At 40.4% G+C, this 144,179-nt stretch overlaps 6 protein-coding genes across 8 annotated transcripts in view; 2 read left to right on the top strand and 4 right to left on the bottom strand.

Moving 5' to 3' along the window:
- tmem236 (transmembrane protein 236) overlaps window positions 1-1,577 on the bottom strand; it is a gene marked incomplete at both ends in the record, with an annotated part of 8,099 nt that extends 6,522 nt beyond the window's left edge. The window contains 2 exons of the mRNA XM_083890240.1: window positions 500-572; window positions 1,324-1,577. Coding sequence (XP_083746366.1) covers window positions 500-572; window positions 1,324-1,577 — 327 coding nt within the window. The remainder of the gene's footprint in view (window positions 1-499; window positions 573-1,323) is intronic.
- Window positions 1,578-4,832: 3,255 nt separating this feature from the next.
- stam (signal transducing adaptor molecule (SH3 domain and ITAM motif) 1) lies at window positions 4,833-21,459 on the bottom strand. Its single transcript, XM_083889913.1, has 14 exons — window positions 21,362-21,459; window positions 19,163-19,247; window positions 18,824-18,899; window positions 17,879-17,974; window positions 17,627-17,773; window positions 17,432-17,522; window positions 16,793-16,985; window positions 13,669-13,763; window positions 10,451-10,539; window positions 10,163-10,250; window positions 10,000-10,054; window positions 9,737-9,890; window positions 8,342-8,475; window positions 4,833-7,284 (listed from the first exon to the last, which is right to left on the bottom strand). Exons 1-14 carry the CDS (start codon window positions 21,399-21,401, stop codon window positions 7,065-7,067), a joined length of 1,563 nt encoding a protein of 520 aa, XP_083746039.1. The 5' UTR covers window positions 21,402-21,459; the 3' UTR covers window positions 4,833-7,064.
- Window positions 21,460-29,837: 8,378 nt separating this feature from the next.
- On the bottom strand, window positions 29,838-67,814 carry colec12 (collectin sub-family member 12). Its single transcript, XM_083889912.1, has 10 exons — window positions 67,700-67,814; window positions 60,713-60,763; window positions 38,671-38,793; window positions 34,435-34,521; window positions 33,281-34,324; window positions 31,959-32,549; window positions 31,693-31,835; window positions 31,473-31,582; window positions 31,188-31,330; window positions 29,838-30,807 (listed from the first exon to the last, which is right to left on the bottom strand). The coding sequence occupies exons 1-10, from the start codon at window positions 67,704-67,706 to the stop codon at window positions 30,788-30,790; spliced, it is 2,319 nt and encodes a 772-aa protein (XP_083746038.1). The 5' UTR covers window positions 67,707-67,814; the 3' UTR covers window positions 29,838-30,787.
- Window positions 67,815-74,379: 6,565 nt separating this feature from the next.
- Window positions 74,380-82,187, top strand: clul1 (clusterin-like 1 (retinal)). The gene is made up of 9 exons (XM_083889053.1): window positions 74,380-74,488; window positions 75,743-75,874; window positions 77,584-77,732; window positions 78,597-78,767; window positions 79,057-79,486; window positions 80,766-80,888; window positions 80,980-81,194; window positions 81,735-81,913; window positions 82,058-82,187. Exons 2-9 carry the CDS (start codon window positions 75,772-75,774, stop codon window positions 82,071-82,073), a joined length of 1,386 nt encoding a protein of 461 aa, XP_083745179.1. The 5' UTR covers window positions 74,380-74,488; window positions 75,743-75,771; the 3' UTR covers window positions 82,074-82,187.
- Window positions 82,188-82,438: 251 nt separating this feature from the next.
- Window positions 82,439-123,294, bottom strand: yes1 (YES proto-oncogene 1, Src family tyrosine kinase). Of its 2 annotated transcripts, none has more exons than XM_083889360.1 (12): window positions 122,940-123,294; window positions 108,840-109,130; window positions 106,358-106,457; window positions 101,859-101,957; window positions 100,713-100,816; window positions 100,306-100,455; window positions 98,561-98,716; window positions 91,621-91,800; window positions 89,862-89,938; window positions 88,596-88,749; window positions 87,237-87,368; window positions 82,439-84,077 (listed from the first exon to the last, which is right to left on the bottom strand). In XM_083889360.1, the coding sequence occupies exons 2-12, from the start codon at window positions 109,120-109,122 to the stop codon at window positions 83,869-83,871; spliced, it is 1,644 nt and encodes a 547-aa protein (XP_083745486.1). In that variant the 5' UTR covers window positions 109,123-109,130; window positions 122,940-123,294; the 3' UTR covers window positions 82,439-83,868. The 2 variants fall into 2 exon arrangements, with proteins under 2 accessions (XP_083745486.1, XP_083745487.1); XM_083889361.1 differs by having other exon boundaries at window positions 123,146-123,294.
- A 4,453-nt stretch (window positions 123,295-127,747) lies between these two features.
- On the top strand, window positions 127,748-130,147 carry adcyap1b (adenylate cyclase activating polypeptide 1b; the record flags this gene model as incomplete). Of its 2 annotated transcripts, XM_083890539.1 has the most annotated exons (4): window positions 127,748-127,851; window positions 128,762-128,896; window positions 129,299-129,403; window positions 129,964-130,147. In XM_083890539.1, the coding sequence occupies 4 exons, from the start codon at window positions 127,748-127,750 to the stop codon at window positions 130,145-130,147; spliced, it is 528 nt and encodes a 175-aa protein (XP_083746665.1). The 2 variants fall into 2 exon arrangements, with proteins under 2 accessions (XP_083746665.1, XP_083746666.1); XM_083890540.1 differs by lacking the exon at window positions 129,299-129,403.
- Window positions 130,148-144,179: the final 14,032 nt, after the last annotated feature.

Below are 144,179 nucleotides of genomic sequence, written 5' to 3'. Positions count from 1 at the left end.
CTTAACACTCAACTGAAGAAGATTTGCACCTGGATAAGCAAATAGCACAACTACGAACGCACTGGTTTACACCTAAAAAAAGGGTTTTTGGGGATTGGTTGCACTTTAAGGTGGATTCATTTAAGCCTGGGTTAATGGCCAACCTGTTGTGTCTAATATAGGTTACTGAATACCACAGGCCAAGTACAGTCTCATGACAGGATACACATTTCCGTTGCCCTTCTTCTTGTAATTATGATGGTAACAAAGTCCTCCTCAGTATCTGCTGGGATGGACGGCCAATAACTGAATCCCAAAGGACTAAAACTGGTGTCTGGTGCACTGAGCCACGTTGACCATCAACTCAGTAAATGATTATAGTGTTCTAAACGCATTCTCGAACACAAGAGGGGGCCATAAAACAGGTTGGGCCACAAATGGACTGTTTGACTGGCGTGGGCAGAACAAAACATCAACAGCTGCCTCTCAATGACAGGAGGATCAGTCACAGTGACGTTACCTTGGAGCTGGCGATTAAAATAGCAAAACACGGTAACGTGCACAGGATGAGATACGCCAGCGCTGCAGGTCTCCTGAAAAACAGCACACAGCGTTTCAGCTCTCACGTGAATGACGTCATCATCTAAATGTGATAAATGATGTGTGGAAAGCAGTGTTTACATGACACTGCAGGAACTGAAAAAAAATATTATTTCCATTTCATGCCTAATTCTTGTACTTTCTTTAACTTTTATTTTTATTTATTCCACCTATTTTAACTAGTTACACAGTAACTTTAGCGACCACACAGTTGTAAATGCTAAGGCATAATGTAACAGCAACATGAGAGTCATAAAGTCAATGAAGTGACACAGCATTACCATTAGGAAGTAATATCTAGATAGATTATCCACTTTGAGCGACTGGTCATACAGATGGAGTTTGCTTGTTGTGTTTTAATCCTTATTCAGTATTTCTCAGTTTTTCCTTTGTTTGCCTTAAAGTTTATTGCACGATGCACATAAGAAACCTCACTGCTTTGTAAAATGTGGTGCATGAAAATTGAAATAGACTGAGGATATTCTTCACCTACACAGTGAATTTTAGTGTTAAAGCATGACTAATATAGTAAGTTCAACACCAGTGCAACCAAATGTACTCTAGAATAGTGTTTCATTTAACTCTTTTGGTGTTACGTTATTGCTAAATCGGTTGATTTCCTGTCTTGTCAATTTAACTTCTACAGGCCAAAATATACGTTTCCCAAAACTTTCCTGAAGCTGCTGTAGCTCGTACACACACAGATGCTTCAGTAATGTGTAATTTGACTTAAACTGTACTCACCACTGTGCGATCTCTCTCATGAACCTCCGCTGCTTCAGAATAAAATATTTAATAGGAACCCACACCATCAGGGTCACAGAGGTCACATAGGCAATGGAAGCCGCCACCACGAGCCAATAGGCTGTTTGATCTTGTCCTCTCACGTCACGTATGAGGCCGGCAAACCTCTCCATGATGACAAAGATCGGTACGGAAAGAGCTGCAAACTGCAGCACCTCATACAGGATGAGCTTGAGTGTCTTCGCTGAGGGCATCGTCTCAGCTGCTGGTCTGAACTCGGAGCTAAAGACTTTGACTTTCATGTCCCACAAAAGGGAGCCAGTGGAGTCGTTGGACTCTGCACACTGACAATGCTTACACTGCATTCTTTTATTGCCGAGGCAATGAAGTGGTCATGCTGGGCCTTTTATGGGCTCCCAAAGAACAGTACTCCCATCCCATAATGTGAAGGAGAAAATGACATAATTCCACATCAAGACACTGCATTTTGTCTGCCAATAGACTATAAGTTAAGTGTATCTAAAACCTAACACTATACAAAAATGCCTGTTGATTCTATGTTTGCAGGGAAACCATCCTCCAACTACTTCTCATGATCACACGTATGACCGTTTCTTAGTTTATTGTTATTAAACCATAGATTAGTTGACAACGCTCCACTCTAGCTCTCTGATGTTGTTCAGTAAAAGTGGCCTTTATGTTCCATCACAGTCTCTCAGATCTGCTGACCAGCTGCTTCTGACTGCACCAAAAACTAGGCTGAAGCTCAGAGGGGACCAGACTTTTGGGGCCATGGGGCCTTAACTCTTGAATAAGTTGCCACTTCACTTCCTGTTTTTAAAGCTTGTCTTAAGATGTCTTTTCATTGGCCTTTGACACGGTGTGAGGTGTTGGCTAATTGCAGAACTGCTGTTTTGTCTGTTTATAATCCTGTGAATGTGTTATGTTATGTTTTTTTGTATTTTACTTCTATTTGCTAATTTTACTTCGTATAATTAAAGTGAAAAACAGTTGAAAAGAGTAGATATAATTAATGATATGACATGATACTGAATACATGAGATTACTGGAAGAGTCAACAACAATCTAAATAAAGTGTTACCAAAACATTTTAAATCCGACACTGTCCCACATGTATAATATGCACACACTCAAGAAGATTTTGAGTAAATAATGTATTCACACCGTTTACAGCTTAAGATGGGAGGGCAACTTGTAAGAGCCACTTCACCAGTGGTATCCACTTTTATTGATTTGCAGCATGCTCTGCATCTGGACAAGAGTGGTCCTTGGCATCTTGGTCAAAGTCACGCCATTTGCTCTCTCTTGATTAACGTTACTCGCTCATTGTTCTGTATGGAACCTCACATCAATGGTGGAGAGAGACAGTGGACAGTGTCCACAACACCTCTAGTAATTATGACTCGACGTTTGTGCAGGGCATGGCATGAAACGGTAGGTGATGTCATAACAAAAATGGAAGGACATTTACATAAATATCTATTTAACTTATATCTTGCACAAAATTCAAGCACTTTCAATGACCCATATCTATTTAGGGAGAATTTTAGAGAACAGAGAACTCAAATTCAGTTATTTCAAATTCAAGGGTTCCAAGGACCCGTGGGAACACTATGCTCTTACAAAACTTAGTACACAGGAAAAAGATGGCAAGCAGTATGAGAGGCCGTTTGAGAAATAATTCAGTCGTGCGCTCACACGTTACATCATAGTCTCTCACAAACACTAGTATAGTCGCGCACACTTACTATTATACTCTCACAAACAGTACTAGTCATGTACATTTACTATCATACTCTCTCACAAACAGTACTATGTCACGTACATTTACTATCCTACTCTCTCACAAACAGTACTATAGTCATGTACATTTACTATCATACTCTCTTTCACGCTATTATGGATGCAACAACATGATAGTGAATGTATGAGACAATGATATGCAGTGTAGGCGAGTATACTACTATGTGTGAGAGAGTTTGATTGAAACGGAAGTCAACTTGAATTTCCAGTTTCTAATTGGCTTATCAGGATGTCTCTCCAGCCGGATTTCTAGAACAATGTCCAGCCTCCTCTGTACCGCGGTTGATGAGGAAATGCAGAAGCAGAACTTCAGACCTGAGAGTATGATAGTAAATGTATGTGACTATAGTACTGTTTGTGAGAGAGTATGATAGTAAATGTACATGACTATAGTACTGTTTGTGAGAGAGTAGGATAGTAAATGTACGTGACATAGTACTGTTTGTGAGAGAGTATGATAGTAAATGTACATGACTAGTACTGTTTGTGAGAGAGTAGGATAGTAAATGTACGTGACTATAGTACTGTTTGTGAGAGAGTACGATAGTAAAGTATGTGATTATAGTACTGTTTGTGAGAGAGTAGGAAAGTAAAGTATGTGACTATATCACTGTTTGTGAGAGAGTATGATAGTAAATGTATGTGACTATAGTACGGTTTGTGAGAGAGTATGATAGTAAATGTACATGACTATAGTACTGTTTGTGAGAGAGTAGGATAGTAAATGTACGTGACATAGTACTGTTTGTGAGAGAGTAGGATAGTAAATGTACGTGACTATAGTACTGTTTGTGAGAGAGTACGATAGTAAAGTATGTGATTATAGTACTGTTTGTGAGAGAGTAGGAAAGTAAAGTATGTGACTATATCACTGTTTGTGAGAGAGTATGATAGTAAATGTATGCGACTATAGCACTGTTTGTGAGAGAGTAGGAAAGTAGAGTATGTGACTATATCAGTATTGTAGTATTGTATTGTATAGTATTCACCTCAGAGGGCATATGAGGGCATCATATTAAATATGATGAGACCAGGTTAATAAATTTACACAGTATTAGTAACTTATTACATACTCACTTACATTCTCCTGCTTTATCCTCCACATGGAGTCCAACGCAGGGCCAATTCACACAGATGATCAACCATTCACTCTCACAATCACAACCACTGCATGTTTGTGGGCCCTGAGAGGAAGCCAGAGTACCTGCAGAGAACAAATGCACACACACACAGCAAAGACATGCAAACTCCACATAGAAAGACCCTTGGTTAAACAGGGATTCAAAACAGTGACCTTCTTGCTCTGAGGCAACAATGCTAGCCACTGCCACGCCAAGTGGCCCACTTATTACATGCTTTAAAAGGAAAAACATATAGATATCTCTTCCCAAAGCTGCAGTAAAACAAAACCAAAAGGCATAACGTCATATTAGTATGTAAAATTACAAGTGTATTGATATATACAGTATATATACACTGTATAGTGAGGACACTATACAGTATATATACTGTATACAGTATTTCTCAATAACCTTCAAAATCTCCAGTGACAATGTATTTCACATGATATACAAAGTGATCAAAAGAAGACCGTATGTTCTCTGTACATTTGGCCTGGTTTTATTGGGAATACCAATTTAATTAAGTATGGTTAAAAGAATACATAGAAACAGCGAGGGTACAAGTTCAGACATAACCTTTACAATAATCTTGGGTTTCAAACTTAAAAACAGGCTGCATCTCAATCATGTACAATAACGTTACATCAGAGCTGCAGTTAAAAACTGTGGTGCAGCAGGAGAACTTTGGATGGTGTGACGACCGACTGAGTCCTGGTCCCATCATTCCAGAACTAGCCACTTTCTTTTTCTTCACAATGTTTTTTGGCCTTTTTGATCCAATAGACGAACACTAACTTATTTCAGTATGAAGTTAAAAGGCAGCTAATTTTTTTTTGAAAAAAATGAATTTGTTCAAATCAACCAACTTAATGCTAAAAATCAAAATGGCCTCTGAGCTTAAGTGAGTTGTTTCATATTCTAAAGGCAGCACTTGGACAAGAAGCAGCACAATTGAAACATACCTCAAGAGAAATTGGAATGATATCAATTTTATAGTCACATCATTAGCATATAAACTAATCTTGCAACTGGAACATCTGGTTACAGAGTTAATACTACTTCATAATTCCTTCATTTAGCGTTAGACTTAGTACATTTGATCGTTTCCCTCAGTGTAGCACTGGTACTGATAGCTTATGGAGACTTTGGTAAAGGTTCCAGAATCTGAGAAGCCGTATTTCAGTTCTGCATCAGTTAGAGTTACAACAGCTTTAAGAAAGGAAAGGTTTCAAATGAATTTGATCAGTTTTCACATTAATACCATTCCACACCCGTCAGTACGATAAGCATGTATCAAACACAGACAGAAATGCCCATGTTCTCATGTGAAACATTTAAATATACAACTAAAGTTAGTGCTGAATTCCACTTTTCTCTGAATACATACATCCTGCACTGAAATTGCACTACAAAAGAACATAATCACCAACTAAAGAGATGCTTTAAAGACACTGTGGAGGTTTAGAGAATTCATTGCTTAGGAGCCAAGTTTATAGTGTGTTAGTACGACTCCTGACTGGAGCGAGAGCTCATCTTACATCCAATAACTGAGACGCAAAACCTCCATTTTAAAATGGGAAAACTCTGCAGCATGAGGTGAGGAGTCATTAAAAGAAAAAGGAGAAGTAATTTTGTATTTTGTTTTGTAGTAAGTAGTATATGCAAGTGCTCGTTTTTCTCCCACTTCACTCTTTTTGGCTTTTTTCACCTTTAAAATCAACTGGGACGTCATGACCGCAGAGTTTACCCTCAAGGTTGAGCCAAACGACTAGAGCTGTGTCAACATACATCCCTCCCATACCTTGAGGTCATCATGTGGCTTCACTTCAGGTTCAGTACAGTATATACAAGAGTTATGTGCATGCTCAAAAATCCTCTTGTTTCTTTTATCCCTCCGAAAAAAAAAAAAAAAGTGGCATCAGTTTTCAGTACTTCTAAAAGTTGACAACATATACAGAACGTAATAGCTTAATGTTTTCAGCATCACCAAATGTCCATTTTCTGCTATACATATACATTAAAAAAAAGTCAACACCCCTTTTAGTCATGGAGTAGAACTCCGTCCATGTGGGTAACAAGGCTGTGGTTGAGGTTGAGGATTTGTGCATCAGCTGCTGTGCACCTGTCTGTAGTGTGGTGGTCATACATGATCGGGGGTGGGGGGCATGTATGAAGAAGTTGATCAGATATTAACTGAATTTGTGTTTTTGTCTCATTTGGTTGAGGAGGTCAAAGTTGTCGTTCTTTTGCTAGAAGTTCTGGGAAAGGACTATGAACATTTGGTACTAATGAAACATAAAAAAAAAACACTAATGGTTCATTCAAACTATTTGCAGTAATCTTTTTTTAACTCTTCTGCAACTGAACAAGTGCCTACAATTTCAACTGAAAGCCTAACGAGAAGAATTTGTCTAATTGTTCTTTAGCATTAGCACAAAAGTTAATTCCGGGGAAATGTATTGGGAATTTAAAAAATACTGACCAATTAATTGATAATTGTTGCCAAATATTTATATTGTTTGTCAATAGTCCTGTCACTACAAGGAAACCTGTTAATGCTCATCAAATAAAACCTCATGACCACTTTTAGGCCTGGAGTGACTGATAAATCTGCCAGATAAAATAAAACTGAATGGCAAATGTCAATGTTATTCTTGGTTTTACATTTCTGTCTTCTGTATTTCATGATAAAACAAATCCTAAAATAGATTTAAAATAAATTATCTGAGACAACTATTTGTTCAGGTCTGGTGAATGTACTGTATGTGTATGTGTACTGTATGATCTAAGAGGGTCCTATAGCAGGGCTTTCTCTGCGTAGGGGACCTGTGCGGCATCTGTGGAAGGTGCTATGCTCGGCCCAGTGGGGTTGCTGTAGCTTGGTGCCTGTGTCATGCCTGCGGGGGTCGTGCCTGGGCCAAGACCAGGATTGTGGTAGGACTGAATGTCTGCTGGGGCCATGGTGCCTGGTGCTGCAGTGTAGACTGGTGGCTGGCCCATGTACATATGAACATCACTACGGAAAAGAGTGAAGCAACAAAAATGTAAACACAAACAGCAAAGTGGAATCATTGACACTTAAGGCTTGAGTCTGTAATTTGTTTCTGAAGCACTTAAGCTGCATTCAGACCGGATGAGATGCACATTATTCACGTGTCAGGTTTACATTCAAAGTTGATGCACAGACACCAGTTACACAAAAATGCAGTGATCCTGCAGCTCGAAAATCCACATTTGGTGTGAACGCAGTATAAAGTTGTCTGGGGGAAAAATTGAAGAAACAAATCTTGGCATAATACAAGTCTAGAAACGCTTCATGGTCAACCAGTAACGTAGGGTAGAAACATAGGGTTTGTATCTTCTTGTAATTTCCACTTTTGTGAACAATAAAGATTATTCTTATTGGAAAGGACTGGAATTAATACGACTGATGCATTGCACCCCCTCTCTCCTCAAAGCACTGTACTACAAACACAAAAACATGTACTCTCCAGGTGACAAAAGGTCATGATGTCATCCATAAGTCTCTAAAGTTTTGTTCTGAAATCTCAACATTCACCTTTTGGCCGTTCCACTCGCACAAGCACTGTTGCTCATAAATGTGTTGCTCTCAGTTTACATTTACAAAAATAAAAAATCCTCCTTTGCTACTTTTTTAGTACCAATTGTATTAAAAATTTGACTTTTAATTTTAAGTTGACAGATGTTTCCTCTCTGACTTAAAGGGGGACTGGTTAGATGAAATGGGAAGAACAGTTAAAAGAGCACTTATTGAGTCTTTGGTGACTCAGGAGAGTGTAAGCCCTGTGACTTATTTCATTTTCACATCGGGGACAGACACACAGAGCCACTAAAAACAATACTTCACTGCCACTCTGTGGGGTGAAGTAATAACATGTATTACAATTAGTAAAAAGGTAAAATGAAAAAATGTCTGTGAAGGTTCTCAGTCAATCAGGTTATAGTTATCTTCTGTAGTAAATTATAAGATTTAACAAAACATAACAAAGAAGAGGGGACAAAGACAAACTAATGTAGTGTGGGAGGAAACCAGGACACTGTATGAGTCTCACCTGGGAGGATGCTGACCAGGTATGGTGCTTATAGCAGGAAGCTGAGCAGGAAGCTGCTCTATGGGAATAGTGTAACCCTGCCCTGCAGTACTGCTCATTGCATATGAACCTGATGCAGGCTGAGCAGGGTAGACCTGTGGTAAAAAGCAGATTTTCAAAATATAAACAAACATGTTGCATCATGATAGTACAACATTGTGGGGGAATGTGAGATTTTCTGAGAAATTTAGGGTCCAAATAAATAAACTTGAGCAACTCCTACACAACAACTCCTGCAGAATATGAGACTGTGAGGATGGAGTCACACCAGCATAAATGAAAGTACATTTCAAACATATTTACTATTGAAAAATAATTTAGGCTACCGAGTATAACTTCTTTACATTTACAATACATTATGTAACTAGACGCAGAGAGTACAAACCTCTGTCAAGGCTTGTCAACACACTACCGGTCAAAGGTTTGGGGTCACCTATACAATTATTTTGTGTTTTCCATTAAAACTCACACTTTTATTCATCAAAAGAGTTGCAAAATAATAGAAAATATAGTCAAGACATTGACTAGATTAGAAATAATGATTTTTATTCCAAATAATAATATTGCCCTTCAAACTTTGCTTTGGTCAAAGAACCAGCAAAACTGTTTTCTAATCATCCAATAGCCTTCTAATGTGATTAGCAAACACAATGTACCATTAGAACACTGGAGAGATGGTTGCTGGAAATGGGCCTCTATACACCTATGTACATATTCCATTAAAAACCAGACGTTTGCAGCTAGAATAGTCGTTAACCACATCAACAATGTATAGAGTGTATTTCTGATTCATTTAATGTTATATTCATTGAAAAAAAGTGTTTTTCCTTCAAAAATAAGGAAATTTCTTAGTGACCCAAAACTTTTGAACAGTAGAGTACACCACCCCATCTCACAAGGTTAAAAATGATTAAAAGAAAAGATCCTTAATGCCAGTCCACTTAAAGCAGTGGTTCTCAAAGTGAGTCCCACGGGCCAATGGCAGCCCGCAGAAACATTTCTGGCGGCCAGCAACAAATTAAAGTTGATAGTTTTAATCCAGGAGCTACTAAGTTTGTTAAATGTTTATTGGACATTACTGGATACAGACCAATACGTGTAAACTGTAATCTGGTCATTAAAATTATTACAAATGGGATTTCTTTCTGTTTTTTTTTCCTTTGGTGGCCCTCAGTCCAATGTTGGGTTCCTAAATTGGCCCTCAGGTAGCAAAACTTTGAGAACCCCTGATTTAAAGCATAGATCAAAATCCATCCATTACTTCTCACAGACAGATAAATGTGGCTAAAATCCTCCTTGGAAGAGAAGACAAAAATGCTGCTGTGTTTAATGATGACCGTGGGTTTTATATTATACCTGTTGTGCAGCATTAGCAGGCTGCTGCATGTAGTACTGTTGGCTCTGCAGCTTGGCATACATGGCGTAGACTGGATCCTCATTCATCAACTTGGCGTACAAAGACAGAGCTTCCATCACCTTGACGTTAAGCTCCGACAGCTCCGAGTGCTTCCTGATGATACACACAGTTGGTATCTGTTAAATACACATTTAATGAAGTCTGTATTTACAGACCTGTGTTGTGACTTTAAATGTCTGACATAGATTTAACCACATTTCACCTGTCAATATCTTCCAATTTCTGGTCAATGAGGGGCCCCATTTGATTGCAAGCACCTATAAATGTTAAACATCACCGTTACATACTTGGCTTTAGTTTATCTTTACAAAAACAAGCACCAGATTTGACTCGTTCTTTCATTCAGTCTTTCGTGCTTGGTTTACCTTCAAGCTGCAGTAACTCAACGCTGTCGGACTGGTTGTCTGTGGGATCTGCACTCTGGATCATCTGAAGGAGCTGGTCCATTTTGTCCTAAAAATATTCAACAAGGCATCAGTGGCAAGTTAAACCAGTGTGGAAAGAAAAAAAAAAACATGTTAGTCTAGTTAGTTAGTTAATCTGCCTTCAAAGAGTTGACACAAAATGTAAGAAAAAAAGTTTACTGATGCAACAATACGATTTCAAGGGGACTGAACAGCGTAAAGAGCCAGTGCACACTGCAGGGAACTCACCTCATCTATATATACAGGCTCTTGTTCGGGCTCTATGGTCTCCACCTGAACATCCTCACTGAACTGCACCGTCTTCTTCTCCGTCTTCACTGTAAAAACGTCCCAATTCATCAATATGCTGACAGTGCAGGAGCAGTGCAAAGCACTATAAAAGGTTATAATCAAAAACAGAAGTGTTGAAACAGCAGTTGGCTGCTGTTGTTACACAAACTGTTCTGTGCAAGAACTTGGAGAGAAAACGGTTGCAGAAGTGTCAAACATTTGAATGACATTAAGAAGCATGACAACATCACAACAGTCACATTAAATCTACTCTCACACAAACAAAATATAAACCAAAAAAGTGACCCCCACGTCACAGAAAATTTGCTTTTAGTCTCAAACTTGACATTTCTGTGGCTCATACAGTAAAACTCAAGTGGATGAGTGAAAAAAAATGTCATCACTTAATTATAATACAGATACAATTAGGATATGAAGATCACAGTATCACTAGGAACGACAGTCAGGTTTGTTTCATCAGCGGCAAAAAGGTTTATAAAGCTCTCGGATGAAAGGAAAGTGACATAAAATGATAGTAAGGTAACTTTTATTGTACACTAGGGTAGATTTGGTTGCAAACAGAGAGTAGGCTGCTTACACACACATAGACAACATTAATGACATTGACAGAACAGTGGCAACAGTGCTCAGACTTAAAGACATGGTTAAAACAAAGTATTAAAATTCAGGGGATAAGATGCAGAATAAAAGTCATCATAACAGATACACACAGCTAAGCCAGAATAAATAAATATATAAATATATTAAGAAGTCTGTGCAGTCAATAAGTTAAATAAGTTAGGGTGTAGTCTAATAGCCTAAGTGTTATTTAATGTTCTGACAGCTGAGGGAACAAAACTGCCTCTGTATCTCTTGGTTTTGCAGACAGGCATTTTGTACCTGCAGCCTGATGGGAGAGGCTGAAATTCACTGTACAGTGGATGGGATCCGTCCTAGATCGACCCAACTAGCCTCTGTAGCTGCCTACTGTGTAGGGATTCCAGGTTCAGCTGTGGCTCTCCAATCAGCCTACTAGCCCACCTTACAATTTGATTCAAGGAATTCCTATCTTTTTAGGGATAGGTTGCTGCACCAAGAGACCAGGTTAAAAGAAGCAGTAGTAAAACATAGTGAGCATCTTTCTGTCGATGTGGAGGGAGGACAATTTCCTCAGACAGTATAGCCGCTGGTTCCCCTTTTGTATGCAGTCTCACAGTTTGCCTCAAAGTTTAAATTATTGTCAATAATGGTTCCAAGGTATTTATATTTATTGACACACTCCACTGCCTGACCATTTATGCTGGTGATTTCCTTAGCCATGGGGAGTTTCCTAAAATCAATACACATGTTTTTGTTTTTGGAAATGTTCATTTTTAGAAAGGACCTGTCACACCAGTCTACAAAATCCTGGACAACTGGACCATGACCTGGCTGTTTCATTCCCTTGTTGCAGGCTTACAATAATAGAGTCATCTGCATACTTTAAAGTAAATCTGTCTCCTCTGCTGCTGCGGCACATGTTGGTGTAAAGGATGAACAGAAGAGGAGACAGGGCACAGACCTGAGGAGAGCCAGTGGAGGAACATATCTGATCACACAGTACTCCATTGACTCGCACTCTTTGTGTCCTATAAAATCTAAAACCCAGCCAACAAGATTTTTACTGAAATCAAATCATCTTTCTAAAAGTCTTTCTGTTAAGATGTGGGGTTGAATTGTGTTAAAAGCAGAGGAGAAATCTATAAATAAAAACTGAGCATGTGTTCCCTTTCCTTCCAGATGTTTAAAAAGCATGTTCATCAGAGTGGCTGTAGCATCCTCAACCCCTCTGTGTGGCCTATAGGCAAACTGATATTGATCAATATCATACTCCATCTTCTTTAAGATGTCATTTCTTACTATTTTTTCAAAAGTGCAATAGGCCTAAAATCATTCAGTACTTTGGGGCAACTTGTCGTGGGAACTGGAACAACTACTGCATCCTTCCAACATTTTGGAACATGCTGATTTTGTAAGGACTTATTAAAAATGTAATTAAAAATTGAGCAGAGTTCTTTAGAACACAACTTAAGCAGTCTACCACAGATATCGTCAGGTCCATAGCTTTTATTTGGATTTATGGAATACTTTTTCAACATGCCCCTCTTCAATTGTGAAGTGATTCTGGTCGGCTAATGTATGACTAAGTTCCTGTATTTCTCTACTAAAATCACAAGTGCCACATCGAGAAAAGAAATGATTAAGACCATTTGAAAGATCAGGATCTGCATCAAAACCTTCTAAAGTGACAGTACTTATATTTTTTGAGTTACTAATGCCTGCAATGGCTTTCATACTTGACCAGGCAGAGCCCAAGTTGTTTTGCAGCCATTTCATTTTCCAGGATTGTTTTATAGTTTGGTTTAGCCCTTTTTCATTTTGAATGAATTTCAATGTTCATGTCTTTTGTGGCTGTATACAGTTCAGAGGCAGTCCCATGTTTGAAGGCAAGTTTCTTAGACTGTATGCAGGATTTAACAGATTTTGTGACCCATGTCTTGTTATAAGAGCACATTTTTACCCTTTTGCTTGGTATGATCATGTCTCTACAAAATGCAGCATAGGAACGTGTTACATCGGCTAACTGATATAAATCTCCCTCACATGCCTCTATAGACATATCCCAGTCGAAATAGGCCTGTAGACACTGCACAGACTCTTCTGTCCAATTTTTGATGTCCTTCGTAGAGACCTTTTCCCTCTTCAAAACAGTTCTGTATGTGGGCATGAGATGCACACAATTGTGGTCTCCATGGCCCAGAGGAGGTAGCAGAAGGAGGAAGTGACTTATATGCCTCCTTAACTGACCCACAGCAGAGATCAAGAGTCTTATCCCAACTCTCATAGTATTTCACAGACATACAGAAAGTGTTTGATGCAGGTAATAATGAATACTTTGATTTTTTTCTTCATGTCTCTAATGTGATGTCATTGTGTTGTTTTTGAGTTGGTGCAGTGTTTGTTGCATTGATTCAACAGCCATGCGTTAGTGATAAAGTATTTTCCTCTATAGGATCAATAAAGCCATACCACTAATGGACTTAATGGGATTATCAAAGAACTGGCTATGATATTAATGGATAAATGATGTACTCTGCATGCGTGTGTGAGTGTGTATGTAGTGGGTTTATACTCACTCATCTCAGGCTCTGCAGTGAGGTCAGCAGTGACAAAGTTAGAAGGAAACAGCCCGATTCCCTGGTACGTTTCCCCTTTCCACCAGTTTGGGTCACTGGGGTAAAAACAAAACAAACACTTTTTTGTTATTGCCATCAGCTTAAGATTGGTTTGTTATTGTTTTTTATTTACACAAAACTGTTCTTATCAGTTGAGCCAGATGAGTCGGGGCTCATCTCAAGAGCAGGCTTAATGACATATGTCCACCTTACTGCATCTAATCCTTGCAATTATTTGAAAAATCCTTCTTTGTTGTGTATACAACAGCAGAGGAAATCTCAGGAGAATCCAGAAGACAGATTGGCTTAAGCATGCACTTGTCACCTAGCATCTTTTACACTGGCACGGATATGACATGGTACTGTTCCTGAACCAAATTTTGAACCATTGTTTACACTGAAATTAAACTGGTTTGGAACCTGAAGAGTTCATCCCCAGGCATGGGATCTAGGTCTATGAAAGTTGTAGACAAGAGGAAGAATGGAAGGAAATTAAGAACAAGCAGTGGTCACAAATGAAACTAAAGCCCAAACGGGAACCGTGCTGGTGCTTGGTGGTGCAAAAACACTGTTTTGGATTATCCAGTGTATTCCGTTGTTCTCACAAGAGCTCAATTGGACAGATTAGACAAGGGAGATGGCAGGAGAATCTGCAAACACTTTTTCACTACAGCACAGCTTGGGCTGCATTTTTCTGTTGGAGCAAGATAGAATATTGACCAATCCAGATCCAAACCCTCCAGGCAATCCACGATGAACACATACAGACAAGCCTCACACCTTATGAGTTATGCATGTATGAATATGATAAAATGTCAGACCACCATTTACAACAATAGATTTTTCTTTATCGACTCTGACCACTGACAACTGCCATCATGGTTTATTTTGAGTTGTTGTGGTGGAGAAGTATGACATCCACCATGGATAGCTGTAATAGTCTTTGTGTTGAATACACTGTCTAGTCGTGAATGGTAACTCCGAACTCTATACAGGTAAACTTTTCTTACAATTATTCATGAGTTTCTACTTACTATTACTTATTTTAACTCATTATATACAGTGGTATGCAAAAGATTGGGCAACCATGTAAATGTTCATGATTTTCCTTTACAAATCATTGGTTGTTTGGATAAGAAATTTCAGTTAAATATATCATATAGGAAACATACAAAGTGATTTTTGAGAAGTAAAATAAATTTTATATGATTTACAGAAAGTGTGCAAGAATTATTTAAACACAATTAGGCACGTGCATACATTTAGGCACCCTTGTCATTTTATTGATTTCAATACCTTTAGCACTAATTATTGGAACTCAAAATTGGTTTGGTAACCTCAGTGAACCTTGACCTCCATACACAGGTGAATCCAATCATGAGGGGGTATTTAAGGAGGCCAATTGTAAGTGTTTTCTCCTCTTTGCATCTTCTCTGAAGAGTGGCAACATGGGAGCCTTAAAACAACTCTCAAATGACCTAAAAAAACAATGATTGTTCAACGTTGTGGTTAAGGGGAAGGATACAGAAAGCTATCTCAGAGATTTAAGCTCTCAGTTTCAACTGTGATGAACATGGTGAGGAATTGGAAGACCACAGGCACAGTTCTAATTAAGTGAAGTGGCAGACCAAGAAAAATCTCAGATAAGCAGAGGTGAAGGATGGTGAGAACAGTCACAGTCAACCCACAGACCAGCTCCAAAGACCTACAACATAATCTTGCTGCAGATGGTGTCACTGTTCGTTCAACTATTCAGCGCACTTTAAACAAGGAGATTTAGGCCACAGCTGCCTAGTGGTTAGGGCTTCAAGCTTGAGACCGGACGGTAGTCGGTTCGAACCCCGACCTGTCCGCAGCTGAAGTGCCCTTGAGCAAGGCACCTGACCCCCTCACTGCTCCCGAGTGCCGCTGAATGCAGGCAGCTCACTGCTCTGGGTTAGCATGTACTTCACCTCACTGTGTGCTGTGTGTGTTCACCAACTCACGGATGGGTTAAAATGCAGAGATTGGAAATTTCCCAACTGCGGGACTAATAAGGGAATCTTAATCTTAAAAATGCTATATGGAAGAGTAATGCAGAAAAAGCCTTTTCTCGGCACCCGCCACAAACGCCACAAAGAGTTATTAAACAAGGGGTGTCATGCATGATGAAAAATAACACAGCATTTCAAGAAAAACACTTGCTACCTACAGTAAAATAATTTGGTGGTGGTTCCATCATGCTGTGGGGCTGTGTGGCCAGTGCAGGAACTGTGAATCTTGTTAAAGTTGGGGTCGCATGGATTCCACTCAATATCAGCAGATTCGGGAGAACAATGTCCAGGAATCAGTGACAAAGTTGAAGTTGTGCCGGGGCTGGATCTTTCAACAAGACAACGACCCTAATCACTGCTCAAAATCTACTAAGGCATTCATGCAGAGGAACAAATACAACGTTGTAGAATGGCCATCTCAGTCCCCAGACCTGAATAATACTGAAAATTTGTGGTGTGATTTAAAGCGCGCTGTCCATGCTCGGAAACCATCGAAGACTGAACTGGAGATGTTTTGTAAAGAAGAATGGTCCAAAATACCTTCCGCCAGAATCTAGACTCTAATTGGAAGCTATAGGAAGTGTTTAAAGGCTGTTATTTCTGCAAAAGGAGGAATTTTTTTCTTTTGTGGTGCCTACATTTATGCACATGCCTAATGTTGTTTAAATAATTCTTGCACACTTTCTGTAAATCATATAAACTTTATTTCACTTCTCAAATATCACTGTGTTTGTCTCCTATATGAGATATTTAACTGAAATTTCTTATCCTAACAACCAATGATTTATAAAGGAAAATCATGAACATTTACAGAGGTGTACCACTGTATCTATGCATTGATGCTTATGCCACATTTTCAATAAAGCAATTAAAAAAAAAAAAAAAGAATTCGAGTTTACTTTCCAAATTCAACCCAACAGCTCCCGATTTGTCCTGATGGGCTTGGGTCAGGTATGCATGCTCTAGTTTACACATACAGTACCCATAGACATGCACCGAGTGAGGCTCAGTGCACATCTAAAAACGTGTGAGTGCTTGTATTAAAAGATTACCTATCGTCCAGGATGGTGATGATTTCTCCCGACTTGAAGGTGAGCTCATTGTCCTCAGCAGCTTCAAAGTCGTAGATGGCGCGGACTTTTCTGCCATCTGATTTGTGTGAGGAGAGCAGGTTGGTGTTTGGGTAAAGGCTCGACAGAGATGACTGCGGCTGCTGACGTTGCTCCTTCAGTGAAAGCTCAATAGCTGCAAACATGAGTCACATTGTCTTAGCCCGAAGGAACAAAAAACGTGTTCATGATTTTCATTAATCCAGAATAAAACAATGGCCCTTTAACTTCATTTCTTGACTGACACCGAAGACCGATTAACAGACCATGATAGATGTATAATGAATACCTGTGTTGTGAAATGTTTTGAAATTGAATGCAACTTTGAAAAGGGGTTACAAAGATGTTTACCACCTGTTTATATAAAGAGTATTCATATTTAAAATATTATTAAATGTGTCAACAGGAAATGCTCATCCGTTATGTGTTTTTTGGTAGCTTAACATTGCAAACCTAAAAAGCAATTGTATTTTCCCCTTTGTAACTGCAGTTTTTCAGCCAGTAAGTGTTCAGTTTCAAACGATATCTGTCTCAGACCCTTTGTGAAGCTTCCACTAAACGACAACCTGAAAGCCTGCTTACCTTTGGCCAAATCTTCCTCCTCTTTTTTATTTGTTGAAGTGGACGGATCCTTTGCCACTAAAGCAGGGCTTGCTTTTGCTTGCTCTGCAGCCTGAAGATTAGAATCATATTAAACAAGGCAATCAGAGACTTCGCCCCATTCACGCAACAAGCCTCTGTCGGCCTACTAAAGAAGAAACTACAAAAACAGACTACCTGGGACCCAACAGCTGGGAAAGTAACACCCTGTTCACGTAGATTTTTAATCATTGCTGAGATCAGACTGAGTTGTGGATCACTGCGAAAGTCCTCTGCCCACTCCACCATAAGGGCCTTCAGTTTCTCACACACCTTGGGGTGACCCTGGAGAGATATAAATATAAAAGCTATGTTATGAGAACATAGATGGTATAAAAAACAAAACAAGTCCATCTGCACAATCCACAGAAGGCAAAAATTACCACATACCTTATTTAAGACATTACTGACTTCACTGGCAAACTCTCTGGAGCAGACCTCCAAGTGAAATATCTTCCCACAGTTTGATACGCAAGCACCAAGAAGCTGTGAGAAAAATGGGTAAAAATGCTCATCTGACTTGCAAATCGATCGATAAGAACAAGCAACAAACATGTCCTGTGGCTCTGATTCTAGTGACTTGCTGAGGGAATGAGTACAGGTCCATGGCATCTTGAATGACACACATCACACATTCACAGGTTTGAGTACACATATGGCCACATTCTTTGAACTAAAACCCCCTCTTCTGAGGCTAACTCTGCCCAATGCCTGATTTTGCAGCACGGTGCGTGGTCTGTGAGTGAAATCTGACACCGATTTGCAACCTTGTGAGGTGCTCGGGTGAGCTGAATGACCCGAGTCACACCGTACATAGACAGCTGACATTTATAAAGGGGAGGAGTCTGTGACAAGGAGGACATGATTAGATAAGAAGATGGCATGCTTCTAAGGGCTCGACTCAACTCGGCACAGCACAGTTACTTTGTGTTTCCACTAGCGATAGTGCCTGGTACTTTTTTAAGTAACTGCTTGACGAGGTTCCCAAGCGAGCTGCGGCGATACTATGCGCGACGCCACCAGACTGCCAGTCACTGATTGGTCAGAGTGCCGTGGAAAGTGGAAAACCAACCTAAACTAGAGCTAGGATCATAGGTGGAAAAGGGGCTATACTAGGGATAGGCAAGAAAATGTGATTATTCACTTGATCATAAAAAACCCCATCAGTCACTGTGACTATTCTTTATATGTAGATGATGCAAATGTTTTACAAAAAAAATTATCTTTTGTAAATTTTGAAACCAGGTCTGAGCGGGATCGAAGACACTGTTTAAATTGCTTGAACTAGATACTGACACTGAGCCACACATGTCTGTTTAATACCAATTTACTTACAGTAAGTGCCTGCATGGCAACATGAGGATCCTTATGGTTCACTCTTCTCATAATAGAGCGGAGACATTCTTTAGGCCTGCAGCAGAATGGTAGAAATCAGGGGTTGTGGTAAATAATTTCTTGGCCACAGGACATTCTCACCATACATTTTTGCACTGGCAATCAATATTCATCTTCAGTCCTCATTGAACATTTACCAAGTCTTAATCTACTATCCTTGGATATGAATTTTTAAAATGGGGGGGAATTATGAAATGGGGCAAAAATAAAAAATAAAAAATACAAACACCAGTAGATGTGTTTGTAATGTGTGGGTTGGTATGAGGACAGTTAACTCACCCAGTACGTGACTGGCCTATCTTATCACATATGTCCAGAATGAGGCCCCAGTCCTCAGCTGTGTTCATCTCACTGGTGGCTTTCTCTGCAGGACACACCAGCAGTTAAAGATTGCAAAAGCACTTGAGTCAAAAAGGTGATGTGATGATGCAGAAATAAATCAGAGGTATTCAAAAAATAAACTTGAAACAAAATGTGGTAAGATATGACATTCTCAAAAAGATAGGCTATGCAAATTAGCTACAAATCTAGAGCGATACAGAAGACTATCAACAAAACCTAGACCCCTTGTATATTGTATCAATTAGGAATGGTGAAAATAATATTTTATATAATGCATCGCGATGTGGACATAGATGACGCAGAAGGATTAGTTTTGTTTGCTGGGGATTGAACATTTGAATTTCACTTGTATGCAAGGCTGAACGATTTTAAATACATTTCTAAATGCGACTATTTTGACAGGAATTGCGATTGAAAATGATTTGCGATATCCGAGGGAATGGGATAATAATTTATAATAATAATTTTCATTCGAAAAACATTTAAAAGGATTATTGTCGGATCTTTGTGCAGATCTGTAAGAAACAAACATGTTCTCTTCAGTCTGTAGAGTAAAATGTATATAGATCAAAATAATATTGAATCTAAAATGATATTTTGACACACATTTTGGCTTTAACATCACGCCTCACGCCTGCGATTTGAAAATTGCAGTAGGCTGTTTTGCTATTTTGATATAGTTTTGATTAATTGTTCAGCCCTACTTGTATGGAAATTATTTAATTAATATTTATCCTACTTCTTGTATTTGCTGATCGAAAAAGTCATGTGCTATTTCTGGAAAACATGTTGCATTGTGAGATCGTTGACATTATTCCTTGACATTACTTTTACCTTACATTTACTTTTAAGAAACTGAAAAATCTGAGAACGTTTTTCTAATACAACAAGAACACTCAAACAGTTTAGTCCAGTGTTTCTCAAACCTTTTGTACCAAGTACTACCTGAGAAAATGACCCTCCTCTTCCTCACATAATTATGCTTCACACGGTGGTTTAGTGAAATGGATGGAGCGAGAGATACATTTATTTATTAATTTTGTTATTTGATTAATTTTCTCAAAACTCCACAGCTCCACTCCGATCACACTGGTTTATACAGTAAAACCGTTTTTCTGATTTTCCTCCAAGTAGCACCAGAAGGCCATGTTCCGCTAGTGGTACACATACCACAGTTTGAGAACAGTTTGAAAAGGCACTGAAACCAATTAATTGATTATGAGGCTGTTAGTTTAGTAATGATCAAGTAATAACTGCAGCCCTAATACTGAATTGAATAAACTTGTGTAATGTACAACGTGACCTATTTAATTTTTTTTACTGAACTGTGAATGAATAATAAAGACTCAACAACAGGGCTAACAGCTTGAAAATAACCATTCACATTGAAATGACAGCCCACAATCCAAAATCACCCGTGTTATGCTTTACTAAATCAGCTTTTATTGCTGGCTTATGTAAGTAAATATGCAGAGAGGTGTTGTGTTTATGTCATTTGCCCAATACATCCTCTGTCCACTGCACATGCTAATGAAGTGGTTAACCACTTATTTGGACACAACGAGAGAAAACGACTGTGAAAAAGACACACTAGCTGTACGGTATCACACGCAACCCCGCATCCTCTGTGGCTTCCATTACTGAGAGGGAATCTCATAATTTCAGATGGCTACCTAGCTAGCTAGCTAGCTCCAATTAGCTGATGACAACATCTGTGTCACACACGTATATGTGTTGTATATGTGTGTGTTAAATGAGCAAATTGCGCAGTAAACACACACGATATTGCTTGACATATTGAAAACAAACACAGTTAGAGTTAATGATACATTTCTTGAATGCCCAGCGCTTTAAAAAGGAAGGATTATGCTTGCAGTAGATGTTAGCCAAGTCACAGGCTTACTGAGCCTTCTGGCTAACTGAGCCTTCTGGCTAACTAAATCACAACAAACAGTGAAAACAGAGAATATCAGTATCTGTTTGCATAAACAGCAATAAGACAACCAGGGAACACATGGTAGTACATGTCCTGAGGCCAGTGAGAGCCTGTACACCCCTGCACAACACAAACAAAGCAGCCTGATCACAGCTATTCAGCTAGTCGGCTAGAAACACCACCGCTATTCGGTTACTCACCAACATCTTGGTCAAATGGGTTGGTCGTGAAGAGAGGCATTGCTGGTGTATTGACAACAGATTTAGCCTTCCCACGTTATTTTCTCTTCCCTCTCTACCTCAGTTCATTCAGTGAAAACGCATAGTAATGATGCTTGCATTCATGTCAAGTGGTGCTAGCTGGCTCTCAAGTCGTTCAGTCACTCCTGCGCGACTGACGTCGACAAGCTAAATATCCAGCGTGGCTTCACCCCGTGTTAAATAAACAAGTCATTGACTGAAGTGAAGTACTATGCACCAGCCTTAAGTGGAATTACACGACTACCAAGACCTACAATTTGCCTTTGAAGTGAAAAAAAAAACATGTCATTGTCAGGTGATGTGGTCACGTGATACCGTCTCACCGCTACAAATCATTAAGACGTTGAAACTATTAAATATAGCGTTGGATTTTTTGTTTTTCTGGGACGGGGTTAAGATTATTTTTGCTTTTATTTCACACTATTAAATATATTTTATGTTATATTTTATGTAATAACATTTTAAAGCTACAATCTGTGACTTTTGGTGTTTTTTGTTGTTGTTGATGTTATTCTTCCTTTGTTTTTTGTCTTCATGAACAGAGGGGGCCGTTTCACAAAAGTAGGATTCAGATATCCAGGATGATTGACTGAGCCTGGTTCAACGAATCCAAAACAAGGGTGTCCAGGCTCAGTTGGTTGCACAAAGACCAAGCCAGGATGATCAGACACGGATTCACCAAGCCAGGTGAGACCATTATGATCCATGATGGATCATGGATTGAAGACAATTTTTACATGGTGGCCACTCTGGGTACTGCAACAAAAAATCCCATGGGCCCAAAAAGCTATTTTCCCATTGACCAATATAGTAAAAGACACGCTTGTAAAAGTGTCCACAGGACACCTAGAGACATGGGCACGGGCTTTTATAGATCTTTATGTTCTATATTTTTAATTCACGGAGTTGTCATATTTGAAAAAACATTCCTAAAGGCCATAAAAAGTCCAGACAAATCGCGGTCATGTGGCGTCTCGGGAACGGCGCTGCTGTTCGTGGACCGTACGACATGAAAAACTTTATGAGAAATGTGAATAAATGAGGAGACAATGAGGGGGTTTCATTTACAATATTTAAAATATTATGAGAAAGCAGGTTTTGGTTATTTATTAGTCGCTCATTAGCATTTATTTTCAAACGTAGTATCGATGGGTGTCCATGGGTGAGACCAATTCTGCATAAGTGCGCGTACACGGCTTCCTAGCTGTCGGTCGCAGATTCTCAGATTCACCATGACAATAGGCGTTCTTTTCCACTTCAGAGTCCGAAATCCTCATGAAGGAAGTGAAACATCAAATCAAAAAGAAATGAAACATGGCCACGATAATAAACCAACGAGAAAAAGAAATCGCCTGAATCCTCCGCCGAAACCATCACATTTACAATCCAAAAAGTTCAAACATTTCCGAAAACGTAGTTGTACACTGATAATGAGTTGAAATTGTAAGTGAAAATGTGTAAATGTCATTTCCTTTAGATTGTAAAATACACTTTGTGTGTGTGTGTGTGTGTGTGTGTGTTTGGTGTGTGCGTGTAGATTAAAGATGACTGGGCCAAAGCAGACATGGCAGTATAAGTCAAAATTAAATACAAGAACATCCTGCAGAATAGTGATTTTTTTTATTTTATTTTTTATTGTACTTGATGTGGACATCACAACTACACTGGACAAAGCAGATGTATGTGCGTGTAGTAGCACACGTGCAGCAGGGGTTGTAGCGAATCCACAAGTGCCCTGACTAATACTTAACAATGCACAAGAATACATGATTTTATATACAGGATGCCTACTAACACATTATTTGTGCTGTCCTTCACAATGTGTCCTGCCTGAGGAAGGAGAGGGCTTCCAGAGTGCCATCACAAATGGACTGGGACAATCCTGCCATCTATTTAAGTTAATATACAATATGCATTAATATTTGGCCTCTTATGATGATGTATTTGTTGTATACTGTATGCATACAAGTTTGCTGGGAGGCACTCATTCATTTGTCTTTTCATTTGTGTATGGATTTGTCCTGCATTCATTTCAATGTGCAGACATGTGGGTCTGTATTATATATGCTTTGAATTGGTGCTTTCTTCAGTTCAGTTTTGAAAGGAGCTGATTTACTTGCTTTGATTTATCCTTATTCAATAAAGCAGCATCATGTTACTCTTTGATGAGTTTTTATATTTCTATTGTGTGTATAAATATATAATTATTATTAATAATTCTTAATAAATAAATTAATAATTGAATTTGAAAACATTGTGTAGTGGGCAGTGGAATAACTATTGGTTTCCATTTGTGGTGACTGCTGGCTGAAATGAGGGGTGAGATTTAATAAATCCTGAAATTTAGCCTGCTCCTGACCAGCCTAACGCCACAGGATAAATCTCCATGGTAACTTACGTCATAACATATCCTGCTTTCCCCTATCCTGCTTTTGAACAACCGGATCACGGATAAATTAAGCCAGGATAAGCAACATAGCCCGGCTTAATCCCTGCAAAAGGCCTCTGTTATATATATATATATATACTGCAAGTAATCAGATCCAATTTGCATGTGTCCATATTAACATTGCCTGGTCTAGTCTTCCGTGTGGATTTCTATAGTTCATGTGGAGCCGCAACAATAACTTTCTTCTGATTTTTTAATTATTGTCTACGTCGTTGTTGATGTTTGTGTCCCCGTGATGGACTGGCGAACTGTCCAGGGTGTACCCCGCCAATTGCCCTATGTCAGCTGAGATAGGCACAGCACCCCCGTGACCCTCCAGTGGAGCATAAAGCGGTAGATAATGGATGGATGGATGGGATCAAGCAAAATAAAATTACTTCTCCAACAGTCGCCATGTTTGTTGATGCCTGCAACTTGGCACTGCCCTCTAGAGGAAGTACTGTGTAAATGTCCATACCAATACAAACGACGCACAGAGGTATGTAGGATAGTGACGGAGATAACGTTTGGGACGGACAAAAATGGAGTATAAATGGGCCTTAGGTCCTTTCCTAACCACTTTTCCAACATCATAAGAGCTAGGAATTTAGTCTGAAATCTTCATATAGCACTTAAAAAGATACTCAAAGGATAAACAGCTAAAATAGATTGCAGTATAAAATAGCATTTTCCATCTTATGCACCTGGCAATCCTGAAACTGTACTAAATTGTTTTCTCTCTCATCTGTGGATAACATGTTAGCACAGCACCACACATTTCTACATTGCATGTTGATTTTGTGTAATTGTATATGCAGTTATAGTTGGATAGTATGGATAATGAGACATCTCAGTAGAATCTATTGAAACAATTAGTCAACTTGCTTGAATGGGAAAGTTATAATAGATTTAATTGAAACTATCCAAACTTGTGATCTGGAAGTGTATGCTTGCCTGACAAGATATAGAAAGTATGAACAGCAAATAATCAAAACGTAAACAATTTAACGTTACATGTTGATGAAATAATAATATTTTTGGCTGAATCTTGAAGGCAGAACTCTCGCTCCGAACTTGCTCCACCCTGAAATTTGCTACAGTACTGCAAAGACTCTAAAGCTGTAAAAACTAGAGCATTCTCTAATGAATTTGATTAATTATTCGTTTAATTTACTGTATTGTGTATTGTTTACTTTGTACATTGTCTATTACCTTTTTTTATATTATGAGCTCACATTATTAGAGTTTGTATTGCAAGATAAAAAAGTTATTTCCATCTAGACCACAATGAACACATACTATACAAATATTTGTAAGACAAAGAATGAGATTCATGATGTTTTTATTTTATACATGTGAAATTTTATTTAAATAATGAAAAATGTGTCATTTGTGTGTTGCATTGGTGACAGCACGAGAGATGTTTGCAGCAAGGGCACGGGAGCCCCGTTGGCTGGGATGAATGCCATCACCGCTAAAAAAAGAGGAATTCTTCCAGAAAATTTTAAAATTGTCAATTAAAATGAGTTTGTGTGAGGGGCAAACTGAGTGTAGCCATATGTGGAGACAGAGTAGTCTGCTAGAATGCAGTACACTTTTACAAAAAAAGGGGATTGGGCCAGAGATAAAAACAGATTTTTTACAGTTTTTGAGCAGTTGAAAAAGACTGTTAAACGTGAGTTTCAGTACTTCTGGCGTTTGAACAGAGATATTGTTGGTGCCAATGTGGATAACAACATTCCTGGTGTAAGTATGTTTTCTAAGCAGAGATGGGATCTCTGTAAGCAAGTCCAGAAGTTTGGCATTGGGAAAGCAGAACGTTCTGGCTGATTTTAATTTTACATTTCTGACGATGGAATCGCCGATGATCAATGTATCATAAGAAGGGGAAATGAGAGTCTGGACCACAGAGGGGTCTTCAGTTCGAGAAGTGTTCTGCACACAGTCAGGTCGTAAGACGGGGGTGTGTTGCTTAAGAAGACCATCAGTGATTGAGCTGGGTGACCTCAACACTGCTAAAGAGAGTGCAAGAGGTAATTTGTTACTATCGGGTTTACTGACCACTGGCAAACACTTGGTGTTAGCAAGACATCGCAACTTTTTCTTAGCAAAATGAGCCATGTCTTTTGCCACAAGATGGGTTTTCATGTCATCCATCAGATGAACCGGTTGTGTAGAACACTGTTTACAGGCCTCCGTGTGTCTCGTAGCATCTTTAGCCATTTGGGTCTCAGCTGAATGTCTGTTACCAACAGGTTTACCGACCACCGGCAAGCAACTGGTGTTAGCAGCAGTTCGTAACTCTTTCTTAGCCAGATTAGCCATGTCTTGTGTTTCAAGATGAGTTTTCGTGTTATCCAACATGCAAACTTTTTGTGTAGAACAGTGTTTGCAGGCCTCCCTGTGTCTGGTAGTATCTTCAGCAAGTTCGACGTCAGCTGAAGATCTGTTACCACCAGCAATTCTGCACTCTTTTTTATTTGGTAGAGCCATGTCTTTTGCCACAGGATCAGTTTTATTTTGGTCCACTGTCAGAGAGCTTATTATAAAAAGGTGTTTCAGGGCTTCCGTGGGAGAAATTCTCTGTTCAGCATTCACACTCAGACAACATTTCAGGAGGTCGAAAAATGTAGCCCTATCTTCAGCATCATCCTGTTTTGATCGGTGCACCTTTGGTAGATCCTTAAAGGTCTTGGCAAAATCAGTGAACTTCATTGAAACTTCTGGTTTGGTTCCAGTATCACTCTCGTACTCCTCTGGTGCTTTGAATCGCCACAGTGCACACTCATCCCTGACAAAATATATCAAGCTGTGTTTTCCGGTAGTTATTTGGTGATCATTTGGCTTTCCAAGCAAGCATATCACAGTTTTCATCCATTCATATGCACAGTTGCTGGGGAAGAGGCGTAAGCCAAAGTACATAAATGCCATGATGCATCCCAGTCCCCACACATCAACAGCTTCTGACAAGGGCAGGCCCAAGTATACTTCAGGGGCTCTGTATGCAGCAGCCTGTATGGTCATTCCAACATTCACTTCACTCACTGAAAGAGCCAGACCAAAGTCAATCAGCTTGATTTTGAATGGCTGACCATTGTGATTGACAAGCATTATGTTGTCAGGTTTCAGGTCTGCATGCATAATGCTAATATTCTTTAGAGCCTCTAAAGCCACCAGTAGTTGGTGAGTCACAGAGCGAATTCCAGTGAAACTTAGTGGTTCAAACGCCTGCACCTCCATCAATTTCCAAAGAGTTCTGTCCAACATTTCAAAGACGAGACAAGAGAGGTCATTGAATTTGAAATGATCAATGAATTTAACAATGTTGTTTTGGTCTGGGTCGAGAGCCCTGACTTTCTTTAACATAACCAGCTCTCTTTCACTGCCATTGTTATGTTCACTATCTTTGGGGATTTTTAAAGCCACTATCTTGCCGGTGTTTAAGTCTCCACATTTGGCAACTTTGCCAAAAGTTCCCTCTCCAATAAAGGCCATTATCTTGTAGGAGGTTTTACTGCTTTCGAGAATATATCTGTTTTTCCCCAAAATGGTTTCCATGATTTTATTTCTGAGAAAATAACCAGCAATTGACTGGACAGGTGATTACACAGAGTCATGTGTTTTTCTTGGCGTACCTAAATTCCAGATACTTCTTTCTCAAATAAGTTCCAGCAGGCTGTACACTAAGAGGAGCAATTCTGCCCTCCACAGTTCGAAGTTCCCAGTCACATTTTTAAGTCCGAAGTTCTTTAACACTGACCAAAGTGCAAAGGTGTGTCTGGCTTTTATACAATGTTGGTTGTAGTGGTGTTTAACAGCAGTTGGCATCCATAATGTTGCATCAATGCCTTCCTCTGGATTCTTCTCCCTTCTTTATTCTGTGTTGTAGATGACATTCTTTTTCTTTGGTGTTTTACAGCAGCTCACACTCAGAATGTTTTATTTCTCTTCCCTCTTGCGGCGACCTCCCACTCTCCTCAAGAGTTTTAATGTCATGAAAGTACTGCCTTTAGAATTTCACGGATCAAAGGCATGAGCCTTATAACATTTGGTTGGTTGGTCGTGGTAATCAATGACATTTTGCCTGCTAAATATTGGTGTTTAACTGCAGTTTGCAGAACAAAATAGAGAAGCATTGTGTAGCTATCCAGAGGGAAGAAAATACATTAATAATGACTATTTCTAAAATCACAGGCACTGAAACACTTAAATCTAACATTATAACAATAATACATTGTATTTATTAGGAGCCCTTCACTATACCCAAGCCACCTTATATGATATATATATTAACAAGTAAATACATTTTAAAAACATTAAAAAAAAAGCTCATTAAAAAGGGTAAAATAAATAATAAATCCATGTATTATCCTAATGGATAATACACCTGTCTTTAAAGGTGGGGTTTTCATCCAGAATTTAAATAAAGACAGAGAGTCAGAGTGACAAATGATGACAAGTGATTATATTTGACAAAGATGTTGAAGATGGAGCCGCTGAGCCGGAGGAAAAGTGGAAGACTACAGAGAAGGTTTATGGATGTTGTGAAGGAGGACATGAGGACAGTTGGTCGAGAAGGACACAAGGCGTAGGACAAGATGGAGACAGATGATCCTCTGTGGCGACCCCTAAAGAGAGAAGTTGAATCTTCTGGACTCCATTGTGGTCAGATGAGCAGGAGATGTAGTGGGGAAGAGGAAGATGGAACAGTTTGGTGCCAGGTGCCAACCGGTATGACAAGTATTGCATGGGTGAAAGTAAGCTCATTGAGTGACACTATTGACACCCATCATGGCAGCCAAGGCAGTTGTGTCAACACTTAAAATCCTTAAGGATCCTTAGGAGCTTATGGTATTGATAAAGTGATAGTTGACAGAGATGGAGAACTTACTGTCACCGACAACAGAGCCACTATTTCCACCACATAATCAACAAAATCAGTTTCTCTGATGGTTATGAGCATGATAGGTATCAAGGATGAAGGGCATTTCAGGTTAAAATAGGATTGGATTTGAGCTCTTTGAAAAACATACTCAATTCAATAGTATTTGAAAGTACCAAGCAAATTTGCAGATTTTTTTTTTTTTTTTAAGTTGTGATTCATTTATTAATGATTTGGCACCATCTTACCTCTCTGAAATTCTTCATCCTCATGCTTCTTCATCCTGACCTCTGCGGTCTAATAACAGGTTTAGATGTGCCTTAAAACCAGACTTAAAACTTGGGGGATGAGAATAATCAATATTTGTTTTACTTTTATGGTTTTTTTTATGGTTCTTGTATGTTATACCTTGTTATTAAGCATTTTACTTTGTAAAGCACTTTTGTCAGCCCTAGTTGACTTCACTTGAATTTTTCAAACACATCTCTTGTGCTCCTGGTTTACCTATTCAAAATCACATTGGGACTTAATGTCACATGTTCACTGGGCCACAAAAAATTGTCACTGTCAAAAAGTGAGGCCGTATGAAAAACCTTTGGGAAACACTGATTTAGGTGACAGCACACCAGCATGTTATATCATGTTAACTAGAACCTGTTTGTGTTTCTGCCTGTCTGCTTATTCACCATTCAGCCTGTAAGCTTTATTTTACAGACACAAAACAAAAACAACACCCTTCGGTGGAGGATAAAGTGTCCCAGTTTGGGTCTGACCTGCTTCAAGGTCAGGTAGCCTGAACGTGGATGGAAAGTAGTAACAAGACGGTAGGATAAGGCTAAGGTGTGCAAATCTTAATAAGTAAGAATAGGATAAATCCATGGCTTTTCATGGCACATCATCTGAATGCATTTATTATAAAATTTGACAGGAATAAATGTATTGACTCAACACGCAGTTTACAGTATATTTGGTTTTATTGTGATAAGTGCCCTGGCCTGATCCATAGGAACTTGTTTATTTAATTAAGGCATAATGAGCCGACTGCTACTCAGTCCTTGAATCTGCAGTTGTAACTGATTATGCATATTCTTATGTAATGTAACATACTGCATTTTACATAATGTATTTGGCACAATAAAAGAAATGATCTTATATTGGCTACACTTCAAAACATCGACATATTGTTAGTGTATGCCTCATAGTCTAAAATCTAAGAAATACAATCCTTAATAAAACAGCAGCACTGCTCACACTGAGCCTCTCTTATCAAGAAATTTACATGGATTTCATTTCTATTTGTCCTCTGAGTTTGCAGTCACTTGCTGATGGTGAGCGTGTGCTCATGCTTATTGCTGTGAGCACAGTCCTGGCCATGTGAAATCTTCAACAGTATAAAAATAGTTCTACTCTATTAACAACGTCATCCTCTGATATAGATTTTTCTGAGAGGGTAGATTGACTCGAGAAATAGAAGTCGTATGATATTACATCTCAACCAACAATGTACCTTATGTGAAATATTATTTACAGAAACACCTGTACAACAGTGGCTACACAATTGACTGAGTGTAGCCTGAATGAACAAAAACAAACGCAACACCATTTTATTCGGATTGTTCTGGAGCTGAAATGGTCTTTTTCCATGAACATGCAACAGCCAAGCTGATTGAAGAAAAGGTTTGGCTGTGAATTTTCTGTATGTATTTTAAGGTGTGACACAAGTTTATAACAATTAAAAGAAAACATGTGTTGCGTTTACATTTTTTGTTCAGTGTAAATGACTACATTCTCATGTTTCCCTCAGTACAAATACTAAAAAAACGAAATGGCCTATTGGGTTGGCTCTGTGCTTTTTCCAGTCCTCTGCACCATAATGTGTTGTAAAGTGCCTTTGACACAAAGACCAGCCCAAGTCTCGGTGATGCTCAACTGGGAAGTGTTCATCCGGGAGTTCCTCAAGGTCCTTATTTCTATTAAATTGTCCAAGCATCCTCATCCCCAACTTCAGCCTCTTCACCTTTTTCCCATAGACAGCTCGCACTGTCTTAGATGGATGCTATAAAACTGGAACTATAACTGTGAAGAGAAACAAAACACATCACACTGGAGAGATTTTAACAGATGTGCTCACAGGCTAATATACCAAAATTGATGCAAAAGTAATAACACAACTACTGCTATAATCTAGGCATAAAGAATAGAACAAGCAAACATGGCAACAGTGATACAAATTGAACATGGGATGTCTTAAATACATGATACATTTGAATTAAGTGAATTCAGAATCAGTATTTAGATGTTCATGTTAAATGAAGACTCAAGACATGAGATCCTAAACAAACATATGTCTTACAATTAATGAGGTTGGAATCAAGTACCACAGACAGAGTAGGAACATCTGAAGTCATGTACAAAGAAACAAATAGGAGCTTTGAAAAATTTAAAAACGTACTTACGGTCAGAGGCACGTTCACAGATGAATCCAATTCGCTCAGTGCAGTAGAAATCGTTCCAGTTGGCATTATGGATAAGACCAGCACAGTCCTCACCCTGCTCATGACCATGGGTCCAGTTATCAGGCTGGCCAGGCTTCCACTTCCTGACAACCAAAACATGAACCAAATGTATCGCAGTCCAAGTACCACAGAAGGTATTTGTTTGTTCCTCTCAAAGAGACTTAACTTTTTTTGAAGTAAAAACAACAATAATTTTGTTTTCCATTTGCTGTAGAAGCAACTCACTTGAAAATGGGAAGAGTCCCGTCAACCCATTTCCAGACATTTTCCTCCTCCCTGTCACTGAGACCCAGCCAGAAGAAGCCTTTTCCTCCAATTGCATTTCTCACAAATTGCTACGGATATAAGGGCAACAGATATTTAACAGGATAATTAGTTCAGAACAATTTCACAAGAAAAGTTTGGTAGTAATAAATAATGTATGGTCTAGTCAGATTGTACCCACCTGTTCTTCATTGTCATTGATAATGAGCATATGAGATGTCATGTTAGCACAATACTGATTGGCCTGATCAAAGTTGAGTCGTTGGGAATCAGAGGAGATGTAATAGCAGCTCTCTCCAAACTTCCTGAAGTGAGGTGGACAACCTAAAATGTTTGAATAACAGAGTTATTGAACCTCAACAACAGTAAATCCACTGACTATGTGGATGCTATTAAAACCATATCACGAACCATACATCTGTTGTTTATCCTAATCATTTAACTCACCTGGTGCAGGAGTGGTGGCTACAGGGAGCTGAACCTGCCGGGACACAGACCCTTGTGGTTCCGCTGCTGGTTCAGGTAATTTTGTGGGTTCAGGTAATTTTGTGGTTTCAGGTAATTTTGTGGGTTCAGGGACCTGAGTTGGCTGAGGTGGCTTTATATGTAGAGGTGGTGCAAGTGCTGGGATTCCTGGTAATCCTGGAGGCCCAGGAGGACCGATATATCCGACAGGACCACGAGGCCCATCCATCCCTGCAGGCCCAGCTGCTCCTCTGGGCCCCTGTGGCCCCTGTGGTCCTGGCATCCCTGGAGGTCCATCCCTACCTGGAATTCCTGGAGCCCCAGGGTCCCCCTTTTCACCAGAAGTTCCAGGTCGACCTCCAGAACCTCTTGACCCTTTAGACCCCGGTAGACCACGAGGTCCAGCTCCGCCCTTTGGACCTATCATACCTGGTATACCGGCAGCACCTTTCTCTCCTTTAGGGCCAACCAATCCTATAATTCCTTTGTCTCCTTTATCACCCTTTCTTCCTGTCTGGCCAGCTGGTCCCTGAGGACCCTTGTCCCCCTTGAGGCCTCTTGGACCCGGTGGACCTGAAGCATAATAACCACAAAAACATAAAGAGTTTGTGTTAGAACATATTGTTTTTTGGGGAGCTTTAGTATAATCTTTCTTAGTTTATTTATTCTAATTTGATAGACATATTTAAAGCAATAGTGCATAACATTTACATGTAAACAAATGTCTATGTCCAAACCATTATAAAACTAGAAAAGCACTCGGAGAGTGCAGACCTCCACTTGTTCCTGGTCCCAATGCGGACCTTTCCTGAAAATATCATCCAAATCCATCTGTGACTTTTCGAGTTATATTGCTAAAAGACAGACAGAGAGACAAACAAACTCCAGCGAACACATAATATGTGTTCGCTGGAGGTATAATATACCTCCTTGGTGGAGGTCAATGAGTTCATGCAATATTGATTAATCCTATTATCTTTCCCAGTTAATAAAGACTGCCCCTGGCCAAGAGGAAAGGAATTGGGCTTGTAACTGGAGGTATGCAGGTTCAAAGTAACAACAGTAATAACTATAGTCGAACTACTGCAAAATTAGAAACAAAGACAAACAAATTAATCATCAAGTAAAAGTTTAAGATGCTACTCTGTCTAGTTTCAATCTATCTTTTATATAATAATTATACTTTATGAATTGTCTTTATTTTGTTTCACAAAATATTTGTGCAAAAAAAAAACTAAAAGCTAATTTAGCAATAGCTCAGAGTAGATCAGAATAAACAAAATGATGACGTAGAAACATCTTACCCTGCAGGATGGTGAAGTTGGTGATGAGCTGAGAGTGCTTGCTGTCCACCAGCTTCATCTCCTCCATCACCATGGACAGGTTGTTGACCTCTCTGTCCAACCTGGACCCCAGCTCATCCTGCTGGACTCGCAGCTCTTTGCTCTCTGCTTTGGCCTCCGTCACACTACCATTCAGGCCCAGTAACAGGTCTGAATGTTGAATCACTGTCTCAGCACATGATCTTAGTCCATTTAGATAGATGCTAATGGGGCCAAGGAGCTGCGTGGCAAAGCTCATGTTTCCATTCACGCGGTCCATGTCATTCTCATGTCTGTCTAAGCGAGCTTCCACCTCATCAAACTTCGAGGAAGTGGCGTTGTCGTGGTCCCGCTGCTGTTCCATCAGCTCTCGCATGCTCTGGTCATGTCCCTCAGTGATGGCTGAAGTGTTCTGGATCTGGCTGGCTAGTGTACTTAGCTGAACCCCTAAGTCATCCAGAGCTTCCCCATTGGACCGGGCCAGGGCAGAATTATTTGCTGCCATAACTTGGAGATTCTGTACCTTTTCCTTCAACCACTCTGTGTCGGCCCGGTTCTGTCGCGCTGTCTGCTGCAGGCCCTGGTAATCATTCTTCAGTTTCTGCACTGTCTGGCTTGCGTCTTCCACTGTCTTCTGCAGTGTGCTGATCAGATTGCGTTGCTGGGACTGGGTGATGTTTAGTGCACCGACACTAACCTGGGACTGACTCTGCACTTTAACCTGACTCTGTAGCTCCGACTGGAGCCGTGCAGTGTGTGTCTGGAGGTCGTCAATTACACTGCTGTAGGAGACCAAAGTTTTGTTGAGCCCACGCAGTGAGGCCACATTTCCATCCAGAAAGCTCTGCAGGGACACATGGCCGTTTTGCATGTCATCTCCTGTGATTCGAAGGTCATCAAGGATGTCCCTGTTTTTAGTCGACCTGAGTCCAATGTCATTCAGTTGGTTCTGTAATGCCTCCAGATCTGATTTGAAAGTCTTGATTTCACTGGTGGAATTCACTGAATTCTCTCCTGCTTGATCATCTGAGAAGGTGACATCCAAAATATTAATTTTACACATTGTATATTATTTATAAACAAATTCCCTCACATTTTAGTTTACAATAGAGCCTTACCTAGTTTTAGAGTCTTACCTAGTTTCTTTAAATCTGTCTCCACTGCATTTATCTTGCCTCCATAATTCTGCATGCCCTCTGTAACATTGTCCATTCTCTGGACCACTGACAAATGTGAAAAGAGGTAATAAAATGTCATGTACAGTAAATAGACACCATCAGTAAATACACCTACAGGAGGAAAACAAGCAGTTAGCCAGTTAAACAGACATTTGTATTATGGTGATGCATCATTTTCAGCATTAAGTGTTTGGAAAAAGGAACACTTACTCAACCATCAAAAGAGGTACAGGATTGATTAGATAGAGGCACAGCATGTATTCAGTCAGCAGAGGGTGCTGCTGTTTTCATGCCTCTCCAGTGAGTAACTGGAAACTCAAACACTGATTCTTCATGCAGGATGTTAAACAACATGAAGAGTTTCCTGATACTTTTGCAACTTGGCAACCGTGTATCTGTTGATTTATAAAAGCCTCCATTTTCCAAGTACATTCACAAATTCCACTTCACAGGTATAAATAATGTCAAACACATGATGAACACCACATGAGAACACTTTCATTCTGGATCCACTTTCTCTTTGCCCCCCCTCACGTCTGCACTGAGAGTACTTTTCCTCCCCAGCACGTTTTGTTTTTCAGTCTTGCACTGGAGGACATCCTGAGCTTTTACTGTTATCATTCCAGAAGTGACAGAAACATGGAGCAATACCATGCTCTTAGGACAAACAAAAACATATGGGCCCAGTTTCAAAGAGCTGGAGACTGCATTTTTGTCTCCTCTCTTTCACTATTCCCTTGAAGCCCCCCTTGCTTGTGTCCAAGACAAAACAGGTCCCTCGACCTTAACCCCTGTCCATGCACACACACACACGCCAAAAGTACTGTATGTGAATAATTACAAATGTATATAGAAAAATACACATAAGTTGTAGGTTTTTGTTCCTATTCTCACAGTGTATGCATATTGATTTTCTCAGACATGATATTTTGTTGTACATATGCTAACTGACCTGATGAGACTTGCTTATGCAGTAATGGTCATAGAAGAGGTGTTGGTAATAATTTGGGTGATACTGAGTGAGTTCTGATTATCCAATATAGAGTGATAGAGAACAGACTGAGATTTTGCAAAATTGAGTCTGCAAACATTTAATTTTGATAACGTCATAACCTCTGGTGCCTGCTGACGGGGGCTTGGAACATCCATCCATCATTTTCAAAATACCTTCCTTTTTCTTCTCATTAGTCAATTTATTTCAGTAATACAAGGGTGCTGATTTGAGTAAATCTTATATGCTGCCCATAGGTTACCAAAATTATGAGCGATATTTACCCAGTGTGATGTCTAGCAGATTAGTGCTAATCCGATTGAAATGGGTTTTTCATTAATGGTAATGTTCACTCCCTTTAAAGGGACACTGTGTAGTATTTATGGGTTTATATAACCCAAAATCCATTTTTTTATACACATTATGTGCTCCTGCATTGTCTAGTCGCTGTATAATATTTTTAGTTTCATTTTTGTAGTGTTTCAAAAAGTCATGTAAAATAACATGGTCGCGGGCCGCGGTTGCATAGCCACTGTTAGCAGCGAGACGCCATGTTTCTACCGGAGCCTGTAAGGACAAACGCGAGAGAACAAAGCGGAAGTCCCGCCTCCACTCTCTCCGCTTCGTCTGCTACGGCCGCGGTAGCTCGCCCTCTCCCTCGCCTCACGAACCTCATCTGCTGACACGGAGAAAGACAACGAGGACGACATTTGACTGGCTGCGGACACCGTAGCGCTCAGGGAAGGGAGGGGGTGAGCAGAGGAGCAGTTCTTTGTTGTAAATTTCAGCCTCTCCTCTAGATGGCACTATAAACTACGTACTTCACCTTTAAATCAATATCTGATAAATAAAATACATAGACGTTTGATTAGAGATGTTGTTATTATTGAATTATATAGTAGTTAATTGTTGAAAAAACACTCGAAAACAGTTGGCGATTAATTTAGTCATGGATTAATAATCAAATCATCAAATGATCGTTGCAGGCCTAGTTCCCACTGATGCCGATCAGAGCCAAAACTGATAAAAACTTATGTGCATAACAGTAAGTTTACCCTGGAGGGAATGCCAATTAACTGCATTCCCACTTGTGAAAAACCCCTTCAAACATGTAATTAAAAAGGTGGGGATGGAAAATACAAACAGTGCTATTTTATTTCTTAACAAAACGAGTCATTTGGGCAGGATTGTGAATATTTGCAGGAAAGTGAATTCGTAAATGAGGTAAAGTCAATGGTGATGAATATAGAAGACAAAAACAAACACTGCAACCTCAAACTAACTTGGACACATGCAGCTATTTGTGACTTAACCTGGGGTTCATGAGACAAACAAATTGCTACCAAGCCATAAAATCTCCTCTGGGCTCCTGCGAGTTCATCTGGCAGACATTACAGCCAAACCATCAAAATCACATGAGCTCTAACAGAGACCATCACCAAAGCTTCAGGGCATGATTCAGCTTTGGGTTCAAATGTGCCAATGTGTGTTTTGTTTATTGGTTGAGGTTTAATGGCTCACCAGGACACAGCACCTGTGGGAGTAACTCAGGGTTAAGTATTTTTGCTGAAAGGTATTTTGCGATGTTTTCTACGAACAATTGCGACTCGACAAATCACAAAGTACATTCCATCCTGATGATTCCTGCAGTAACTTTCTGTTTCTATATTTAACATCACATCCTTAGGTTCAAAAGGGAGAAACAGCTAATGTGTTTGCTACAATTTGTATTTAATCTTTATTTAACCGGTAGTCCCTTGAGATCAAAATCTCAGTTTTAAGGGAGATCTGGCCATGACAGCCCGCCGTCACAAAGTAATCAAACGAAAAACATAGATAACAAAAAATAACACTGTACCAATCCCAACTACACTTTTCAGTTTCACAGTTTTCTATCAATGTTTTAAACTCATGCGAGGAGACAAAATGTGTTATTCCATGACCAGGGAGATGCATAGGGAAAAAGCTGACGAAACTGAAAGAGCTAACGCTCAAGCTAAACTATCAATTAAATGGAGAGTAAATGACTGAAGTGCTTCGAAATACATTCACTCAAGTTACTGTATTGAATACTTTTTTTTGTGTATTTTGTATTTTTTAAGTACAATTTAAAATCAGGATTTTGTATTTTACGTGAGTACGTATTGACTCAAGTATTGTACTTAGTTACTTTATAAATCCTATCTGTTACTGAGTAAAAATTAAAATTCAGCAAAATGAAGACCTACAGGGGGGAAAATATACACCAGAACCAGACGAATGATGATGTGATTAGCACCAGCACTGGCGCGTGAACATAGAGGGCGCGCGACAAAAGTGACGTAATATCCTGTGTCCTGTGAGCTCCAAAATAGTTTTGGATTTCTGACTCCTTGTCATATTTCTACTACCCTCACACCCCACGCAAAGTAACTAAGTAACTTTTACTTAAAGTACATTTCAAATGAACTACTTTTTACTTCTACTTGAGTACATTTTCAGATGACTACTTTTACTTCTACTTGAGTAATATTTCATCAAAGTATTGGTACTTTTACTTGAGTAAAATATTTGAGTACCTTTTCCACCTCTTATAAAAGCTCCTCAAACTGAGTAAGTCGCACAGACTCCTTCTGACAGTCACTGAACTGAAATACGACTGACCGGCTCACGGCTTTCATTTAACAGACTCCTCTGTTAAATAGTGAGATTTTAGACATTATCTTGCTAAATGTTGGCGATAACGCATATATCCGGATTTTTAAGTCTTTTCAACTGATCGACAGTTTGGCTTTGCTCGGTTTGATGCTTGTGTCGGACGTTGCACTCATGAATCTTCCAGTGACGGCAATCTCTGACCAATCGGTGATCGGCAGTCTGTTGACGTCACATTTTAGTATCAGCTCAGATCGCTTGGAACCTCACCAGAGCAGGTACTAAAAAAGCACCAGGTACTATCACTCATGGAAAAGCAAAAAAAAAACCCAAAAAACCTTGTAGAGCCGAGCTGAGTAGTAGTAGAATGAAAAGGAACCATATGATGCATACTTGAGCTAGAGTCATTTTGCATGAATGTATTAGTTAGGCTGTATTTAATGTAATGTAAAAATAGCTATATAGCAATATTAACTAGAGGTACATTTTGGAACATGAACATGAGAGGATTAGTATGAATGTATTGTACTGAACAAGATGTCTTTTCTTCAACTTCAGCTTTGACTTACCTTTGTATCCGAGGACAGCCACTGCTATGGTGAGCAGCGCACAGAGCACGTAGAGGAGTGCAATAGCCGCTCGCAGCGCCCAGTCATTTTTACACTTGGTGCACTCTGTACCCTCCTGAATACCTACAACATACAACAGAGTCTGTGTCACACATCAGTAAGTCTCCTTCATTCTAATGCTGCAGTGCCAACAAGCAACTCAAATGTTGTGCGACTGCAGCAGGGAGCTCATAAAAAGAGACAAAGTCACAAAGACACTGTCTTTTTTAAGCCAAGCATCTACCGGAAACATTTGTCCTCATGAATAGTCAAGAAGACTACATGAAAAATACTGCACATGTCATCCATATGACCGTCGAACCAAAACACAACAGTACCTTTTTCCCTGAGTCATCCCTCATTGTGCAAATTTTTTTTTTTTCCAAATGTGTTTATTGGATTTTCTGTTTTTTTTTTGTTCCATCCATATTATCACAAGTTACAGATATCATTTGCCCAAGAAACAGCCAATCAGACAAAAACAATGCACAAACAATAAAATAAAAATTAAATAAAAACACTCAAAACATAACGGCACAGTTAGTGGCAAAGAGGCAAATAATATCAAGGCATGGGTCGCCTAACATTTGTACAGGGGAAATATTTGTAAAGCCCTAAGAAATTGAGGGCCCTTTACAAAGTCCAAGAAGGAAGTCCACATTTCCATTGCGCCCCGAGAGAGCACGCCGTCATGCAGCTCTGAGTGGCGGGCGTGCTCTCTCGGGGCGATCGGCGGGTAGCGGCTCGCTAGCTAGATAGCTAGCTGCTTTCATAAATCCTCACTTATTTTCTAACAATAGTGTTCAAAGCTCAGCGATCCTTTGGATGTATATCAAACCAACATATTCCAACACAATTCGACATTGCAACGTGCTTATTTGCGAAAATATATCACAACGAAAACGTTCCTCGGCAGATGTGGCAGCCGGCTCGCTGAATTCGCAAAGCATCATGGCTAATTTCATCTTCCACTTCTTTTTAAGCCCGCATCAGAGCTCACTACATTTTGAGGGTTGATTATAAGGGCAAAATCCCATTTCCCCTTGCTCCTCCCTACACTTGAACGCGCAAAATGTAGGGTTAGGGGGAAAATGTAGGGTTAGGGGAGGTATTGGGACAGGGCCTAGGTCTTTCGGAGAATGAGTCTAAGGCTTCTCTGATCCCGTGATTAGAGGTGATAACTTCTTGGAGCTGTGCAGAGAAGTCTTTTCGAAGCGCATGTATAGCTGCTAAAATATCTTCATCCCTAGCTTGGATTGCAGGTGCTTCCGCTAGCCCCTGAGCAGCTAACTCCATATCGTCATCTTTATTCTTCTCTTTAGCTCTTGAAACGTGTGTTTACTCGATTTCATTTTGGATCTTACTTCTGTCTTGCACTTATATCAAACGACTTAGACTTTTCACGAAAGCAAACTAGCAGGTTTATATACAAGTAATATTTTACTGGAGCTAGTGGGTTCTGCGACTACGCACGTCCACGTCATAACCAGAAGCCTCATTGTGCAAATGTAACTATTTTTCGAGGAATTATTTGGTCATTGACATCACAGATGTCTACTCATCAAGTACAACCTCAAGTGAGACAATACTAAACATTACACTATAAGTGGGATGTTTACTGGACTTCATTACAACTGACAGGGCAGCTGGTGCATGTTCACAAAGATCTTTACGTAGACAGAATGAACCTGTCACACTTTGCCAGATGCCAAGTTTGGTTTGGTTTCAAACCAAGACAAAGAAAAACAATGACAAACAAATGGCTGCAATGTTACAGCTGCAGTGCATAACTTTTGGTGATATTTATTGTTGTTGATGTAATTTCTGTTTAGTTTTTGTGAACACATTTTTCTATCTAACAACACTGAAACAGTGTAAAGAACATTTCCTCTGTCACAAACTCTCTTCTCTGGATGTACACCCCAATGGCTGTTGGACAGCACACCATATTTCGTCAGAAGAGTCAGCATATATCTGTGAAAACACTGACATCTGTGTCATCTGAGAGAGAGACTTTCTCTGCAGTCTGACTTAAAGACATCTTTTTCAAGCCAGAGACTCTTTGTGTTATGCATGATATTTTTTTTTAAAGTTATGGATGACAGAGTTGGACTATGTGGCCAGGGAAAGGGAAGTATGGGCCTTCTGCTAGAACTACTGCCCCCACAACCCGATCTTGGATAAGCAGTTGACAATGGTTGGATGGATGGATTAGATTTGTGTCAATATTTTCAAATAACACTTTTCACGATTCAAACAACATTTTCATGAAGCAAAACAAATATTGATTCAGTCATTCAAAAACATATTTTATTGTTTGAAAATAAATTTGTTCTTTGCTCCGTGGTTTTTGGTTTGCGGGCGGGCCTTAGTAAGCTGTCTGCTGATTGGCTACTGAGTTTTGATTGACAGCTCAATGGACTGGAAGTCGTCACAGGCTCTGAGCCGCAAATTTACAAGATTAAAAGTGTTAAATACAGGAGAAAATAAAGTTGCACATTTATGAGATTAAAAGTAAAAATGTTCTATTTTATTAAATATATCTACTCACACCCAGGATTTCTCCCACTGTTTATGTGTTTTAAACATATGAACAGTATCTACAGTATATCAGTTCAGTCTGTGTGTGTCACCTGCTGTTCGGCTGCCTCACTCCCTGTGCTGGGCGAGAGACGGTCTTTGCCATCTCGGCAGCTCCCAAGCCAAATGGATAAGCCCTGGATAACCTGCCTTAACTAGCTGACTAACAGACATTTACTAACCCGAAATAGTTTTGGTCCATTGAGCTGTCACTCAAAACTCAGTAGCCAATCAGCAGACAGATTCCTAAGGCCCGCCCGCAAACGAAAAACCACGGAGCAAAGAGCATATCAGGGAGTGCAAAGAACAAATACATTTTCAAAACAATAAAATAATATATTTTTGAATGATTAAATCAATATTTTTGTTTTTTGTTGATTGCTTCGTGAAAAGTGTTGCTTGAAAATATTAAATCTAATTCCATATGGATGCACTACAATTTAAAGGTCTAAAATGGGACTATCCTGGGATCCTAAAGTAGGTTATTGTCATAACAAATAGGTTCAATGAGGAATGAAACACAAGTTCAGGTGATTATCATACACAAACAACTTAAGAAACTGGTTTTCTTGTTTGACAATTAATTAAATGGTCATTTAAAACCTGCAATGTAGTATTGAGGGTAGGTCTATTGTCTCCACTTGGGTTAAGGTAAGCTTTAGAAATTCCCCAGCTGGACTGATATCCTCCTCAGACTGTGTCAGAGGCCTCACTCTACCCATTCAAGTAACATCATTCTGTGAAGAGACTCAGTCTGTAGCTAAAGGAGGCTCCATCCTCCCCAGTCAGGGGTGGGCCAGGACCACCATAAAGGATACTGGATGTTTGGCCTCTCTGTTTTGGACCCACACATCTGTGCAAACATCACATCTGACCACCTCAAAGAGGCCCAGCTGTGGACAGAGACATAGATATCAGGCCACTCTCGTGCTTCTGAACACATGCTGTTAAAAGGACAACATCACACCATGTAAACAGTCAGCAGACCGTCTGCAGGTTCTGGGTCAAGAGCAGGGCAGCGGAGGTATTTCTGAGTTCATTAGATTTGAACTAGACCACAGGCAATATTGTGTGTGTGTGTGTGTGTGTGTGTTCTTGTACTTGCGGCATACTGAGGACCAGTGAGGGTTTTTAACCAACAAAGTGAGGTCATTTTTACGGAGTGAGGACATTTTGACCGGTCCTCACTTTGTTTTCATTGAACTCACTTCCTTAGGTTTGACATTTTGGACATTTTGGACGACATAGTATAGTATGACGTTTTTGTCAAATTTTGGACCAAAATTTTTTTGTCAAAGATTTTTTCACATTTTGGACCAAAAATTTTGGGTCAAATTTTTTTTCCGAAATTTTGGACGACATAGTATAGTATGACGTTTTTGTCAAATTTTGGACCAAAATTTTTTTGTCAAAGATTTTTTCAAATTTTGGACCAAAAATTTTGGGTCAAATTTTTTTTTCAAATTTTGGACGACATAGTATAGTATGACGTTTTTGTCAAATTTTGGACCAAAATTTTTTGGTCAAATTTTTTTTAAAATGTTGGTCGACATAGTATAAGTACGATGTTTTTGTCAAATTTTGGACCAAAAAATTTTGGGTAATTTTTTTTTTTCAAATTTTGGACGACTTAGTATAGTATGACGTTTTTGTCAAATTTTCGACCAAATTTTTTTGTCAAATATTTTTTTAAATTTTGGTCGACATAGTATAAGTACGATGTTTTTGTCAAATTTTGGACCAAAAATAAAAAAAAACGAAAAAGTTTTCCAGCCCTTTTTGCTCTGGGGCTCCACCTGCAGACATTTTATGGTACTGCACCCAGTAGTTCTATATAGATGTCATTCATGAAGTAGATATTTGTAATTGTGTTGATTTATAAAGTGAAAAACCCAGTCCTCAGTATGCAGCAAGTACAAGAATGTGTGTGTGTGTGTGTGTGTGTGTGTGTGTGTGTGTGTGTGTGCGTGTGTTTCTCATGCTTACCAGGGTCGATGTGTTTGGTCAAAATCCTTTCATGGAGGGTTTCACAGTTCCGGATGTTCTAATAATCTGACAATAGTCTGCCAGATTATCATTAAATCATAATTAAAATGGAGCGTAAAAATGTATGGCAGCCCTGTCAGAACCATTTAAATCCTCACATTTTTCAATCCGAGCATAATTTCAATAATGTGCTGATGACTCGGAGTTTCTTCTAAAAGTTAGATAATTATTAGCCTATACCACAACAGTATTACAACCTCTACAAGCAGTGCCGTGGCATTTCTTTATCTGTGTCACACCATGTCAATCTTGCCACTGATTATAGGAATAGTCAAAGAAAAACGTAAAATCACAGAGCCAAACTTTAATTCAGGACTGGGAATAACATGTGAATAACTTTAGTTCATAAATTTCAAAGTTCCAAGACTTATTTACCACATGCAGTGTTATATAACCTGGCAGTGAGAAAAGCAATGATGCTTCTGCTGAATGGACATGGAAATTCATTCTGGGCAGGACAGCCAGTTGCTCTGTCCAGGGTCACAATATTTTCCCACCTCTTTTCAGTGTAGTGTTTTCTGTACCAAGGTATATTGCTGAAACATCACTTTCGTTAAAGACACGGTACACAGCACTGATGAAAACACTTCCAAGGTGGTCAGAGCACTTGTTGAAGTTGCAGTAAGTAGGAAGCCAGAAAAGTAGTTTTATCCAAAAGAGTTTCATCTGCAGGTCACATATCTCTGTCCTGAGCTTCTCTCACTAAATGACACACTTGTCCTTTAGACTTTTGCCAGGTTGTTCAAATGGTGTGAACTGAACATAGCCGAGGTGCTGCAGTGTTGAGAAATTGGACAGCAGCCAAATGTCCCAATCAACAGGCTGGATTCCTGCCACATAATCCTCAAGGGATGAATAAATATCAGAGGGGCTTAAAAAGAGCAGCGGTGGATGATACGGTGTCTTAGTATTATTATTAATCCACTAACAACCATGTGCCCCCTATTGTTTATTGCTTGGTTGCACTAGAAGTAGACAGATGTGCTTGTGTAAGTTTACCGTCTTTAGTCCATACATGTGTTAAATGTCATGGCTGGATTAAAAGCCACCATGACATTTAAAACAGTGCTGGGTGATATGACGATATTAGATCATAAGCAGCTAGATCGTGAAGGATTAGGATGTGTTGTGATCTGCCAGGCCAGAGAGATGGTAGTATGGTCTATAGAGCACATTCTATCCACTGCTCTTCTATGCTCTTGTGCAAATACATCAGCCAAATCACACTATTTTCTTGTCTGTTTCATGCCCACACTATAGAAAAATGACGATCAACCAATCATAACTAGTGCAGTGGATTTATTGGTCATACTGGTTTGGGTTTTCCCCAAACGACAAAGCGCAAACAAGAGTTGACCATGATGTCCTGCACACAGGAGCACCAGTCTTAACCACTGAGCTACAACTAGCCAGGTACCGGTTATAAGATCAATTTAGCGATACTGTTTTTTTAGACGTTTGTCAATGGCAGAGCCGGTGAAAAAGAAGACAGACAAAGCGAAAAACTGTTGTTGGAGGAAGAAATGAAAAGGAAATGTCTAACCGAGGGAGGAGCCAAACATGAGGAAACATCAGACTGGCTTTTCTGAGTGGACATGGCTCCACGGTTTCTGTTCATAAGCTCCATTAAAAAAAATGGAGAGGATCAGCTGTGAGTTTTTCTTACAGTGGTAGATAATGGATGGATGTTCACGGTCGTGATGTAAAAATATGTATTCCGAAAACTCTGATCTGTTCAGAAATTATCTTTGGCCTAAATTCTCTGTCACATCTTCTTCTTTTAGGGCTTTGGTTTTACATCGGGAAATAGTTCAGTTGCTCTGTTCAGTAACTTGCAAAATAATAAACAATCAATAGTTAAAAATCAATCGTGATCATGATTTTACTGTACACCCACTACTTATTTAAAATCATTTTAATATGCCAGTCATCTGTGGTTCAACTCTGTAATTGTTAATAAGTCCGCTAGCGGCAGAAGAAGAGAAAAAGAAAAGACACAGATGGCGACTGTTCAGTGTGATGTCTGCGAAACAGCTGTATTTCATTTGGACTCTGACTCAGTCAAAAAAAAAATAATCTCAACACTTATTCCCTTATTCCATGTACCTGCCATTAGACTCGCCGGCATGTCCCGTCTCACTAGAACTTTCCATGGCAACTCAAACACAGCCTGTACAGACTCAAGCCTTTTTTGTGTGAAGACCCTTTGTGTGGAGTGTTAATACTATGTTATATACAGTAAATGGGTGGGTTACCACAGGAATTCTCAGACTTCACACTCTTCTATTTCGTGTTGCATGAAAGCCGAACGATCACAAGCCAAAAAACCAGCAGTCGCAGCCAGGCCGTGTCTCTCTGCTCCACCTGAATAGAGTCTGACAGATGGCATTTTTTGTCTAAACGCTGAATTTTTCAGCTCAGTTTTCTAGTGGGGACACACATAATAATGAGTCTACAAACATGCACAATTTAAAATCTACAATTACAGCTCATTGTGGTACCAAGTTACACTTGGTAATTTCTATAATTATTCTGAAATACCGAACCAGTTGGGTTTCAGTTGAACCCAGAACACGCATAAGAAAACACATAGTTTTGTTGAGACAAAAAAGAAACTTGAATCAAGAGGTGTAATAAACATGCTAGTGGTACAATACGACTGCTTTCCAATAACAAATTCAACAATATTTATACACACTCACTGTTCTCATTCATGATTGTTCAAACTACAAACAAGGTCCCAGTTGGCTTCAGAGGAAAGTCAGCATCCCGGCATTGTAGTTGGATGGTTACCGACGTGACGATCTTTTTCCAGACATGAGCTCCAGACTATGTCCGAAGAACTGGGTCTGGACTTTTTCTGTAGTTTGTCATTTAAAATATGACAAACCCAGTTACCGATTGTCTGGGTCAGACGCGTTTACAACAGCAGGAGAATGTCCGGAGCATCCAGGCGTTTAAAGGTGACGTCTGGGTCACACATGCGAAAGGCAGGAACTTGCTCCACCCGCCCACTGAATGATCCACTAATTCTCCAGCTGTTTTCTCACATGAGCTCACTCTGATATTATCCAGAGATTGTATTAGCTAGCTGGCTACAGAGAATACCCAGAATTACTTACTGGATATTTGCATTCTCACATAGAACTGCAGTTCAGTGCATTTCAAGAAGCAAATCTGCTTGTGGACCCTTAAAATTTAATTAAATACCAGGATATTGGGTGTGATCTATCCAACTTGGATTTGTTTAATTTGATGATTAAATAAGCAGTTGTCAGGATTGCTAGTTGTAGTAGTTTTTGTATGCTAGAGTATAAGAGATCCATCAATCACCCATTATTGGTTTAATATAATTATCATGATATTATTTAGGAATCACAAAGCGCTCTTATTGCTAATTAGAATCCATTACCAAACATCCCTATAAATGACAAAAAAAGACAAATAACAAAAACTAAAGAAAAGGCTGTGCTGTCACTTTAGAGGGCAGTTCCAGAATTAGAGGTCAATTTACGCATCATCCATCCCATGTCCACTGCTTTATCCTCCATATGAGGATCACAGGGCTGCTGGTGCCGTTCCCAGCTGACATAAGGAAAAAGGTTAAATATTTACCCTGAAAAAAAACAATATTGGTTGACCACGAGTCCACCAAAGGGACCTGGGTAGTTCATAGCTATTGGCGCCCCATTGCTTTCTCGCTCTCTTTCTCTATAGTCTGCCCTGTGGTTGGCCAAATCCTCCAGTGACAGGATAGATTTAGTTGTAAGGCTGTAAACTGAGCCTAGTGAAGGTGCAGAGGTGTGGATATCTCTGAAATTGCTCAATTTGCATTTTGCTGAAAGGTTATTATGAGATTATTGATCAATAACCCCAAAATAACAAGGGCTCAGGAGGAACTTTCCGTGGTAACCGGGAGTGATTGTGAAATTGAACATGTAGGAACATCACTTGTCATCATTCCTCTGCCTTCATCTACACATTAAATGTTGCTGTGTTAAAGTGACACTAGAAGTAGTAACTTGTGAATCAATGATCACCAGCTGAAATTGCACTCACACTACTACATTTCCATCCCTGAACAATCCCTGTGGAGTTAGTATGAGAAGCCACTGTGAAGGACAGATGAGAAATTGAGAATTGTCATTATTCAGCAGATTATTTATATTTGACTGCAGATTGTAGAATTTCCAGTGTATGTGTCCACATTTTACACTTGAGTTTAGGTAAATAAAGTGACAAAGCAGATTAATGCTTGTCTCTATTGATGATCCACTGTAATTCAGACGAATAGTTTGTGTATTTGTACATCATCTTGCCTTGTGCAGTGCAGGCCTAAAGACAGTTCTACTGACTTCATTTCAAAGACAACAATCAACCAAGATTTAACAAGGTTCACTGGGGCGGTGGTGTCCAGTGACGTGCGGTGAGCTCTAGGGTAGGGTAGGCAGGCAGTCACAGACCAAGACGTGCACACACTAAATTAGTATTTCATACGTTGCAGACAGTGCACCATGCAATCTGAGAATATCAAGATTGTAGTACTGTACTATAACAGAAACTTAAACTGTGCGTGTGCGTTGCATGTTAAAGAGAGGGAGTGCACTTGCTTATTTCATTTGAAGATGAAGTCCATGCATCGTTCCTTAACAGAGTTGTTGATGACAGAGTTATAAAAGTCTCCTGACTTGGCCTTCAGAGTCTACAGAGTTTACAGTTGCTCTGTCCTTTTTCTTATTCCACTCATTTTGAAAAGTACATATCATTTTCTGTCCCTTCCTTTGGAGAAGCTCCGGTAGCTCAGGCGTGGGTCTCCCTCTACTAAAAGCTTGTTTAAGCCTCTCTTGTAGAGCTATCATTACACCTCCCGCTAAAATGCTGGACGTGCGAGAGGGCGTGACGGTGTTTTGACAATTCACGAAAGCAATGTGAACGTAAATGCAGCACAAACGTAGTACAGTAACGTCAATAGGCAGCGTAGCGTTGTGCTTTTTGACGTACATTTTAACTATACGGGAAAACTGACTGTGCATGTGCAAACAGTTCCATTCACTGGTCTGTGCCTTTGCTCTGTAATAGAACGCTATGGCGAATGGCTTGTGCAGCCGCTGCCTGACGAGAAAACAGAAAGTTATCGGAAATTAAAAATACAAAAATTTAAAAAAATAATCAAACCTTACATGAACTCAACCTCAAATTTTCCCTGACAGCCTAGGGTAGGCATTACCTACCCTGATTTCACGTGACTGGTGGTGTCCCCCTCTGGCTCTAAATAGCTAAGAGTTGCCAACTGGAATATTAACAAGTAAGCACTCTCCAACAGGGGAAGTTACTGCTGAGACAAATTACTGCGATATTAGCTTCTCTAAATTGCTGAGCTAGCCTTGCATGCCAAAGCTGTGATCCTTTTTTGTTCACTCACTGCTAACAGGTTTATGACAATTTAAAGTGGGCCCTGTCCCTCTACAACATCTGGACCTTGTTACAGTGGAGCCAAATCAAAGGGCACATGCAAACATTTGATACAGCATCCCTTCATGCCAGGCATCTTGAGGAAAAAAAAGGTGCAAGATTGGCAGTAGGCTATTTTGGGTGTTTTTATAAGAGATTTTCTCATTGGCCATTCACTTCCTTCTCATGGAGAGTGAAGGATTTACAACGAGAGATCTGTAAATTACATTCTTCAGGGAAAAAGTAAGGATGGCTGCATGTCTGAACAGTATGAGATGCCCCAATTACTCATACGCGCACACGTACGCACACCCACACACACACACACACACACACACACACACACACACACACACACACACACACACACACACACACACACACACACACACACACACACACACACACACACACACACACACACACACACAGTCCTTTGAAGTCTTATAATGACAATAATGGTGGAGAAGGCTACGTTAAGAGATACTCCATCCACGTTCAATACATAGATCTTATGACCTTTGTCCTGAATAAATAGAGAAGTCCTGCACTTTCACAAATGTTTACAGACAATTTGTTTTATTCATTAAGACCGATATGGTGATGTATCGCTATGCGATTGTCTTTCAATATATTGATTATCACAGAATCGTTCTATCGTGATATTATTATTGAACCATGTAACACGTATCATAATGTGAGGGACCCTGTGATTCCCACCCCGAGTTTTAATTGCTATTTGTTTGTCTATCTGTCGACTGAAACAAATATTTAACCAATTTCTGTGAACGCCACTTTTACACTTGGTACTAAAGTCCGTCCTGAGTGATCAGATCACATGTGGACAGCACTGTGTGCAGGCTCTGAACACTCCCTATGCTTCCTGAATGCATAAACATCACAAAAACATATTCAGAGGTGGCCTGGAGATGCATTAAATGCCTTTCTTTTTCTAATGAATTACTTTTACTTGCACTGTAATTATGTAGGTTTTTTCTGCACTTTTAAAGTCATTTTAAATATTTTACTTCTACATAAGTATGTTTTAAGTACTGTTTAAGTGCTGTACTTAACTACATGTTAAATCACATCTGTTACAGAGTAAAATTATGCATTTACATGTTTTTTTTTTGTCAGCACTTTAAGCAAAACAATAAATGTGAGATTTGTGTCCCCTACTACACAAGAAATAACCCCAACCTTGTGTCATCTGTACAGTTAGACTCCTTAAAACATGATTTTGTTCTCACTATCAGACACAATGTCAGTGTGTATCTGAATACAGTGCAGTTGAAATCATATTAAGCCAGAGTCCTTCTCATTTTAGGCTGCTTTGTAGTGTGGACAGTTTTAGGCTGGAGTAGCATTCACTCCACCAAAGTGAAGAGCAATTGTAGAAGAACAGCCAAATGGCGCACCTTTCTTCTTCTTCTAATAATAATAATAATAATAATTATTATTATTATAATAATAAAAATAAAAATTTCCGGCAGGCTGTATCGAGAGGTGCCCTCCATAATTTGAAGCTCTTCCACAGCTCCTCTTATCCTCCCATCCCCACCAAGCACCCTCTTAGTGAAACTAGGAAAAAAACAACTGAAAAGTCCATTAAGTACTCTGGCATGAATGAACTGACCTCAGTTCCATGGAGGTTGTGCAATATCAAGAGAACAAAAAACATTTGGAAACAATATCCACAGAACCAGGCAAACTGAGAAAAAAGGTATCCCTCTGTGAGAAACCTGAGGGTTTCTTTCTTCTTAGCTGAGCAGGTTGCTGATTTTTTTCCCCCCAAAGTGCTGAAATGCAAAAATATGGTCTAATTGGTTGAGAAAACAGTTATATGGCCTATTAAATGAAGTGATTCTGTCATTGCATCTGCATTTGGTTAGAGAAGGACAGACGTTACATATAGGTCATATACTGTATCGTAATCCCGTGAGAAACTTTAAAGCATGCAATTGTGCTTCATAAACAGAGCGGGCCACTGAGTTGGGGATATTTTGTGAGGCAGGATCAAATATATAAAAAAGTCTTCCAGTCAGCAGATTCCATAAAAGAGTGAAATTCAGACTCACTGTGTATTCCTCTCACTCCAGCAGTGTCATTAGGAGATAAAGAGTCTGAGGCAAATCTGCTGGCATGACTATCAGGGGAAGAAATGAAAACTATAGTGGACCGTGTTGTTTCATAAGTTATGAATAAAATGCAACGACAAACTGTGTGAGCACCCCTTTGATAGTCAATGCAGTAAAGTGCAATGATGCTGTTGGATCCCCCTCAAGGAGGCCCCTCTCAGTCGTCGCTGACAGCAGCCAGTCAGGTTTGTGATCTCTGCAGCCGGCAAAATACAAAAACTCGGCAGTCATCATGAAGCGGAATTATGCATCAGGAAGCCAGAAAAGAAAGAAGAGAAAGCCCGCCACAGCTATCCCCGACGCCTACCCCGGAGCCAACCACACGACTTCTCCCCCAGAGGGGAGCAGGCAGAGGCTCACGTAGGGATCCCAGCCGGGGTCCCCAAGGAACAGGAGACAGCAGGGTCCCGGATCCGCCCCGGGCAAGCCCCCCCGCGCAGGTATTGGTCAGAGGCCGAAAGACCTGCCACGGTGGACCCCACCCCCGCCCAGCATAGGGACCCACCGTCCACCCAGGGCAGGGCGCCCAAAGTCAGCCCCCGCCGGGCGACCAGCTCGCCGCCCACCATCAACCTTCTCAGGAGTCATGGTAAGCCACGGCCAGGTCCCCCGGGGCTCCCCCCGACAGACCGACAGCGGACCCAACTACCTACCGCAGCCGCCAGCGCCCCGGAGCCCCACAGCCGCCCCCCAACCCAAACCGCCGATCCCAGCCCAGCCGGGAGGCGGGCGGGACACAGGTACCCGGGAGGTCCCCCACACCCATCCCCCACTAAACTCCACTAAATTTGATGTGAGTTATAAAGGTGATGTGAGTAGCCTGAAAATTAATTATCACACAAGTGAACCTAAACATCAGTCCAGCATAAGGGATCTAGAGAAAAAAACGTTACAGGCAGTCAAACTCCTCATAGTTTGCTTAAAGGTGCATTATGTAATAAATCTAAAGCAACTGGCCATAAAATCCTCCTAATATGTCACAGAGACTCAGGAATAATATTCATATCACAAACTGAATTCACCAACAACAACAGTACAGCCAAAATATTTGCATTAAAAACATATTTTGCAGACTGCAAATCATGTTTATGTTTTGAAATCATGTTTTGGCATGTGGCGCCACCTACCGCCGTCTACCAATCATTGCAGTCAGTAGAGTCTCAGCTGTCAAGCAACCACGGGTTGCCAGTTACGTCAGAAAACGAAACCTAAAAGACCTCTGTATTTTGAATTTGAATGTAGTAACTGTTTTTGGCCACATTCTTACAAATGGCACCTTTAATACTGTAGCTACTAAATCACAGTGCATATCACAATTGTCTCCCACTAAAAAGCACATTTTATCATTTATTAAAACAAATATTATGTTAAAACAGACAGTTCTGCATTACCATTAATCACATGCATAAATTAAGAAAAATATGGAAGCCACAAACCAAAGTTATTGGTCTGTGTGGAGAACAAGAGAACCCCAAGCTCCTTTAAAAAAACCTCACTTTTTCACTTTTACAAGTGAGGTATGAAGTTTGCCAACACATGGTAATAAAAGAGCGGGACATGGGACAAGCCATGACCACTGAAAATGGCAAAACCCACATTAGATATAAAACTGTTTTCATTCCTGGTTTTAATCATTTAAAGGGTTGGGCAAAGTTCACACAAGTGAAGCAAGAACCTTCAGGATGTTGTAGTTTGGAAGTGGAATGTTCATGGTTCAATGTGCTGCCTCACTGGCCTCATTATTTCTCAAGAACCTAAAAGTTGCTAACTATACTCAACAAAAATATAAACGCACAAACTTGAAACGGTGAACAGAAATAGAATGTCATGACATTTGCTCAGATTCTTCATGCATTTGTTTATGGAATGATTTGTTTTGCTCAAACCCAGTAGTCCAGTGTCGCTTGGCCACTCCTAATGACTACAATCTCAGATTAAGTATTTCAACTCACCAGAGTCATGGAGCATGGCAGAGTGGTGGTCAATATGCGTGACCAGTACACAGACACTCCTTATGGTCTGGTCAATAAAAGGGCACACCAAAATGTAGACTTTTGTCACTTGTCAATATGCCACAGATGTCACAAATCATGAGGGAGCGTGCCATGCCGTTACAGCTGTGGCAACACAACTGCATGTGTATCATTCCACTGTCAGCTGCCTGTGGACTCGTTTCAGAGAGACTGGAACGACAGTGAACCGTGCACATGCCCGCCGGCCACGTGTTACCACGTCTGCTCAGGACCGGTACATGCGGCTCCAGCACCTCCGTGATTGGTTCCGTCCATCGACCAGAACTGGCAGTGAGACTGTTGGTCTGCACAACAGGCGGATTTCAGCGCAGAGTCAGGAACCGCCTGCAGGAGGTGAATCTCCGAGCACATCGACCACACCAGGGTCTCGACCTCACAGCAGCCCAGCAGAAATTGATCCTAATGCTCGCAAATTAAATCCACTTTATTGATACAGTTGTACTGTTATTTTTGGATAGTTACTCTGTTTTGTCACATACATTTTTTTTTAATGTGACAAAACAGTTTTTCTTTGTGCATTTATATTTTTGTTGAGTGTACCATGTCGACTATTAATGAGATGTAAATGTAACCATGTCCAAATGAAGAAAATTATTGAAATAACAAACATTCAGCGCAAAATGATCCCTTTCCACAACAGTATCCAAAATAATCTTGTGAATTCACTGACTTGTTCTTATTTTTCTTCCTCTTCCGATAAATTGTGGCAGGCTGTACACCAACAAGTGCAATGCTGCCCTCCACAGTTCAAAGTTCCCACTCACACCTTGAACTCCAAAATCACAGTTCAAAGGTTTCTAAATTACTTAAAAGTTAAACTTTTTAGAAGTATAGTACAGCCAACGGGATATTATAGTACAATAAACTATGCGATCGCAGTTCAATGCTAGCTCCAGTGTGTAGCTTCTGTAGCCCCCTCCTGAGGTTTTTTTGAGTAATTACCAAAATCACTGCCACTGCCTTGACCGAGGTTGATTGTCAAACTGCTGAATGTATGTCCAAGTCGTTTTAACGGTAGCATCTACTTCTGACCCCTTTTCAGTGTGTGCTTTTTCATGTTTTCAGCCAAACCACAACCATTTACAGCTGTCTCGCTTTGCTAAGGCTATGTAGCTGTTGCTCTTCCACGTCGTCTTGGTCACGCACGTTGTTTGGAGCATTGCGTGAACTCAATTGGACATTCCTTTGTATTTACTAATGCAGCTCTTTGCTCAACAAAGTAAAGTCCAGTCTGCATATCTCACAAACAATTTATAGTATTTCGCAAAAAAAATCTATTTATCGGGAATGTTTCAAGAAATAAGTGAGAACAGGTGTTTTTGTTAAATACGGGCGAACTACTGCACTCAACTATATACTCAACACTGTGCAGTTAATCTTGTAAATATGAAATCTGATGTAAGTTCAGAAAAGATACACACACACGCACACACACACAGCTGACCTGAAATGGTCACTGAAACACTTGAGATCTGATTCAATGGAAGAACTACATTAACGTACACATAGACATTTTTCTGTATCTCCAGAAATGCAAGTGCTAAAGCATAAACAAGAAAAACTGAGCTTTTTTTTTTTCTTTTGCCAAGTAATCACAGCCAGAGCAACCAGCTCACCACAGCCAGTTTTGAAAGCTGGGTAGAAAGAAGAAATGTGACTCGCAGCAGAACAAAGAAAAACACATTTCATTCGAGCTCTCTGTTGTCTTTCAATGAAAGGAAGCAGCAAGGTTGATGTTGGCCTCATGTGGAGCCAAAGGACTTCCATCAAGTGCAATACTGATGTTGAGCCACATGCAGACCTTCTTCACTCAGCCGACCTTGGAATAACAAAAAATAATGACCAGGGCATGAATGTGGATCGTGACAGACCTGAGGCGGCTGACAGAAATCGTGTGTGTTGTTTTTGTGCGCGATGCCAAATCCTGCCCCGAATGGAGAGCTTAACAAACACCCATTATGGCCAACAGATGACAGTCGGTCGCAGTGGTGTGAGGGAGTTTGATGAGGTGGTTAGGCTGATTTTCGTCAAAATAACTATGTTTATATATAAACCAGTAACAGACAGACACTGATCTACAACTGTAGAACTGTCAAACTTCATATCCGAAATCTAGCTGCAAGAGAGAGACAGAGCGGTCCAGGATAAAATGCCTGGTGACTTGATTGGTGTGTACTGGTAAATCAATCTTTAGCTCTGTGTGCGCAGAGATTTGCTAGGGTTCGTGTGGCGTGAATTTAGTAATTTTCCCATTTCGGCGTTAGTCCACACATAGCCTACGTGGACGACTTGGCATACACCTCCAGTTTGATTCCACCCAGACAACACATGTTGACTGTGTGTACTTCTTGAAGCAAAACACTTTTCAGTCATGTCGATGGCATATTCTTGGTTTGGTCAAAAGAGACAACGAAGAAGAAGAAGACGTAATATTGGAAAACTGCTTGACATTATACAATAAAGTCTGCTGGTACCCACACATGTACAACTCAATGCTCAAAGAACATTAGGAAACACAACCAAGAGTGATTTCTTGGTGCAAAATCATCGCTTTTCCTCACTACTTGTTACAAGCCAAATACCTTTTGGCCATGGTCTGCACCACAAAGGGTGCTCTATCTTATTACCTGCACCAAAGAGAGTATGTGGTCACCCGTGTCTCTCTGAAAAACAGAACTCAAAAAGTAAACAACAGATTTTGTTGAGGTCGTGGCCAAAGAAAGGATACTGAAACTATACCTAAGCAACAGGGAAGCTAATGCTACAAAGACAACAAAAAGCATTGTTGGAAAGACTTACATGAGTTGAGACTGTTGAGGCAAAAGCAGCGGAAGTAAGGTCTGCTATGTGGAGTTAATGGGAGCTAAGTCGCTAATATCTGCAGTGCAATGTCTTTACTCTATGTTATACTCCAGACAGCTGGAACACATTTTGATCTCCAGGCTTGATAACACATGGAGCCTGCACTAGTTCAAGCCTGGTGGAGTCTCCTTATAGTCACATGTTCTATACTATCCAACTATAAAACCAACTTCTATCCCTGCCAATAGCAGTTCATTTCACTTTAAGGTTCCAAAAACAGTTGTTCCTAGTGACACCTGTGGCTATAACAGAAGTACAGCCTCGTTGCTATGCTTGCACTAGCACTTTTTATGCTTTTGTGAGGTTTATGTTGGAGTCTGTGTTGTGTTGTGCTGGGAACTGGTCCTTTGTTGACATTAACAGACTCAATTCCTACGCAAACTTCAACAACTCCGTTCTCACTGCTCAGCTCTGGTAACAGTGGATGGAAGGTCAGCCGCTGATGTTTACCTGAGGCATTCAGGAGTGCATGTAACATAGCATCCTTTACAGATAAGTGGAACATGTGAGAATCTAAACATCCAGAAAGTCAGAGTACAGGCCATTGTAGGGAAACAACAATTTAATTCATGTTAAGATCTGCTCATTTACTGGCATACAAACTGTTGTACATGCCCCTTTAATAACTGAGCAGCTACATCTTCACTGCTCCTTTGCTTTCCCTTTCCTTTCTGCCTGTTACAATTTTGTGCATTAAAGTAATAGTTACATATAACCCTGAGCTCACTCCAGTCTGTCTGCAGTGAAAAATAAAATACACTGCACAGCCACACAATACCATGATTTTCACAAACGTAAACACAACTGGCAAATTGAAAGTCAGAAGACACAAGACATTATGAAGTTGAAGAGACAATGCAGACGTCTTCAGGTACATTGGATTACCAGTCACTGTTTTAATTTATTGTAAACTTGAAGCACATACTAGTTTTAATAATTCACTAAAAATAAACTACAAAATACAACATTTTACAAAAGCTTTATAATCATTTTGATGCCTCACTGACCTGTAAAAGGGAGAATGGAACCTCTTTCATCTCCACTTTATAGGTGCAGTTTGTGTACAGATCAGATATAGTAATGGATGATTAAATCCAGAAGGAGATAGAGGAAATGAGAACATAATAAAAATGCAGTAATGTACAGTAATAATATGGATTTAAAACACAAAGAAGAACAACAACATGGTTTGGTGAGCAGGCAAAAAAGTGATGAGTGTAACTTCATGACAATTAGATTCGATGTATGTCGAACAGCAAGCATGTTCAGCAAAAGTTACAGTCTAGAAATGAACTTCTTGTCAGTATAGTATGGAATATTCAGACAAAATATGCCTCTATAAAGAACACAAATATAACATGTGTACTCCACAACACTTTTCCACAGTCATTATTGCCTCTTATGATATGTTTACTGGATGTGGACACATTCCACCACCAACTGGTGAGATGAGCAGCGCCAGCCTTCATTTCTTATCACTGCAGCTGAGTCATGAGGGGTCTGTTGTTCTGACCTACGTCTGTCTGTCCTAGCACTAACAGTGATCAGAATGCCTCACACGAGCTTTAAGCTGGTCTCTGCCAGGATGCAATGATTTGTGTACCGTCTGGGACGCATTCCTGCCTGCCTGCAATTGGACCATCCTGGTCTGACCCTCTGTCTCTCTGACCAGTCACAGTCTGCTCCTATAAACCGTTTTCGATGTGGAATACTGATCAGCTCAGCAGCACGCTGTGTTGTTGTCTCTGTCTCTGTTAACAATGTCATTCTTTTAATGTTTGCTCCCTCTCTCCTCCACGGACTCGCTCCACTCTTTATTGAAAACACGAGCGAGTAATCTTTCATTGGGACAACAGAACATTGCACTGTGTGCATGCAGGCCCTGGAGGGGGGGTTGTAAGTAACAGGCAGGGATTCTGAAAGCATTCTTCTCTGGTAATAAAGTCCCGGTAAATTAAAACCACTTGCTGTTTTGCTCCCAAAATAAGTTGGGTGAGGAATGCAGCGCTTCATCTGAAAAAAAAAAAATGTCGACAAATGTTTTTCTCTTGAATGTGTAGATAATAGAAGAAATTGGGCACTGATAAATTTCAATAAAGGATGCATTTGTAAATGTCTAATTTATATAATCATATATTTTGATTATATTTCCACCTTTTTACAACCATTTTTGAGCAAAACAGGAAAACATTCTCTGCTCGTGCACAAGCACAGAGAGTGTAGTTTAAAAGACATGTGAGTAGTAGTAGAAACATATGTCTGCTATATTTTCTAGATCTAGATGAGAAGATCAACACCATGCTCACATCTGTACATAAATTGCAAGCAACTCCAGCTTGTCTGCTTTCAGCCGTTATACTTGGCTAGAGAAATCGCCTCTTAGCTTCACAGGGATGCACAATATTATGGGCACGATATCTGTATCAGCTGATATTGTACTTCAATATGACTTGAACGAACATTAAGATCCCCCGATATGACTAATGACAAAGTCCTTTTTTTTTTTGCACAATCTATCTATAAAGCAAGTTGTGTCTGTCTGTGTGTCTGTGATGGGCATATCTTACTGACCATTAGTCAGATGGACCTAAGATTTTGGATATGGGTTGAGCATGCCCGATGGTGTGTATCCTTGATTTTCAAAAGTATAGTTTTACCATGAGTGAGTTTTAAAAAAAAATGCATGGGTGTGGCCACAATGGACGAGGTTCTACAGGTCGCGAATACCTACTGCTCTCTTCATATTGGTGAAATACCCTGCGATAATGTAGACAATAGCCTACTGGTAACAAACTAGGGATGGGACTTTTTTGTCGACAAATCGATCAACAATCGACACATGCGCACCTCCACAAAAGAAATTACGAGTAAAAAAAGTTGAAGTGTCAAAAAAAACGTAAAGTTCACAACCACTGAGGTTGAGGAAGCTGTGCATGAAAAGGTGATCCTGCAGGGAGCCTGCTGTCTCTGCGCATGATGGTGCGCGCGTCACCGGCTCGTTCTCTCGAGTAGCTGTGCGCATCCAAGCGTGTGTGTGTGTGTGTGTGTGTGTGTGTGTGTGTGTGCGTGCAGTGCGAACGAGGTTGCATTAAGTTTAGGACGGGGGTGGGGGACATGACACAAGCGCTACACCAATGAACACGGCATCTCACCCAGTCAGGATCACTGTACTTCACTCTGGTGGACACCTAACGAGCGCAGGTTCAAAAACCTGAGCCGTCTGGCGACACGCGCGTTCCAGCGCAAAGAGCCCGCTTTTTCTTTTCTTTTTTTTTGCCCCTCATATTTATTACCGTTGTTCTGATGGTCAATAATGGACATTACAGCCATGTTTTTGAGCCTAAAATGAAGTAGTACAGTGTAGAATAATTGCCACCCCTGCATTGCTGCTGTTGCTGTTGCTGTTGCTGTAAAAAAAAAAAAAAAAATTGACACGTGGACCTCGACAATCGACTCTAAAAATGTGTGAAATTCCCAACCCTATAACAAACATTTTTTAATGTTATTGACGTGTGTCATAGCCTAGCCCGACAGTTTTCATTAGCCCAAATAGCTTGACAGTTGAATTTTGAATTCATTTACGTAGGACGTGTATCGCAGCAATTCACTGTTTCCAAGGGGACAAGTTTCAGGGGAGCTCCAGCCCACGTCTAATTGTGTGGATAGGTGCATAGGTCTCACTTTGGTGATAGCCACACCAGGAATACACTATCAGTCACCCAATTTGCTCTGGATTTCCACGGCACATACTTTCTATGGGCACTGCACTAGATAATAGAATACATAACAATCAACACTGTGACATGGATATGCAAAATATGATGTCAATTTTTACTTGCCCATAGCATAGCTGTTAGCATTAATGTTTGTAGAGATCCTTACTTTTTCAGAACATGGTAAATGGTCTGTATTTATATAGCACTTTTCTAATGTTGATGACCACTCAAAGCTGCTTTACACTACCGGGAATCAAACACAAGACGACTTGCTCTACCACTATTTATGCCAAATATCTATAGTGGTGTTTTTTTTTTTACTTCCCCTGACTCATTTTGCAGCTAAAGTCAGAGCAGTCTGGGTCAAACTGATGAGGCATAATACAGGAAATAAAGGAGTTTGTTGGTATTTAGAAAGATGTTGTGTTTTGCTGTATGTGAGTAAGACAAATCAATGGCTGGATGCACAGTAAAACAGGAACATAAATACAAGCGCTCAGGCAGTAACTTGGGAGGGGATTTCAAGAGTAGATTTTCTATATTTTTCTATTTTCCTTTGTGGAAATGACTGTGGTTTGAGTCAGGTGATCTTCTTAAACTTGAAGAATGTGCTAATGTAACACTTCTGAGAGTGCTACACTCAGCTGAAGAGTGACCAACATCTGGCTGATGGGTAAGGTTTTTTATTGCCAGATGCGGGTGTGATAGTGAAACTGTAGAGAAATTCTGGATGCCGTGGTTTTTGAATTTCTGGGAACCAGATACATTCCGGATATTATAAGAAGGGGAAATGAGCAGAGGCAGACTTGTGAGATTAATTTCAAGTTATTAATCTTGCGTACTTTGGTACTGAATGAAATACAAATATGCTGATTGCCTGACAAGGCTGCAAAGTCAGCCGCCGGGTTGGGAACACCCAGGATGCTGCGGTTTCTCGTTCTACTGTACCTCACTGCTGTTATAACAGAGAGAAATGAAAGCAGTGGCCAAAAATAAGTTGGTTTCTGACAAATGAGGCATGCCCTCTTTTTAACCTGGGGAATTATTATAGGTGTGTGGCAAAAAAAAGAGAGCTAAATATTGTATTAAAAGAAAACATCCATTCATCTCATTGATGTATCCAGAGGGATATAAACTCGAAAATCTGGTGTACATTAAGAAGTAACTTGATACTTACCAAACCTCTTGTAACCAAAGGACTGCACCTCCTCTTCATCAGCAAAGTCGTCTACGGGGAGAAGATACATAAAAGTATTCATTGTGAATTAAAAGAATGACATCCCCCTATACCCCCCCCTCCCAACGAAACTGCTACAGTCTTTATCCGCACATAAATTTGCTCTGTTTATTATAAACTGTCTCTCCACTAATGGAGCCTGAGATGTGCTGTTGAAAACTCTTGTAAAAAGATGGGAAGATGGTCATGAACTCTTACAATCAATTCCACATGGGCACCTTTTCAGACACCGTATTGTTTCAACAAGAGCCATTATTCTTCCATGGCCACAGTTACACACACACTTGTTTCAACCCTGTATTAAAGGCCAATGGATCTTTTCTCTGGGCTGTACTTGAGATATGAAACCATATGATACCATACCATACCTTACAACCTTAGTCTCATTTTTACCTCTACCCCTTTGATCCTTGGAACAGTCAAGGGGTGATGGTTAAATATTTACTCCTAAAAAACATGCCAATTTCTGCAGTCCACAATGCTGTGGAATAATATTAAAAAGAAGCATGCCAAGCAATGGCAGTAATATTTCTTTGGATTCAGTTAATCTAGGAAATATCTTGTAACCCTCCAGTTAAAGTGTGCCCCTGTTTGTAGAGTTTCCACCTACCTAAACTACCGGGGTAGGGTGGTGATGGCAAGGGGTGAAATGGGATTCAGCCTTATTGTTTACACTGGAATCTTTTTTTTTATTTATTTTTTTATTCTTAGTCAGCTAAATTCAAGAGAATACATGATGAAATAAACAAAAGTTACACAAGCACGTCGTCATCAAACACTTGAGCGGAGACACAGGTGGAGGCGTGAGAGGAGTAGACAGGGTAAGAGATCCTCGCTAGGCTACAATCAGCCTTGCAAAAACCTGCTGCTCCCAACATTTTTCTCACCAATGCCGCTCCCCCAGCCAAGATCCATGTAGGTTCCACATCCATAATGGTCCGAAGCGGGTTTATCCATGGTTTCCATGGTGGTCCCACTCCTTTTTGCCCACATGGGCTTCCCATATGGGCCTATGCTACTCAAACCATATGGGACCTGTATAATAATAATTTGCCCACTTCAAGCCCATGTCGACTTAGTACTCATTTATCCAGGTAGCCTGAAATGAGTACTGTGGACATGGGTAGAAGTAGGCATGGGCTTGAGGTGGACAAACACAGGTAGGGCCACCATGGAAACTACAGACAAACCCGCTTGGGGCCCACATAGACATGCTGACTGGGGGACAACATCAGACTGTGGACTACCAATAACTGATTGGACAGTTGCATCATAGTGGTAATGTAGACTTTGCAGCATGAAAACATCCCTGATGTGCTGAGCTAGCAGACTGCACAGTCAACTCTGGTAAGACAGTGTTTACATGCAGAGGTGTGAATCTTTCTCAAAATTTGACCCAATTCTATTAAATATCTCCAAATATTGTTTTATTCAAAATTGATTCAGTACATAGAAATTTAAAGGTCTACCCTGCTCAGAAAGAAACATTGTCACCATGAAAGTAAAGATTAGGAAGCATACTTTAAGTAAAAGTTACTTAGTTACTTTCTGTGGGGTGTGAGGGTAGTATAAATATGACAAGGGCTCAGAAATCCAAAACTATTTTGGAGCTCATGCAACCGGCACGACACAGGATATTACGTCACTTTTGGCGCACGCCCTCTATGTTCACGCGCCAGTGCTGGTGCTAATCACATCATCATTCGTCTGGTTCTGGTGTATATTTTCCCCCCTGTAGGTCTCCATTGTACTTAAAAAATACAAAATACACAAAAAAAAATATTAAATACAGTAACTTGAGTAAATGTATTTAGGTACTTAGTTATTCCTTATTTCCTGCCCAGAGAGTTCACATGAACTATGTTTAATAAAAGATTGTGAGTAGTAAGTTTTACTGCACCTTATATTTACTTGTTTCCTTTGTGGTAGTTGAAATTATGCACATGCATGCATGTACTGTATATGTGTACAAGTGATCTGTGTTTGACTGTGTGACAGCTGAGTGGGTGAGTGTTTGAGTACGAGTGTGATTGTGTACATAATTTATCCTTTATTTATATATTTTATGCTGCTCGCAAGTGTGTATGAAACATGCGAACATGGATATTAATCATTAAAAGACACCAAGTCTCATTGCGATTAGCGCCATTCCTGTAACTAAACTAGAGATGGCACGATAGCCCTTTTTCACGTCTGATCACAAACTCCAGTATCTACTGATACCGACTTCAGTCCAATACAATACTTACTGCATTTGAAGTGAACCGAGACCTTCATTTTTAGATGGGCCAGAGTTTGTTTCTTGGGTGCGGATCAGAGTTTGGTTTCGCATTCACACCTACCCAAACAAACTTCCTGAGCAAACAAACTAGGATTCGATTTAGAAGGGCTGGTGTGAATGCACACATAGAGGCAAACATCCATCCACTCACACTCTCACACCTACGGTCAATTTAGAGCGTCCAATTTACCTAACCCCCATATTGCATACTGTTTTGGACTGTGGGAGGAATCCAGAGAACCTGGTGAAAACCCATGCACACACGAGGAGAACATGCAAACTTCCCTAAACTCAGCTCTCTTTTTCTATTACTCTCTAGGATTACAACCATCTCTTGTGGCCTATGAGTGTTGTCCCCATTACACAGCTGCTTTTTGGAGTATGTGGGAAAGCACCTTTGTCAACTTCAAAGCCTCTTTCTACGTCATCCTCCATGACTAGAGAAAATAAAGAGATACCACAAGTCACAAAGATCACCAGAAAAAAGGAAAATCCAAGCTCATCTGGAAAGCCGCAAGCATTGAGGTTTGGTAGAAAAGACAAGGGAATGAAGAGTTTATGGGACTGATGTGTCTTTTTAGTGCTGTTTTGGAAATCCCTTTGTGAAGTTGAAGTCTGAGAACCTTCAGAACTTACTGCTGCTGGGGGAATGCTTTTAGCATCTCATGAGAGAGAGCAGATAAGTTAAGAGGTGACAAGATCAACCTAAAAAAAATGGAACCACAACTTACTTCAGGAATCTGTCTTTCACCCCCCAATAGCCTGTTTCCTGTTTGTGTTTCCAAGCTACATGATTGTGTCTCAGTAATGTTACTGTGAGTTTTTTAGGCTTTTAAAGAGCTATTCAGAGAGATAGAGTTCATCATATGTTACCCAAGGGCCTGAAAACTGATATGTGAGTCAAACCCAGGATCATTTGGTCTTTGGGATGAGTATCACTGCGTATGGGCCCGTGATACTTCAGAGGGATTTGTTAACATCACAAGAACATGTCCAAGGCAGCACTGATTTGATGACTCTGTAGGTCAAAGGATGTTTCACTGTCTTGATTAAAACTGGGCTTGTTCCACGGACTACCTTTCAAGAAAATATTCGATCGACTGGAGGTCAGCGCAGCTTTGACCTTGCCACCCTGTGGTGATTGGAGACTGACATATTAATATTTTAAAGGTGACATAGAGTGGTCCTGTTGCACATAAATGTTAGTTATGGAGTTCTACTTACATATATTAACTTGTTTTTATGGTCAAAAACCTCCTAGTTGCTGTAAACTAGCCGATAGAAATCCTCTTTTCTGATGGTGTTTTTCTGCTGCGAGATTTCAGAGTGAACTTTCACCCCCAGAAGACAGAGTCTTGTGATTGGCCAGTACTATCAAGCACATCCGTTCTCAGAAGCGCAGCGCCCCCCTCTGGAACGGTGGATGCACTGCTCCTCATTATCAAAACATTGTTTTGACAGTGTTTAAAAATAGTTTCGTCACGACTCCCCGCCGCAGTCCCTTTTATGACTTTGACCCGGAGTCAGACCCAGAGTCAGAAGACACTGTCGCTCGTCAAACACCTCCACAACGGACGTTATTCTTCTTCTGCTGTTCAATGTACGCAACCGGATGTGCCCGGACTACGACCGGAGCAGGACGATCGGTTGTTCAGGAGGACCGCTGTATACGTAACTATTACGGGATTTTCAGTCTCGTTGAGCCCCGAGATTACAATAAAACACAACGTTCTCAGCAATGGCTGAACTGTTTGTTTCGAACCGTCAGGGCTTCATAAACAAGGTAATGACGCAGATACACACCAAAAAAACAGCGTTAATAGGAACTTCCGGTCTAGTTTTGCTTTAATGATAATCACCACAAATGATTACACTTTCTTACACCCTGTAACATGTTTACCCTTTTGAAGCTATTTGTACTGAGATTTGAGTCTAATTCTGTCCAGTGTGTAACATTTAAGAGAGAACATTTTACTGGCAGAAATGAAGTATACATATATATAATTGCTTTAAATAACTGTCCAATTCTTCAAAAAGAATGACTGATAAATCTTTAGAAGAAGTCAATACTCAGAATCAGTCATCTATTAATATCTTCTGCAATGTTCTTCTGTTATGTGTCACTGCCTCTCATTATAACTTCAGTGGTTATACATGCAGCAGGACTTTTTTGGCACATGTATCCTTCATTCTTTCTGCATAATGTGAATGAAGTCACCTGGGAGAGAATGACACCTCTACACCTCTCCTGGTCTCTGTTATGGGTGCTTCCCTGAGCTGTGATCACTGACGATAACTTTAAAAAAAAGGAAATAAATGCAATAAATCATGTTTCAGTATCAGCATTTCAGAGAATTTCAGAGATGGAAAGATACTTGGATCATTTGACGCATATGGAAAGAGTTTGTCTGCCCACACTCATCTGATGAAAAGAGGTGAGGACAGGATCCTGACAGGATCTCAAAAACGTTCCATAATTTAGTAACCTGTGCATGAAAGTCATTAAATAACAATTTTTCCAACAATCCTGCCAACTGCGGCTTTAAAACAGAGATTTCATGCAAAACATATTGTTTTTCTGGTGGACCACAAGGTGGCAGGTCATGTGGTGTCTGATCTGGAGATTGAGCAAGTCATAGCTTTGTGTGTGTGTGAGCGAGAAGAACAACCATCAGGACACAAGAGTCACATCTGGAGACCAGCCATCAGCTGCTGACCAACATTACTCATGCACATTGTGAGCTTTTTGTAAGTAATTTCATCAAATGAAAAACACTGGATTAAAGGCGCAGAGCACCAAAAAAAAAACAAGGCTGTTCATGTACAGTGTTTCCTTTTGTGCTTTTATTTATTAAAGCTGAGACAAATGAACGATGAAGGATTAAATTGTAAGGCTTTTCCTTTACTTTATTGCTCACTGAGTTTCCTATTTATCTCAATGTGCAGAGGGACTGTATGGTCAACATTTAAAATGCAGTATATAAACTACTAAAATACTTAAGTATACAGTGTTGATGTCTGTTAATACTTTGGATTCCCTGCTAACACTGACCTTTTGTGTTACGTACAGTTTGACTTTGTATGACAAATTTTTGAGATGTCCATACATACGGCTGTATAATAAGTGCTGAAGGTACGTTATGGAATGGTGTATATATGAATTAGAAAATGTGTACCTCCAATGTTGGCTCTCAAAAAATGCTCTGTGGTGTAATTTTTAGCAGTTATACATTAACACGAGATATGTATGTGTTAGATCGGACATATCGGATATTGATCCTGATGTTGACTAAACCAGATCGGGTATCAGATAATGGAGCTGATCTATTTACTTCAATTCTACCTTTACAAGTGTGACGTCATGCGTCAACTTGACCTACGAACACTGAGCAACAACATGGTGTGAGTTAAAGAATCGGTTATCTGGAAGTATTATGTGCTTGCTACTGTATGCCAACAAGTTTGACGTCTACTTGCAATATCTGCAAAGTAAATGTTGACAAGGGAGGAGGTAACACTGCAAAATACAACACGACAAACTTCCTGTTCCTAAGTTAGATTCCTGCTTATTTTGAATGTTGTTGATGCACAATTACCTATTATTATTATTATATGAATCCATTTTGTTCCACAAAGTTAAAGGTGCCATATGTAAGAATGTGGCCAAAAACGGTGACTACATTCAAATTCAAAATACCGAGGTCTTTTAGGTTTCGTTTTCTGACGTAAATGGCAACTCGTGGTTGCTCGGCAGCTGAGACTCTACTGACTGCAATGACTGGAAGACGGCAGTAGGTGGCGCCACATGCCAAAACATGATTTCAAAACATATACATGATTTGCAGTCTGCAAAATATTTTTTTTAATGCAAATATTTTGGCTGTACTGTTGTTGTTGTTGTTGTTGTTGGTGAGTTCAGTTTGGTATATGAACATTATTCCTGAGTCTCTGTGACATCTTAGGAGGATTGTATGGCCAGTTGCTTTAGATTTATTACATAATGCACCTTTAAAAAATAAATGTTTAAGTGCATTCAGTCTTTTTCACATTAATTCAACAATCAAGGTATGTGGTAATCAAGGTAATTCAAGGTATTGGGACAAAAACATTTGGATCGTGCATCCCTAATTTGTGTATGTGTGTCTGTTTTTTATTTACTGTATTTTCTATTTTCAATCCCTGCTGTGTATGTTTGACTTTGACTATGTGGTTTGTATCTGTGTGACTGAGTAAAACTACTACTACTACTAGAAAAACTAAGAGGTGATGTGCCTGAAAGCAGAAAAAAAAAAAACTCAGTTTAATGTTTTACTATATGACTACAATAGTGCAGTTTTGTTGACTCAAACCTATGTAATCAGAGTTAATCTCTGCTGTGCATGGGTTATAACGTTTGATGTGCAGGAGCAGCCAGATGCAACAACAATCCCAAACACAGAGCCTTAATTGAAACCAGATGTGAGACGCTGTGAAGTTGTGGAGCCCACGCATTCCTCACGTCTCTGCGCGAGAGGAGAAGAAAGAAAGAGAGCGCACAGATGTGACAAAGCGAGACAGGAATGTCGTCATGAGAGAAACAGCGGAGCTCTTTTTGAAAAACACGTCCCCGTGTCGATTGTTAAATCACAACTGTTGAATGAACTCACCTTTCATTGTGCTTCACGAGACTCGAGCGTTGAGAAACCGTTGTCGTCGTCGGTCACATCCACAGCATCGCTCCAACCTCAGTCACTCAGCGTGTCCTCCTGTGTTGTTTTAGTGGGATGAAAAGTTTAAAGTTCCATCCGTCACTCTTTGCTCTTTTTTTTTGCGGCTGGAGTCGTTTCCTTTGGCGCAGGTCAGGGTCAGTCACTGCGGCAGCCGCAAGAAAGGAAAGTCTGTGCAAAGTGGGTGAAGGTAAAGTGGGAGCTTCAATGCTTCAAAGAAGGAGAAGGAGGAGAAGAAAAAAGCCAATGCTCTGCTTGATGCTGAGGTCAGAGTTTATCCTGGTCCAGCTCGGCTCGGCTCTCTCTGATGATGCCACCACCACCACAACAACAACAACAGTGGCTATAACTCTGGAACTGAGAAAAGTCTAAACGTGAGAGGAAGGGGTGCTGCTCACAGAAACCTCGTGTTCCTACAACTCTCTCTCCCTCTCCCTCTCTCTCTCTCTCTCTGTGTGTGTGTGTGTGTGTGTGTGTGTGTCTTTGTGAGGACCAGAATACTTACCATAGGGAGTCAGGACATTGAGGAAAAGTGAGTCGATTTTGGGTGGTCCATCCTGTTATCCCTTGAAACTTATTGTGTGGTTTACAAACTGGTTTTAGAGTAAGGGTTAAAATTGGGATTAGGTTGAGGTCAGACATTTAGTTGTGATGGTTAGGGTTAGGGTTAGAGTTGGGGCAAGGGAATGCATTATGTCTATGAGGGCTGAGCACTTGTATTTGTTGCCTGTTTAAGGACCTTCTATGGCATAAACACTGACCTTGTCAGGACTAGTAGTCTACATACATGAATTGAAGTAAATGCATTGTCTTGGAAAGAATAGCTGCACAAACGTGTATGTGTCTGTCTATTCAAACCTAAGTGAACAGATTGTCCTTTAAGTGGCTTTTTGAGGGTCAATACTTGGTTTTACAGTTGTGGTGGGAACAGGGATGGGCACAAATACATCAAAATGTATTTCCAAATAAAATACAAAATACCCACCTTAAAAATGTATCAAAATAAGCTACAAAATACAGCAGCCAAAAATGTATCAAAATAAAATACTGTATTTTTGTATTTTCAAAATACTACAAAATACTTCTTTCTAAAAGCCTTTTTCGTCTCTATCCCTTCACTTGTGCACACCATCTGTAAAAACATCTGAAAGCAAGAAACTCCTTCCATAATCAGTCAGCAGATTAGATATGCTGACCCCTCATGTTAGACATCCAAATATAAACTTCTGCCCTTACTCTATTGTTGTATTACGTTGCCCACTATGAATCAGTGACAATAACTCAAAGACAAACAATCCAAATGGATTATTTATTTTGAAATTTACACAAACTACAGTAGGAAGCATAAACACCACCCCTATACCACACATCAGTTCTTGGATTGTTTTTTTTTTTCTTACCGTCTGTGGAGGCAGCCAGTGCATCTCAAAGTACAGATGGGTCACACTCGCCAGGATCGCTTCGTTTACTTCTGTTTGAAGATCTGGGAAGGCATCAAATCTCCCCTGGAAATCATCCACTTCAAGCTTAGCCTCTATTGCAAATAAGGTTGGAATTCATTCTGCGTAATAGCACGGTGACTGGCTCTGCAATCGATACATTTCCTGCACAAGGGGTTTCAGGACTTTGGTATACTCTTCAATGTACTCCATCTCTACATCCTTAAACAATGGCAGATGTAACTTTGTCATGAGACCAGAAAGTATTTTTACAGTATTTTGAAAATACAAAAATACACAACACTGAAGTATTTTGATACAAAATAAGAAGGCATTTTCATCATCTCAATAAAATACAAATTACAAAATAGTATTTTGTATTTGAAATACGTATTTTAAATACATGTATTAGAAATACTGCCCATACCTGGGTAGGAACTGGGTTTATTTAATAATTAGTGTGCTTGCTGAAAGCAACACTATTGTACTTCTTAAGTTTTCTTATTCCTGTCAGCCAGATATTTGGTCAGCTCCTGCTCCTAGACCTTTAGAGATATCTCCACCGGTCCAACTCTGGAACATCTGGCCGGAACCGGTGTAGTGTGGAAATTGAAGATAGTGTTATTGGCCCTTGTCGTTCTTCTGCCATATTGGATTGAATAGAAAGAGAAACTAAACTTTCACAGCTCACAGATTTTGTCCCTCACAAAAGTTACCAGAAGGATTTTTGATTTTCGGAAGCATTTGCCCGTCACAGTCAGACGAAATCGGCAGCATAGCCACCAAACAGGAAGTTAGCTCATATATCAGGAACGCTTTCACTTATCGGAACCATGGATGTATAATATGAACTGGATAGAGCTCCGCCCCCTCTGCCTTGAAGACAATGTTTGCATTGTGGCCACTGTGGGTACTGCAACAAAAAAACCCATAGAGCCCAAAAAGCAATTTTCCCATTGACCACAATAGTAAAAGAGATGCGTGTAAAAGTGTCCACAGGACACCTCGAGACATGGACACAGGCTTTTATAAATCTTTATATTATATATATTTAATTCATGGAGTTTCATGTTTGAAAAACATTCCTAAAGGCCATAAAAAGCCCAGACAAATCTTATTTCTCAGAGTGACGTCACAGCTGTGTACTAACACAGCCAAGCGCGGTCATGTGGCGTCTCGGGAACAGCGCTGCTGTCAGTGAACCGTACGACATGAAAACTTCATGAGAAATGTGAATGAATGAAGACAATGAGGGGGTTTCGTTTACATTTTAAAAATATTATGACAAAGCAGGTTTTAGTTGTTTATTCGTCGCTCATTAACATTTATTTTCAAACGTATTATCGATGTATTTGTGGCACTGTGTGTGTTTTAAGACAGATAATTATTTGCCCCCCTTTAAATTTTGAACTGAGTGAAGCTAAAGCCTGAAAACTTGAGTAAACTACTGTTTTGATTGTCTATAATATAAGGTATCCTGATTAATGTGTTTTTAATGAGTGAGATAAGTCCTGCTTAACTCAGCTTCGTCAGCAGAGGGCGCTCTAAGCGTTGTTTTATCCCCAACATAATGCTGTTTTCACACATAAATGACTTCTCATTCTTTATATCACTTTCAAGTGATCTGCATCTAGGACGTTGTATAAAAGAAAAAAAATTAAATTTGTAAGTTAATAAAATAATTTAAAAAACCGCAGCGCAACACACAGTTTCTGCTGAGATGTGAGAGCGTGACTCCGGTTTTTAATGTTGTAAATGTGAGGACTGATCAGGTTGTGAATGTAAATGATGAACTGTGACGTGAAACAGTTCCGCTCAAAATGAGAAGTGTCTGGAAATGTAAGAACATCTATGAGGTCTGATAATCATCTCCTGACGAATATTAAATTCTCTGCACAGTAATGCTGCACCTTCATCCACGGGATCCCTGTCAAAAGTACATGGTAGTGAAAATAGTCTCCACCTAATATAACTTCTAATGTAGACGCAGAACTATACTACGCCAAAACTCGCCTGCTGACTGAATGAATGAGGAAATCAAATACCGTGTGTCTGAAAGAGGGCGGAGACAGAGAGAAACTCAAGGTTTGCGGAGAAAAACCTGGTCCCGACCAGGTTAGTTTCAAAGAGCATGTTACCATGGTAACTGACCGAGAAGTTACCTCTCTCTGTGAAACAGGCTAGAGTTACTCCTCTTTCTCTGGTTTGACTTACCTCCCTTTGTGAAACAGAAAACTCAGATTTTCCCTCATTTCAGGGTTAACAGACTCAGAGTTTTCACTAAACCTGCCTTGTGAAACGGACCCCTGGTGTTTAAATCTAACTTGTTTCATTGTGATGATAGAACAACAGTTGATAGGAGAGTAATAGTCCAATGTTTACATCTATAAAAGCATACAAATCAATTCACGGAAGATTATGTATTATCGTGTTGCTTTGCAGTATCGTGTAGCAATGCATTCTGGGTAGGCAGCAGCCATTTCACCGAAGCTGCAACTTACTATTACCCATAGAAACATTATTAAGTTGCTTTGTATGTGTCTGTAAATCGAGAAACAGCTTTTACAAGCTGCTCGCATTAGTGAAATGCACCTGAGCAAGCACACTGCAGTACGGAAATGCATTCAATTACACAATATTCATGTGAAGTTTTTTATATTATTATTGTTTTATTCTGACAAGAGAACAATAAATGTCATGTGGAACCTTTATCATTTTCTGACCCCCATGTTTATGGCACACTCCTGGTATAACAGGTTGTGTCTTGCTCGTGTGAAAGTATTTGACTACTAATTGATTACTAAATCAACTATTTTGATCATCCGTTTGGGTGTATTTTATTTAAAGTTTTGTATTTTTTCAGCTTCTTAAATATGAATATTTTCTGGTTGCTTCGTATAACAAAGACATAATCACTTCACCCTACGGAGGTGAAGTGATCCAAACTGTTCTCAGTTACTAAAGATCATCAAGTAACTGAGAACAGTATGTGCATTTTTTCAATTGATTCATTCTGGTAATTAGGGTTAACCCTAACCCTAAATTACTCGGGTTTGAGATATCGGACATGAAAAATTGGTATCGTGTATCTCTACTTTAAATATGAGTGATCATCATTTCTTCTTTTGCAGATGATCTAGTTTTTATTTTTGAAAACATGGGTTGAATTTAATGGATTAAAAAAGGGAGTACTGTAATATAGATCTGAAATGTTCCCGTCCAGATAACTATTTCTTACAAAGTAAGGTACTTTATTAATGCAATGACTAAAGTTTCAGTTATATTTAACATATTTAAACGGAGAAACATGACATTTAATATCCAATATGCAGTCCATTGGGCAGCCCATGGCCAAGCCGAAAGGGAAATTGTCCTGTAACCGGAGGGTTGCTGGTCTGAGAGGTCAAAGGCTGAAGGTACCCCTGAGCAAGGTATTGTACCCATTGTTAATTGGACACTCTAAGTGTGGGATGTGGCCTAGTATAATCGGGACAGCTGTGTCAGGAAGGGCATCCGGTATAAAATTATCTGTCAAAATCAAATGTGCATCCACTGTGGCGACCCCTAAGGGAGAAGCTAAAAGAAAGAAAAACATCCATTATGGAAACCATTCATAACTTCTCATATGTGTTGTGTCATCAGTGCTGTATTTAGGCAGGGTAAAATGGATGTTCTCGTTTAAGCTGCCGAGTGAGCTTCAATAACACATCATTGGCATGACTCCTGTTCCCTCAAATAAAACTCCACACAGCTCCCAGACCAGGGTTTAACTGTTACATCCATCCCTTGTCACTCCTCTCTAAAGCGGTTTATCCCCGTGCACCTGTTTATCTGTTCAGCTCCGGACACCAAAACTTTGCCTGACACAACAAAACTCCAGACCACATCATGAGCTGGTTTCACGCTGCAGCTTCAATTAATCTTTTTTGAAAAAAACTCAAAACCACACCATCTGCTGTTCCACAATTAGATTGACATAAAACTTCATTTGAATCTGTAGTTCTTGCGTGTGTGCTTCCATGTACCCTCAAACCTTTTTACTGGCAACTGTTTTAAGTTTGGTTTGGCCATGGGAGAACACAAGTTATAGGAACCAGGTGCTGAAGGTGTCAATGAGGATGAGGACTTGACTAAAATGCTGCCTGGTTTTGGTTAAGATCCACTGAGGACTGTATTTTCTGGGTCACATTGTGCAAAGAGGGCACATTTTTGAGGGAGATGGAGAGAGAAACTCTTTCACCCTACGTCCATCAAGTTACATCCTGAGTGGAGACACTAAACAGCTTCAGGCTGCTCTCTTTTTCCGTCTATGTTTATTTGAATTAAGTATATTAAGGCTGAATCCCAATTCCACCCCTTAGCCCTCCCCCTTACCCCTACCCCTTTGTCAGAGTTCCCCTTGGCCCTCAAAACAGAGTTGAGGGAACGACGCTGAATTTAGCATCCAATTCGCCAGCCTCCGATTCGGCACTTAAGGGGAAAGTTAAGGGGAAATAAACTTGATGCGCAGTGCGACTGTTTGCACACTGGTTGTCTGTTTTTTGTGACACTTCTTGATGTGAAAACATTTTAGACATGTTAGGTAAGACATTTACCTTGCATGACATCCACTGTTGTATTTGTGAAGCTTTTATTTAATTTATGAAAAAAAAATTTATACTCAGACATCATTAGAACAGGTCCTGATCCAAAACCACTGTACATAGACTTCTCAAATCTGGACTAGATTAATCTACAGACCCTGAAGATTCATAAAAACACACTCTCTGATTTGTGAAACCTTTATTCTATTTGTGAAAATGCCATTAAATGATTCAGTATTTAGATGTAAACATGAATTAAACACTTGTGTTCTAACAGGTTTAATCTCTTTTGTTATTGTGGAAATGTCTGGGGGTTTTTTTCTATTGAAACACATTTGTAAATGTTTTCCTGCAAGAAAATGCACCTCATGAAAAACAGCAATATAGTATGCAGAGATGCGTTTCTATACGGTTTGATGATTTGATTCGATTAGATGTTCTAGTGCTCCACCAGCCGTTTAATACCCGTTCTCAGGGTGTAAACACCATGTCTGACTAAGCCTCCTTCTTAGGCAGAACACACCTCCCTGGCAGCATGTCCAGTACTGGATTAACGGGCATCAACATCAAGTAAAGACAGTAATAGGATAGAGCTTGAGTGGACATAGCAGAAATAGACTTTGTCCAGGTCAAGACCTCCTCATACTGTCCATACGGTGCACTTTGTTTATTCCTGCAGGTGGAGAAGCACCTACATCTGTCTGCTGGTAAGTTTTTTTCTGCATTGTAGTTGTCACTGTGAGGAATTTATTTAAATGTATTTGACATACCCTTCCTTTTTTTTATATGTTTATTCAAATGTGTATATACATAATTATGTATTTTAATCAATATGTATCCTGCAGGAAGTGTTATAAGTATTAAATGACACTTATTTGTGTCCCTGAGTCTTAAACATTTTTAAGAAAATACATTTCCATTATAATAACATCCATTAGAAGAGACCAGCTTTGGATAATTGTGCATCATTTAGCTTATTTTCTTAATACAACATTGTTTTTCTCACTAAAACAAGTATATCTACATTCTTCATAACCTTGCAGACTGTTAAAAGTCCCCGGTAGATACAGTTTGTTGTGAGTGGGACACAATCGAGCTGTTTATCTCAGCAACTTAAACCCATAATGAAATAAGTCAAATGGGTACATCGTCATTTACTGTAAATCTCTGCTGAACGACAACTATTCTAATTTATTGTGTGATTGAACTCGGGCAGAGTCTCCACTAAAGAGAGTCCAGTGAGTTTAGATTGAAGACTGCTAATAAAAACAGCGTCTCCAGCTTTATTGTGTGTGTGTGTTTTGTGTGTGGATGGTATATTAACTTCTGCAGCAGCAGATGGTAATACACATAAATGCACGCTGCCAAGTTGTAAACCACAGGTGAGGCCTATGATGTGCCCCCATAAGATGCCTCACATCCTATGCAAATTGCAAAAGCATAAAAACAATATGATGTAGAGCAGCACATCGCACCGGAAAGTACTAGTACGACAAAATAAAATCTGGATCGTTACACAGTTCCATACCAAACTTCCCGTTTATTCACGCTATTAGCGCTTTTAATTTTTTTCAAAAATTCTGTTGAGAAAGTCACAAAAATTCTAAAATCAAATCCTCACAAAGCTACACAAAGTAAAAATCTGGTATCTCACTGCTTTTAAGACATGTGGTGTGGTGATGTAGCACTGTGATAACAGCACACAAAACAATCTAAAACTAAAATCCACTGGTTCAGGTGCTGCATATCATCTGAATACTGTATATTTGTATGCATAGATATGTAGCACCATCTTGTGGTTGACCTGGTTACGGCATGTATTGTTGAAGTTCACTCATCACATCCTAATAGATTTAGACAGCACCTGTGTTTCATAATGTCTTAATTCGGAACATGCACTACACTTGGATTTATCAAACGGTGTCTCAGTCTCGCACATAAACGTGTGTCTGTCCTTTCAGGAGGAGTTTGTCTGCGACTGAGCTCAAGAATGAAGCTCCTGCTCACTTTGCTCGTCCTGGTGGTGACACTGGGTGTCCTCAATTCTGCTCCTGAGGAGAGACCCAAAGGCGTCTCAGAGGACACTTTACAGCGTGAGTTGGCACAGAGGAATCCAGATTTATCCTAATCTCAGTATTGGGCAGTAACGTGTGACTCAGTGATTACCAAAGTAGCTAGCACTTTATAAAAATTACACACTATTAGCATTAGTTAAGCATTAATAAATATTGAATTCATCATGGATAACGCATGAATACTCATTAGTATGTAGTTGAACACAGTTCTAAATGTTGTACTCGTGTGCTAAACCGTTTGTTGGAGGTGGATGCTGATTGGCTGCTTGAGTACAGCAGCTATTGGTTCCTCAGCTGATGGGATGAGTTAAAACGTTTAACTGTGTTTATAAACTATATACTAATGAGTATTCATGTATTATAAATTATGAATTAAATATTTATTAATGCTAAACTAATGCTAATAGTGTGTACTTATTATAAAGTGTTACCATTATTATTACTAAACAAAGTAATACTGAGTTATTATGTCACTAGATTGTATTTGTATGTCCTTCACAGGCTGCATATTCCACATCACCAGGAATATGCAAAAAAATACAATTAACAGTAAAAAAAAAAGTATTTCTTTCAGTTTGTTAATATATAAGACCAACTTTAAGTTAAGTCAATCTTATCCAAATGCTAATAATCATATAATTTGATAGACATAAAAAAAATGAAAGCAAGTATTAAATAAAATCAATATGTTATGTTTAGGCACCCCTGTAAATATTCATGATTTTCCTAAATCATTGGTTGTTTGGATAAGAAATTTCAGTTAAATATATCACATAGGAGACAAATACAGTGATATTTGAGAAGTGAAATAAAGTTGATATGATTTACAGTAAGTGTGCAAGAATTATAGCTCCAAAGACCTACAACATCATCTTGCTGCAGATGGTGTCACTGTGCATCGTTTAACTATTCAGCGCACTTTACACAAGGAGATGCTGTATGGAAGAGTAATGCAGAAAAAGTATTTTCTCTGCACCCGCCACAGACAGAGTCGCTTGAGGTATGCTAAAGCACATTTGGACAAGCCAGCTTCATTTTGGTGCTATGGACTGATGAAACTAAAATAGAGTTATTTGGGCAAAACATGGCGGAAAAAGAACACGGCATTCATTCCGGAGAACAATGTCCAGGAATCAGTGACAAACTTGAAGTTGTGCCGGGGCTGGATCTTTCAACAAGACAATGACCGTATAAACACTCAAAATCTACAAAGGCATTCATGCAGAGGAACAAATACAACGCTCTGGAATGGCCATCTCAGTCCTCAGACCTGAATATTATTGAAAATGTGTGGTGTGATTTAAAGCGCGCTGTCCATGCAACTATCAAACCTGTCTGAACTGGAGATGTTTTGTAAAGAAGAATGGTCCAAAATACCTTCTGCCAGAATCCAGACTCTAATTGGAATCTATAGGAAGTGTTTTGAGGCTGTTATTTCTGCAAAAGGAGGATGCACACAATGTTTCTTTTGTGGTGCCTAAACTTATGCACATGCCTAATTTTGTTTAAATAATTCTTGCACACTTTCTGTAAATCATATAAACTTGATATCACTTCTCAAATATCACTGTGTTTGTCTCCTATGTGATATATTTAACTGAAATGTTTTATTCAAACAACCAATGATTTATAAAGGAAAATCATGAACATTTACAGGGGTGCCCAAACTTGTATACCTGTTACTGTATAAGGTCTCACCCAGGTTTTGTTCTCCTCTTCTTCTGCAGAGCTGTCTATGGATGGTGAGAAGCTCCTGGAGGAGGAGGTGAGCAGAGCTCTGTACGGGGTGAGACAGATGAAGGAGGTGATGTGGAGGAACGAGCAGAAGCACAAGCATCTCATGACGTCTCTCAGACACAGCAGTGACAAGAAGAGGGTAGGAAGAACACGTACCTTTGTTTTAAAAACCATACAGGGGCAATTTATGGATCCAGGACTAGATCTGGATCTGGCCCATGGGCCAGCTTCATCTGCTCGTCGACATCCTGAAAAGAAAACAAACGCATATTAATAAAAGGCAGTATTTTGAAACTCTGGTACCTAAGACACATGCTGAATTAAGTAGCTGCAAATGCAGAACAAACCTTTCAGTTCCTGATGTTTATTCTTCAAATTAAAAGCATTTCAGGGATGAAACAAAGATTGACTTTTGAAAACTCTGTGGGTAGAAAAACTTCTTCGACTCACATGAGGTTTATTTAGAAGGAGAAACAAACACATTCAAAGAAAGCCTGCAGTGGACTGTCTTTAAAAAAAAAATGCCTTCAAAATAAGACGCCTTTATCAGTGTGTCAAACATATTCTATGAAACAATAGGCCATCCCACTTGGACTGGACATGGAAGCCTGAAATCTAGTAGATGGTAGCAAATTTGGCCAGATGATTGAGAATTATTTTAATGATTTTTTGTTTGAATAGCTTGACTTTTATTTTGAAAACTGTCATCACTGCTTTTTATAAGTCACACATGGTTGTTTCTTCTTCCTGCTCTGTTTTTATATGAGATGTGAATAAATAGTTAAGGATGTTTCTATTGCAGGGGCACACCTCATTATAGCTTTTTTACATTGTATATTTTAAAATGCAACAATTAAAGGACAGGTTGAATTAGAATAAAGACCATGCATAAACGTGTGGCCACTCCCTTCCTTTATCTATACCACTATGACCCAAAAGTGTTGCCAACCTCTGGTATACACAGACAGAACTATATAGTGAGAGCACCTCCTTGTGTCACCAGGGGGCAGCACAAGTGTTGAAAGAGGTGATGGAGAGGCTGCAGGAGGCAGAGGAGCAGTGTAAAGACTCCCTGCAGTCAGAGTGGGAGGAGTGCAGGCCCTGTCTGGAGGACGCATGCAAAACTTTCTACACCTCCAAGTGTCGCAGGGGATTTGCAACTTTCCAAGCTAAGGTATGAAAACTGGACTCTAACATTCACCCTGCTGACAGCATTTTAGTCAGACAATACACTACTAAGGTGTGTACATTGTTGTGAGGCATTATTAAGTGGTATAACTCATAATTAATGTGTAAAAGCTTCAGCTTCTTTTGTTAATGTTTGCATTATGTTTCAAAATCACCAGTTTCCAACAGTTTTTCCTGAAATGTGGAATGTTGTCAACCCCCCCACATCCTCTTGTGACTCCCCCAGCAAGAAGCTACACATAGAGTTGGACAATAAACTCAATATCCTATTGCAGGTGGAGAACCTCTTCCACAGAGTGTCCAAGCGCTTTGGCCCTCGCATTGACGCGGGGGACATCCTGGTAAACCAGAGCCCAGAAACCACTGACATGGAGGTCGACCACATCGAGGATTCCTTTAAGCGTGTGATTGCCAAGGTGGAAGCAGTGGTGAACCGCAGCGTGGCACTTGTGTCCAGGATGAACAGCAGGCTCGACAAAGTCCTCCAGAGAGCTTTCCTGAATGACATTGATATTGTGACGGAGGAGAGCACCTCTGATCCGTACTACCCCGCACGAGACTCTGGCTTCCTGCAGGGAGTGGGCCTTGACGAGGTGCTCGACTCCTTCTATGACTTTGGCAAGAGTGTGGCGGATGAATTTGGAGCTGTGGTTACGCAGGTGTTTGAAAACAGCAGTGAGGCAGTGGATGAAGAAAAGAAGAGAGGTAGAGGAGCCTACGATTATTTATTGTATGTTAGATTTAAACTACTGCAAAATGAGTTCACACAACGCTAACAAAGTCAAACAGCTCCACATGACTCTCTGTATAGCAGTGTTCGTGTTTAGTTTTCAGACAATGCCAAAAAGAACCCACAAAAAGTTTTTGGGGAGATGTGCATCCATGTTGAAATATTTTAACTTCTCTTAATATGAATATTGCCCAATACTGAGAATGCATGCCCTTACAGCAGGGCGCAAAGCAAATGAAGCGCTTCCCTGGACACCTGTCTGATTATGTGGCTGCATGTGCCAATAACTGCTGCTGCTGATCTTGCGACATTCAGCTCCAAGTTTCTTGTGTGCAGTGTGGACGAGTTATGTTATATTATAAGGCAGATACACAAAAGAACAAGAGGAGGAGGAGCGAGAGCGTAGTGAACACGTGTCACTTGTTTATCACTAAAATCAATGAATCTTCTTTCAGCTTCTCCCTTTAGGGGTTGCCACAGAGGATCATATGCCTCCATGTTGTCCTGTCCCTTGTGTCCTCTTCTGTTATACCGACTGCCCTCCTTCACATGAGCCTTCTCTGTGGTTTCCTCTTTTCCTCCTGCCCAGCAGCTCCATCTTCAACATCCTTTCCAATATAATCACTCTCCCTCCGCTGCACGTGACCAAACCACCCCACTAAAATCAGTCGGTTTCATAATAATGACAGAATAATGCTAGAGGAGGGTAGAGGTGGAGTACCTAGGCAAACAATATATTGACAAAAGTATTTGGACACCTGACCATTACACCAGCAGAGACTGTAGTGACGTGTAATTGTGTGGGTCAGTCAAGTTCTTCTGCACCAAACTGGTCAACTCACGTCTTTATAGTCCTTTGTGCACTGGGGGACAGTCATGTTGGAATAGAAAAGGACCATCAAACTATTACCACACATTTGGAAGCATAGCATTGTCCAATATGTCTTGGTATGCTGAAGAGTTAAGATTGTCCTTCATTGGAGATAAGGGGCCTAGACCAAAGCCTGATTGAAACACCTGAATTCAATGCTGAAAATACATTTGTCCATAAAGTGTAAGTCATTTAGAGACTCTGGCAGTGTTTTGGTAATTGGTCAGATTTCCTCAAGGGCCAATAGTTTGTTCCTTGATTACTCAAATAAAAACCTGCATAGACATTAGTCGCACATGCAACAAAAGGTAAACAAAACAAAAAAACTTGCACCTCCAGGTATGACAACTTTGCATAATGAACCTTTCCTGTTTTTGGTGTAGCGAGGCAAAGTTTCCCCCGTTTCCTGCGAGACCAGATGTTGTGCAGGGACCTTCGCAGACAGACCTCCGAGTGTTGGAGGCTGCAGAGCCAGTGTGAGGTCTGTCAGGGAGCCCTGCTCACAGGTGAAGCCCCAACACTCCTCACATGTGCCATCACTCCATGCGATATATCTTCACACGACTCACACGAGCGATACTCCCTACTGTTTTTAAGAGTGTCCCATCGTGCGTGAGCTGCACGTGGAGCTGGATGAGGTATCACAGCTGGCGGACATGTCCAAAGACCAGCACGACGAGATCCTCTCCATTGTCCAGCGTCACACCAACGAGACGGTCAACTGGCTCAGTGACATGGCTGCTGAATTCGGCTGGGTGGCTCAGGCTGTGAGCAACAGCAGTTCTCGCCAAAATATCTTCCACATCACCATGGTGAGCAGCAGGAGTGAAGGACCCTAACCCAACGTAACTTTTTTTCTTGGCCAAAATTCAAGCACTTACAATGACTCATGTCTATTTAGGTTTGCTTGTCAATAACTTTCCAGGGCCTTGATAGATAGACAGTATATCAATAAATATACAGGTTAGAATTCAGGGGGAAAAGCGATCTACATTATTAAAGGTTGCAACACTGAAAAACATTGACCTGACTGACTTGCCCTGTTTGACATCAGGAGTTGCTTCCAGTCCAATTTATCTGGATCAACTGTGTGACTTTACTAAATTTCTATATCTACTTCAGAAAAAAGGACAATGCTCAAAAAACCCGATACCAAACAACATTTCCTTAATCTGACAAAGATGACAGAATACATGTTATCCCATACCGTAACATACATACATTTCAAAGAATATATCTTGATGATATATTAAGTTATTCAACATAAAATCATGGCCAAAAGGCAGATAGAATCTAGATTAAAATAATAATAATAATAATAATAATGTAACAATACTTTTCCCACTCTCTAGATGGCACCACAGAGCCACGATGAGGAGAATGTGTCCATCACTGAGACCAAGGTGGAGGTGAACATCCTGAACTCTCCCCCAATTGTCGTCTCTGTTCCTGGGGAGCTGCAGCTGCAGGACCCGGCCTTCATCCTGTACGTGGCTCAGGAGGCTCTGGACAAGTACAAGGAGCTGGTCAGGTGAGATGTTTAATAACAGCTGTGAGTGACCTTCATTTCAGTATGAAAATCAATTGTGCCGTTTTACTGTCGATAAAAGGCATATGATGCAGTTAGATAATGCTATTTAACTCAGGCTTTGACATAAATGCATTATCTTTGCAGATTTGAGGACAAATAAAAAGCGTTTGAAGCCAGAACTTCAAACATCTCTATGAACAGAACTAGACATATGTTCCTGTGCAGTAGTATTTTTGTTGAAATGTAAACAAGCTACAGCTAAACCAGTCATTAGCTGCTGTACTATGAATGTAAAAAGAAGGTAGTGTACTGCTTACCTGTTGTCCACTTATGTAACTTTTGCTTTCCATTAAAAATGATGGATAATGATGTGAACTGTTGAAAATGTTCCACAATTGGTGGTTTGAAAAAAATGTATAATTTATCATCTCAGGAATCAACAAAATTAGCTAATAGAACTCTTTGATTAAAAACTTTTATTTTTTTTCTCCTATACAAAAATCTTATTAGTTATCATTCTCCGTAATTTCATTTTTTTTTTAATACCTCCCCACTAGTTCAAGTCCTGTCTTTAGGAACAATCACATATTAGGTTCTTGTGAGTGACAAAATAAAGTGTTCACATCTTTGCCCAGTCTTTGAGTCGTCTTATCACACACACATACACATTTGAACAGACTGAGGAAGTCCCTCTACAAAAGTGATGACTGGATCACTGAAAATGCACCAACGCTTCTGGATCCGTGTGTGCACGGTGCTTTGTTTTGTCTGCTACTACTTTTTTTTCCTTCCAGAAGTGATCCATCGTTTCCACCGCTGGGAAATAAAATGAGGAAACAATAAATGTGGATCAGCAAACGTCATTGGGTGGCTTTGCATAGTTGCATTCACACATAAAAGAAAGTTTGTTATTTGCACTTTGGCTTTGGATAAAATTCCCATCAGCAGACACTGATGTTGTTTTTAGTGCATAGCTGGTGGGATTTTACTGACAGGAAGTTACAGAAACAACAGCTGCATTCAAGAGTGACAACAATGTTATTCTTTTAACAGCAACAGGTCGATTCCAGACGGAAATCTACTCGATCTTTTCACAGCTGAAGAGTCCATTTAAAAAAACAAACAAACAAAAACAATTATAAAATACTAAACAAGGAAATTGCATCGGTGAAATATCAAAATACGTCTTATGATTTCAAATCCCCGTTTCAATGAGAAAAAAAAAGTAAAAGCAATACATACGTTGATGTGATCTGCCATCCGAGCGACTGTGTTAAAATAAAGATCACGCAAATCACTTCTGATTTTTCTCATTTGTCCACCTGATCGCACCTGCTAAAAATAGACTTTCTCCACATACATTGTGTGAACCCCTGGTTCCGTCCGAGTACATTCTTACATCCACATACAGCGACGCCGCTTCAGCTTACCCTTCTCTGTCAAATCTTTACAGTCACGGCACATGCATCACAATTCAACCACAGTTGTTGGTCACTTTAAAAAAACATCACACTCATCGACATACATTCAAAACCAAATCCATGTACGTACATATTAAAAAAATGATCTCGACTCCACTATTAATTAACGGTCTTTGTAAAATTAAAATAAAAGGGGGAGACTGGAGCATATATTGCAAATATATAATTTGTTTAAAAGGTAAAAAACTGTGCATCTGCATGTATATTTGAATTAAAGGAGAAGGTAACACACACACAAAGCACATTTGGACACAAGTATTTGGTCCCCAGATTCACAAGGGACAAAACCTCGACTTCAGAATTTTTTTTTCCTTGCATGTGTAAGTATGCCAGTGTGGTCATGGGCACCACAACCTCGCTCTCTGCAGCTTCAGCAAAGCACTGGCAGCCTTTTTCAATCCTCTCTCGTCCCCTTTTTTATTTGCTCTGCTGATGCACTGCTCCGCTGTGGCAAGAGTCCGCCCCTGAATCCAACTAGAGGTTGTCCCCCGGTTGGTACTGCGGCTCTGTGGCCGTGAAGTAGTCTTCTAAAAAGGACTGGATGTACTCGAATGTGGGCCTCTCGTCTGGCTCCTTCTTCCAGCACTGCCTCATCATGTCATGAAGAGAATCGGGGCAGCCTTGAGGGCAGGGCATGCGGTACCCTCGCTCTACCTGCTCAAGAACCTCTCGATTCACCATACCTGGAGATAGAAACAAAATCAAAACAAATGTGATGAAAATTGACTGCAAAGACTTATGGAGTTAAAAAAAGAGAGCCCTACAAAAGGCGAAATATCACAAATATCTTTCAATCAGCAGTCGCATCCAAATACATGTTCAACACCTGTTGTAACTAGAGAAAGCACTCATCACTGTCAAACCTCATTAGTTTCTCTCAGGTTCAATAGAGTATAATCAAGAGTTGAACCATATCGAGATGACGACCAAATAACCGAAAATCTAATCTAAGTCTCACCATTACAGGCAGAGCGACAAGCATGGCAAACAAAACATAACCAACTCTGGTTGTTCTGTATTTTATGAGCAAACTAAAGGCAAATAGATTGTAAAAAAAACAAAAAAACAAAAACTGAAACAACCCAGTGTTTCTGCCTGAGGCATCATTTGTCTGACAGTAGAAGAATATGGCCACGCAATTATTGTGATAAAGAAGAAAACAAAAAAGCTCAACCTTGATGGACATTGTGTCATTATTTCCTGGAAAACTTGTAGTCAATTATGATGTTCACAGGAGAAACAGTTTGTCGGAAAAAAATTGGGATCAAAAGTTAAAAGGACTCAAGCAGACATTTCTTTGAATAAAAGTCTGCAGTTCCTAATAAGGATGTCGTGATAGCACTTTTTTGTGGCCAATTAGATGCCGAATGCCGATATCACATTTTTTTTGTCAATATAGCCTGATATAGTCTTCTAACCAGCTAAACTATGAACATTTGTGCTGATGCATTTACCACCGAGCTGAGAGCAACCATTTCCAAAACATACAGCTCCATCTAGACGTGAGTCGACACAATCAGCTTGAATGTTTACTGTGGTATTGAATACATGGCTAAAGTTTGCTGCAATATCATCCCCAAGGTCTGAGCTGTTTTTGATGACTCAGGAATCACTCAGGTTGAGTGCAGTGTTGATTGACATGACTCATCCCTCTCGAGGTCAGTTGCGTTCACTGTGATATGATGGCAGAGGAAAGTGCAATCACAATACTTGATATTCACCATAATATACTGTCAAACAGTACAATCACAGTCTCACACTGTTCCATGCCAGGTTCCAGCTCACTCACGTCCTCGTCGAAGGATGTCGGCGTTCTCCCTGGGGAACCACTTTTGTTTGCCAAGATGGCTAACTATCGTGACCCAACAGCAAATGCAGTGCATAATGGAGCAGCTAATTTGCTGAATTGGTGAACAAATCATTTGTAATATGGGTTACTTAATTAAAACTGTGGAACTATGCAGGATTTTTACCCTAATGTAACAGCTTCTCGTTACGGGGAGATTGGGGGCTGTCTCCTCTCCCCCTACTGTCTATTAGAGGAACACCAGCCTTGCAAGTACAGGGCCACCAACCCTGAGGAGACAGATACACACACACACCCTAGGCCAGGTACTGGCTATACGATCAAGGCAGCGATGGCATTATTTTAGAAGTTCTTAATGGCAGAGCCGGCGAAAAAGAGGCCCAGAAAACTGTCAGAAGAAGCGAGGAAGAGGAAACGACTGGCGACGTGAATGGACAAGGTTTGTGTACGCTGACTCCGTTTTAAATAAAAGCAAATGTCCAGGAGAGTGGAAGGGCAGGGGAGGTAGACAATGGATGGCTGTTTACAGAGGTGTCAGAAAAATATGAATTATAAGAGCGCCGAGTGAAAAAGCAACCAGACTTGCAAAGTGCTGCTTTAAACTAAATTAAAAATTCTAAAAATTTGTTTGGGGACCTAAAAAAATTCAAATGACCCATATGAAGGTCCCGACCCAGTGTTTGGAAACCACTACTTTAATGTATCTTTCCTATGTTCAGTGAGGTAATATTTGTTCAAGCCAAAATGTGTTTCAAAATATAATTTTAGACTAATTATTATTACACATCTTTTTAATTAAAATGAGAATGATGATGTAAAAATTACCATTGATATCGCGAATCATATCACAATCGCATTTCCTGTCAAAATAATCACAATCAGATATTTATTCAAAACCTGATCCAGTCTGATTTCAATTTTTTCTGATATCCCGTCTGTAACTTTGGCTAGTATCTTATATTTTAGTTCATCCCTCATTCCTATGGACAACATTTGTGCATGATTTTGTAAAAGCCAAAAAGAAGACAATTACTGTTAATATCTGATGGGAAATCACCATCAGCTGCAGTCACTTCAAACAAAAAGGGAAGAGAATCTCATCTCGTCACTTCCCGTCGTGGGTTTGTTCCCAAGATGGGAGGACAGTGATCCTGAACCCTGTGACACCGAAACAGCTCCACAGAGAACTTAGCTGTGGCTAAAAGAGGTTATGACACACAGTCAGGGTCATGATCACAGCCACAGCCCCCAACACTCCTTCTCCCCCCCTCCAACTCCGTTACTCTCTCACTGTGGGAGAGTAGGGATCAGATTATCTCACACTCGGAGAGAGAGGAAAGGCCCGCGGCAACTGCTGCAAAGCCGGGATATGACGGTGTCGAATGCTGAGGTTGTTGACGTGATTTATGTCTTAGGGTCTGAGATGCTCAGCCTTACATGCCTGTCATACACAAGAGTGTGTGTAGATGTCTATATATACACACAGACTGAAATAGAATATAACAGATGCTACCTGCTTCTTCACTATCAAGCAATGGAACCAAAATAGAACTCGGGAACACAGCAGGACCAGAGTCACAAATGCCCCATGAGTCATACAACGGTTTTGAGGGAAGAAACGAAGGGGTTCAGTCCTCAGGATCCTCTGTGGTGAATTAATTAGACTGAACGGTTTGCAGGCCATTGGAGCCAGATGGTCATCTGCAAGAGTTGGTGGTTAAGTCTGCCATATGCCGCAGTCTGTAATCAGTGCCAGTCACACTCCATTGACAGCAGCCGCAATGCAGTACTGTGTACAGACAGCAGGGGGCAGAGGGAGAAAGGGAGGGAGAGGGGGTACTTTCCTATGTGCTGATAAATCATTAGACATCTGCTCTGACTCACATCATCTACAGCGTCATGCTAAACTGATCCTATAGAAAAAGAGAATGAATCATTCCTTTTTATGGCGAGAGAAACTCGAAGGTTCTCAATTCACGTTCGTCAGCAGCAACGTCATCTAGATAGTGAAGGAAACACGAGCTCTGATCCTTACCTGGGTATGGTACTCTGCCTTTCGTCACCAGTTCAGTCAGTAGTATACCAAACGACCAGACATCTGATTTGATGGTAAAGCGGCCGTAAAGAGCGGCTTCAGGAGCCGTCCACTTGATGGGGAATTTAGCACCTACAAGATGAAAAGAAAGAGTCCAGGAGAAGAATATGTATCAGAGATGATTGCTCCAAGACAGCTAAGAAAGCTCCGCTTCCTCTAAAATGGTGTTGTATTTAAATTTCATTACTAAAAGTGTGGTAGAACGCAATAATCTATATGACTAGTTTTTTCAGAATCAGCTGCTTATCACAGATGGTCTGTCACCATTTTCTTCTCATTCATTCCGTCGCAGTACAGCACATTAAACCCAGTGGAAGCAGACAGCAGAATTTATGTAAGAATTCATGTATAAATAACTGGGCCCAAAATGAGCTTCCTGTCCTTCAAAGACCAGCAACCGTCACTGATATTTATCAAAATGATAGTCTGCAAATTATTACTTTTTTCCTCACAAATCAGCCAGCCGACTCTGGAGCAGCTACTCCGCTTTTGATATTACAACCACACACATCGTTTCAGGCAAAACATGTTCAGTTGTTTAACCTATTGATGAACCCACTCATCAATCAAGATCAGAAAGGTGTCGGTGTGTACTTCAGGCTCAAGTGAGGATCAAATGTTTGGAACTAAAAGGGACAAAACATGGTTTGGCTATTAACACTCGTTCATGTCTGTGGAGACACAGAGTGATGCAATTTGCTTCACGACTGAGGGAGGAAAGGTGAAATCATAACAAGAATCAATCACAGTTCTCTGAAACATGGGGGAGGTAACGAGATACCGAAACAAAAGTAGAACGAGAACCTAGAGCGGTCCTTTCAGAAAGCTCTGAAGGAGGCACACTTGAGCTTTAAGTCCAATAAATAAATCTTAAAATCACATTAATTTCCCAGCCAACAGTCCACACTCCAACTATATTCCATGTCCTTAGCCAGGGGCTGCCAAGGGCCTGTATTTGGTCTGTAAGGGGAGTTGGGTTTAAGTGCTGGTGTGTAATAAAGATGGGTTAATTTCATGATCACTAATTAGTGTGTGTGTGTGTGTGTGTGTGTGCAATTATAAACAATTCAACTCTAATACCTTTCTAAGATCACGTAAAATATGAATAAGAATAACCAGTCGATCCATGGCTAGATGAGCACTGAAGATAAAAGGCTCCAGGGTGTAACTATGCAGAATAAATATATACAGTGTACCAAACTTGGGAACTAAAAACTAATTTGGTCAAATCAGTGCTCTATCTGGAATTACATTACATTCTATTTTATTTAACTAGTGTTAACACACACACACACACACCTTGTCTTGCAGTGTACTCGTTGTCCTCAATGAGCCGAGCCAGGCCAAAGTCTGCGATCTTACACACGAGGTTGTCAGCCACCAGAATGTTGGCAGCTCTCAGGTCTCTGTGGATGTAGTTCATCCTCTCAATGAACGCCATACCGTCAGCAATCTGGGACCAAAGAAGACACAACAGACAATTTGAACAATCGGATGAATCTTTGACACTTGTGTCCAACACCTCCTCACATTGGCTGCCAACTTCGTCAGAGGTGCTTCGGGCTTTCAGCTCGCCTCGGTCTAAAGGCCACATTATACTTCTCCGACTGCGTATGCGTTATCAGTCTGCGTCACCACGGAGACGCCTCGAGCATTTATAATTCTGCGTCGTGGTGACGGACACTCGCTGCAATTTCCCGCCCGATCAGTAGGGGTCGCTGCGCAAGGTTGTTGTGCTTCTGGCTACAGTGAGCAATGGCGTCCGAGAAAGAAAGAGAGAGAATGACTGTTGTTGTTGAAACAGTGGCCGTTTCTCACTTTTCTGTGTGACGGAACGCAGTTTTAAGATAATTTGAGGCGAGAAATTGGCCATTTAGGGTCTAAACATGTGCTGTGTGTGTTAAGATATGACGTATTTATAGTTCGACAGCGGCGTTATCGGCGGGGATCAGCTCCGCCTCTGTCAGGACGCCCGGAGCGCACTGAGAGCCGGCACAGAGCAGCTTCGCTCAGCCTGTCCTGAGGACCAATCGCAGTTCTTGCCGTCTCCGTTGTCCCTTGACGGAGTGACGGACACTTAAAAAATATTTTGTGCAGACGGAGACGACGCAGAGGCTCTTCGACAGTCTCTGCGTCGACGCAGAGTCTCTACGTAGCCTACGCAGAGCACTTTACGCAGAAGTATAAATTGGGCTTAATTCTAAAACACTTTTCCACTCTGCTGAGTGAGGAGAAGGAGGGAAGCCCACCGAGCATGGAGAGGTGAATTAAGAGTAGATCACAGTAGGCGACTGAAGCAGTGAGCTTAAGTGGCCTCTGATGAGCAGTGTTTAAGTGCTACAGGCAGTTAAGTGATGGAGAACGAGTGCAGGCACATTCAGCTGCGAGGGAGAACAGGGACAGAGGGGAGAGAGATGTCAAGTTGGATATTAAATAAATATGACGGCCAGATGGAGAACAAACTGAAACCCTGTTTCACAGGGACTGAAACTATGAGACTCATTTACATCTACACTCAGACAGGGAACTCCATTACAGTACAATAAAGCTGAGTGTTAACCCTACCTGTGAAGCCATGTCCACCAGCTGAGGCAGTTTCAGATATTTACCATCTCCCTCCTTCAGAAAGTCAAGTAAACTACCTGTCAAGAGTTAAGAAGACGACTGTCAAGCAGAGTCAATGCATCTGGATAATTAATGTACATCTAAGATTAAACATGACACACAATAGACTGCAGCATCACAAACCAAAAAAAAACATGGCAGTGAACTGAAGATCAAGTTCAGATCGTCTTGTACTTAAAGCTGCGGTACGTAAACAAGTGGTTTCGTGTTTTTGTTGATGTTGTTATAATTATTATTATTATGCTATGCTGTTTGGTTTTCATAAACGGAAACATACACCCTTCATTTACACTGCTGAGCATTAGTTTTAAAATGGGACTTTCAGCTACTTAAATATGAATATTCTCTGGGGATTTTTGCTCCATACAACAAATAAATCATTATAACTAGCCTACGCTGTCGGGGGCCGACAGCAAAGGGGTATATCCGCGAACTTGTCCAATCCTCAACTTTCCAATATACCCAAAGTATACGCACTCGCACCTGCCACTAACTGTTTTAATTAATTATTAATAAATTCAACAAAATAACTGTTAAATATTATGATATAATGCTGACTACACTTTATACATGTTCAAAGTATCCATATAAACTTGATATTGAACACAGAATACCTGAACTCATAAATTTCTCTCTAGTTTTTAATAAAACTAGTTAACCTATTATACCTTGTTAAATATTATGAATATTAAAATGCTAACCACACCTGCCATATCTTCAAAGTGTCCAAATTTCATGAAAAAGCATACACTATGTTTATTAAATTTCATGAAAAAGCATACAATATGTTCAAACTTTCCATTCAATGCACTCATAAAGAAATGGAGGCTTAACTATTTTTTATATTATAATTAATAAATGTATATTATAATGTAATAAATGTTATGAATAAGTGCTAAATAAACCCATGATATGTGTCCAAATGAGCTCAATAATAAAGAAAAATGCCTTAACTATTCTTTCTGTGTTCACTAATAAGTTAACCAGTTAACTTATTATGTAACTATTACCAATCATAGCCAAAGTAATAATGATTGTACTTGTGAATAGTTGTTACATGAATCATTGTACAACATTTGAAGGCAATATCTCCATCAGTCTGGAAGATAAAGCCGAAAAATTTTTTTTTAGCATAATAAATTAATTAATTTACTAATTAATAATACAGCTACAAAGATAGGGATAATTCTCAGGTGGTATGTGATGCCCATGCAAAATTTGAAGCCAATACCTGCAATACTTTGGAAGATACAGGCGAAAATATGTTTTTTATAAAATTAATTAATCAATTAACTAATTAATCATAATCATCTACAGGGGGTATGTGATCCATAAAAAAAATAAGAAAATTTAATCTCAAACGCCTTTCCAGTTATCATTTCTCGCGGATATAATTAAATAATTTTATTTAATAATTTAAATTGACTAATTGATAATAATGAACAAATTAGGTCATTATGAAAAAAAATGGTATTTGCAGCCCCAGTTCTAATAGTTGTTATTAAAAAATGAGATCACTGAAGGCTACAAGTTGTTCATGATATCTACAAATATCTGGTGACTGGATACATCACCATCTGGAGAATTAAGCAGATTAGCTTCACATCAATATATCAATATATTACACATTAGTATATTACACAGTACCTAAATTATTGAAATGTGGCAATGTTTAAGGGGAATGTTGGTCTGTTCTTACCTTTTCCCATGAACTCAGTCACGATGTAGATGGGTTCCTCAGAGACCACCGCATAGAGAGGCACCAGCTTATCGTGTCGGAGTTTCTTCATGATCTGAGCCTCCTGTAGAAAAGCCTCTGGAGACATGGTGCCGGGTTTTAGTGTCTTAATCGCCACCTTGGTAGTGCCATTCCATGTGCCTGAGTAAATAAGAAAACAAGATCAAATCAAGTTGTTATTGATTTTGAAAAATGAAGTGCTTAGTGTGAAATATGTTACTTGATGTTGGAGAGCAGAGTGGAATCATGGGAATTGTTGTTGCGTAGAATTTTGAATGGGGGACGTAAAGGTCATGTATGAAGCTGCTGCTTTACATTGAACTAATGTAACATTATTACTACATTTTAGTTAAAAGCTGCAAGAGCCTCCTCCTGTTGTCAGTGATTATATAATATTCCAGGAAGTGTGTATTCCATAAGATTAGAAATATTGAAATCATTAATAAAGTATTTTAAACTGTGACTTTTGTGGTAGTGATGATGGTGATGTGCAGGTTGATTTTATTTCAACAGATTACAGGTCAATTCGAACTGTGTTTTTTGGTTCCCCTGTGCATTTGCCCTTTATGGGGAAAACACATGGCAATGAGTAGACATGATCCAATAGCAGCAAATACACACAACAAAATAAAAACAAAACTGACTAAGTAGCCTGGCTAAGGCTTTGCCTCAGATGTTATAGCAGAGTGAGTTAAGTGGACGACTTACTGGGAACATTTTGGCTAATGTAAGTAAAACTATTCAACAAAAGATATAACATAAGAAATGTTGCATATAATACGCAATATGGACAAAAGTATTGGGACACCTGATCATTACACCAACGGGGACTGTAATGACATTCAAATACATATACAGTACTTTAATGTGGGGACGGTCCCCTTTTGCAGCTATAACAGCTTCCACTCTTCTTGGAAGACTGTGTTTCTATGGGAATGTGTGCCATTCATTCTGTGAAGCATTTATGAGGCCAGGCACTGATGTCTTTATAGTCCTTGTGTTGTGCGCTGGGGAACACTGGTGTTGGAATAGAAAAGGGCCTTCCTCAAACTGTTGCAACAAAGTTGGACACATAGCGTTGTCCAAAATGTCTTCACTGGAAATAAGGGGTCTAGTCCAAAGCCTGAAACAAAATTAATAATTAACATGTGGCCAAATACTTTTGTCCATGTAGTGTATAATCAAATCTTCCATTAATTTAAGTGAAATATTAATCCTAATATCAACCATCATACTAGTATTTAAAGTATTGTTCCCCTGTGTAAAGATCAGCCCAGGGGAGAGGAGAGGGAGAGAGAGAGAGCGAGAGAGAGAGAACATGACAGTTTAAATAATCAGCCACTTCCTGGTTGGAAGCCACTCACTCACACCCTGCTTAAATACAAAGTGCTGAGCCAGGAGATCAACTGCTTCATGACCTTCATGAATGGATCACACTCGACAAAACTCTTCTCACAGACACACTACCACACAAACCGAAGAACTAAATAGGGCAAAGGCATTTAACGATGATGATTAAAATAATGATAATGAGTTGGGGAGGACATAGCAGAGCAATGCAGAACACAATAGGCCAACACGACCTATACTATGGGGAGAGGAGAAGTAGAGGAGCAAGAAAATGGATTTTCAGTGCAGAGAGAGACGGCGACAGAGAGGGATTCCTGGGATTGCACAGTGTAAGCTTGCAGGTCGAGGCTTGCTCCAGGCCAGGCTTAATAAAAGAGGGAGAGATGAAAGAGGAGAGTCGTGTTCGCCGAGAGGCCCCCGTCTCACACACAGCCCCAAGAACTGGAGTGTAGGAGTTGACCTGTGATTACTGACCTCTCTCTCTCTCTCTCTCTCTCCCTCTCTATCAAACCAAATCATCGTTTACATCAGTGTGTGGGCCAGAGTGGCAGCAAGGCGAGCTCACTTCCACTCCATTTCACTAAAACGTGACTCATTCCTCTAACTCGCTCACTTCTGCTATGCATTTTATATACTCCTGGATTGTTTTAAATTAAATATACATTAGTTACAAATAATGGACAGTGGATACTTGTTTCTGAATGTAAGCATTATTGGCCGTGTGTGTGTGTATGTGTGTGTATACTGTAGTGTGTATACGCACTTGTTTTTGGTCTTTACTAATTCATGCATTTGTGGCAAATATCAATATGTATGCATGCATTCATTCATGCTGCTAATGTAGGATGTAAAATGGATATTGGAGGTCAGAGACTATTACCCATATCCCATATGTATCTTAGAGCAGCTCCTTCTAACATTTGTCATCTCATGTTAAACACCCATACAGCTTCCATACATTACATGTTGCCCACATCATTCAACCTACACTAATGGCACTTTTCCATTATACAGTTCTAGCACTACTCTACTCCACTTGGTTTGGTATCAGGTACGTCATTTTCCATTACCTCATAGTGCGTCCTAAATGCCGATGGGGTTGTCGGCAACACAAACACACAAATTAGTGACTGTCAAAGCAGCCGTTTTCAGTGCAACTCAATCATTAGACTCAGCTCATTAAAAAGATTTGTTCACAGAATCTTTCAGTACTTCCTTCGGAGCAGAGACTCAGTCACTGAACTGAAATACGGCTGAATGGGTTGTGATTTGATTAGTTATTGCTGGCTTTCAGCAGTGATGTCACTAGATGCACCAGACTCCTCTGTTAAAGATCAGATTTTAGACATTTCCTTGCTAAATAGAGAGATTAATGCATGCTTACATGATTTTAACTCGTTTTAACTGATCTACAGTTCATCATTGTTTGCTTTGATTCTTGTGTTGGATGTCGCGCTCATGACTCTTCCAGTGACGACACTCTCTGACCAATCAGTGGCCGGCAGTCTGTCGACTTCACATTTTAGTATCGTCTCAGCTCATTTGGAACCTCAGAGCAGGTACTAAAGGTGAGTCAAGTAGAGCAGAGTAGAACTGTATAATGGAAAGGCACCATATACGGACAAGCGTATTTTTACTTTTCTATTCCAACATGATTGTGTCCCGGTGAATAAAGCAAGGACTATAAAGACATTGTTTTACTTTTTGGTGTGGAAGAACTTGACTGACGTTGACTGTAAAAACATAGTCTGAGGCTGAGAGTCGAGTAACTGTGTTTATACTGTTGTAAAAGTGCAATGGAAATAGAATTGATGACTGCACAGCCAATGGGACCTTTAGCTGGGCAGCCATTTTGTCAGGTCACAGCTGGAAAACTGCAGGTGTTAATAATTAAGTCAGTAATGGCTGTGTTCAGTTTAGGACACATGCTGGTTGACTGTCACACTGTCCTGGCTTTTATGAGCTGAACAGAGCCCTTGTTAATGTGATTAATAACATCTGTGTTTTCTCTGATCAAACATGTCAAAATGGCTGCTATGCAAAAGGGCACATTCGATTCTTAATGTGATTATTTTGCGAATACTGAAGACTCAAGATTCAGCTGCTATATTAATGGACAAACAAATGTTTTATTATATCTTAGTGAGAACACATCATACATAAAATGCATTCCTATCTTCAACAAAGTGTAAGTAAGTGCCTAACCCCTTACTGTAACCCAGTCCTAACCCCCAACTCTAAAACCAGGTCTTAACCTTGAAAAAGGCCTTTAAAGCTGTGGGGCCAAGACACAATGACCTCACAAAGATAGATTTGTACAAACATGCAAACACATAGATACAAGGCATATGGGGACAGGACGACAGCTAATTGAATCTACAAATCAAAACAGTTTTATAAAACCGTTTATTATTTAAAAATAAAAATGGGGGGTTGTCACACTGTTTGGCCTGCGGTCAGGGTTGCGGTACTTAGTTTGGTATTTAAAAAAAAAAAAAAAAGGCAGCAGAGAAAAATGTGGACAGTGTGCACAGTAGCTACACGCCCTCAGCCTACAGGAATATTTGCATTTGGGTAATAACATGTGTGTCATTACATGCGTTTACCTTTCAAGTGACCTCTGGGGTCTGTTTCACAAAGCAGGTTCAACAAACTCTGAGTCTAACCCTGAACTCTGAGTTGATCTACTCTGAGATAGGAAACTGTTCCACAACAGCCAATTTAGTTAGAGTTAGTTTGTTCAACTCGGAGTAGTTTCACCTGGAGTTAAGCGCGTGCACCACGAGTATAAAAAGACAGCATCAATGGAGCCCCGTTTCGACGAGTCACCATGGCAACGGGGAAGCGGAGTGTGATGTTCTTCACTCCACTGGAGTTGGAAATATTAATGTGCTCATACGGTTAGTTTGAGCAGGTTTTTGAAGGAAGTGTGGGAGAACATTGTTGCTCAGGTCAATGCGTATGTTTAAATGTCATCCTTTGCAATCACAATAATATTACATATTGAGTGGTAGCTTATTAATTTATTTCATTTATGTGTAATTCGGCAGGGGAGAAGCACACTTGGCAGCAGTTTAAGATGAAACAAAAACATTGTTCAAACAGGTAAGACCTCGCCATACCTCATTTTGATCGTGTTTTACCTAAAGTAAATATTAAGTGGCTGTTTGACTGTACAGTTGTTTTATCCCCAACATAAATGACTTCTCATTCTTTATATCATGTTCAAGTGCTCTGCATCTCCGACGTTGCAAAAAAAAAACGCAGCGCAACACACAATATCTGCTGGGACGTGAGCGCATGACTTTAGTTGGTTATGTTGGAAATGTAAGGACGGATTAGGTTGAGCTTGTAAATGATGGACTGTGATGTGAAACGGTACCGCTCAAAAAGAAGAGAAGTGTCTGGAAATGTAAGAACATCTATGCGCAGTCTGATAATCATCTCTCGACGAATATTTAATTCTCTGCGCAGTAATGCTGCACCTTCATCCACAGGTTCATTGTCAAAGGGACATGTCATGGTAGTGAAAATATTCGCCACCTAATATAACTTCTAATGTAGGCGGCAGAAAAGATGGCAGAACTATACTATGCCAAAACGTGCCTGCTGACTGAATGAATGAGGAAATAAAATAAAATACCCGACCAGGTTAGGTTCAAAGAGCATGTTACCATGGTAACTGACCAAGAGCTTAAGTTACCTCTCTCTGTGAAACAGGCTAGAGTTACTCCTCTTTCTCTGGTTTGACTTACCTCCCTTTGTGAAACGGAAAACAGAGTTTCCCTCATTTCAGGGTTAACAGACTCAGAGTTTTCACTAAATCTGCTTTGTGAAACGGACCCCTGGTCAACAAACTCTGAGTCTAACCCTGAACTCTGAGTCGATCTACTCTGAGATAGGAAACTGAGTTTTCGGTTTCAGAACAGCGGATTTGAGTTAGTTTGTTCAACTCGGAGTAGTTTCAACTCGAGTTAAGCGCGTGCACCACAAGTATAAAAAGACAGCATGAATGGAGCCCCGTTTCGACGAGTCACCATGACAACGGGGAAGCGGATGGTGACGTTCTTCACCCCAGTGGAGTTGGAAAATATTAATGCGTGAGTTTGAGCAAGTTTTTAGAAGGAAGTGTAACAGCAGCAAAAGAGAGGGAGACAACGTCTGAGAACACTGCTGCTGATGCGGAAGTTTAAATGTCGTCCTTTGCACAATCACAATAATATTACAGGGGGAAACTGCTTGAGTTGTAGACTATTAATTTATTTATTTAGGTGTAATCCCGCGGGGGAGAAGCGCACTTGGCAGCAGTTTAATATGAAACATTAAAACATTGTTCAAACAGGTAAAACCTCGGTATAATCTCATGGATTACCTCATTTTGATCATGTTTTACATAAAGTAAATATGAAGTGGCTGTTTGATTGTACAGTTGTTTTATAATCACACATAAATGACTTCTCATTCTTTATATCACGTTCAAGTGCTCTGCATCTATGACGTTGTATAAAAGAAAAAATTGTAAATTTGTAAGTAAAATTTTTTGTTTTTTTAAACCGCAGCGCAACACACAATTTCTGCTGTGATGTGAGAGCGTGACTCCGGTTGTTAGTGTTGAAATGTAAGGACGGATTAGGTTGTGTATGTAAATGATGAACTGTGACGTGAAACAGTTCCACTCAAAAAGAGAAGTGTCTGGAAATGTAAGAACATCTATGAGGTCTGATAATCATCTCCTGACGAATATTTAATTCTCTGAGCAGTAATGCTGCACCTTCATCCACGGGATCACTGTCAAAAGCACATGGTTGTGAAAATAGTCTCCACCTAATATAACTAATGTAGACGCGGAACAGACGCAGAACTATACTACGCCAAAACTCTGCTGACTGAATGAATGAGGAAATCAAATACCATGTGTGTCTGAAAGAGGGCGGAGACAGAGAGAAACTCAAGGTTTGCGGAGAAAAACCTGGTCCCGACCAGGTTAGTTTCAAAGAGCATGTTACCATGGTAACTGACCGAGAGCTTAAGTTACCTCTCTCTGTGAAACAGGCTAGAGTTACTCCTCTTTCTCTGGTTTGACTTACCTCCCTTTGTGAAACGGAAAACTCAGAGTTTCCCTCATTTCAGGGTTAACAGACTCAGAGTTTTCACTAAACCTGCCTTGTGAAACGGACCCCTGGTCTACATCTTCCGGATTTTATGCAGTCACTAAGCTGACAACCTTCATTTTAAATAAATGTCCAGTTTATTCCCATTAATTCCCATGGAAATTTTCCAATTTTGAAAAATCCCCAGAATTTGCAACCCTCATTGCAGCGTGAAACAGCCAACAGTTAACTGTACTAAAATATTGTCCAGGACTCAAAGTGCTCAAAGCTTCCAGGCTTTCAGACAAACACCAAACCGTGTTTGTTTGAAAGCCTGGAAGCTTTTTGAAAGAGAGGAGTTCGGTAAGCCGCATCCTTTACAACATACAGTTCGGGGAAGATCCTGAAGATTCTTGAAACATACAGTTTCGATACACTGCAATAGGAAACTGGTCTCTTACCCATCCAGACCTCTCCGAAGCAGCCTTGACCCAATTTGACCTCCAGACGTAGCGACTCTCGTGGGATTTCCCAGGCATCTTTAGCAAGTCCCTGAGTCTGAGGCTTCACTGTCGGGCACACAGTCGTCAGCCTGTAGCACAGACCGTCTGCATGTTCTGGACGGGAATGTAGACACGGACAAAGTGAGGTTTATGTTGGAGATTTTATCATGAATTATGTTTTGACAATCACTAATTAGCTCTAAATGCAAAGTCAACTGCAGAGTACTTTGATCAAACTGCCATGATCTAAGTGCACAGAAGTAGGGACCCATTATTTCCAGTAATTTATGGCAAAACAAACATTTATTTTTTTATGATCCCCTCCAGAGATCTAATTTTATGGTTATTTCACCATAATGTATTGAATTTCATTTCCATTTCCCTTCTGGTGAAACATACCCATTTCAATTCTCCACACAGAAAGAGTAAAATGGTCAAAAACCATTCTGCATCTGTTGCCTACAGTTGCTGTAAAACCTCTTAACTCCTGAATTTTGTTTGTATGCATACACGATGACAGTCAAGTTATCTTTAATTTTCTGTCTGCACTTCACAGGCTACACTTACTGGAACATGAAGGAGAGCAATTAGTGCTTTATTTACCAGTGTTCAAGTACATCAGTGAGTGAATTACATGAATTATGTGGAAGCGGGCAGGGCAGAGTCAACAACACAAGAACAGAAATTAAATATTTAAGAGTTACATGGCAAACATCCTTGTGTTTTTCGGAATTTTCTAGGTATTAAACTGTATTCACGGAAAAAAATATCTATTTTAACTGTTTGTTTTCATCAACCACAAACTTTCTGATGACAGTTTATGGGGATATTTTTTTAGCAAAAGCTGCCCAGATAAAGCAAATCACAGCAATTAACACTTTTTATTAGGCTTGAGTTACACGTGTTTCTTTACTCAGACTCTGTCATGAGTTTGGTGTAAAAAAATATTGATGCACTAAAATATTGTGATATTTCATGGTGTGAAAAGTGCAATCTCAATGTGGAAATATTCTTGACTGTTTTTTTGCAGTGGTTTTGCATTGTCTTTAAACCCCTGACCTTTAGTGGACCCCTCACTAAACTGTATATTGTTCAAGCATATTGTTCATTAATGGCACTTTTCCATTACACAGTTCAAGCACTACTCAGCTCTAGTCTATATAGTTTGTTATTGAGATTTTGGACATTTCCTTCGCTAAATGCGTGAGATCAATGTATGTTTTCAGGATTTTTAAGTATTTTTAACTGATCCATTTTGGCAGTGTCCGTTTGATTCTTGTGTTTGACGTCACTCTTCCAGTGACGACGTTCCTCTGACCAATCAGTGGTCGGCAGACTGTTCACGTCACATTTTAATATCAGCTCAGCTTCACTTGGAACCTTGTCAGAGCAGCCATGTACTTTGTACCATGTACTTTGTACTAAGTAAACACTTATTACATTGTAGAATTTCTATGCTATGATGAGTACAACTTTCCTAATTTTTGGTTTGTACCCCATTGGAAGATTCTTTGTCTCAAAAGAATAAAATGTATCATGTATAGGTCATAGGGTCCATAAAACATGAGTCTGAAAAAGAAAAACACACAACATGGTCTTGGAGCTGGAGGATTTGTCCAGTTGTAAACAACAATTTGTCTAAATGCTACCTCGCCACCAGGACAATGAGGATCGTGGGTGGTTACTGTTGAGCAGCTGTATACCTGTGTAATGTTTCACCAGCTTCTGTAGCGCCTCGAACTGGGCTCGAGTGGTGATGTAATAACCACCACTGTCCAGCTTTCTGATCTTGTAGTGTTTGACGTTGTCTCCCTTCACCTCATCCCAGTCCCGGATAGACAGTGAGTAGGCACCTAACAGAAAAAAACAAAAACGCAACAGGAATTATGTCAGAATGTGCAACAAAGACAGACTATTTGGGTTCATACATATATATATATACATATACATATACATATATACACACACACATACATATATACATGTATATATATGTATATATATATATATACACACATTTCCTTTAATGTATTCAATATAATAAAAACTAGGACAAGTCATCACAGACACCTTATCATGCGGCTGCTTTCAAAGAGAAAGATTCTCTCACCTTTGGTCGTCTCACTCTCTCGTGCCAGGAAGGTTCCCCGCTGGTTCCCAGGGAGCAATAACAAACGTTCCGCGTCTTTGCGACCCATTTTGCCAAAGTACCACCTGACACAAGAGTCACACAGTCAGTCGCATTCAGGCAGTGGAAAAAAAATAGAATTGGTTTAATGATGTTTTGACCTAATCCGGGCTGCAGCCAACAGTCATTTTCATAATCAGTTAATCCAGGGATTATTTTATCAATGAATCGAGTATTCGTTTGGTCCATAAAATGTTAATGTCAAAACAAATATCTATCAGTTTTAATGATTTCTTTGTCAAACAAAGCAATGAAACCAGAAAATATTCATATTAAACCAAATAATCGATTATCAATATACCTGAAGATTCATTTAGTAATCAATCATTGTAGCTAGATTAAATTATTTGGTTTATACTGATGACAGATATTCTGTCAGGATAAATTCAATTTACACTTTTTACACACTATACTTTTTATATGATTCTAATGAGAAACTTAAAAAATGTTAAAATCTCATGTTGTGCATTTTGAATAATGCATGACCCTACTGTCACTAAAGCTTTAGCTTATTCCATTGCATATACAGAAGTAGAGTCATTACATTACTCAGTCAATGTTGTGATGGGTAAATAAATAAAACCTTAGCTCACAGCCTCTTCCCTTCATTAAAACAAAATACATCCCAACAAGCTGTCATGTTAGAAATGAGCTGAAATGTTTCACCTCACAGGAATTTTACACATTTAACTGACTGTCACTCACTGTATAAAACTAAAAGGCAAAGTTAACCAACTGGTTTTTCTGGTGTTTTTTGGGGAGTGATGAGTAATGCCTATTAGCAAAAATTCTCATCATCCAATCCAATCCACTGACAAAACAGCTACAGGAATGTCATCAGTTCTCAGTGTTAATACAGCACCCCATTGTTTTTAGACACTCCTATGCATATGTGCTGGTTTAGTCACCATGTGACAGCTCAGAAGCATCATATCTTTCTATTCAGTGGAGAACTGACTAACCAGGGTTAGAAACAGAAAAAAAGGAGTGCACAAGAGAAAAGAAAGGTTTTGAGAAAGACATGGACAAAAATACACATGAAGTAAGAAAAGAGTGATGAGCTCTTACTCTTCAGCCTGTATGGAGTCGGCAGGAGCCACGTAGTTACTGGGGATGTAACCTTTCTGTCCTGTGTTGATGGAACGAGCCTCCCACCAGTCGCCTTCCCTGAAGAGAGAGAGGGAGAGAGGCCACAGAATATATTCATGCATAAAAAATGTGCCTGCTGTAAGGAAGGAATATTGATGGTTTAACAGGCACGAAAAGATAAAGAAGGAACAAGGTCACGTGAGGAAGACCTGGGGAATGGCAGCACCCTAGATATTCTCCCGTCCTTCGCCAGAAATTAATAACAATTAAACTATGTAAACTCTCCGTGAACGTATAGGTAATGTCGTAAACAGTCGGTGCTCTCACACAACCCAAAGTTACATGGCGTTATAAGGTCTGCTGTACAATGAATCAGGGGAAACGAAGTGTACAAACACGCTTGAAGACCTCAGCTACCATGGAAGCCAACTCCAGCAGCGAAGCTAACCAGAGAAACAACATGGGGGATATCCTCGCGGAAATTCCAAAGGTGAACACAACTCTGAATAAAGTGTCAATCGATGTATCGACAATCAAGGCAGACACATCAGAGCTCAAAAATAATGCGAGTGCTTTGCAAAATCGTCTCGGAGAGGCGGAAAGTCGCATCGGTGACATGGAGGATAGCACAGCCAGCATGGCTAATGAAAACAAAGTGCTAAAACAGAAAATGGAGCAACTATGGAGTCGTGTTGATGATCAGGAAAATCAAGGAAGACGCAAAAACATTAGGCTGATTGGACTGAAAGAAGGAAAAGAAACGATGAATACAATGAATTAATAAAAAATGTTATCCATGTCAACAAAATGTTTAATTTTGCCGTGTCGAATCAATTTAAAGACCCTCATGGACAAATTTTAGCTGTGGAAGCACTTATTAATGGAGTTAAAGTGGTACTTTATCTAACTTATATGCTCCAAACAAAGAAAACGCTTCCTTTTTTTTCATGAGGTCAATAAGATACTAGGAAATGTAGATGTCCAGATTATCTTGGGGGGAGATTTTAATCAAACAATAGATGACCATCTTGATCACAGCAAAAACAGAATAGGTACATCCACCAGAGACAGAGCAACATTGGATATTCTACGGAAAGAACTGGGCTTGATAGATATCTGGAGACTCGTAAATCAGAAAGAACGGGAATACACATTTTATTCTCATTCTCACAGATCTTTTTCACAAACAGATTTTTGTTGGTTGCTAGCTCACTGGTTGATTTGGTGATAGACTGCAATATAGGAGTTATAGCAATAACAGACCATGCACCCATTGAATTACTAATAGATTTGCGTTCTGATAAAGGTAAAGTTGGAAGATGGAGACTAACTACTATGGTTGTCGGTAGATAAATAGGGTTGAAATGTTTAGAGTGGATAATAGGGTGGAGTGGCTTTTTTTTAATTTGCTACTCTCTCAAAATTTGAGTTTGGGATAGTTTTTGCAGATGGATAAGAGTCTTATACTCAAACCCTAAAGCTGTTGTCTTTACTAACGGAATAATATCTCAGTTTTTCAGTATTACCAGGTCAACTAGACAGGGGTGCAGTTTAAGCCTACTATTGTTCACATTTTTTTAGAACCATTAGCTGCATTGATTAGAGTAGATTCAAGAATTAAGGGAGTCATTGGAGGAGGCAGAGAACATAAATTATTTCTTTATGCTGATGATATTTTGGTACCGAGTCGAGATCCGACCAGTTCTGTCAGTCTTACTAGAAATTATTGAAACGATTCTAAAGTCTCTGGTTATTGTATCAATTGGCACAAATCAGAAGCTATGCCAGTGTCTCAAAAATGTTCATGCAGTCAACTATCTCCCTTTAATTTCAAGTGGTTACCAAAAGGGATGAAATATTTAGGTATAGAATTAGATCAAGACATAATTATGACAACTAACATGGAAAAACTATTGGATAAAATTCAAGTTAATTTGGACAACTGGAGTAAACTACGTCTGACTTTATGGGGTAAAGTAAATACAATAAAAATGGTTGTAGCACCACAAATAAATTACTTAACTTGGATGATACCCACATGCATTCCAAAACAACAGTTAATGAGATATGACAAAATGATAACAATTTCTTTGGAATGGGAAAAAAACTCAAATTTGTATGGCTAAATTGTGTGAGTCTAAGTTAAGTAGGTTGTTCCCACTGATCAGGAAAATGGTCCAGTTGAATGTTATTTACAGCTACCTAAAATACATCATGAAGCATCAAAATGGTATGAAATGTGTCCTTGGACAGGCATATAGTATTCTCAAGCAGATATGGGAGAAGAATTTGTCTTGTACTCTGGATGAAAAAAAATGGGGAGGGATTCTTTCCAACACTGAAAAATATGTAAGAGAAGCCAGAGGCAAATTTATTCAGTATAAAATAATTCACAGATATTATTTTATACCATCGAGACTTAATAGAATGGGTTAACTTAACAATGATCTATGCTGGAAGTGTGGGGAAAAAGTGGCACATTTGTACATGCATTATGGGAATGTTTAAAGATCTTTCCCCTGTGGGAAAATGTTTTACATTATATAGGCTAATGGCTGAATTGTGAACTTCCCAGATCGCCAAGACTATATGTCCTAGGAGACCAAACAATGGTACCACATTTGAACAAACATATTTTTGGAATCTTAAAAACTGGCCTAATGACTTGTGCACGGACAATTTTAAGATGTTGGAAGGAGCCTCAAGCTCCCACACTGAATATGTGTAGAACTCAGATGATGGAAACTGTTGCATGTGAGAAGTGTAAAATGTTGGGGGAGATTTAACAGAGAAAATAATATGATAAGTGAACAGTGGGACAGTTTTGGTAAATGTATATCTAGAGAGAACAGCTAAACCATGCATAGATGTTCCTAATTGTTGATGTTTCACACTAAGGCCATGCACTTTGCCTGAATAATGGATCGCCCCTTGTCTCTAAATGTATGTTATTTATTGAACTGCATATCTACCTGCCTGTTTTATTCTTTTTGCTTGTTTCCTAATTTTTGTTTTTGTTAATTTTCATTTACTCGTTCATATGTATGGTTGTTTGTTTGGTTGTTTCCTGTTCATAACTATGTAAAATAATAACAAGTTCTAAAAAAAAAAAAAAAAAAAAAAAAAAGGAACAAGGTCACTTAATGCATCATTCAACAACGTTAGGAAACTGAGTCATTATGCTGCACTGAAACATCACCATTTATCACATGGATTTTGTTAACCGAGATGAATCAATGCACATCAAACTGCTTTTGTGACACGAATTACTGTAGCTGCACTTGTCACTTTACCACAAAAAAAGTTATGGGTCTGAACTGTCTCTCTGATCCTAAATGAATAACTTTACCTTAACCAGAGAAGCTGGTTATGGTCAAATATTCAGATACTATTTGAATATTTTATGGCATTACTAGTCGAAATAATGTAGACTAACTTCAGAGCATGAGAGCTAGTGAAGGTAGTGCAGGACTCGCAGCATGTTGAGCAAATTGGATCAACTGACAAAATGCATCCAAAGACCCTCATAACATCTGCAGAATATACAGCATGTTGAGCTTAGAGTAGCTTCAAGATGCAGTCAAGAAACCTCTTAAATTTCATCACACGTCATCGACTGACCAAATACTTGCTGTTGCTGCCTTGTGATAATAAATGCACCACAAATTAGGTAGTTAGTTTTTTAAATCAATGCAAACATTGATAAAACATTATTCAGGGTTTTTAGTGACCTCTAATAACGTGTAAAACATTAATTGAATATTCATAGGCAGAAAACTAATACGCAAGATAAACTGCACAAACCTGTCCTCATCCTCCTCCACCCACCTCTTCTCTAACAGCAGATTACAGTTTCATTGCTGCAAATGCAGCATGAGCACAGACAGCGGTGGAAGTGGGTGTATGATGAACGAGGAGAATAGAATTTGTGGAGCACATGGTGCTCTGTCGTTTTTCACACCTGTGCACATCTGGGAAAACGTTTTTTTGATGCTCTAGTAGTCTGCTGTCCAGAAGGAGCAAGTAGAAATGCTCTTATAGCAGCAGACCACTGAAGTGCAGCTCAGGAAACAAGGACATACTAGGTTTTTGTTTTCATATTGTGGACAAACCCATTACAAATGGCAAGAGAGATGACATACACAAGAGAATCACAACGGCTTTGACAACAACTGAAACGTATTAAAATGTATATAAAAAAAAAATATTCATACTCTTAGCTGATATACATATAAATGTGTAATCATATTATTCTGATGAGATTCACCTTCAAACATATTTTCAATCTATTAAATACTGGAGCAGATGAGTGTTTCACGTTGCCAACATCACAAATATTAACAGAAGACATAAAGAGTGGCAGGAAAAAAGCCAGATGGCCCATTAGAGGAACCATTAACCCCGACAGATTTCAGCCTCAATATCAGACCCCAATACTATGAGAGATTAAACACACACACAGCAGAAGTAGTACTCACGTGTTGTTAATAATCTGGAACCGGTCTCCTTTCTTAAATGACAGATCATCTGATGTCCTCGCTTCATAATCGTACAGTGCCACAAAAAATGTAACACCACCTGAAATGAAGAGAGACCGACCTTTATAGGTGTGCATGTGCTTCCTTTAATAGAGTTTTATCTAAAAGTGTAACTTCAAACATAGATGTTGGACAACTCCTCATTTTAAATATAGTGTTTTATTAAATGTACAATACTTTCAATACAACCAGCTCCCTAAATTTTGAAATATTTCCAGAACACATCATGGAAACTGTGTTTTCCCCCCAGTAAACATCAGTGGTTTGATTTGAAGTGATCATTTCATCTTTTTTGGAGGCGATAAAAAGCATTGGCAAATTCTGCAGTTTACAGTAACAGAGTATGGTGATATGTTAATCTTGTGGAGGAAATTGAACATGAAAGATTAGATCCACAGCAGCTCCTCAAGCCAGATTATACTTAAACCAGTGTGTGTATTTATTCTTTGATACCAGGAATCATTCTCGTATGTTGTCAGGATTTTGACATCGTTCAAACTATGGCTAAATCCATAATACCACGTTTTCATTTGAAAAAAGAAGTTTCAGATTAAAAAAAAAAAACAATCTCACCTCTGCAGTTGTTTGCTGCAGAGGTCGAGAAGAACACGGATTTGTGTCGACACATATCACAAGGTTTAACTGAAAGTAAGTGTTAACAGAGCTTTTGTTCACAGCTGGTAGTCTAGTTGTAACCGATTACTGATTATTTTTTTCTGCTGGTCCAGACACTAGACTATTAAATCATTGGACAGAATCTTCAAGTTTCCTCACAGAGGCCAACACAGAAGCAACAGTATAAGAAATGGCCAACAGAAGGGCGAATTGACTGGTTGCATTAAGACCTGAATTTGAATAGAGGTCAAAGGAAAAATTAGCCCACTACCTACTTGATTTATATCATCAGTAGATGAGTTAATTGTCTCAATCACTAGTTTTTAGTTCTTTGACGGTAAAGATTCTGTAAATTGTGTCCCCGTTAAGAGGAAAATAGATGATAAAGCGTTACTGGATCGGCTATCAGACAGATACAAATCCAAAAGTCCAACATATCACATCAAAAATGTGAATAAAAATCAGCTACATCATTTTAGACGAGTCATGTTGTGGGCTTTTTTATTTCTTCTTTATGGGAGGAGAATATTTGTTAAGGAGCTGGAGAATTATGTTTTTAAAATAGCTTGAAAAGGCACAAATGCGTTGATAATGGCTTCATAGTTTAAAGGGTCTAATAAAAAAAAGGTCTGAATCGGACCGATATCAGTATATACTGTAGTTTGTCATATCCAACATGAAAAAGAGGTAAGTGCCATCCCTAGTTCATATGAGTAGACACCAACATGACTGATGGCTGGTATCGTCCAACAGGAGACTTGTAGATGTGAATTTCACTGGAGTTCTATTTTTTTTATTTTTTTAAAGCAAAAAAGAAGAAGCTCACAGCATTTATTAGCTTCTCAGTTTTCAGAGCTCTACAACTCGGGGGTAGTTGAATCAACCGATTCATTGATTGGGTCAATTATTTGGGCCTTTATTTGTCATTGCTCTCATAATCAGCATTGGCCAATTTATTATTTATTCATTATATATAGTGTACATAAAATATGTATTATGTTTTATCAGGGAAATGAATCCAAATATATGGGCCTAAAAACCTTGGAAAAAATCCCCATCGCCAAAACAAAAACCCATATTGGTCGACATCTTGTATCAAGGGCAGAATGTATGCACTTTTTAACTCATGTGGATATAACCTGTGACGCATTAACTGGCCATAATAGCAGGAATTCATTCATTCAAATCATTCATTAAAACTTTATTCTTGAGTTAAACTCTTGTTGGAAATAAGAACTTTTAACTAAATCCACTGAATTCAGTAAATGCAAAGGTTTCATTTGGATCAGGAGTAGTCATGCTTGCTGCATTGCTTCCCACATTACAGACCTATTTTTGGATTCTGTCTGGCCTTGATGTTTAGGCTGACTCGTTTCAAATGTCTAATTTGCATAACATCTGCTGCTCATAACTTCCTATGTGTAAAATGTTCAACTGGGTATATTCTGAACTTATGCACCGATTTGAACACAATAACAACATAATTAAAAGTTGTAAAATGGCAGAGAAAACAAGTTTGAGAAGATCATTTCAGAAGTATTTAGTAGAGGAGATGTATATCCCTCCCTGAGGATTCTAAAAAACAACAGTACAAGTTTAGACTTTTCTTCACATCTGTTTGTTTGTCTGTCATGTTTTTGTCTTTGCGTTGCCTTTTCACCTCTTTCCATGCCCTCTCTGGGACCCTGAGCTGAGTTTCTAAAAATAATAAGGACATTTTGATCAGGATGGGAAAACTACTAGAAATTTTTCAAAGCCCTGGTTCTGTGTTCCACTGTGAAACCATCAGTTCTCATATCAGACTCACCTGTGATGACCCCGGGGAAGGGACTGCTCACAGCCACTGAGGTGAAGGACGAGGAGGCACCACCAAAGGGTGTCATGGTTGAAGATGCCCCACCAAAGGGCGTGAGGGAGACAGCATTACTGTTGTAGCTGTTGTTGTGTGTCTTCATAGCTGGCGAATGACCCATCAGGGTGGGGTCGGGCCCATAGTGGCCCAAGTGGGAGTTAACTGGCGTTGCATTGGCGTTGTCGGGTCGATACTTCAGCGCTGGGGCCTTCTCCTCTTTACTCCTGACACAACCCATTGTCAAGCCTGAAAGACAGGATGGAAAACAACAAGCTGTTAAACCGCTGACTCAATCTATGGACATGAAGAAATGTATAGATATGAATGACAACGACGGCTTTAGTTCATTCATTTTCAGACTGTTCTAGCCTGGGTGAACCCAGCCAAATCTGCCAGTGATTTGATTTCACTCTACAGAAACCTGGCCAATTTCAAAATCTATTTAAAAAAAATTAACCAATCTCGAAAAGATTTGTTCTCCTTGCACACAAGTGGAGGGCTTCATGAAATTACGACAGAAGCAACATCTAGCAGCTTTTATATACCGTACATCCAATATGGAAGCCACTGAAGTGCAGCAGTCTTCTGATTCAGCTGTTGCTTACCCTGGGTGAGATGTGTTCTGGCATTAGCCAGGCTCGGCTAAAGAAGTTAGACACCATTACTAGATAGCCAAAATGACATTGAGATGGAGTCTGGCATTAGCGAGGCTTGACTATTACCCAAACATCCCCCAATCATAGAACTCCGTCTTAAAAGGGTCAGTATGTAAGAATTAGTGAGACCTAGTGTTGTATCTGCAAACTGTTACAAACACAGGACACTTGCATTCACTTTCCCAGGTGAGTCACAAAACTACCAAAAGGATGCTCTTATTTATTGTCTGCATAGTAAGGGTCTGCTTCAGAATTTTAAATGCACAATCAGACTGCTGTGGAAACACTTGTGCGTTTCCATGCATGTTGCATGTTGGTTTTGTCAATGGTCATGTAAACATGTTAAGCCCAATTTATACTCCTGCTCAAAGTGCTCTGCGTAGGCTACGCAGAGTCCTCTGCGTCGACGCAGAACCTGTCGAAGAGCCTCTGCGTCGTCTCCGGGTGCACGGAATATTTTTTAAGTGTCCGTCAAGGGACAACGGAGACGGCAAGAGCTGAGATTGGTCCTCAGGACAGGCCCGAGCGAAGCTGCTCTGTGCCGGCTCACAGTGAGCAGCGAGCGACCGCAGAGGGCGGAGCTTAACACTGCCGACTTCGTCGCTGCCGAACTATAAATACGTCATATCTTAACACACACAGCACATGTTTAGACTCAAAATGGCCAATTTCTCGCCTCAAATTATCTTAAAACTGCGTTCCGGGACACAGAGAAGTGACAAACTGCAGCTGTTTCAACAACAACAGTCTTTCTCCCTCGGACGCCATTGCTCACTGTAACCAAAAGCACAACAACCTTGCGCAGCGACCCCTACTGATCGGGCGGGAAATTGCATCGTCTATCCGTCACCACGACGCAGAAGTATAAAGGCTCGAGTGGTCTACGTGGTGACGCAGACGGATAACGCATTACGCAGTCGGAGAAGTATAATGTGGCCTTAAGTCCGACTATAATCAAGCTAGTCTTAGTGGGACAAACATACAGTCTGACTTGTTGAAAGTATTTCCTATTCAATCACAATTATACACTTGGTGGTATCCACTCTGCGAGAAAACACTCTGTTACACACTGGACCTTTATAAGTCCAGTGCCAACTTTCAAAGAAGAACAGGAACAAGATTAGACCATTCATAAATCAGCAGCAATCATCTTATCTGCTCCTACTTTGTTATGCGGCTGAGAATGTGTCACAAATACAGAGAAATATGTTGGGATGGTTGTTCATACTACAATAGCTTGAAGCTTGTCAGAGGATCACACCGTTACCGGCATTCAGAAAACAAGGAGCCAAAGCCAACGAGTGACCTCACAAGACTTCACAAGTTCTAACAAGAGCGAGAGAGAACAACAAGCTGGCCGAGGTAGAAACTAGATCCCATTACGGCCTTAGGTAATTTTAACTCTCCCCTGTGATCACACTATCACAAACACAGTTTTGAGAGGGACTGAACCAACAGAGGGGGGGATTCTGGAGCAAAGAAACCCTCCACCTCATTAGAGCCTTCTGTGTCAGAGGTACCTCACAGCATGGAGCTTTTTTATTCCACAGCTAAAGCCCAATTTATACTTCTGCGTAAAGTGCTCTGCGTCGACGCAGAGCCTGTCGAAGAGCCTCTGCGTCGTCTCCGACTGCACAAAATATTTTTTTAGTGTCCGTCACTCCGTCAAGGGACAACGGAGACGGCAAGAGCTGTGACTGCTCTGTGCTGGCTCACAGTGAGCACCGAGCGTCCACAGACGCGGAGCTGATCCCCGCCGATAACGCCGCTGCCAAACTATAAATACGTCATATCTTAACACACACAGCACATGTTTAGACTCTAAATGGCCAATTTCTCGCCTCAAATTATCTTAAAACTGCGTTCCATCACACAAAAAAGTGAGAAACGGCTACTGTTTCGACAACAACAGTCTTTCTCTCTCTTTCTTGGACGCCATTGCTCACTGTAGCCTGAAGCATAACAACCCTGCGCAGCGACCCCTACTGATCGGGCGGGAAATTGCAGCGCGTCCGTCACCACGACGCAGAAGTATAAAGGCTTGAGGCGTCTCCGTGGTGACGCAGACGGATAACGCATACGCAGTCAGAGAAGTATAATGTGGCCTTAATAGTCAAGGCATGGCTGATAAAACCAATCAAGAAGCAAATGTCGCCTGCATTTTTGTTTTCAGTGGTTTCTGATGAAAAGCAGCATTTCTGAACCTTCTCCATTTTCAGGGCTTCAAAGCGACAGGGAAGTGTGGATTACAGGTGTATTCAGAGCAGAGTTGATGTGTTTTTAAATGAAAACAGTCGCTCCTCCCTCGACTAGTGTTGTTTCGGTCGCGAACGATTCGTTAGAAAGAACTGGGGCCTCGTACGCAAAAACGAGCGAGTATTTAGGGAACGCAAGGATTTACTTGCAAACGATGATAAGTGGTTCATAAGCCGATTTCGTTCAGGAGCGTGCCAGTCAACCCTGAGCCGAGCCATGCCAGCTGTGTGAGACGGAATCATCCGAATGTCATCCAAAGTCCCATACAATGCTGTTACACAGGCCAACATTAAAGCGCAATTTTCAGCGAGAGCCGGCTTTCCTAATGTAATCGGAGCCAATGACTGCTCACACGTTGCTATAGAAGCGCCATCACAGGATGAATTTGTTTACATTAATAGGAAACATTTTCATTCCATCAATGTTCAAATCATGTGATGCGCAAATGCAGCTAACTAACATCATGGCAAGGTGGCCTGGTTCAACGCACGACTCTTCAACTTCATTATGACTCACAGCATGATTGGGAACAGGTTGGAGGCTGGCACAGTGTGCGATGGGTGGCTTCTGGGTGAATAACTAGCCTACGCTGTCGGTAGTAAGGTAAGTATACGCACTCGCACCTGCCACCAACTGTTTTAATTAAATATTAATAAATTCAACAAAATAACTGTTAAATATTATGATATAATGCTGACTACACTTTATACATGTTCAAAGTATCCATATAAACTCGATATTGAACACAGAATACCTGAACTCATAAATTTCTCTCTAGTTTTTAATAAAACTAGTTAACCTATTATACCTTGTTAAATATCGAACCGTCAGGGCTTCATAAACAAGGTAATGACGCAGATACACACCAAAAAAACAGCGTTAATAGGAACTTCCGGTCTAGTTCCGCTTTAACTAATTAATAATAATGGTAGACAGCTCAAAATCAATAGGGATCATCTACAGGGGGTATGTGACCCATAAAAAAAGAAGAAAATTTAATCTCAAACGCCTTTCCAGTAATCGCGTTAACGGCTAAAATCTGCGGACGCAGACACAGACGTGGACGCGTCCCATATGTAGACCAGTGCAATGCACATTTGGGCATGTGCACATTCATATATGATGTTTTTGGTTTTCTTTATTTTCCGCTGGTGAAATTAGAGCTACAGAGCTTTCTAAAGAGCCCCTGATTGTCTCCCTGTGTTCAGTATTCATGTTAGTAAAAGTGGGCGTAAAGTTGGAAATGTCAGTCGTGGCGCACTTCTGCATTAATTATTTGTGAGAAATAAAAAAAAAAAATTCTCAAAAGTGTTTAATATCCTGCCATCATTACGCACCAGCTATGTGCAGCGAATTGTATGACCTGTTGCGGTCACTTCGCTTCGGCGGTGAGCAGAAACCCTCCGCTTCACCTCCACCTTGAGATCTGACCGTTTCTTTTTAATCTGTGTGTGTGCGCTGCTCGGATCCCACGGCATTTACAGCCACACACACACGCTCCCACTCACATATTTTTTTTTGTCATATTTATCCCTGTTGACAGGGTCCATCCATCCATCCATCCATTATCTACCGCTTTATCCTCCACCAGAGGGTCGCGGGGGTGCTGTGCCTATCTCAGCTGACATTGGGCGATAGGCGGGGTACACCCTGGACAGTTCGCCAGTCCATCGCAGGGCCACATAGAGACAAACAACCATTCACTCACACTCTCACACCTACGGTCAATTTAGAGTGACCAATTCACCTAATCCCCATATCGCATGTTTTTGGACTGTGGGAGGAAGCCGGAGAACCAGGAGAAAACCCACGCACACACGGGGAGAACATGCAAACTCCTTGCAGAAAGGCCCTTGTTCCGAAGTTGTCTCAAACGGGCCTCGAACCCAGGAACCCGGGTCTTCTTGCTGCAAAGGCAAGAGTGCTAACCACTACACCAACCATCTGAATTTATCCCTGTTGACAGGGTACCAAACAAAATCTCCCTGTGCATTTTCATTCATTCACTAGAATGTCTTTCTCAGACTGTGTGAAATTCCTTTTCTTTCCTTTGTTCATTGCGTTATTTGATCAAAGAGGTGAATCTCAGGGCCTATTTAAATTAATTTGCATATGTAAATGGGGGCGTGGACAGGTAGTAGTTTGGCACCTCTGGCGCTCAATTCCACGTTGATTTGATTTGATGTACAAAAGAAACGTGCTTGGATCCATGCCTACGCACACTTTGATACATCTGAATTTATTTGTGCGTACGCCAAGTTTCAGTAGGAAATCCACGCAAGTCTTTGTACATGAGGCCCCTGATCTTTTGAGTGAACAAACCGACTGGGATCAGTTCATGAACTGATTCGTTCCTTTATTAGTTCAGTTGAGCTCAGCAGCGAGCGTGTCTGCCGGGAGTGGAACTGCAGCATTCTGTGAATCACTTGTAAAGTCGTTCGCGCTGTCAGTCACTCACTGACCCGCGAACGTACTGCACTCAGGGAGGACGTGAGTCACGTAGCAGAGCACTGGGCTCTTGCTAAGCACTGAACGAGTCGGTGAACAAATCTTTTGAACGAATCATTTTAATGAACTGATTCTAGGGATTCAGTACACTCAAATGAACTGCCGATCCCATCACTACCCTCAACCCCTCACTTCAGTCTTTAGGATTTTTTTTTTAAATGAAGCAGTGGGTGGTTTTAAGTATCAGAACTACACAGTAATTTACACTTTAATTGTTTAATGCTACCATTTTCATGCATTTCTTCTCTGCTGTTTTTCATTGACAGTATAGTTTTAAGATGAGCAACTTAACACATCCAGGTGTTCCATAAGTAGGTAGCATAGGGGACATTTGGTAGTATTTTTCTTTTTGTCTGGTGAAGAAAACAACAAAAATATGGCCTTGGCTTGTGAAGGGCAGCACTAAACCCAATTAGAGCCGGCTCATACTGCTCATGGCTGCAATGTGCAGATGTCCACTGGAGTCCGTGTTTCTTCATCATGCTATGATTCACAGAGACAACAAAAGAAGACAGTATCTAAGGAAACTTACTTGAGGTTAAATGAGGAAGTCCACCAGTACTGACACATGCACAACTTAAGCCCAATTTATACTCCTTCCTAAAGTGCTCTACGTCGGTTACGGTAGACCCTCTACGTCTCCTTTATCGGAGAGCCTCTCCATGAAGCCAGAAGCACAACAACCTTGCGTAGGGAACCCTACCGATCGGGGCGGGAAATTGCAATGCGTATCTGGCACCACAACGGAGAAGTATGAGGGCTCGAGGGGTCTCCGTGGTTACGCATTTGGATAACGCATTACGCAGTTGTAAAAGTATAATGTGGCCATTAAGCCCAATTTATACTCCTGCGTAAAGTGCTCTACGTTGGTTAAGGAGAGACCTCTACATCGCCGGATAATATTTAAGTGTCCATCACTCCGTCAAGGGACAACGGAGACAACAAGGGCTGCGATTGGTCCTCAGCCAGTCTCTGGGCGGCAGTTGGATAACGAAATTACGCAGTTGTAGAAGTATAATGTGGCCTTTAGTGCTCAAAGAATACCAGAACATACAAAAGATGGTGATTTGCTGATGAGTAATTGCTGCTACTGGAATGGAATGCTAGACTGATGCAGACCCTCATTTAAGTATGAATGGGACTGCAGGCTTACATGTGGTGATGCAAAGTGGCTCTCCGCGGACGGAGAACCCAGTATGACCCAGCCCTTAGAATCCACACTCAATCTATGGATCTACTTCTTCAAACAGCGTATCAACTTCCTCACAAGATGAACATTATGAAAGTCGGAGCTGAAGCGTCAGAATCGGACAGTTAGATAAATGATGGAGAGAGCAGGATGAATGTAGATGAGATATTATGGCTATGATGGTGAACAGATTGCACAGACATTGTTTCAAGCTCAATTTGTCATGTTTGTGCTTGGAGTGTACTTTGTCTCACTAAGGTTGAGCAGACGAATGATGCCATCATTCATAAGTCAATAAAGTAAAACAACAACAGCTGACAGCAGAGGTGTAGTTGTACAATACAAAAAATATAGTTCAGAGCACACATTAGATTTTTCTGTCACTAAACGCAGACAGACTTTCACGTCAGCCTGCTAACATGCACAGTTGTCTCGAGCAGATCTCAGGGAACACACAGGGCATGTGAGATTTAATGTAAACATTTTCAGGGCATCAACAGTCATTCCTGAATTGATATGCTAAGAGAGTTTGCATTCAAACGAACAAGCTACCTGAAATTGTCTTGTAAGGCTTGATGAAGATATTTAGTAAAAGTCTCTAGTCTCTAAAAATACCAACTTCGTTGCTGCTCCTCTCAAATGATCTGAACTCGATGATGTTCTATGTATGATACGCTGATGTGTGTTTGCAAGAACAGTGCAGGTGTGCTGCATGAGCGATGTGGGGGAAAAAATAGGCAAGCATATCCCAGGCTAGCCATTGTTAGCACTACCAGCCAACAACTTCTACACTGTATTTGGTATTTATTAATTTACACCTGGGCCTTTCCTACCATTATCAGTCAAAATATCTACCACGAAAAAGCTTAATTATGTCATTCGTCTATAAACTAAAAACATAAACATTTACCACAACTCCACAAAATCTCAGTGGAAACCACCAACGTCGGAACAGAGGCCAACATAATGGTGACATCACCTTTGACCTTCTCTGGATGCACATGTCAACAACTGCCTGCTTCCAAATGTCCAAAGCACTTAGTTGCCTGACCCTACAGCTAATGCTTCAGCAAACGAGCAGCTGACCTGAAAGAAAACACGGTGAAAGAGTGTCAGTGTAGTTTAAAGATGGTGTCAATGGTTGAACTCTTTGCAGTGTTCTGGAACCAAATGCCCGAGTGGGACAAATCCAGAGACCAGATTAGTACTGTGTAACTAACAACACAAATTCCGTTCCAACACACACTGTAGGTGGAATCTGCTTTAAAGAAAAAACAAACCTGTCATCATTATCAACTAGAAAAATGGGGCGCAACGACTTCCCAATGGATTAAACACATGTAATTATCAATCTATCTGGACACAGATAGGACCTTCCAGCTCTCAGTGGTTTCACTTTCCATTCATACAACTCTGATTAATGTTCTTGAATTCTGTCATGTAATTAAAGGCTGAATATGTTAAAATCTCCCCTCTCCTTAATAATTGGCAACCTTTCCCATTTACCAAATAATGCACCCAGAGGATTTGCTCATAAAATGGCCATGAATAGATCACAAGCTTGAGTGAGCCCACGGGGTTGGCACATGGTCTGGCCCGTCAAATTGGTTCAACGCCCACAATCTTCACTTTGGATTCCTTCCTCTTTGGCATAAAATGCAGAATGTGGCCTATTGTGAAATCCAATAGGGAAGTCATACTTAAATGTGGGTTGATAATAAAAAGGATAATTTTTATAGAAATAAATAAAAATGTCCTGTTTTTAATTATAAAGGTTGACTTCTAGCTTATTCTTTCACAAAGAGGAGGAGCTGGGGCTGTTGTTGACACTCAACTCCTGAAATTAATAACTTCTAGAAATCGATCCTGAGCGTTCTAATTAACCTCTAGAAGATAAATTAAGACAAAACCTTTCAAAAAAAAAAAACTGTCAATCTTTTGAACCACCCACAGAGAAAAACTTCCCTTCACACATTTCCCTCCTGCAGTACCAAAGAGAAAGGCTTTCGCTTTCCCCATTATTCAGTCCCACCTACCCTTTGTTATGGACAAAGAGTAAGCACATTATGGTGCTCCCCCACAAACTCACAATCCCCTGAGGTACACAACCTCATACACATGCTAACACGGAGCAGCACAAATGCTGATCAGGGCACAGATGCATTTTTCCTCACAGTGGAGCCAAAAAAAAACCTGAACAATCAATCAAACCAAGTGCCACAGTTCAATATTCAGGACAACCAGATGCCTGCACACACGGGGGCAGATTAACAACCACAGCTGGTGCAAACACTGACAGTTTTATGACTGCAATAAACTAAATAAAACCACTGAACTACACTGCATGACAGTTTATGGACAATGTTACCTAGAACACTTCCCAGAGCATTGAGGAATTGATTGGTAACAAGGCTATTGCTGGTTTTGGTCAACCAATGTCTTGTCCTAATGTGATAAGTTTGAGTTAGAAATACAAAAAACCGAGAAACAAAGCCGACACAAACACACACAATGTTTTGTTCTTGTGTGACAAATTGAGTTACGTAATGATGGCTCAATTAGACCTCAAAACAAATCACAGGCAAATTAGTATGTGTTCTCTCTCCCTTCAGATGGTTTCCTCAATAAAAAATTAAATTAGCTGAAATTCCTTTAGCAAAACCACAGGAACAGTAAAACACCACTTCATACACAGATGCGAGTCATGGATCACAATAAAAACACTCTCTCAATATTCATCTAGTCGTCATGAATGAGAGGAACAGTTTGATGTAATTTACATAATTATACAAACGGAACAAAGTTAAATCAGTCCCTCTTGGATTTGTGATTAAATTTATATAGACATACAAGACAACATTACATTTTAAATTAGCTTGGAAATCTAGAATAGCTATGAAAAACAACTTCAGTCCCAAGCATTAAGTACTTGAGTACACAAAACGCAGTACATGTTTAAATAAGTGCTGGGGCCAAACTAACTATTAAGGAGACGCATGCTGCCGCTTCCCACAGTGCCCAATACAAACAATAAAGCTGCAGAGCTGCAGGAGGGAAGCTGTGGCTGTAGCTATCTGCAGGGAAAATTCTGAACACCAGGTGCTGCAATGTCAAACGCTTGACTCCACATTTTCTGGTAGCCCACAGGTGGACAGCTCACATATTTTATCATAATATACGTTTCATTCTTATTTGAAATCAGGGCTTTTAGATACAAATGATTGAATCTAACACGCTCTCCAGCGCCACATCAAAAGTGGACTGCATCCACATTGACACACCTAAAAATCACATGGCCATTCAGGTCCACTGTATGTGCGAGCTGATGTTAATAGGAAGTGAGTTTCACCTCTGCAGTTGTTTGCTTATGGAGCTTTTCCATTATGCAGTTCTGGCACTACTCTAGAACTACTCAGCTTGACTCGAGTATAATCAAACCTGCCATTTAAAAAAAAAAAAAGAAACAATTTTTTTACAGAGAGCTGTTGTCCGCAAAAATACACTGTGGTCCAATGACAGACCTGGGTGTTCCTGCGTATTTGGTGACAAGAGGATCCAATGAGAGCTGGACGAAGAAAACTGGACGCGTATAAAAATGGCATAACTGCAGTTCCGTGCAGCCATGATGTGACGACCCTATCCATGTTGAGGAAGTACTATGAAGTAATGGAAAACAATGTGCCTGACTGTACCCAAACTGAGTAGAGTTGAGTAGTGCTCGTATCTGTATCATGGAAAAGCGCCATTCATTTTAAGTACTACTTACAAGAAGAAAAAAAATGGTGGAAAAAAACAAATATTATTTCTCTAGGGAAATCAACAGAAGGTGAAACTGAGAGTAAGTTTTAAGGGAGCTTTACATTCATAGCAATTCAGGAACCAAAGGCAGGTAAACTGTGTTATTGTTTTCAAAGATCTCCAGACTTCTGCTCGTCCACACTAAAATGTCGCTCCTGTGTTTTCGTACTAACACAGGTGGTAACTATACCACTGCATATATATGGTAAGGGTGTCTGTTTGTTTGAGGTAACTATCATGAAATTTTCAGAGAAAACAAAACAGTAAACTCTCAAATGCTTCTCTGAAAGTGTACAGCATGACACAACTGTTACCTCCCATGGCTGCTCCGATTACTCAGATAAAATGCAAGTCCGGAGTAGATCTGGGAGAGGCTGTGTGACCTTTGAGCTACTGTGTTGTGTAACCTTTGAAGTCACTTGAACAAAACCATGTCTTTGATAATGTATATTCACAAACTAAACAACAGGAATATGTTTTTTCCTTCAAACACTTCAAGTAATACTAACTTAGGTTGAGGATCAAACATTGGTGTGAAGTAACATCATCACTACAAATGATAACATGCAACTGTGAAGAGTAACACTGGGGAGTGCTTGGACTATGACAGGAAGTGTGAGCAACTTTGTAATTTTGAGTATTTCATTATCGCATTGTATTTAACACTGGTAGTGAAGACTGATGGCATTATTTCTTTGGGACACAAATCAAAATCTTGATTTTTTTTTTTTAGGGGCACTAAAAATTTCAGGGCCAATATTGATACATATTACTAGTTAATGAGGCAGATAGCCAATGCTCATGCCCCATCCAATTTGTATCAGGATTAAAATGCACAACAGATAAGAAACATACAGGACCACAGCACGATCTCACTGCCCATCTCGCCGTTTGCCACCGTTTGTTTTGTTTGACGTAAAAGTCAACAAAAGAAGGCGGAGTCAGACATACACTGCCAATAAAACCGATTTTCTCCTCCGCATGTATACTCAAACTCAAGTTATCCGATCGCCTGTCTTAATCGGACTACGGCCTTAGCTTGATCACTTCCTATTAACATTAGCTCGCGCACACAGTGGACCTGAATGGCCATGTGATTTTTAGATGTGTTAATGTGGATGCAGTCCACTTTTGATGTGGCGCTGGAGAGCGTGTTAGATTCAATGATTTGTATCTAAAAGCCCTGATTTCAAATAAGAACAAAACGTATATCATGATAAAATATGTGAGCTGTCCACCTGTAGGCTACCAGAAACTGATTACTGTGCATGTTGTACACGTACTGTCCGAGTATCTGTGTGTAAACCTCAGCACATGTAGTCTGCAACCAAACAACTGTGACAGATAAATCCTGCGCATAATCCTGGAAAAGTAAGCTGATGATGAATGATTTGCCAACACAGGCCACAACTGCAGAGAAGTGCTGCAGTACCAGAGGCTGTGAACCATTACTGAAGTGTAACATGGTAATAGCCCTGACACACTCTCTGAGGCCTTGCTCAGTCTTATCTTCAGGGCAGTCTGCCATCTCTGCCCATCACAGTCAGTGGAAGGGGCCAGCGGAGGAGGGGAGGGGGAGGAACTTCCTTCCGCATCCATTCATGCTGTTGAGGCCACCTGCTGTGCCTGTCAAAGGGTCTAGAGTAAAGGCTGGGATATAAAAACCAGCCTCCATCTTCAAGCTGTAAAGCCCAATTTATACTCCTGCGTAAAGTGCTCTGCGTAGGTCACGTAGAGTCCTCTGCGTCGACGCAGAACCTGTTGTAGAGCCTCTGCGTCGTCTCCGGCTACACGGAATATTTTTTAAGTGTCCGTCACTCTGTCAAGGGACAACGGAGACGGCAAGAGCTGCGATTGGTCCTCAGGACAGGCCGAGCGAAGCTGCTCTGTGCCGGCTCACAGTGAGCACCGAGCGTCCACAGAGGGCGGAGCTGAACACCGCCGACTTCGTCGCTGCCAAACTATAAATACGTCATATCTTAACACACACAGCACATGTTTAGACTCTAAATGGCCAATTTCTCGCCTCAAATTATCTTAAAACTGCGTTCCGGGACACAGAAAAGTGAAAAACGGCCACTGTTTCAACAACAACAGTCTTTCTCCCACGGACGCCATTGCTCACTGTAGCCAAAAGCACAACAACCTTGCGCAGCGACCCCTACTGATCGGGCGGGAAATTGCAGCGCCTATCCGTCACCACGACGCAGAAGTGTAAAGGCTCGAGTGGTCTACGTGGTGACGCAGACGGATAACGCATTACGCAGTCAGAGAAGTATAATGTGGCCTTAAAAGAGAAGAGCTCTTGTTCTCTGTGCACAAACACATCGCCGACTGTGGATATTCAGAATGTGAGAGACACAAAACACTATATTTGTTCAATTTTCAACATACAAGTGTCACGTGTAGGGCCCTTTTCACTGTGGCACAGCAGCTTGAAAGCGTCTAATGAGTCGACTGTATTGATACTGTAGAGTCCTTTTTGTGCCACAATGACACTCGAGGAGAATTCGAGGATCCTCCTGTTGACTCAAGTCCCAGCCAACACCACCTGTTAATACTCCTCACTCCTGTGCCAACAGCCCTCTCCATCCCAGCTGTGCACGTGCACAAATGTGCGTCTGTGTGACGACTGTCCAGTCAATTGAGGCTGTACTAATAAAGGGATTTCAGTGGAGGAGGATTACAGTGGCACCAGAGTATAAAAGCACACCAACACATACTACATTAACTCCCGCACAACACCACAGCAGCACTCCTGTACTAACAGCATCGTAATAACTGTTACTATTGAAAGAAGTTTGGAAAATTAATCCTTTTTTTCTTCACCACTATTGGCAAATAAACCTTTGGTTGTTCCATTTTTAAACATTCCATAATCTGTACCAGTTAAAATCGAATACATTCATGTTGGGAACAATTGATTTGATTGTTATTTTCGATGACCCCGTGTAGTGATTCTCTATCTTGCTTTTAGTTTTTTACTGAATTAAAAATGTAAATGTGACAGATTGTATCTTCATCACAAACTCTACCAGGAAAGACATGCATGTCTCTGTGTGTCAGGGAAAAGTGAGGTTCAGCCTAAGTTTGGAGACTCTTCTGTAATGCAGTTAAAGAATCACAGCTGAGGCCTCGAGCAGCTGAGTGTGTGTGTGTGTGTGTGTGTGTGTGTGTGTGTGTGTGTGTGTGTGTGTGTGTGTGTGTGTGTGTGAGTGTGTGTGAGTGTGTGTGTGTGTGTGTGTGTGTGTGTGTGTGTGTGTGTGTGTCACTGGGTGAGGCAGACACAGAAGTGGCTCAACTTAATGTGAAAGCAATGTACAAACTAACAATGAAAGTAATTTAACTTGGAGCTACGCATAAGACAATAAGTATGATTGTTAACGCTGTATTGTTTTATTTCGTGGATAAATCTGAATCAAGGCTGCGTTCCAATCTTGTTCCAGGACGCTTTGGCGCTTGTCCTCATTATTGGAACAAGACGAGGCCCACGCAGGTCGGATTTAACAAAAGTCCAGCGTTTCAATACAATGTTAACGCACCGAGGAAACTCTGCTGAGATGCTTCTCTAACTAACTCTCCAAGTGTCACAGCTCCACCAGGCCCCGCTCCAGACACAATTTAACATTAGTGGAGAGCACTTCTTACCTTCAAACCGACCTCAGCAGTGTAGTAATGCGGCTACATGCGTCCTCTGATCTTCTTCCACCACAGGATTTCTTCCTCGATTTCACGATAATCCAGATACGTGTGAAAACAGCCGACTCAAGCAAGATCTCTCACTCACTCTCACTCACACGCACACTAACGTGGACTCTCAGTCTGTCCCATACCGATTAACTACTACTACTAACCAGCCCAAAGTCCTCCGCTGGAATCCCGTGTGTTCCTGTAGAGACGAAGAGACGCCGCCGGCTGAGAAAAGGCTGCTTAAATGGCGGAAAAGCAGCGAAACAAACCATGTAAAATATCCAGGAATCACCGCCTGCTCTCAGGTCGAGGTTGCCCGTCGAAGACACACAACAATAGCAGAACAAGGACCGAGAAGCCGACGAGGCCAAAGAAGGAATCATGCTGCGTTCATGGGACTCACATGGAACTCGTTTTTTTCTTATATCCACGCGTAAACGCCAGGAACCGTCCCTAAGGACAAAACTGTTTTTAGTGTTTATGTTCCCATTCTATTTGTCCAACATAAATTAAATATTTTCATATCGTTAGTAGTTAGCCTGTAAAGTATCTGAAATCTTAATGCTCACATTTGGGGATCAATAAATCAATATTTTGTGCTCTTTGTTGCGATATCTCGTTTTATTATTTTTAATATATAAATCAGTGTAACATTTAATCAGTGTCAACCTCGACTTATTTTCCACGTTTGACAAAACAAAGACGTTAACCAAGTGTGTGTTTTTTGTAGCTGTTGTTTTGAACAAAACATTAACACAACATAAAAACGTTCTTTCAGAGTGTTGGGTGTTTCACAGACTTTATATTTACAACGGCTCTGTCTATGGTCATGTTGGTAATTTCCGATAACATTGAACGCCACACCATCTCCCATTGAAAGGCTTTCCCAATGTCCAATATGGCCGACGTCCCGGATAGATAAATATAAAAGCATCCACCCCACTCCACAACCAATATTAATAACTTTTTCGTACGTTGTTGAGTTACTAAAACCGTCTAGAATAAGTGGTTATGTTTTTTTATTTATTCAGACATAAACGCATTAGTGTGTTGAACTGTTTGCTGTTTCATTATGCAGATATTTGGCGCCCTCTATGGTTTAATGTGTTTTGTACATAGGTCACTTATTGACACTGATATGTCCCTATGTCCCTATATGTATAACCCTAACTAATTGTGTTCAAATATAGATTGATTGCTCCACATGCTGTAAGTATATTAATATTATTGACACTTAAAGATATGAAAATAAAAGCAGAAAAAAACCCTGATGGCATGGCAGACATGTCACTGCAGATGCAATATGAGACAAGTGATTGTAAAGTGATCTGCTGCCCCCTATTGACTGAGACATTTCTGGTATGTGGGGTTAGTTCAGAAGATGACAAACCTGTCCATTATAGACCTGTGAAGTTTTCTAAATCATGGCAGAATGTGTCTTTTGTTCACACGATGTTTCACAAATTTCATAATTTCCCTTTGCTTTTAAAAATCATCGTTTATTGGTGTGACAATGCTATTGTTTAGGTTTGAAACAAAGAGACTGCTGGCATTATTCCTACAGGGATTGGTCTTAATTGACCAAAAATTAGAAATTAACCAAAATTAGATTTTTTTTTTTTTTTTTAATGTGTATTAATGTCGATTTAGTTTAATTTATTTGATTCATTTTATAGATATTCCACATAAGATGCTACTATAAACAGCCTACAGCTTTCTTTTAATGGGGCACAATAAAAAGTGAGAATGAGTACTGAACTCACCAGCTTTTCATATAAAATACATTGGATTTGATATGAACACACGCACTCTGCAGTACATTTAAATGGACTCACCAACATTGTTCACTTCATGTTTCATTTAAACTCTATACACACACACACACACAGGCTAGTTTCCATGACGTCAGAGAACATTACACTGACTTACATTCATTTTCTGGAGACTTTCTCTGACCTTAACCTAATCCTCATTCTAACCATACAACATCCATGTTAAAATGCAATCATTTATGTCATGGGGACTTGTTCCATAAGGAAGACAAGTCCTCATTATGTGGCTGCGTAAACAGATTTAGGTCCCCACACAAACACACACAGGTTCACACAGCTACCCTTTAAAGGAATCGACATGAGTTAAATTCATTCAGACAGCCCGGTCAAAAACCTTATACCTAAAGTTAACCATGACCAGTTAATGCCTAACTTTAACCTAACCACAATTCAAATTGTAGTCCTGAACCTAACACATTCCTATTGCAATGATGGTGAGATAGAGACTTTTTATGTTATCCTATGTTGATATTTTATCACGTATATGTATCTTACAGTGAGACAAAGAAAATTTAAGCTGAACAATAACGTTCTATTTTATTATATTCTAAAACACAATCTAAATATAAAGTGAGCTGTTAGATTAGCATCTGTTTAATGAAAGACTCTTCCTTGTTCAGCAGCAGTCAACGCAGACATTTGTCCTGCAGTTTTATATCTGGTTGACATCATGAGGAGCAGAGAGGAAGGTGAGCAGCTTTTACTCATCTTTTCCCCCCTCATCTGACTGAATCTCAGCGGAGCTCACTTGTTTCTCGGACTTTCCTCACGATGGCGCCGTATGCTCGGCGCTTGGAGCGGCGCCTGCACCTGTCTTCACATTACCGGTCTGCACCAGATGAAAAACACGGGTCTTTAAGTTTGAGCTCTTCACAGGAATCACGCGCCGCGGCAGGGAAGTTGGGGATAGGTCCGCGGTCAGTGAGCGACTCTGTTCGTCACGTTGCGTCAGAGTAAACAAAACGCTGACGCGAATCCCTCGCCTCTTCAGGACAACTCTTCCATTGGTGCTTAGTGAGCTATAGGTGTGTGTGATTCACTCGTGGACATGCGGGGCAAAACCAGAATGTGCGTGGATCGACGAGGCCTCAATCACAAGGCCCCTGCGCGACCTTTAACACACACGCACATGCACACACATAGACGTCCTTACTTCAAATTAAAAGTCTCATTTCACTTGTATCTGTTTTTATGTGTCATTAATATTAATGTAGAGTTTATGCTTGTAATGTTATTTGACTGCATTATTAACAAACAATAAAAAACTATAGCGGGGCTATTTTTTATTTTAATTCTCCTACGATATGTGTAACGGCAAGGCCATTTGATACCTGGGTTTTTTTACGCATCATATACAGCGTGCTGTGAAACGGAGAACAATGCTGGGGGAGTCGTTTATGAAGACACGTATCCCTGATGTGGCATCTTGCGTCACCAGCCTGTGTTCAAATGAGATTACATAGGCTACCTCGTTTATTTCAACAATCCAAAGGACAGGCCCAGGGCCTAAACGCGGTCACTGCACGGCCATTAAAAGCCACCACCTCCACCGCCACAACCCCTCCCGCCGTCACCAGTTAATAGTTATTGTAAATGATGAGGAAAAGTGACTGAGAAGTCAGAAAAGCCGCAATTTGAGACGTTTCCTTTTCAGCACTAGACAGCTCCCGACTCCCCGGGGGCCTTGGACTGAAGCCTGATCCGCTTTCTATCAAAAGTGTTCAGTCACATGAAACCACCAACCCCAACAACATCATCAGCATCGTCATCATCACCGGGAAAAAAATCACTTTCCAGCTCAATCACAATCACAAACCCCTGAGTGACTGCACTCATTAGAATGACTCGTGTGGCGCATTGGCCGCAGCAAACAGCAGCAGCAAACAGCAGTCGTGGTCGCAGTGAGTGTGAGAAGGAGGGGGGACAAATTGATTTGGATTTGTCGTCACGTCGTCCTGTGCAAAGTTAGCATGCATTCACAACCATTTCTGACTCTGAAAAAAAATAGAAAAGTTTGGAAGTAAACTTCCATCTTAGAATGGAGGGAGGGAGGGAGGGAGAAAGGAAGGGAGGAGGGTGAGTCTGACAGATGCATCGATGGGGAAGGAACTGTACTATTATATTCCGGGAGGAAGACTTGATGACGTCTATAGCATCCTTAATGTGACTTATTGGAGGGAGGGAGGGAGGAGAGAGGGGGGAGGCTTTCGATACATGGATAAAAATCCAAGGCAATCACAGCACAGGACTGAAGTTTAAAGCAACGATGTGTGGACGGACAGGCGGCGCACTTTGCTACCACTGAGAGTTTTGTTGCTCGAGTCCAACTGCGTGAGTGTTTAAAGAGAGAAGAGGGCGAGAGAGGCTGTAAAGTGAAGGGGAAAAGAACACACACACAAGGAGACGACGCGAGGCGCCTCAGCCAGGGGAGAAAAGATACTACGGTGTCTCTCTTTCTCTCACTCACACGCACTCACTCACTCAGTGAACCACAGCCGCGCCCGGATCACATCCTACAGAGAAGCGCTGTCCCTCCTTCTCCCTGCTCTCCTGCTTATAGGTATGTGCTTTTATCTGCGGATTTGTCCTTTAACTCGGGGGAATTTTCATCGATGGAAAACCAGTTTTTAAATAACGGGGAAATGTTCACTCTTCTGCTCTGCATGGAGATCCGCTGCTTTCACCTTGCTTTTTAATCACCTTGCTTGCTGCATGCGAGGGATTCAGTTAAACTTTTAACCAAAAAGGAAGGAAAGTGATTTTTGTTACCAGCAAATGGACGCTGCGTAAATTTAAATATGTTTTATGTCTTTTTAAAAAAAAAAAAATAGTTTGTAATAAAAGAAATAGATGAGCGTGTGAATTTGACAGAACAAAGAGCGAGCATGATAATTAACTTGTTTGATTTTTTCCCCCTCATTCTCTAACAACAGCATGGCCAGTTCGAGTAAAGCCACTTTAATCTTGCTCATCTACGGAATCTTAATGCACTATAGCGTCTTCTGCACACCTATCGGACTAAGTTACCCTAAGATCAGGTAGGTGTTTGCGCCTCACACAGCTCTATCACCTCACTATTGTCAGTATAAAGGTATACATTTATGAATACAGCTGGAAACTGCTTATACTACTGTTTTCAAGTGTGAAAGCTTTGGATGTGCACTCTTTATTACAAACGGGTGTGCGTAAATGCGCACAAACTATGCGCGCATTTACACTAGGCACACACAGTATGTGGGTGATTTCAGGAGTGTGGAAAATGCTTATGGAAATTGCGTAGACGCATCAGTCCGCTGGGACGGTTCACAGAACTCCCCTTATTAAAAATGAGAGTGCAGTCAGAGCGATGGATGGCGTCACCAAGGAGAGGCGAGGCAAAACGAATCGGAGAGCTCCATCCGTTCAACATGTATTTCTCTTCTTTCGTTCTTTCTTTCGTTCTTTCTTTCTTTCTTTCTCCCCCCCTCTATCTGACAATCATCTCCATAATTAGGGCGTGGTTCTTATTTACTATATTTGTTCCTCTCTCTCTCTCCCTCGCTCTCTCTGCGGCATTCTTTTAATAAAAATATTGGCTCCACGCCCACGCTAAACGTGATCATTTTCACATCTATTGTTTCGATTTGTAAATAATTAATGAGTCTGTGTATGTGGAGCAGCAGCTTTTAAAGAAAAAATAGAGGAAAAAAATGATTTTCTCGATGAAATCAGGAATTTAGAGAAAAATAAAAAATAAAGGTGGAAATTTGCAAACATTTTTTTAAATATATTTTTTTCAAATTAGTTTCTTTTTGATCATTTTTCGTTCCCCCCGACACATGTTGACCTCCCACTGATCTTTTTTTTTTTTTTTTTTTTCTTCTCCATGCTGGCAGCGTCTCCCCGCGCCGCGTCCCACTCCTTGTGCACTGATCAGATTTGTGATGCCCTCCTCCTTCTTTTTTGCAGACTTGAAAACGACGCCTTCGACGAGGATGGAAATTCATTATCCGACATGGGCTTTGATAGCGACCAGATTGCTATACGAAGTCCAGCATCCCTGAACGACGACGCGTACACCCTCTACTACCCAGCAGAGAAGAGGTAAATGCGCTTTCACGACCCCCCCCCCCAAAAAAAAAGAAAAAAAAAGAAAAAAAAGGCTTGAGATGGATGAATTCCGTTTTGAATGACTTGTTTGCGAAAATGTTTGCTCCCCCAGAGTTTCTCATGTTATTTGTTCAATGTTATTTTCATACTGAGTAGCCTAAAATGTTGATTCAGATTCTGTTAAAATTATATATTTATATAAAGGGAAGCCTGTGAGTTCCATGGCTGTCTATATTTTGATTGAAAAGGCACCTGTGTGAGGGTGGGGGACATTTTAGGCTACTTTTGATCATTCTGTCTGCGCTTTTTTTTTTTCTTTTTCGTTTTTTGTTGTTGATTTTTTTTTTTTTTTAAACACTGACGATCTATATGTGTTTTGGCGTTTTATCATCTCAGGCCAGAAAGGCATGCTGAGGAAGAATTAGATAGAGCCTTGAGGGAGATCCTGGGTCAGTTAACAGCGAGACATTATCTGCATTCTCTGATGACAATTCGTGCAGGGTAAGGGCATTTCTTATAAGCGTTCACCTGCAGTCATCATTCATTTGAATTTATTTTTTATTTTAATTTATGTATGTGCAAGTTAAGGCTGCTGCATCACTGTCTCTCATTTCATGTGCGTGTTATTTGTATGTATTTCTTTTAAAGAAAAATCATTAAATTATAGGAAAATGCGAATCATATCATTTGTTGTTGTTGTTGTTGTTGTTGTTGTTGTGGCGTCAATGAGAACTAAAAATACACTGCGATTTCTAAGTGACTGATCTATAAATTGATTTTTTTGGAGCCCCCAAGCGCCATTTAATAATCATGCGTCAGAATAAGGATTGGGCTTCCAGTTAATAATTTCTAACTTTTTTTTTTTTTTTTTTTTTACACAATGTTATTTGTTCACTTTATCCATAAAAAAGAGAAAAGAAACAAAGGCGATAAAACACGTGTCCTTCTTTCGTTACAGTAAATTGAGAAGGGACATTCAACCAATGTGATTATTTAGATTTTGTTATTATTCTTTGATTTATTAATCTATTTATGTTTTGTTTTGTTTTCTTCTTCCCCAGTGATGACAACAGCATGGAGGACGAGTCAGAGCCCTTATCCAAAAGACATTCAGATGGGATCTTCACCGACAGCTACAGTCGCTATAGAAAGCAGATGGCCGTGCAGAAATACTTGGCTGCGGTTCTGGGAAGAAGGTACAGACAGAGAGTTAGAAACAAAGGACGCCGACTTGCCTATTTGTAGCGTTGTTTCAGCGCCATAACTGCCCTCCTGTGTATATACATCCAGTCGTTAAATCAAAGTCATTCAGATATATCTGACCAACCAGTGGATTGCGCCTGTGTTCTTTCAACATGTATTTATGTATGAAGTAAAGCCATTAAAATGAATATTTTAATAATAATATCGTTTTTTTTTCTTTTTGTACAAAAGCACTTGATACCGCACAGTTATACTTTGTGGACCAATATTTTATTTTCATGTTTAAAATGCTGAAAACAAAAGAAAATGGTTAAAAAAAAAAAAAAAAAAAAGATTAGAAAAGATAATTGTGCACCTTCAACGTTATGCGCTTGAGATCTTTAAAAAAATCATCTACATATGCAGAAAATAAATAGATTTTAAAAAGACAATCAAAGTATTGAATGTTATACTTATTTTTGTAACCAGCGTTCTATTTTTTTAGTGTTGTTTGTTTGATTTCTGATTTTGTTTTCCTCAAATAGGCCCAAAGAAACAGTGAGCATGCTCTGTGTAGGCATATCCGGCTTATCCCAAATGGTAGATGTTGCCCTTGTCCAGCCTCCTCCTCCTCCACCTCCTCCTTGCTCCCTTAATGGGAGCTCTGTGGATTTGGTACAGCTTGCTTCTTCCTGCAGGGGAATTCAGGTGGCCTGTGTTGAATAGCCTCTCATTCCACGGATAACTGATTGACTTACATTGTCTTACATGTAAATCCAACCTTCTTTCAAAAAGAAATTCATCTGCAGGCTTGTGCAAGGGCACAGGGAAGTCCACAAGCTGCTGCTGCAACACAGCTCCACTGGCCTCACAGTCCCTCACTGTAGGAGGTAGAACATGCTTGACAGAACCGTGTAAAGAATTTTGCATGAGTGTGTGAATGTATTGTGTACAGTATAGCGGTGACACATATTCACGTCATTGTTGGGTCAATGGAAGTCCTCGTGGAGGAAGCTGCTTCAACTGTTGATTGTATGTTGAGCAGCACAAGGAGAGGAGGCAGAACATGAAAGAAGCAGGAGGGGGAGAGGGACTAGTGTAGCACCTGGGTTACGGTTAAGGGAATATTATTATTACTTCTTATTTAGTGGTGCACGTGTTTGCTTAGAAACTGCATGCCTTCATGCTTTTTTGGATTGTGCTATTTGGGAAGTGGGCTGTGTTAAACCTGCGTTTTTTTTGTTTTTTTTCTGAGTGGTGCTGAATTTCTTCAGCACCACTCCCTCCCTCCTGAGATGTATTGGAAATGTGAACAAGGAGGGCTAGTGGTGGTGGAAACTGGTACTGCACTGACTTCTTGGATTTATTCTTTTCTTTCTTTCTTTCTCTTTTTTTTAAACCTCCCATGCTTCTTGCATTGTGGACATCACAAGGCAAGACACTGCCTGCTGATTGCCTTTGTCCCAGTTGTTAAAGATTGTTTTGTGTCTGGCTCAACAGGGCTGTCGTTGAGACGAGGCTGGTGCGTGTGTGTGTGTTAGACGTCCACTGGGTAATATGCAGTGAGGATGTGATGGAGAGATGAGAGCGAGGTGTGCATGAAGGAGAGAAGGGAGAAGGGATTAAACAGAGAGAGAGATGGAGGTATAGACAGGTTACAGCACACATGAGCCTGAGAGAGGGAGGGAGTCACACCTGAAACAATTTTGCAGTGAGGGCACTGCCAACACCGCCTCATCTCACCTCACCTGCCAAAGTTAGATCAGGGTCAATGAGTCCAATAGAAATGTCACGCTAGCAGCGGAAGCACAAACTAGACGTGAGTGACGAGTGGACGAGGCCACTCAGAGTCCCCACCCCCTAAATGACAAACTCTGCCCTCCAGCAGAGGGATCTTCCCACTGATGTTTATTAGAGAGATATGTTATGAATTTATTCAATATCATGCAAATGCATCATTATGCACCCCTGCAGTCCCATCAGTGCCCCTCCCCCCCCCCCCCTCCCCTCAGAGAAAATATCAATACACTCTCCAATTAGGTTTTATCCTGAAGGCAACAATGTGAGAGAGTGAGTGTGCAGGAGTGGGTGTTTACGTACTAGTGTGCATTTTCTTTGTTTGTGTGCGTGTGAATATGTGTTTCTGGGTGAATGAGTGACTGAGTGAAGATGGAAACAGCTTTTTGGCTTTGGTGCCTTGCTTCGATGTGAGAAAAAGAAAAAAGAAAAAAAAAAAAGAATTCGCCACAAGTGACAGATGGCAATTTCAGTGGCCCTACAATGCTGCAGTCCATTAGCTTACATTGAAACTTCCTTTTACACTGTTTAATCGCTCGGCTTAGTCTGCCACGATAGTAGTAGAATTAGGATTTCCTTTTAAAGCATGGCCAATGATTTACTGAGTTAAAAAAAAAAGAAAACGAATGTATCTGTTGATGGAGCAGGCAATGTCTGTGTGTTCCTTTGTGAGTGTGTGTGTGTGTGCATGGGATCGTGGGTGTTCAGTGTCGGTGAGAGTTGTGAACAATGACCAGTGTTTGTTACAGTTGATAATAAGGTGTTGTTGATTGTTTTGATATTGGTCAGTAATTTATTAATCAGAGAAAAAGCACCGGCATATTATTTACGACTATGTGCATCACTATCTCGAACAAAAAGGGTTTCAGAAGAAGAAGAAGAAGTAGAAGAATAAAAAAAGAGATTCTGTTCAGATCCTAGAAAATGTCTGTTGTTGATATTTCTGAAAGCGCCAAACGCCTTACTTCAATGTTTAACCTTATCTATCTGAGAACAATGTGTTTTATCAGTGAACAGTAGTGACATCATTATACACACAGGAGTCCTTATGTGGGCTTTTACGTTTCTCAATGTTATGAAAGTGTTGTAAGATTTGTATGAATAAATTTTTGTAAACAACATTTTCCCAGCAATGTCTAATCTTTGAAAATACATCATTTTTTATCACAAAGTGGAGACAGTGCAGCAAAGAAGTGTGTCACACTTCGGGATCCGCAGTCTTTCAAGAATCTCGCCTCAAAAGTCGAGGTTTACATGATCAACAGGGGCCACATATCCATATCGTGTCCTGAAACAAAAATACTCAAGTCATATCACACAGGAAATACAATTAAACATCCTTCCTCAATCACTCAATTTATCTTTCCAAAGCAAAATCAACAAACCCAAAACAGCAAACCAGAGAACCTGCCCGACTTGACTATTTCATTCCATCATAAACAATAAGGCACAAAGGGGTTTTGTGTTTGGTGTCTTATTGATCAAACCTCACCACTAAATGACATTTCCTTCAGCTTTCGCACTTTCTAAAATGGAATGGGAGAAAAACAAGCAACCAAAAAACAATGACAACAACAGCAAAAATAACATGAAACTGAAGACCCCCCTCTGTCGTCTCCAAGGAGCTCGTCAGGAGGAGCAACGACTCTGGAGTGAGCAGCAGCGCTCACACGTATTCCCTCCTCCTGGAGCAGCCGCCGTGTCTTTCTCCTCACTCCATCCTTGGCCTTGAAAGTGCAGCTGTGTCCCGCGAGAGAGGAGGATGGGTGTGGCAAAGGAAAGCATGTGTGAGTGTGTGTGTGTGTGTGTGTGTGTGTGTGTGTGTGTGTTTGTATGTGTGTGTGAGAGAGAGTGCACATGCACCAGGGCTCAACTAACCCAATCAGAAAAATGTTGCATGGCAACGGTCCACAAAGGGACACGGTTTTGTATATGCATGTGTCAAGTGTATTTGTATGTGTGGAAAGGGAGTGAGAAAGAGATATTGTGTGTGTGTGTGTGTGTGTTTGTGTGCTCTACACATGCAGACCTTGAGCAGGCTCTGCATTGTGATGCAGCTCTATTTTACAGCTTACATTTGTGACACACACACACACACAGACACACAGACACACACACACCCCCTATAGAGTAGTAATATCAGAAGTATAGGTACACTGTTGGTGTATCATGGATACTGTACTAACACCAGCAGTCACAGGAACAGGTGGTAATATTTAACTAAAATGAAGTAACCACATGACACGTTTAACACACCTTATACATATCTATAAACCATTGTGCACAAACACATACATAAATATAAACCATTCTTTGTTTGTGCCTACCTCCCTTCCCCCACATCTCCCTTGCTTTAGCTGTCAAGACAGAAAGCTGCTTATTCCATTTGACAAGTAGAGATTCAGCGATTTCTCCTGGGACATTTCTTGGTAAGATACATGGAGCAAGTGACTTGGGTGAAATTGACAAAGAAAGAAGTATTCATAAATAAATCAAACAGGATATTCTCACCCTGTTATGCCCACAAGTAGATACTGAGACAAATGCTCCAATTTGTTTGTGCAGCAGTCGGCTGTACATGAGGGGCCACCCTGAACCAATTTGCACATAATGTACATTAATGCCTGAATCAATAAAACAATGCTCCTCCTTCCTCATTGCTCTGCATCATTGCTCCTCTGTGGCATTCATCACTCCACTTCTTATCTCTCCATTAGCATCTTCGAGCTGTTTTACAACTGATCCCTGATTTTCCTGAGAATTGTTGTTTGTACTGCATCAAAGTTCTGAAAGGCACCAAGATAATACGATTGGAGGTGAATAACATCACATCACAGGGCCAACATACAGAGACAAACAACCATTCACTTACACACCTACGGTCAATTTAGGGTGACCCATTCTGCATGTTTTAGACCACAGGAGGAAACCACAAACCTGGAGAGAACCCATACACGTAAACTCCACAAATAAAGGCCCTCGATCGACAAACCGACAACCTTGCTGTGAGGCAACACATGCTAGTCACTGTGTTTATGTTCACTTAAACTCAAGCTTGCCTTGGCGCTCTGCATATGCTCTACAGCTACTGTCCCGGATTTTGACCTGGAAGTAATGGAAGAAAACAACAGCAAGAAAAAGGTGGTGCGTATCCAAACTGATGAGAACAATGAGTTCCTGCTGTCAGCTTAAAAAATTAAACAGCTAAATAAAGTTAATAGATGACACACAGTGACACGCGACATGCTAACTACTAGCCACAAGTTTAAGCTGCTGTCATTGTGAGGTAACAGGTTAACCGGGAAACGCCAACACAGATAAAGGTTACATATCACAATATCGCAACGAGTGTTGGGGTAGTTACTCAAAAAAAGTAATTAGTTACTAGTTACTTCTGTAAATTGTAAGGAGATTACTTTAGTTACTGGATTTGAAAAGTAACTTCACTACTTATTACTTTACTTTCCCGTTTCTATTTACCGTGTAGATATATGGACAAACATTACTCAGCCTGCCCAACATAGTGTTTATTGTATAATGTATACAAAATGGCATGTAAAACCATATGATCCAATGCAGACCATCATTTCTCTATGTGCAGTTTTATCCCCACATCCATATATGACACGAGTACAGTCGCAATGAAATACACGGGATCAGAGTAGATCTTAGTAAATGGTGTTGTCAGATTCTCAAGAGCACACTTTTCATTGTTTTCACTCTGTGGTCTCAATCTTTGTGTAGAAGATGCTTTAGCGCTGTAATTAAGGGAATAACAGATGCATTAGATGAGCTGATCTCTTTAGTTAACTGCTCAAAGAGAGAGAGAGAGAGAGAGAGAGAGAGAGAGAGAGAGAAGAGAGTTCTGTCGCGGAGAGTTCATAATCTGTGCTGTTTGCAGCAAAGTTTCGCTGTGTGTAATCACATCTTGTTGGAATCGTTTTATTGGTGTTCCAAACTGATCTTGGACAGACTCTAAGTAGGTATGCTGGCCGCAGTTTTTGCATGCGTCATTACAACACCGTTTTGGTGGTTACCGGGGGAAACGGGAGGAAAAAACAAGTCGTCTTTAGGGCGTCCTGCCTAAAAGTAGGGTGTCTAATTTCTTATTATTTTCAGTTCAGGGCGTCTCCAGGACGCCCGGACAACCTGCTGGCTAAAAGCCTGCTCTCCGGCGTCTCCATATCCATCTCCATTTCCCTCCTTCGCACCAGCAGCTACATCACTTAAATCGATCTCCATGACAACAGTGCCCAGGCAAGCACACACACAAGCAACACGCATGCACACACATCCCTTAAACGGATCAGAACTTTACACACAGGCAAACACGGCATGGGTAACGCAGAAAAGAGAATTAATATAATCAAGTAAGATAGTGTAGTTACCAATATTTTTAGTGTAATACGTTACTTTACTTCATTACCCAAAAAAGCTCAAAAAAACATGCGAAGAATGTATGTATGAATGATCGTGGTGGTCGGAGAGGCCGCTTGGCACACATTGGCAGCCACGCTTCCGTCAGTCTGCTTCAGAGCAGCTGTGGCTACATGTAGCTTACCACCACCAGTGAGAATGTGTTAATTAATAATGGCCAATTTGTAAAGCACATTGGGTGTCTAGAAAAGCCCTCTAGAAATGTAATGAATAACAATAACAATAATAATAATAATAATAATCATAATGTAATCCTTACTTTGTAAATCATTACTCCCAACACCGATCGCAACCTAGTGGAGCAGAGGCACATTTAATTTAAGTGCTTGTATACAGGGACAATGATAGTAGACCATCTTTCCTCTCCCCCACTGTTCCTCTACACACATCTTAATCATGTATAAGATAATGTGGGGTGGGGTGGGAGGTTGTACAGCCTCCCACAGCACCAACAGCCACTCCCAGTTTCCTTTGTCACAAGTGGGTGATGCCAGCAAAGTGTTTTAGTGACAGTATGACAGTATAACATGTTCCACTGTGCATCTATATGTGCATTTATTTACCGACAACACAAACACTACTAACTGTCCCATACCATTGCCTTGACTGTTCCTCGAGTGTGTCATGGTTAAGAATACAGAGCACAGAAATGATGCAATCACACACACCTTACCCCCTCGACTCCCTCTTTCACCTCATGAATCACTCTGTCAGGTTTATTTAAAACATTTTTTTTGGGGGGGGCTTCTGGTCAAGCCTGCAATGACACCCTAACTGTGGCAGCCCTGTACCCCCCCACCTCCACTCAGCCGCACTGTCCCCTAAAGTCCATCCAGTGGTGGGTTCTGTCACATGCATTAAGTGGGAGGCACTCTCCGCTGAACAGTCCCTGTGGGAGCAGACTGAGGGGGAGAAAGACAGAGGAGAGACAGGGAGAAAGAAAACAGGAGATGTGGGCGAGGGCTTTCAGACATGGACTGCTGATCAAGAGTTGCTTCTGGCTTAGAGGGAAACACTTTACCTGTGCTGCTTGAGTAATCATGAGTAACCAGACCTATCCATCATGTATTATGAGGCTGTTTGACCTGGAGGGAAAATACCAAATCTTCTATATGTGCAAATACCATACGTTAACATCCAGAGAGATTGCCCTTTCTCCTCATGATATCACTTTGAGGGTTTAAAACAACACAGCAGTAACAAGACAGCGTGTGTAATTCAACGCTGATGGGCCAATACATTACATTTCAGAGCGAGACAACCACATCAGTGGGCTGACGGACGCTTGAGTGCTTGTTAGTGCGGACGAGCTGCAGAGCTGAGAAAACGGCACGGAACACAACAATCTTATTGACATTATATACAGCAATTTGGTCTGTTTTTAAAGCTGCTGACGGTGAAACATTTTCACTGAAGTGTGGTTTAAATGGCTCTTAATCCAGACAGTAATCTGCACGTCCAGTTACCTGTGTAAAATATCCCATAGCACCCCCTCTCCCCACCCCACAGAGCCCACCAATGACAACAACCAGTAACAGCAGAATGTGAAATTAACATGACGTCTATCAACTTAATATTAACCTTAACGCTAAATAAGTGCCAACAGTATGAAAGTCATTCTGTTCTGAACTGTTCAGATATTTATGTTTATCACATATCACTGACAACAGCTTTAATCTAAAAATATTGACTATAATTAATTTGTACAAGACATAAATAGCACTGTGACTCAAAGTCATCCTCTCATAGATCCTTCAAATGTGCAACAGCTTTTTATAAAAACTTAGGCTACATTCAGATTATCAGACTGTAGTGACTCATATCTGCATCTTTTCCACTGAGGTGACTCAAGGGATTTTTTTCAGGACAGTGTGGACAAATCGTCTGTCCCGATATTCAAATTGGTGAATCACCTCACCATATGGTACTAGATCAGATGTACAGTACTGTATATTCGATATACGGCCATGAGAAAGAATGATCATATCAGAATCCATGTGACTTTTTGTCTTCAGACAGTCCTCTACAACCAAATCTCACCAACAAACAAGCTGCAAATGCTTCCTCTTCTGATCTCAAATTCAACTTTTTCTGTTGTTGGTGATGCACATAAAAAGGTATTACAGTACCTTAGTAGCATTCACATGAAACTCAGGTGAAGTGGTCATCTGAGCATATACTACGGTGGCCCTGAGGTGCAAAACACAAATGCAAATCAAAAAACACAAACAGCGCTGCAGCGGTAAAACAACAATAAGGGCGCTTTCACACCATTTAATTATTTTTGATTATTTGATCTGCACTAGGCAATACAATTGTTATTATGTAACATATGACTCCAGTGTGGTCCGCTTTCACACCAGCAAACGAACCAAAATTGGCACGATTGACGTTTCATCAATGTGTATATATCTTCCGGTAGAAAATCGCCAATTTTGACTCACTATGGAGCAACACGTTCACACATTGCTACTTGCTCTGATCTTCGTTTATCACATTCTCTATATTGGCCATTTTTGGCCAAAATATCCAATTTGAGAATGAGTCGCGGCTGCGTCTGGAGAACAATCTGCTGATGCACTGGAGTCGGCGAAGATGTAAAGCGCGTCATTTCAGGCAGAGGAGACGCGCTATTTTCATGAATGTGGTCGTGCTAACTTTGAGACGAAGATTGCTCCAAAGACCTACAAGGTAGGCTATGTCCATGGCATTTACTGCAGAATCTAATCTGTTGGGCCAATAGGCTACAGTGTAATTTCCCAATGATATCAAATGAGTCTATGTAGAATAACTGAATTAATAGTCTAGCCTGTTTGGACCCGAGTTCGCGTTCTCACCAGAGGGACCGCACCAGAGTCTGACATTTGGTGCGGAGTCAAGCTGACTGAGACCGCGGGCCAATTCCAATGTCTATCTTAACCCTCAATCTTAACCCTCAAGCTCAACCCTTATCTTAACTGGCCCTCAAAACCAAGTGTTGAGTCTGTCACTGACAGCGATAGCGAACTATCGCGTGTGCGCACCGGCCGGCTATTGACAAAAGATCGTAAAATAAAAATAAATGTTACGCAACAATGATGTCAGTAATCCATAATATGGGCCTAAACTAAGATAATACAATGGTTTTCATAATTTATATATATTTATTATATTATATTTATTTATTCATTTATATATAAATATATCTCTATTAACAAAGAAAATAGTTAATTTGTATCGCACTCGCTTCGCTGCTTTCGACGCCATCTTTCTTATGTGAAAACATGCAATGCATTCTGGGTAGCCCTTGCTCCCAAGGGTGGTCTCCGAAAATCTCAATATTGAGGGCGATACAGCCCTTAAACTCGCCCCTCAACTTAATATTTCTGAGAATTGGGACAGCACTTGCAGTAGCGGGAGCGCACATTTTTGAGATTGAGGGTTAAGATTAAGGGTTAAGCAAGGAATTGGAATTCACCCCACCTCTTTTTGGCGGTCTCGGTTTGCTTGATTTGGTGCGGACCCGAGTGCGATTGATGCTTTCACACCAACGAAAACGAAACGAACTAGAGTTTTTGGTTCAAATGGATCGTTTGGTGCGCACCAACTGCTGTTGGTGTGAAAGCGCCCTAACAAACACAAAACGTAATTAAAGGAAACATGTAGTTATGAAGATAACACAAATGCAAACGTGTGGGTGGACAGTCCAACACGTTCAACACAAAGAAAAGTTAACAAACACAGAAACATAATTTAACTGCCCAGAACACTTTTGCCTCTTACTGTAAGCCGATACCAAGTTGTGCAGTCCGTCCGTGGGTCTGGTCCAGTTCGTTGGAATTACTCAAGTAGAAGTGTCACAAAATGAGGGGTGATGCAGGTTTCGTTGAACTCAAATCAGGCTTTTTGTCTGCATACAGGCCTTAGACAAAGAACAATAGATCACAGCCACATGGCTTAGGTCCCAACACTTGAAACCCTCATAAATGCCACTTCTGGCAGACGACACCACCTGAATTTGTCCTGTGGTGGCAAATCTAATCTAAGTGCAAACTCAAACAAGGGCATTAAGAATAGCTTGCAAACATGACCCTCTGTTAAAGACTATTTGCACAATTTCCATTCCATCTAAGGCCATCATGACTGCAAATGCCAGCGCAAGCCCCAATTTGTGAGCACACATTTTTAAAGGGTTTTTCCTCAGAACTTCCATTCCCTGTAGTCTGTACTACTTTTATAACTGGAATAGAATACCCAGAGCATGCAGCTGTGTTTTTTAAGATCAAACACATTTCTTTAAAGCTGCCTCTCCCACTGTGGTTCTCCAAAAAGACATGAGCACAGAGCTGCAGTGTCCCATGTGCTTCTTAAAATTCCTGTTGATAGCAGTGGGGGTGTGCAACAGCACGCGGGCTTGCTTGGTAATGGCTCTACTCTACTCGGTTTGGGTATCAGACGCATCTTTATTCATTACTTCATTGTACCTCCTCAATGTGGGTGGTGTCATTGTAGCATGGCTGCTCGTAACTGCGGTTTTATATGCAACTCAAATACACAAAAAAATGGTGGATCCTCTCTTCAAACACAGGTGCATTTGCACCTCGGTGTATTTTTGCAGACATCAGCCATGTATGTTCGCTGTAACTCTTGCTGTAACTCTCTTGCTCAAAAAAAGTTTGATTCTTGTGTCAAACATCACACTCATGACTCCTCCAGAGATAAGACTCTCTGACCAATCAGTAGCCAGCAGTCTGTTGACGTCACATCTTAGAATTGGCTCAGCTCGATTTGAACCTCGCCAGAGCAGGTACCAGGTGCTATCACTAATGGAAAAGCAAAAACAAAAGAGTAGAGTTGAGTCGAGTACTGCTAGAACGGTACAGTATAATGGAAAAGACATCATAGTTCTATAAACATGTCATCACTGACTCCAGCTGTCCCGTATAAACTTATAACTTGATACAGTTGTTGTATATCTGCTCCTGGGTCCTTCTGTCTCTACCTCATCGCCATCTTGTCCCCCACCTCTCCTCTGTCCTCCATTTTTCCTTTCACCCTGACCGGCCAAGGCAGATGGTTTCACATCTTTGAGTCTGGTTCTGTCAGAGATTTCTTCCTGTTAAAAGGGAGTTTTTTTCTCTCCACTGATGCCTAGTGTTTGCTAATTTTGTGAATTGTTGGTTTTCTCTGCTCTGCATGATGTTGTCTATGTAAAGTGCCTTGAGATGATGTATGTCATGTTGATTTGGCGCTATACAAATAAAATTTAACTGAATTTAATTGAATTGAAAAGTGCACATCGTGTACAACTCCCAAAAGTTGTCTTTGGCTGTTCACGACAAGCAGGTCATGGACTCCATCGTCCAGACTTCACACTAACCTCTGAGTTGAGGCTGTGAACACACAAACACCTTACAGTTGTTCTGAGTCTTTGATTTTGCCGGAAGCTTAGCTTATAGGCTCGTAGAGCCCATTCTGAATGGTGTGAAGGTGAGAAAACACTGAATAATGTATCACTGCTGGAGCACTTTGGTGTGATACCTCAGACTGAGAATCCTGAAAAGAAACATGTTCATGTGCTTTTTATTCACCTCCCTATCTCACTCACCTGCTTCCAAATGAAGGTGAAAGACAGCCTATTACTCCTCCCGCCTGCAGATAGCCACCGTTGCATCACTTTCCATTTCATTCACCCTCACATCTCTAAAGTTGTGGCAGGTTTCCTGAATGAGATCTGTAAATGAATGGAAGACAGTCAGGAAGAGACACTATTCAAGTCGAAGATTCACAGCTGGTGGTAATGTTACCTTTGCTCCCTTTAATGAATGTGGTATGAGTGATGTGTTATGTGTGTATGTGGTAGTATGCTGACAAAATATGGGCAAAGACTGCATAATAAAGGGAGATGTGATAGTGCTGCTGAAACTCAAGACATAAGTGACAAGTGCTGAAGTCTTTTAATAAACACATGAATACCTTTTTTAACTGCCCCTTCTCTTAAAACACTTCCATCGCCTTTGGCAAAATCATGCATCTTCACACTTCTTGTAAACTTCATATTGACAAACGTCCTCAGTGATATGAGCGCCTAAAGTCAAACACCTTGCATTAAAATGCTTCCTGGATGCATCTCCTGTGACCTTATGGCTGTGTTTCCATCATGACACACTCAGTTTGGTACAGTACAGTACAGTTTGGAATGGTAAAGCCCTGGGTCAGGCTTGCATTTCGCCTGAGTACCTTTACTTGGTAGGTGGATTACGGGCTGTGCCCGATGGCCATGTAGCATAATGTCGTACCTTTGCGGTGACAACGAATAAAGACATGGAACACAACAACACAGACAACAATGGAGGATGTCCAGCAGCTCTTTTTTCCTGCTCGGATTGTGGATTTTTGTCTCAACAGTACGTCAAGTTTTATAGGAGAATACTGTAGACCTCGACTTCCATGGGATTTTTTCATCAATTGCAAAGGAGTAATGTTTTTTTCGGTTCTGTTGAGTCAGTCTAGCCTGAAAGTACTGTAACATTTTACTCTGGTACCCCAAGGGAAGGATGCCAAAGAATGGAACTATTGAGGCCAGTTATTTTGGTACTATTCCTAATGGAAACGCAAAAAATATCCATACCATACTGTACCAAAGTGATACGTTCCACTTGGTAGTAACACAGCTTTATGTGAATGGATCTTGGCTTCCTCCGTCCTTTATGTCACCATCACCTCTAGACTCAGGCCCACTGAGAGCAGCCCGGGATTGGGAAATGCGGACAGACCTCAGCCAGAGGCTCACCTTCCCCACCCGAAATTCAAGCAACCAACCGGCGTCCAGACCTGGTCCTCTGGTCCAAATCCTGTCGGCGTGCCTTCATCGTTGAGCTGGCACGCCCTTGGGAAGATGCCATAGATGAGGCATTCGAGCGGAAGAGGCTGCGCTATGCCAACTTAGCAGCTGAAGCAGAGGAGTGGGGCTGGAACGTGAAGGTGTGGCCCGTGGAGGTGGGCTGCAGAGGCTTTGTAGCCAGCTCCACCACAAGGCTTGTGAAGGAAGTAGGGATCAGAGGTCAGGCCCAACGGAAGGCAGTCAAAGAACTTTTCAATGCGGCAGAACAGACCAGTCACTGGCTGTGGCTGAAACGTGAGCACGTAACATGGGCTTCCAGATGACCATGTGGTGAACCATGCGACACACACCCAGGTCTGATCAGCCTGCGAGGGGCCAACCCGGACGGAGGGTGTCTTGTGATAAGTGGCCGAAACACCCAATGAGGTCGGGGCACACAACTGAAGATTCATTGGCAATTCCACCCCATCCAAGAGGACTTCTCCAGTTCAATTGTTGTGCTGAACATTTAGGGATCTTTAACAACCAGTCTGAGTCTGACATGTACAGATGTGTCTGCTCTTAATATGTGTATTATTGTATTTGTGTGTCTGACAGAGAGAACAAAGATACAGGGGAAGCTCTTGTAAATGGAAGCTCTATTTGTGCTGACGTAACACAAAACAAGTTTTAACCATAATAAAAGTGTTGATTGGTGTTAATATTGTGTTACTAATGTTGTTAATTAGTGTAATAAAAACAATACAAACTGTTGCAGAGGAGGTGGTCTCTCATCCTATCCTGCATTCATGATGGATTGTTCAGACATGTACTTGCCGCAATCTGCCCATGAACAGAGATCCAGAGATCCTAGAGATTGGTTTATCCCAAACCTCACAAAATAGTAAGCATTCACTTTGAGTAACACATAGCAGATGTAAGACTTATTTGCCTTTTCAGAAAAATTTAAAACAAAAAGCCACCAATCGAGGCGTTTTCACAAAATTGTCTCTGTGGCAACTCAATGAAAAGTGAAGCTGTGTGATAAATAGAGGTGTG

This window comes from Microchirus variegatus (assembly GCF_963457635.1).
Source record: "Microchirus variegatus genome assembly, chromosome: 5".
In the NCBI taxonomy this organism is placed as follows: domain Eukaryota; kingdom Metazoa; phylum Chordata; class Actinopteri; order Pleuronectiformes; family Soleidae; genus Microchirus; species Microchirus variegatus.
Note: the sequence above shows the minus strand (reverse complement) of the source record. Positions and strands in the feature narration are given on the sequence as shown.

What these genes read in the sequence shown, in the direction of transcription:
- clul1 (XM_083889053.1), top strand. Translation starts at nt 75,772, where the DNA reads ATGAAGCTCCTGCTCACTTTGCTCGTCCTGGTGGTGACACTGGGTGTC. An exon ending in TTGCAACTTTCCAAGCTAAG is followed by an intron (nt 78,768 to 79,056) that starts GTATGAAAACTG and finishes ATCCTATTGCAG; the next exon opens with GTGGAGAACCTCTTCCACAG. An exon ending in GGATGAAGAAAAGAAGAGAG is followed by an intron (nt 79,487 to 80,765) that starts GTAGAGGAGCCT and finishes TTTTTGGTGTAG; the next exon opens with CGAGGCAAAGTTTCCCCCGT.
- stam (XM_083889913.1), bottom strand. Translation starts at nt 21,401, where the DNA reads ATGCCTCTCTTCACGACCAACCCATTTGACCAAGATGTTG. An exon ending in CACTGCAGAGCCTGAGATGA is followed by an intron (nt 10,540 to 13,668) that starts GTGAGTATAAAC and finishes ACGTTTTTACAG; the next exon opens with TGAAGACGGAGAAGAAGACG. An exon ending in AGCCTGTATATATAGATGAG is followed by an intron (nt 10,251 to 10,450) that starts GTGAGTTCCCTG and finishes GAATATTTTTAG; the next exon opens with GACAAAATGGACCAGCTCCT.
- colec12 (XM_083889912.1), bottom strand. An exon ending in AGCCACCACTCCTGCACCAG is followed by an intron (nt 31,836 to 31,958) that starts GTGAGTTAAATG and finishes CAAACATTTTAG; the next exon opens with GTTGTCCACCTCACTTCAGG. An exon ending in TCAATGACAATGAAGAACAG is followed by an intron (nt 31,583 to 31,692) that starts GTGGGTACAATC and finishes TTATATCCGTAG; the next exon opens with CAATTTGTGAGAAATGCAAT.
- yes1 (XM_083889360.1), bottom strand. Translation starts at nt 109,122, where the DNA reads ATGGGTTGTGTCAGGAGTAAAGAGGAGAAGGCCCCAGCGCTGAAGTAT. An exon ending in CTTCCCCGGGGTCATCACAG is followed by an intron (nt 106,458 to 108,839) that starts GTGAGTCTGATA and finishes TCTTCATTTCAG; the next exon opens with GTGGTGTTACATTTTTTGTG. An exon ending in GACTCCATACAGGCTGAAGA is followed by an intron (nt 100,817 to 101,858) that starts GTAAGAGCTCAT and finishes CTCTTGTGTCAG; the next exon opens with GTGGTACTTTGGCAAAATGG.